Source organism: Saccostrea echinata, unplaced genomic scaffold (assembly GCF_033153115.1).
Source record: "Saccostrea echinata isolate AGI-Se365-2 ecotype Australia unplaced genomic scaffold, CSIRO_AGI_Sech_v1 ptg000009l, whole genome shotgun sequence".
In the NCBI taxonomy this organism is placed as follows: domain Eukaryota; kingdom Metazoa; phylum Mollusca; class Bivalvia; order Ostreida; family Ostreidae; genus Saccostrea; species Saccostrea echinata.
Window position 1 is genome coordinate 14,912,856 of NW_026889758.1, and position 144,179 is coordinate 15,057,034.

General features: G+C 33.2%; 7 protein-coding genes across 7 annotated transcripts; 4 read left to right on the plus strand and 3 right to left on the minus strand.

The window, feature by feature from the left end:
* Window positions 1-286: 286 nt before the first annotated feature.
* LOC133183350 (thymidine kinase 2, mitochondrial-like) lies at window positions 287-6,517 on the minus strand. Its single transcript, XM_061318305.1, has 10 exons — window positions 6,440-6,517; window positions 3,975-4,012; window positions 3,756-3,830; window positions 3,372-3,425; window positions 3,076-3,165; window positions 2,903-2,976; window positions 2,157-2,245; window positions 1,644-1,723; window positions 1,309-1,389; window positions 287-1,097 (listed from the first exon to the last, which is right to left on the minus strand). The coding sequence occupies exons 1-10, from the start codon at window positions 6,459-6,461 to the stop codon at window positions 1,014-1,016; spliced, it is 687 nt and encodes a 228-aa protein (XP_061174289.1). The 5' UTR covers window positions 6,462-6,517; the 3' UTR covers window positions 287-1,013.
* A 119-nt stretch (window positions 6,518-6,636) lies between these two features.
* On the plus strand, window positions 6,637-14,602 carry LOC133183351 (dehydrogenase/reductase SDR family member 4-like). The gene is made up of 9 exons (XM_061318306.1): window positions 6,637-6,802; window positions 7,906-8,083; window positions 8,319-8,396; window positions 8,988-9,011; window positions 9,169-9,239; window positions 9,369-9,420; window positions 9,610-9,744; window positions 11,093-11,154; window positions 14,244-14,602. The coding sequence occupies exons 1-9, from the start codon at window positions 6,663-6,665 to the stop codon at window positions 14,356-14,358; spliced, it is 855 nt and encodes a 284-aa protein (XP_061174290.1). The 5' UTR covers window positions 6,637-6,662; the 3' UTR covers window positions 14,359-14,602.
* A 1,398-nt stretch (window positions 14,603-16,000) lies between these two features.
* LOC133183997 (uncharacterized) lies at window positions 16,001-31,011 on the plus strand. The gene is made up of 16 exons (XM_061318871.1): window positions 16,001-16,259; window positions 20,650-20,886; window positions 21,167-21,293; window positions 21,601-21,689; window positions 21,776-21,889; window positions 21,996-22,167; window positions 22,287-22,369; window positions 22,520-22,745; window positions 23,031-23,113; window positions 23,195-23,350; window positions 23,457-23,626; window positions 28,313-28,325; window positions 28,413-28,551; window positions 28,742-28,912; window positions 29,370-29,569; window positions 30,869-31,011. Exons 1-16 carry the CDS (start codon window positions 16,001-16,003, stop codon window positions 31,009-31,011), a joined length of 2,382 nt encoding a protein of 793 aa, XP_061174855.1.
* A 2,279-nt stretch (window positions 31,012-33,290) lies between these two features.
* Window positions 33,291-43,212, minus strand: LOC133183352 (centrin-3). The gene is made up of 6 exons (XM_061318307.1): window positions 43,107-43,212; window positions 37,126-37,261; window positions 35,642-35,756; window positions 34,600-34,714; window positions 34,095-34,171; window positions 33,291-33,968 (listed from the first exon to the last, which is right to left on the minus strand). The coding sequence occupies exons 1-6, from the start codon at window positions 43,121-43,123 to the stop codon at window positions 33,925-33,927; spliced, it is 504 nt and encodes a 167-aa protein (XP_061174291.1). The 5' UTR covers window positions 43,124-43,212; the 3' UTR covers window positions 33,291-33,924.
* A 137-nt stretch (window positions 43,213-43,349) lies between these two features.
* LOC133183353 (protein lin-52 homolog) lies at window positions 43,350-53,716 on the plus strand. The gene is made up of 6 exons (XM_061318309.1): window positions 43,350-43,409; window positions 45,871-45,939; window positions 46,467-46,501; window positions 46,599-46,671; window positions 46,759-46,842; window positions 53,534-53,716. The coding sequence occupies exons 1-6, from the start codon at window positions 43,391-43,393 to the stop codon at window positions 53,584-53,586; spliced, it is 333 nt and encodes a 110-aa protein (XP_061174293.1). The 5' UTR covers window positions 43,350-43,390; the 3' UTR covers window positions 53,587-53,716.
* A 5,137-nt stretch (window positions 53,717-58,853) lies between these two features.
* Window positions 58,854-98,850, minus strand: LOC133181839 (probable serine/threonine-protein kinase yakA). Its single transcript, XM_061316465.1, has 12 exons — window positions 98,749-98,850; window positions 96,394-96,518; window positions 93,192-93,325; window positions 87,848-87,988; window positions 84,126-84,221; window positions 83,672-83,786; window positions 75,326-75,447; window positions 68,856-68,978; window positions 63,831-63,930; window positions 61,225-61,308; window positions 61,029-61,124; window positions 58,854-60,930 (listed from the first exon to the last, which is right to left on the minus strand). Exons 1-12 carry the CDS (start codon window positions 98,799-98,801, stop codon window positions 59,069-59,071), a joined length of 3,051 nt encoding a protein of 1,016 aa, XP_061172449.1. The 5' UTR covers window positions 98,802-98,850; the 3' UTR covers window positions 58,854-59,068.
* Window positions 98,851-99,637: 787 nt separating this feature from the next.
* LOC133181840 (uncharacterized) lies at window positions 99,638-104,689 on the plus strand. The gene is made up of 3 exons (XM_061316466.1): window positions 99,638-100,357; window positions 101,532-101,740; window positions 102,499-104,689. The coding sequence occupies exons 1-3, from the start codon at window positions 99,751-99,753 to the stop codon at window positions 102,664-102,666; spliced, it is 984 nt and encodes a 327-aa protein (XP_061172450.1). The 5' UTR covers window positions 99,638-99,750; the 3' UTR covers window positions 102,667-104,689.
* Window positions 104,690-144,179: the final 39,490 nt, after the last annotated feature.

The window sequence follows — 144,179 nt, forward strand, 5'->3', positions numbered from 1 at the left end:
CTATGGTAAGTATAAAAGTTGTTCTTGACTGTGGCCACAACTAACTTTGGAAAAATCTGTCGAAAAATCGGCATTTTTTAACGCTTTTATCACACCATCGCATGTTCCAACCGTCGCACGTGCCTAATGGCGCATTATTTAACAAAATAAGTTACGTATGGAAGATAAGTATGTTGTCCTCTAACATTTAATGTATAGGACTCTTGTTGAATCAAAACTTTATTTTTGTGAAAAACACAGGGCCAAATTTGATGGTTCGTGGCTTTAGCTCTTTACTCAGGTGAGTGTTGTGGCCCGTGGGCCTCTTGTGTACAACATGTAAACGAAATATATGGAACTATATACATGTAGTTTTACAAACTTCCAGTCTTTTAACAGGTTATAGTTATAAATTCTTTTTCTTTTCTCTTGTTTTCAAATAAGAAGGAAGTTTTTTTCATGAACTGATTTCCTTGCTCAAGTTTTCATATCATCTCCATCTTCATTGACTTATTTATCACTGTACAACTTACAGTCAAACCTTGTTATCTTGAACTCTGTGGGACCAAGAAAGCACTTTGAGATATCTGAAGATTCAAGATATCAGGGGTAAAATACTTGAAGAATAAGTGGTTGGGACTTCTAAATTACTTTGACATATCCATGGTATTCAAGATATCAGTGTTCGAGATATGGAACTTCAACTGTACATACTTAAAATTCAGACATCAAATTATCCTGTTACTTAAGTTTAGTGTTAAAAGTGAAGTAGATATACTATTTCCTTGCCATTCCTTTCACTAGCAATATGAGAACCATTTCCATCTCCACTAACTTGTTTATCACCTAACAATTTACATACCAATACTTTAAATTCAAACATCAAATTATCCTGTTATTTAAGTTTAGTGTTAAAAGTGAGGTAGATATATTTCCTTGCCATTCCTTTCACTAGCAATATGAAAAGTAATTTCTTATCAAAACCCACTGGATTGGAATCTATAAATCTTGTACAAACTCTATAAAGCACAACCTCATGACACTCCACATAATATTTCTTTTTCTCTTTGATAATAAATCTGATGCATTTCCTCCAAGTCCTTGTCAGCTGGTATTACCTGTAAGTAATTAAGGTGTTACATTTAGTCTTCCAATAGTGCTCGGAACACTTCAAACTGACCAAATTTTCTCCAACTTAACCATAAAATCTTGGACTGTAAAAACATAAATTTATCACTTGATTGCAATGTTAAAAGTTCTAATAAATAAATCCAGAAATTACAAACATTGAGACTGCCAAGCCTGTTTGAACTTCTTTGATTCACTTACCAAAACTTTGGAAGGAAGGGGGAATTTAGTTCCTTTAACCAGCCACTCTTCATGTAAATCATGTAATTTCTTCAGATACTCCTATAAGAAAATGAAAGAATGCCCCATGGACTTTATATTTGTTGAAAATGTCTACTTGTCAAATATCTGTAAATGAAAAGGACTGTGTCAGATTACTAGTCATGTAAAACATATCAACATTTCAATTTTACATGACTTTTTGTTGATTCTTCCCTTTTGAGTCACTTTTTTACCGGCATGCTGTAATCAGTTAACCCTAACTTCAAAGTTTTCATTTTCAGCTTTACATGTATGTTAAGTTGTTGTGAATTTACCAGTGTGATGTTAAACTCTTCCCTCCTGTTTCTTTCCTGGATTCTTCTAAACACTGTCTCTGGTTTGGCTTGTAAATAAACTGAAAAACATACAACAAATGTAAGTGGCCTACATGCCTTCAACTATGTATCATGAAACAACTTCTTAATTCTTTAGAGATTTTATGGCCTATGTGGATGTTTTCCTCACAAATTATTTCAGAGGGTTACTGCTCATAAGACATGCAGTTCTTGTCAGATAAATGTCTCATAGACCATCAGATTTCATGCATTTTCAAATAAACTGTGAAATTATGTAAATCTTTTCCTAGGATTTGTATCAATGTCTGGTGCCTGAACCCCATACCTTTGAAAAAAAAACTGTTAATATCCAGGAACAAATATATGTTTATATGATATATATCTTTTTAAAACATATCCCTGTAACAAGCCTGAACCCTGCCCAAATGTAGCACAACTTCCACATAACTAATGTTGCTTATTTTTTGATTTCTTGTAGTAGGAATGCCTTACCTATCAGGTCTACTTTACATTGATTATTTTTAATGATCCAGTTGAACCACTCTGTTAGCACAGTATACTCAAGGCCTGGCATCAAACCACTGTAAATAAATCAAAGTTCAAGGTTGAAAGGCATTATACCACTGTAAATAAATCAAAGTTCAAGGTTCAAAGGCATTATACCACTGTAAATAAATCAAAGTTCAAGGTTCAAAGGCATTATACCACTGTAAATAAATCAAGGTTCAAAGGCACTATACCACTGTAAATAAATCAAAGTTCAAGGTTCAAAGGCATTATACCACTGTAAATAAATCAAAGTTAAAGGCTCAAAGGCATTATACCACTATAAATTAATCAAAGTTCAAGGTTCAAAGGCATTTAACTACTGTAAATAAATCAAAGGTCAAGATTCAATGCATAATACCACTGTAAATAAATCAAAGGTCAAGGTTCAAAAAACATCAAATTTCAATAATAAATCAAAGGTAAAGGTCCAATGGCATCATACAACTGTAATAAATCAAAGGTCAAGGTTCAATGATATACCACTGTAAATTAAAGATCAAGTCTTTGTGTATAGTAAAACATCTAGCAAATAACACTTGACCTACAGTATATCTATTTAACTTCGCCATAACCTTACAGCACAAGGGACACTGTAACAATAAAAAGTCCTCCATCATGAGTCTACAAAGGAGATCTATAGAAATTTTGCAAGTTTTTTCCCTGTATATTTTGCTTTTTATCATACTTACCTATTATAGAGATTTTCCACAAAGCAATACTTTGCGCTGTATATAGAACGTTCCATTAATTTTACTGGTTTGTCCTATTCAAATACAAATTATTTTTTTAAATCAATACATGAATGTGTTAAATGGTCTTTCTTTGTTTACATATTTCAAAACAGAATTTTCACGAGACTAACCGTTTCTTTCAGATGTTGTTCAAGCATGGTCAGCTGTACATAAGTTTGTAATGTTAACGACCAACGACTGGGGTCTTCATACATTTTAGCCTGAACAAAAAATATGTATACATATCAACTTCACAATGCATCCTGTAGTTTAGACAAAGGTTATAACTCATACAGACAGGAACCTCTGTGATTCTATTCATGAATTCTTTTCAAAATTTACCACATAAGAAAAAAAAAATCAGCTAATGATAATATAACTTTGAATAATTAAGGAAAAGACAATAACTGTTTTCACTTTTACACACCAAAGCATTATATCCGTTGACATCTCTCCATTTCTTCACGGGTTCTTCACAAGTCTACCAATGAAATAAAACAAAGGGAGCACTGTACTGAGGAAAATACACAGGAATATGTACAAGCAAAAATAGAAACCTACTGACTCCTAGAATTCTACTTCACCTAGCTAGTGGAAGATATTATGTTTTTTTTTTTGTTTTTTTTTTTTGGGGGGGGGGAGGGTTCTTTTGTTTGGTTTTTGCTTTTTAAGAGAATTTAATACTGTGGCACTGCATATCTTTCTTTATAACTGCATATTCTAGACATTTGAAGGGAAAAAAAAATGAAAATGCAATAAATATTTTTGGGAAAAAAAGATCTCCAAATCATTATGATATAAATAGACTTACCTCAACATTGTTGTTTTTCTTAAAATGTTCTAAAAATGTAGTCTTTCCACTGGCTATGTTCCCCTCCACAATTACCTGTCAATATTGATGTAATTAAAGCTCAACAAAACACTCCTCTTTGAAAACATTTGACTGATTAACGTTATAACCAGGCTGTAGAAGTCTTACAGTTGTAGAAAAAAGAAGCTATCGTAAATATTGTCTAAATACATTACTTACTGTAAAGCTTTCTTTGTGCTTTCCATTACTTCCAATGACTACAAATAAAGACAAAATATTTCAATATGTATAATTAACGTACCTCATATCTTGTACACAGAATTTACATTATTCGCTCTTCAATCGTAAGTTACAGGATCGAGGCAAGCGAAGCCTACCTTGTTGGTCTCTTTGAGTTAAGCAATATATGCAGTATTTATTAGGTCCATCAGTACAATCACTACATTTAGCTACATAGCTTTATTAAGCTACTCGAAGTAGCTTGATTTAGCTTATATGTATGGCACGCCAATTTCACAAAAATTAGCGAAACTTAGTTTCACAGTTGATAAACTAGGTTTATCGACTGTAAACTATAGTTTACAAACCCTGAACTAAAGTTAACGATTCATTAACTATAGTTTTCATCTGTAAATCTATATTTAACGGTTGTTAACTATAGTTTACGAATGCTAATCTAAGTTTATCTGTCTGTAATTAAACGTTAACAATAGATTTTGTTGATAAACATAGATTCACATCTGTAAACTATAATTTACAATCGTGAACTATAGTTAAGAGTTGTTAATCATAGTTTCACAAATCGTGAAACTATATTTATCAGATAAACTATGTTTTACATTCGTTAACCATAGATTTCGGTTGTAAACTATAGTTAACTGTCATTTATACTCACAAACTATATTTAACAGACGTAAACTATACTTATCGATCGTAAACTATAGTTTTGAGAGCTAAACTATGATTCACATTTGCCAATCATAGTTTATCGTAATAAACTATAATTCACACCCGTAAACTATAGTTAAGAGTTGTTAAATATAGTTTATGAATCTAAACACCTGTTAACTGTTAACGACAGTTTTCAATTCGAAATTTCGCGGCACCAATCGCGAGAAGCAATAATGGGGTATAGGGTTTATCAATGCGGAGAATATTAAGGACACGTGTTGGGGATTATCTAAAGCAAAGACCGAGTTATATATAATCAATATTACTTTCTTTATTTAAACAGGATTAATTGTATTTGTTTTAAAATGTCGTGTATATATACATTTCCTATGGGGAAATTTTTAGAAATATGATAAAATTTTAATTTTTTAAAAGACAGAATATTACGAGATTTTTGCTCAAGCAGAGGAGGGTGAAGCGCATTTTACAATGTGCCAAGCATTTTCCCGCCACATCTCATCACCAATACAAAGAAACTGAAAGAGAGGAAATGCAGTGGCGGATATAGATAGGGTTGTGGGGGTTTCAACGTCCTCCTTTGAATTTAAGAGAGAGAGAATGAGAGAGAAGTCCCAAATATTTGTTGTGTTTGTTCCATGAAAGGCCACTTTTATTTATGTATGAAGAAAATTTGGTTGTTGAAAAATAAATTCCGCGCCTGCAATGTTACATGTACTGTGTTATGTCTTTATTTACAGATGAATATAAGATATACATGTATTTTATTAATGACAGATCACGCATTTCGGTCTCTATTTTTCTCTTTCAAATCAAAAAAATAAAATTTTAATCAATAATTTTCCAGTCATTTTTCTTTTTATTTCCAACTAGATTTGCTTTAAAATAATAGAACATTTACTTATAACGCCAACAAGAAATATACATGCATATATATTTAACAACAATTGTTGTTACATAGCAAAATTTTATAATGCTGTAACTAGGATTAGCCGATCTATAATTTACAAAAAAAAAAAAACTATTGTTAACTATAGTTTTGATCGTAAACTATGGTTTAGAGTCGTGAAATCTAGTTTCACAGAAAATTGTGCATCTCCGATAGAAAATAAGAGATTCTGTTCCTAAACTGTGTTTCTCAAGTGTAAAATTATGTTTATCGCATTTTTGTGAATTTGGCGCTTTGTATGTCTGTAAAGTATACTTAATATTACAAAGTCTAAACTATAATTTACATTTGTTAAGTATAGTTTAGAGTTGTAAATCATAGTTTACAAATCGTGAAACTATATTTATCAGATAAACTATATTTTGCAGTAGCAAATGATTGTTTTCCGTGTTAATTATAGTTTACGCTTGTGAAACATAGATTATCGTGTAAACTATAGTTTACGTATGTGAAATATAGATTATCATCGTTAACTATAGTTTATGGTCTGTAAACTATAGTTTACAGTCGATAAACCTAGTTTATCAACTGTTAAACTATGATTAGCTCATTTTTGTGAATTTGGCGTGCCATATATACGATAACAAAGAAGACCGGGTCTGGTTAACATGATAATTGATAGGTAATTATTCAGCACAGTGTGAAGTAATCAAACTTATCCATGCATTACCGCACACAAAGTGGTGTATAGTCACTCAAACAAAGAAAATACATCTTTTGCTTAAAAGCAATGTTTAAAACTATCTATGCTTTGGACTGTAACCAACTTAATTTTTTAACAAACTCAAGCATAAGATAAAAACCTATATTTCAACTTCTTACTTACCACTGCGCACAGATGTGTGCATTATATTGTTTCTAAGATTCCCAAAGACACTGCGATTGAGCAACCTCAGGCACCAAGGCATGGCTTGTTGTTTGTAGTTCTTGCTGACGATCGCCGCGAAATCTACGTCATTAAATATAAATACCAACCAACCAAAACGAGGATACCGGGTTGACTTGGCGTTCGTAAACCATCGGGCTTTTTTAGCTACTTTCAGTTTCAAATGTCACAAATGAGGATGATATTTCGTCTGATCTCTCGGCTACCTTTGAAGCAGGTGGGACAGTCAATAAGGACCATGAATTCTTCCTCGGCAAAGCGACTCGCTGGAAAAGTAGCCATTATCACAGCCTCCACAGATGGGTAAACGTGAAACAGCAAAAACTTTAATTATAAGTCAATTAGCGAGATCAAAAGGTCTTGAGAAGTTATTCAAAACATAAGATGCATAAGCATGTTTGTTATGTCACTGACACATAATGATCGGCGTTCAACTGTGTCATAATTTTTGACTTTGACCTTCTCTGAAACCTTGATCTCACTATTCCTCATTAAGCTCAATTTAAAAGGAGTTACAAGATATTTTTTTTAACATATTTAACTTAACATTGATGTACATATTGGTAAAACTTATTCACCCGTGTTGCAATTTTCTGTATTGGGTACTCCATAGCTGAGAGACTTGGACAAGATGGGGCTAAAGTGATGATGTTTTATGTCTGCTGAATCTATTTCAGAATTGGGTACTCCATAGCTGAGAGACTTGGACAAGATGGGGCTAAAGTGATGATATTTTATGTCTGTTGAATCTATTTCAGTATTGGGTACTCCATAGCTGAGAGACTTGGACAAGATGGGGCTAAAGTGATGATATTTTATGTCTGCTGAATCTATTTCAGTATTGGGTACTCCATTGCTGAGAGACTTGGACAAGATGGGGCTAAAGTGATGATATTTTATGTCTGTTGAATCTATTTCAGCATTGGGTACTCCATAGCTGAGAGACTTGGACAAGATGGGGCTAAAGTGATGATATTTTATGTCTGTTGAATCTATTTCAGAATTGGGTACTCCATAGCTGAGAGACTTGGACAAGATGGGGCTACAGTGATGATATTTTATGTCTGCTGAATCTATTTCAGTATTGGGTACTCCATAGCTGAGAGACTTGGACAAGATGGGGCTCAAGTGATGATATTTTATGTCCGTTGAATCTATTTCAGAATTGGATACTCCATAGCTGAGAGACTTGGACAAGATGGGGCTAAAGTGATGATATTTTATGTCTGCTGAATCTATTTCAGAATTGGGTACTCCATAGCTGAGAGACTTGGACAAGATGGGGCTAAAGTGATGATATTTTATGTCTGTTGAATCTATTTCAGAATTGGGTACTCCATAGCTGAGAGACTTGGACAAGATGGGGCTACAGTGATGATATTTTATGTCTGTTGAATCTATTTCAGAATTGGGTACTCCATAGCTGAGAGACTTGGACAAGATGGAGTTAAAGTGATGATCAGCAGCAGAAAACAGAAGAATGTAGACAGCAGCCTCCAGAAACTGAAGTCACTGGGAATCGAGGCCTCAGGACTAGTGTGTCATGTAGCCAAGCGAGAGGACAGAGCAAAAATGATACAGAAGGTGGTACAGGGGTGTATTCTTTATTTGAATCCCCTAAGGCTATGTAGATTACTCTTAAAGTTGCTCCCTTAAAAAAGTGGGATGGAAGATAGGGTGAAATAACTCATTTCTTATCACTGTGAAAAAAGTCTTTAATGACAAAGAAATGAAATTATAATGAATGGAAATTATTATTTTGTTCAAAAAGTAATACATGCATTTTATTTATATTAAAATTTTCAAAAAAATATTTCAGACATTGGATGACTTTGGGGGTATTGACATATTTGTTTCCAATGCTGCTGCAAATCCACATTTTGGTCCACTATTATCAGTAAGTATATATACTAAATAAGTTCAATCAATCTGATTAAAATTAGATCTTTGATTTGCTCCAAAAGTGTTATAGTTGCTATAGAATTTCAGAGCAAATCAAATTTTTTTTATAGATTAGATTGATTTCAGTGGATGAGGATCTCATATTAAGGTCACCTGAATCTTTTAGAATCTGACTATATCAAGAATTCACAAAGAAAGAAGGTGATGAAAATAAGATTAGTTTAATATGGTAAATTTTCCAGGCTGATGTAGCAGGAATTGAATTTCTCAGACTGTTATTTAATGCTTTCTTATGCCTGGTACAATCATTAACAGCAAGGCAGTCTTAAGGTTCAGTGATACTCAGATAAGAGAGATAACTCTTAATGACATAAAAGACTATTATTCCTTTATAAATTGGTCAAGTCAAAATGTCTTTTTGTCCAATTTTGCTGTATTATACTTATAAAATACATTTCTCTTAGAAAATCATAAGCTTTAAAGCAACATTTTACATGAGTGAGCAGAGAGTTTATGAACCTTAATTTTAGTCCATGTTTTGTACTGGTTAGATTCTGATTTTTTTTTTTTTTTTTTACTTTTTTAGTGTTCTGAAGAAGCATGGGATAAGGTAATCATTAATGATCAACCTTTTGTTTGTAAGAAAAGAGAACAATAATGAATGCATAACATGATTAAATATATATTTCATGGTGGTGAGACCATGACTAAACACACAATATTTTCATTGTATGTATACTCTCACCTTTCTTCCATTCTGATTTCAGATATTTGAAACTAATGTAAAGGCTACATTTATGTTATGTAAGGAAATTATACCTCATATGGAAAAACGTGGGTAAGGTTTATATTCTCTATAAAGGTGTTAGAAGAGTGAGGAATTTTTATAGGCATACTTTGGAGGATTTAAAATTTGAATTATTCATATTAGAGTTTTTCTTTTAATCAAAACTATTGTGAATTGCAGAGGAGGGTCCATTGTCATTGTTAGTTCCATAGGAGGTTATCAACCTTCACCTGTAAGTTGTGTGTATTGAATTCTAGTTGCTGTGTCTAGAAATCCCTAATACAAATACTGAGTATTCATCACACTTAAGTTACTGCTTGTCCTCAGATGTTATCGGGGGAGGAAGTGGTCACTTAGTCTCAAAACACACCTGTATACATTCTACATATTAGACTAATTTTAAAAACATTTTCTTCACAAGGTTATTGGTGCTTATTCAGTCAGCAAGACAGCCCTACTGGGACTAACGAAGGCACTAGTTCATGAGTGTTCACCGAGGAACATTAGGGTCAATGGAATTGCACCTGGTGTTATCAAAACCAGATTCAGCGAACAGGTAAATACTGCTCTTGCTTTTCCCATTAATGGAGTTACTTAATCAAGAATACTGATATCTCAATTGTACTTTGTCTCAATCCATATCCTTTCCACAGCCATAGCATAAAAAACAGAGACTCTGACCCCTGAAGACTTGGCACAGAGTATCCATTGGTTAAGGAAATTCTTAATTCTTTGAATGAAGGGCCATGGCCCCTTAAAAGGGGAGATATCAAGAAAAAGTTTAGATAGGGTGGGGTTGTAAAAAAGTTTCTCATGAACCATTGGGCCAGAAAAGAAAAAAAAATTGTGATAGCTTCCTGACATAGTGTAATTCTACATTTTTTTCAAATCATAGCCCGCTAGAGATAGGGTGGGCCACAAAAGGGATCAAAGTTTTACATGTAAATATTTAAGGAATGTTTTAAGTTCTGTGTGAGTTATTGGTGTGTAAATCACACAGACTTGTCACGTAGGCATATTTCATAAAGGGAGTTAGCGATTCATGAAATATATGCCTACATGCAAGTCTTAGTGATTTACACACCAATAATTCACACAAAACTTAAAAGCATTCCTTTTATATTTAAATCTGCATAGTAATTTTAATGTGACTTTTGGTCAGGAACATGTAGATGAAGTAGTAAAAGATAAAAAATAAAGAAAATTACATAAAAAATTATTTTGAAAAAGCATTAAAAGGGGGGGGGGTGCATTGTAGATGCAGGGTCCTGTCCACAAGGGCCTGTGATAAATGGAGGTTAATAAAATAAGGAAAGATCATTTGAACTGTTATTGAAAATATTGCAATACACATCACAATACAGTTAAAAATATCGCTGTGTATTGCAATACCAAATTCCCAGCCAATACCCAGCCCTAATATACATTTATAGGAAATTTAAGTAAAATTTTCAAAAGTATCAATCATATTTTAAAATATGCAAACATTTTCAAGTTGTTTGAAGTTTGTTTTTTAAGTCATGGACCCAGGGATAAAATGAGGTCTAGGCAAGTTAGGGATAAATTTTGTAAAATTCATGCATACAGGAAAAAAATCTCCTCTGGGAAAGCAAGGCCATGTTAGTCCTATTGATACTGTAGAATCACTGTGTTGTATGGATTCAAGTTTGTTATGTCATGATCCCTTGGGTCTTGCTTGGGACTACAATGAGGGTCAATTTTTTTCATATGAATAAAGAGGGAAAAAAAGTCTTTTTAAAAAAAGAGGCCAATGTTACATAGGTGAGTATTGTGTCCCACGGGCCTATTTTTTTTTTTATATCAAACAAGTCTACTCCAATGTGTGCTGAATAATTTGCATTTGTTATTAGAAATATAACTAAATACATGGATTATTTCAACAGTTGTGGAAGGATGAAGAAAGCACTATTAGTCAAATGGCCAAAAATATGACACCAATGAAAAGGTAAGAGTTATCTTTCTAAGTTATGTAAAGAGGCAAAAAATCAGTTTCATCGACAGTTTGTTTACAATTTATAATTTCTCTATTTATTTTGAAAATAACTTCAGTTTAATGAATTGAACTTGCATGAAAATTCTCTACAAGGGGTGATCAAAAAGTTCACGAACTATCTCTATATTTAGAAAACCACTATTCAGATCAGAGTGAAATTTTGCACACATATAGTCATACACATGTTCTATAAATAGCAGATGTTAAATAATGTTTTGCTCCGTGTTTGTGACGTCACAATGTGAAAATGACGTCAATATGCGGGGCACTTGTGACAAAAAATAGTTGACTCAATCGTACTTGAGCTACGAACGGCTGTAAAGTTTAACGTATATCTTGGAAATTCCTTTGCAGTAGAATATGATAATTTGCACAAGGTTTAAGAAGAAAAAAAACTTACCAGAAGTTCAATCGTTAATTGGATTCATTGTTTAAGTGAAGTCAGGGAGATGGTTAAAAATGATGTTTGTTCTGTTGCCAAGCGAAAGCAAGCCGGGGAAAAGATGTGTCCTTAATTGAGCAATTTGTTATGAAACATCATCAAGTTACAATTAGAAAGATGGTTGAATATCTTAACAATAATATAATTATTAAATCCCTAAAATATCGTTTACTTAAGGCTTTAAACATGTGAGATATGATATTTATAAGGCGCCCATGCTTTGTCCACATTGGATAAATGACGCTCCCGAGACAGAGGACTCGGGTTGTGATGGGTCACCATACTAATTCTGGGAAGGGATATCCTTATCCACCCATCCTATTGCTGAGATTTGGTCATTTCTGACAGATGGACTGTTTTTGTTATAAAAAATAACTTGAATGGTAAGAAATATAAGACTCGGAAAAATCTTTCAGCTTCTGTGAACAGACTGCTACGGAGCATGTCACGTGACTGCCTGGATCACGTGATTCGCGTATGGGCAGACCAATGGCAGATGTGCAATAAATTCGGAGAGGACTACTTTAAAAAATAATGAACACTGAAACCTCATTTTATTTCTGTTAAGGAAGTTATTCAATTAGTTCGCGAACTTTTTGATCACCCCTCGTATATTCAATGATATCTGCATTCTTCATAACCTTGCAACAAACAACTGTGTAAATATGGTTCAGTTTCTAACACCCCACATGTGTAAATACTTGGTGTGTTCAATTTGCTAACACTCCACACATTACTGAACATGAACAACTGTGTAATATCAATCTTGAGAAATTTAAGATCAATACACTTTTATATGTTAAAACATTTATTTTGTTGATGTGTTAAGTTTTATTTCCTCTGATCAAATGGAAGTCATGTTATATTATCTTAAAATCAATGTTTGTGTTATCAATGTAACATCAAAAAACATAATGTCATGAGCGTTTCTCAAAATGACTCAACCTTTTCATTTCACACACAGCCTTTGGTACCTTACCCATTCATTAAAATGGTTTCTATACCACATTACACTTAGTTTATTAACAATTATTCAAGTATAAGTTAAATAAAAGAGAAAAGACAAAAATCTCCATATTTTTAATTGGTCCTTCTATGAAACAATATACCTGAAATTCCTAGTTTTGATAATTTTCAAACAAAAGGAGTACTAACTAAACAACACTTTTATAATATATAGGTATGAATATACATGTAAGTCATGAAATTCTATCATAATTTTTTAAGGATATAAACTTTAAATCTATGTCTATTCCCCTGTAAATGCTGGGTAATGTTAATGTTTTTTAGAAAAAAAAACTGTTATTTTATAGTTGATAGAGTCCTACATATATCAATTGAAACATCTTAAGGCATGACCATATATGTTCATCATACTTAAGTTCCATTTTAATTAACCACCACCACTGTGTAATTTTAAAAAGGGTACCAGTTTTTAAAAACTGAATAATAATGCCACTCTCAAAGTTTGCACATCACATTCAAAAATGGCATATTGAATTTGAGCTTTGGTTGAGAAAAAAATGTTTGTAACTATGCAAGGATAGTTTATATATATATATATATATATATATATATATATATATATATATATATATATATATATATATATATATATATATATATATATATTTATTTATTTATTTATTTATTTATAAAAAGAGATGGTTGGGACATCTTCATGCAAAGAGGGTGGGAAAGGGATGTGTCAAAATAAAGATAAGCAAAGAAAATATAAATTTCATTACTTACCTGTAGAACCCGGTGAAAAAATTGCTGAAAATTTACTTGTTTTGAGATATAAAGTTAACATGGCTTTTTTTCTGTAAATGGTCATGAAAGAGCAAGGGTCACTTAGGGCCTTTTTTGGCCCTATGAATTTCGGAAAAATTGAAACAGCTCAGTTTTGGTGGACAATGCAGTATTTATCACTTGAACCCTTGGTGACCGTGTATCTATTGTACATCATGTACATCATATATTCTCCCTAGTCAATGCATTATGACATCATGAAATCATGAAGTGCATCATTTTTCCCATACCCTGTAAATTCCTTTAAAAATGGCCAAAAGTTGAAGTATTTTTTCAATATTTCATATAGAGCACAATCTCTTACCCAAAATATAGAATTACATAATGAAAGATCTGTTTCTGAAGTGAAATATGAAGATAACGAACAGTATTAAATCACAAAGTCCTTCAAAACAATACAAATTGGGAGCAGAGCAAACACGGACCTCCAAAAATATCAGAAGAGGAGTGAGCATCCCCTGCCGACCGGTCACACCCGCCATGTGTGAACATTAAACATTTTAATTTTTGGATCCAGGGCTGTGCTCATATTTTAATTCTTTGCTGAAGGTAGTCAGATATGCCTGTTTCCTGTAATATTCAAGAACATTGCCTTTTCACAAAGCCTGTTTTTTCCAATACCTGCACCTTCAAAAAGAAATTTTGCTATAGGAAATGAAAGCACTAAGTCTCTACTTTATTTTGATGTATAAAATGGGACAGAGGGTGATGGTCAATTAATTGATATAAGGACAGGGCCATTTTATCCATGAAGTGAACCTAGCTTTTAATATATTATTAAAATTAGATTTGGTGAACCAAAAGAGTGTGCAGGGACAGTGTCTTTTCTGGTTTCGGATGATGCTTCCTACATAACTGGAGAAACTATTCTAGTGACTGGGGGCATCGATGCTAGGCTTTAGTGGGCGTGTCTACAGGGATATGGATGATAGACTCTAGTGGGCGTGTCTACTGGGATCTGGATGCTAGACTATCGTGAACGTGTCTACCATATGATGTGATTAATCTGTGAGAGGTTATGTGTATGCCTTTTTAGGACAATTAATTTTATAATCTGTGATATCATCGCATTATTTGATATTGTAATCATCTCAAACTGAGTGGATAAAGTATGTACATCTAATAAACATATGATGAAAAATGTTACATATCTTTGTTGTATTTATATATATTTGTCACTTGAGGAAACCTTTATTCCCTCAGGAGAGGGAGATAAATGCTTATTTATTTGACATGATTGATAGCATAGTATGGCTTCACTTTCATTTTGAGTGGAAAACTTGTATTCAATTCTTCTAGCTATTTTTGGCATTTCACATATAAAGCATGAACATTGTACATGTAAAGGCATGCATTTGAGAGAAACATGATCTAAATAAATTTTTAAGCAACTCAGTGGCTAATGTTGGTCTTTAACTACATCTTACATTGAGTTCCTGTTTTAATTGTGATAGAGAGTGTTTATCACAAAGACTGTGAGCTTGCAATCTGAAAGTATCACTCTGGTCCTCATCCCACCTTACAATGTCACTGACAGAGATGTTTATGGTCCTCATCCCACCTTACAATGTCACTGGCAGAAATGTTTATAGTCTTCCACCCACCTTACAATGTCACTGACAGAGATGTTTATGGTCCTCATCTCACCTCACAATGTCACTGATGAAGATGTTTATGGTCCTCCACCCACTTTATAATGTCACTGACAGAGATGTTTATGGTCCTCATCTCACCTTACAATGTTACTAACAGAGATGTTTGTGGTCCTCCATCCACCTTACAATGTCACTGACAGAGATGTTTATGGTCCTCATCCCAGTTTACAATGTCACTGACAGAGATATTTATGGTCCTCCATCCACCTTTCAATGTCACTGAAAGAGATGTTTATGGTCTCCCAACCACCTTTCAATTTCACTGACAGAGATTGTTATGGTCCTCCACCCACCTTACAATGTCACTGACAGAGATGTTCACATATAAATTTAATGGACCTCTGCCCACCTTACAGTGTCACTAACAGAAATGTTCACTTACAATTTTCATGCTTCTCCTTCCTAGGTATAATGTCACTGACAGAGATGTTCACATAAATTTTTTATGGTCTTCTACCCACCTTACAATGTCACTGACAGAGGTGTTTACAAACATTTCTAATGGTCCTCCTCTCACCATACAATGTCACTGACACAGATGTTCACAAACATTTTTATGGACTTTTACCCACATTCAAATGTCACTGACAGAGATGTACACATACAAATTGTATGGTCCTCAAACCACCTTACAATGACACTGACAAATGTTATTGTCCTCCACCTACCTTTCAATATCATTGACAGAGATGTTTATGGTCCTCCAACCACCTTACAATGTCACAGACAGAGATGTTTATGGTCCTCCACCCGCCATACAATGTTACTAATGGAGATGTTTGTGGTCCTCCATCCACCTTTCAATGTCACTGAAAGAGATGTTTATGGTCCCCCAACCACCTTTCAATTTCACTGACAGAGATGTTTATGGTCCTCCAACCACCTTACAATGTCACTGACAGAGATGTTTATGGTCCTCATCTCACTTTACAATATCATTGACAGAGATGTTTATGGTCCTCCAACCACATTACAATGTCACAGACAGAGATGTTTATGGTCCTTCACCCACCATACAATGTCACTGATGGAGATGTTTGTGGTCCCCCAACCACCTAAAATGTCACTGACAGAGATGTTTATGATCCTCCATCCACCTTTCAATGTCACTGAAAGAGATATTTATGGTCCTCCAACCACCTTACAATGTCACTGACAGAGATATTTATGGTCCTCATCTCACTTTACAATGTCACTGACAGAGATGGTTATGGTCCTCCAACCACCTTACAATTTCACTGACAGAGATATTTATTGTCCTCCATCCACCTTTCAATGTCATTGATTGAGATGTTTATGGTCCTCCTCCCACATTACAATGTCACTGACAGAGATGTTTATGTCCTCCATCTATCTTACAATATCACTGACAGTAATGTTTCTGGTCCTCTATCCACCTAACAGTGTCACTGACAGAGTTTTTTCTGGTCCTCTATCCACCTTACAGTGTCACTTACAGTGTCACTGACAGTGATGTTCACTTACAATTTTCATGGTTATCCACCCACCTTACAATGTCACTGACAGAGATGTTTACATATAAATTTAATGGACCTCTGCCCACCTTACAGTGTCACTGACAGTGATGTTCACCTACAATTTTCATGGTTCTCCTCCCACCTTACAATGTAACTGATATCAAAATATTTATACTATATTTGCTAACATGTATTTTACATTGGAGATGTTAGGAAATTAAAAGATCATTTTTTTCTTTTCTTTTGTTTTTACAATTGTATAACTTGATATAGAAATGGTAAAATAAGTTTTATATCTAGCAAGGACTCTATTTTGGCAAAACAATGGTGTAGAAAAGTATCACATTTTCTGCTTTTCACTACAGAATATTGAAATTAGTTCATATTTTTAAACAAACAAGAGCTTAAACGATTTTCTAAAGTATATGAAATTTATAATTAGGGACTTTCATTTTAGAATATTTGAAATGAATATGATTTTTCAAACAACTATCTTGTAAACTCTTGTAATTTTCAGATCTATAAAAAAAATTGAGTAAAAAATAGGAAAAGTTCTTTCCATTTTGTAAAATGCTCAAGTAGACAATTAACATTTTTAGTTTTTGTAGCATTCGGCATCGTTATTGAGTTCTTCGCCATATGTGAAAATAATAAAAAAAAATATACGAAGCATAGAAAAATAGTTATATTCCCTAAAAGTTAAGAAAATTAGAGGAAATTTTAAATAAGCCAACATCAGGCATCATATGATTGGCAAAAGTAATTTTTGTCCTTAATGTCAAGGGAATTAAAATGATATAACTTTCAAAATACAATAAATATGAGAAAAATCCATCCTTATATAAGAGGCCCACGGGCCTTATAGATCACCTTTCCAACAATTTGATTGGGTTCATGTTTGAAACTTGAAATTCACAATTTTGAAAAAAAAGAACCCTTGCTCATCATAACTGTACACTTAGTTTGCTAACTTAACACCCAGAAGCAGAGCAGAGGATTATCAAAGAAATAATGCATTTTTACTATATAATCTAAAGAGCCCCTATCCCACAGGAACTCCTGACCCTGGGGCCACACATTTCACAATTTGGAGACGACGCACGCCGACGGAGGAAAACAGATAGCAATAGGTCACCTGAGTCACATAGGTGACCTAAAAAATATTCAAGCAGCCGTTATGACACGATGAACTAAATTTACAATGCTTAAATGAAACAACTCTTCTCTTTTCTAATTTTCAAAAGTAAATCATTATAACCAGTGCTTGCTGTATTCCTAAAATTCACTCAAATTCACTCTTGTACCCCGAAAAGGCGTGGCGCACCCCCTCTAAAGCGATATCAAATTTAGTTTTCACTGTCATGCCTTGATTTAATAAATGTAAACATGTGTCAAAATAAGGTTCACTAATTACTCATTCTCAGGAGCCTGCGGTGCTTTGCCCCAGGCTCTTCATTCACACTGTCCTTAATCCCTGGGGATTTCGGCAGTACCCAAACCCTTGGCCATTTAATCATTTCAGTTGCGCCCCCTAACGCAAAATGATGGATCGTAGAAAAGCGTAGATCCTCCAGTGATTTTGTTAAATTTACATCCACAATTTTTTCAAATTGATAGATATAGGAGAAAAAATAGGATGATGTTCTTGATAATATTATATTTTTCTCTGAGCCAAGAAAGACAAAGCGTAGATGAAAGTTTCTATATGTGCATTGTGATTTAAGTTCCTACTTCGTTCCATGCACTTTCCACATAACGTCGAAAGTTTAATATAGAAATATGTAGAAAGAAATAAACTTCAAAGAATCCATTCTTTAATTAAAATCTGATGGAAATGTTGACTTAGCCTGCGTGTTCAAATCCTGATCCCAAGGACAAAGAAGTGGCTACAACAGGAGTTAAAGTTTTTACATGATCATATGCAAAAAACATACAAATTTAATATGCCAAGGACAAGAAGATTGAAAATTATCAAAGCATTATAAGAAAACTTCTCCATGCATAACTTTTGGACCGGAACAATGTGGGATAATGTCACAAAATATGTCATAGGAAAAACTTATCTAAGAATCCTTTCATCAAGAGCAAGTAAAATTCTGGAACGTTTGAATATGACGAGCGCCGTGGCTCTTGAACCTCTTGTGTTAGCCTACAGTTAAAAAATGATTGAGCAGGGAGATAGCCGTTAGACTTTTAATCTTCCTGGTGAAGATAAAAAGTGTAATCTATGTAAACTTTGACATATTAAGGTGTCAAACACAAGATTATGTTGACATACCGTTATAGCCCAATACTATATCAGTTCAGCAGAGATAGTATGCTGAATTTCTTTTTTGAAAATCTTACTTTAAATGGAAAATACGCTCTGCAATAATGGTATGCTTTTTTCATATAGACTTAAGATTTAACTTGTGCACAATATTTTGAATGGTCTATATAACATATAGTCTGTCTGTCTTAATTCTTGTACGGCATTTGAACTTTTTGTCTTCGTGTCGTAACCTTCTTTTATCATTTGTAGACGATAAATGACGTGAAGTGTTCTACACTTAATGCACATTGACTTTTATATATAAATAGAAACTAGTAATATGTTTAACATATTTGCAGGCATGAAATATATTGGAAATTTCTTATGTTTTTCAGTTGTGTTGTAAAATCACAGAAGTTTGCTTTTACTTAATATTTTCTATGACATTGTTGGCTTCTGCTGTCCCTGGTAAGTAACAGTCTTTTACACCTCCCTTTCCCTTATGGTGGCACGGTCGTTATAAAACTGGGATCGAAGTTAAAAAGATATTTGTGGTGTGTTAAAACATGTCTTTCTCAAGAAAATTATCGTTTATTTCGATATGAACATAGAAAGACTATGTTGAGATAAAATGTTATTTAATGAATATTTATTATTGAAAGACCTCGAATTCATTCTGATTAAAATTACCCCCTTCGTTTTATTGTTTTTTATGAGGTACGGCATAACATACTGTGATATTAATAAATTTCGTGGGGGTTAATTTTCGTTGTTTTCGAGGGTTGAAGAGACCCACGAATTTATGTCCACCACGAAATGTAATTTTTCACATATAAAACTACTCAACAATTCTCCCCCCACGAAATCAAATATTTTTTCCTCAATCCACGAAAATTTGACCCCCAAAAAATATGTGATTTTACAGTATTAAATAAAACGTAAATTATTTTTAACGACCATTACTTTGTATTGCAGTAATCCTTTTGTATATTCTATTCATACCAGAATTTATCCTGTAAACACAAGTAATATAATCCTTATAAATATAAGTAATATAATCCTTATAGATATAAGTAACATAAAACTTATAAATATAAGTAATATAATCCTTATGAACATAAGTAATATAATCCTTATAAGTATTATGATCATTATATAAATATATAATGACCCTTATATTAGTAATATAATCCTTATAGATATAAGTAATATAATCCTTATAAATATAATATAACCCTTGTAAACATAAGCAATATTATCCTTATAAACATAAGTAATATTATCCTAATAAATATAAGTAATATAATCCTTAGAAATATAATTTAATCCTTATAGATATAAGTAATATAATCCTTAGAAATATAATTTAATCCTTATAGATATAAGTAATATAATCCTTAGAAATATAATATAATCCTTAGAAATATAATAAATGTATTATCATTATAAACATAAGTAATATAATCCTTATAAATGTAAGTAATATAAGTGACATAAACCTTATAAATATAAGTTATATAATCAGTATTTATATAAGTAATATAATCCTTATAAATATGAGTAATATAATCCTTATAAATATAAGTTATATAATCCTTATAAATATAAGTAATATAATCCTTATAAATATAATCCTTATAAATATAAGTAATATTATCCTTATCAATGTAAGTAATATAATCCTTATAAATATAAGTAATATAATCCTTATAAATATAAGTAATATAATCTTTATAAATATAATATAATCCTTATAAATATAAGAAATATAATCCTTATAAACATAAGTAATATAATCCTTATTTTTAGATTGTGGAGAAAATATTCCTTGCAATAGGAATCCTTACAAGGCTGGTGGTTCCCCTTTTCTGGTGGATAAGGAAACCATTGGTGTTCCGATTGTCCATTCGTTTTCATGTAATCCAAAAGATGGCTTCTACAGGATCAAGGTTACTTGTATGACCGAGGACTACCAAGTAGACGGACCCACAGAATCCGCCTGTAAAAATAATCATTGGGTTCCAGAATTACCACATAAATGTGTTCGTAAGTCATCTCTTACGTTCTACATAAAATCTACCAGTAATAAAAAAAAGTCAGTATTTCCGTTCCTTTGAAATACTAGTACCCCTCAGTCTTGTTTATTCAAATACTCCAAGTTCTTTTGTACATGTTTTCATATTATTTCATTCGTTGATATTATTGCAACATATATACCTCAAAATAGAACAACAGCAACCGTACTGCTATACATATCTCACACTGGTTTAAAATTTTCTACTAAAAATGACAGGAAATGGAGCAATAATGAAATTTACTTTTTCAGCGATAAAAGTGGCAGCGAAAAAGGATCAGAAGTGGGTGTATATCGGCGGTGGTCTGGGTGGTGGGGCGTTGGCCATTATTCTATTGGTCGTAACCATCTCTATCGTCTGTTACAGGGCCAAACTCAGGTTTGAGAACGCATCCTTACTTTCATATGTCTAGAATTTAAAAAAATGCTTTCTTTAGTTGTTGATATTGGTCATAACCTTTGTGATATAAAAGACACAACTGTTAAATAAATCTACAGTTGACAAGAAATGTATGTTGTTTTTTAACTGTAACATGTTCGTGCACACACAATACACTAGTATATCAGTGACATCATTTACGATTTAATGATTATATTTTTTGTACAATATCTTTGTGGTTGATTTTTGGTTATTTGTACATTATTTTTATTGTTTATTTTTATTATTTGTACATTATCTTACGTAGATCAGAGAAAGAAGGAGAAGAGATTTTAAAGATGAAGAAATTTGGGTCACACACACTTGGACCCAACGCAGAACGATTCTACAATAATAGTTACCTACACGCAGTTGACACCAAGTAAATAAATATTTATATATCAGAAATGCATCAGAAAGATGAATTGAAAAATATTTTGTAGTTAATCTTGTTTATCCCACTTTTGATATTTCTAGTCTTCACAAAGTTTGGACAATCAAAAGAACCCGCAAAAAGTTTTTCTATGCAGATACTTTGGGGAAACTATTGGCAAAGGGTGAGGAATTTATTATCTCTACTAGAAGGTTGTAACTGTTGCTCTCTAACATCAGATTTATCTTTAAATTATTTACTTCATCCTTTGTATTCTGGCTTTTATTCAGCTGGTACGGAATTCGGATGCCAAGGTAATGTTCGATTGGTACTGGAGGAAGATGGAACACAGGTGGAAACGGATGAAATTCTGAGAGCATGCGCGGGGAGAGTCATGTTGATACTTGGAGGAAATGAAGTTTGGCAACCAGAGATTAAACTCTATGATAATGAGGCTTACAGGCAAATAAAAAACAACTACTGTATTAGAAAAACGTAAAAAGAAAAAAAAAGAAAAGTATTTATATAGAGATATTATTGTTCTCTAAAATATTCTTTAAGTTTGACATCTTATTTGGCAGATTGACATTCGATGTGTGCTCCTTTGATCGAAAAGACAGAAAACTAGTCCTTGCTGACAGTATAAAGGATCTTAAATATCAAGGTAGTTATCACTGCAAAGAGAGAAAATCAATCAATCAATATGGAGATGTAAATATCATTTGTTTGCAAAAATATGGAATAAATGTTCAAAAATAGTTGATGTACATTAAGGACGGAACAAATTAATCAAGCGAGTAACCTGAATTTTTAGGATCCACCAGCTTCGGTTACTCTGTGACTTCTGTGTGTTTGGAGGAAGATGGTACAATGATTGATGATGACAGGACGCTGTGTTCGTGCTCCATGAAAACACTTATGCTTCTTGGCGTAGAGCATGCGTGGATGGGATCTCCCAGTGGTTTGGTTACTTTACCATTATATAAAGATATGTCCATTACAGATCCAAATACGGAGAGCTACAGTGATGAGTCTCAAGTGTACGTTAACCACATTAGCTTATTTCATATTCAATTAATAAGACTTGCATATATATAATTTATGTATTTAGGTTTAATGAAATTCATCCCCCAAAAAACTCCAACCACAAACACTTGATACATGTATTATAAACACTTAAATCTTCTTACGTACAAAAACGATATACATTGGAAGTGTTGATTTTAAGGGTGAATGTACTATTAAATTTGATTAAATGACTGTTATCAAGGCGTTTTTTAAAATTGTTTCTATCACTCTTGAACAAAAATTTGTTATCAAAATAGGGGGGTGTACAAAGTGTGGACAGAGGACCGAAAAATAAAGAAAGTTGTTTTTGCAGAAAATATTATTGACCTACATCTCAAAGGTAAGCATAACAGTTTCAACGTTTTCTGTCCCATTTTAAAAGATGCACTACTTACTGAATACTATTATACTAATTAAATAGCTTCGAAAGCCCTTGGACTCCGGACACCCGTGGTCGTAACTTTAGAAAACAATGAGACATTTGAAATCGCAGATGATGACATCCTCAAAGAAAATACTGGAAAAATACTGATAGTCAGGGAGAAAATCGCAGAAACTAGTTTTAACCAGGTTAATGGTAAGTTGGTATGATGAATAAATGAAAGTTGTTTTTTTTTTGATAATTTTTCTTACATAATGTTAGTAAATATAATGAATGCACTGAATATTACATGTGTTTATAGATCACTTATATGACGATCCTGTAGGACAGAACAAATATAATCCACAACAATCCTGGCCAGGGCACCAATTGAACTCTGTGAATTACAATTATGATGCTTTCAGCAGTCAATTGTATGGAGCACGGAATTCTGTACACGAAAACTCCGGGTTTCAACAGATTCCTAGATCTGTTAATCAATTTCAAAACCAAAGATTCAATTCTGTCTCCTCGTTTCGTGCATAGCTATATGTTTGAAAGAAGTGTTTGTGTCATGTCAGGTTTTTGCAACGCTCTCTCTTTCTCTCTCTCTCTCTCTCTCTATATATATATATATATCGGCCATCTAGGCAAGTCAAAAAACTTGCTTTCGATGCCGATGGAATTCTCGCGGCGCTGTCCTACACTACACGGTCACTGAGAATGGAAGTGAGATACAGTTACTAGTATTTGGACATTAGTTTTATTAGAGGATCGTTACCGATACACATTGTAATGAATTAATTTTAATTTATAAAGCACATTTTATAACAACTCTTAAACTAACATAACTGCCCTAAGTGAAGATACATGTATGCATGTATTGATATAGAAAGCACAAAGAAATTCACTTTTATAAGGATACTCACTTCCACCCCAGCAGTACAAGAAGTGAGTTGTTGTAAACAATATTGGTCAGTTGTTAATTGCTGTTCAATGTTAATTACCCAGTCTGACTTGTGTTTCTCTAATGATTTTAATTAAATGATCGTTGAGTAATGTGAGCTGATTATAATATGTACCTAACCTCTACTGTCCTTTGCTGTTATCTATCAATCAAATTATATTTTTAAACAAACATTGTATATTGAGCGATAGTATAAACGTAGTTTTGATAACGGTGCATAACTTGCGTGACATCTCTCCTGATTTTTTTAAAATGGATATGATACTTGATCAGGCATTTTTCATGAGTTTCTTCTTTTTTTCTTTTTTACTTTCTTTTTTAATTTTCATAAATTTTTTTACTGTCAAAATTGAAATAAAATATATGTTAGTAGCGTTCTGATCAAATAAAAATAATACCGGTATTACTACATCTACATGTAACATCTGTATAGTCTTGTTTATTAATATGTTTACAATGATGGAATATGTTCAGAATTTTTTGACACGATTAACCGACTAGTCGGTCGGAACGTCTTGCGGTTAACCGATTGGCAATTCTGCATTCGATTGCCATCCCTAATATAAACAATATCTTAGCAGATCAGCATATACCAGGGTAATAAATATTTTTCATTATGTTATCTAATATGAATTTAATATGTATGACATTAAATGCTAATATTATTTTCACATAATTATACTTTGTATTTTTAATTTTATGATTCTCTAATGAACACAAAAAATTTAGAGATACAAAAATCGTTGTCAAAACTCATTAAGACAATTTTCAAAACTGTCTATCTTGAATCCTCTATAACTGATTATATGTATACCTTTTTGTTTCTTTTTCTTGTTAATATACTTGTCTCTTTTTCACCATTGACTGTTATTTGTCTTTGTATATATTTGTATATATATACCTCTTGTACCAGGGATCTGGTTTTGTAGAATAAAGAATTGAAATTGTTGTGATAATTATTGCTCTTTCTATTCACTGAGCCATTTTTTTCTTATCGTGGCTAACCATAACAAGATACCCATGGGCTACCTCGCTCACCTGAGCACATTGGCTAGGAAGATGCAGAAATGAGTTCAGTATTGAACGGTAGAACTTGAATAAACACTACCTGCTTCCATATTAATATTACTAATCATGGCTTTGCTGTTTTTAAACAGAATTTTAAAGATTTGTTTCCCTATGTATATCTATAAAACTCTTTTCACACTAGAATGCTATGTCATCAAACTGGTTAAGCAACAGTGGCAGGCAGAGATCTACAAATATTGGCATTTAAAATTTTCAAACCACCCATCCTTGCCATGATGAATGAAGGTTCAGACAAATTTTAATTCAGACGTGCCTACCCTTTTTATTGCGAAGGTGTAATTTCAATACTCATTTTGGTGGAGTTTCAGAGGTAAAGGCGTAATCCGTTATGTTTCCTTAGTTTGATGTTTTGTAATGATACTATATTGTCTAAATAAGGGTGTTGCTAAACGCGGAACGGAAAAATTTGATGTCAAGTTCTTCATTTTGCACAGGTATTCAGACATAGGAAACAATATTCTTTATCTAATGCATGCAGTTCATATTTAATAAAAAGTTATCTTAACAATGTGATTTATTTATGATTCCCCCAAAACACGTGGCATAAACATGCATCAATAAAATGCACAATAATTAGACTCCCAACTATCTATCAGAATGTCTCATTTATCACTCATCCAAATCTGGAATTAAAAACTGGCTTATTCGTCAGACGAAATCATCATTATTAATTATAAAAGGGACAATGTTGTTTTGAAACAGGCGGAGAGAAAGAGAAAGACAGAGTATATATATACATTTGTGTTAGAGGCAATGATCACTGTCTTTAAGGACAATTTTAAAAAAAAGTTTATCACAGCTACAGAACTGTTGATGCAATCCACATGGACCTGAAACGGGGATCTAAGAAAGATAGCATAGATGTATATGACCAAATTGCGCAAACTCATTACATAGAATAAACGTAAAGATGGATGGGAAATTGACATATTTTCGAGAAAATTTAGAGTTGTTATTTACATTTTAGTATTGGGGGGGGGGGGGGGGGAGGGGGGCAGAAATGTACGCCATCCCTGCTTAAGGTGCATGGGTGCATATGCATTAAAAATTACGGAATTTTTATTTTTCGCTCATACAGCTCACAAGGATATCGAAAACCTGCCGTTCATATTGATCAGACTGATCTTCAATAAAGTTTTCCCACTTATATATACAAATATTTTATTGGCACAAACACAATTACAGTAATTGGTAAAGGCCCATACAGAACATATATACAGAGCATAATAATACAGTAGAACACAAGAATACAAACAATTGGTGTAGCAAATAATGTAGTGTACTCATCAGATACTAAATAATTCACAACAATGTAGTTACTCATTTATAGCTAAAACGTTTTTTCTAATATCAGATATTTGACATAACCAGAAGTCTCTGATGAGACTGTAGCTCTACTGGTCTGTACGTATAACAAAGGTAAAGTATCACTTGGATTTGAAACTTTGCAACATGTAGCAATAATTAGAATTATGTATCTTAATGTAATCTACTTCTGTGCCAAGTTATATTGAAATCAAACGAAATCTGTTGGAGGAGTAGCGTTTTAAAGGAATTTCACAGAATTTTCTATTTTTAGTAACCACGGCAACACCGTGCATTGAAATCAAAAATCGATGCACTAAATTATGTATCTTAGTGTAGTCTACTTGTGTGCCAAGTTATACTGAAATCAGATCAAAACTGTAAGAGGAGTAGCGTTTTAAAGGAATTTCACAGAATTTTCTATTTTTAGTAACCACGGCAACACCGATCATTGAAATCAAAAACCAATGCACTAAATTATGTATCTTAGTGTAGTCTACTTGTGTGCCAAGTTAAATTGAAATTAGACCAAAACTGTAGGAGGAGGAGTAGCGTTTTAAAAGAATTTCACAGAAATTTCTATTTTTACTAACCACGGCAACACTGTTCATCGAAATCAAAACCAATGCACTAAATTATGTATCTAAGTGTAGTCTACTTCTATGCCAAGTTATACTGAAATCAGACCAAAACTGTAGGAGGAGTAGCGTTTTAAAGGAATTTCATAGAAATTTCTATTTTTAGTAACCACGGCAACACCGTTCATTGAAATCAAAAATCGATGCACTAAATTATGCATCTTAGTGTAGTCTTCTTGTGTGCCAAGTTATATTAAAATCAGATGAAAACTGTAGGAGTATCATTTTAAAGGAATTTCACAGAAATTTCTATTTTTAGTAACCATGGCAACATCGTTCATCAAAATCAAAATCCGATGCACTAAATTATGTATTTTAGTGTAGTCTACTTGTGTGCCAAGTTATATTGAAATCAGACCAAAACTGTAGGAGGAGTAGCGTTTTGAAAAATTGTTTACAGACAGATGGACAGACAGACAGACGGACGGACGACGGACACCTTACTATCGCATAAGCTCTTCTGGTCTCTGACCAGTAGAGCTAAAAATGAAGATAATATTTTAAGAACCCTTTTACACCTGGTTTTCATCAATGATTTTAACAAATTGTCATTATTATGGATTGTTTGGTTGAAATTAGGGAAAGTAGATAATTTTGTTTTGAATATTTTTCTCTGTGCTTCATATTTCGGACAGAGCAAAATGAAATGTTTTTCATCCTCAATATCAAGGTTTTGACAAACTTTACACAACCTATCATTTTTATTAATTTCAACATATCTAGCTTTTTCAATTTCTAAATTATGTGCACTTAGCCTAATTTTTGCTAAAAATGATCTATCATGCAGTGACTCTAGTTTGTCAACATAATGTGCACGTTTATTATTAAAACAGAAGTTTCGATAGAATGATAGTTTTGAGGAGTTCATAATACATGCATTTTGTTCTTGTAATATTTGATCATGAATACGTTGCTTAACAATGCCAAGCACTGGTTTCAATGACATATTAAAATTTGTTAAATAAGAAAATCCTAAGTTATTAAGACAAGTCCTTAAACACATAGACCATGTGTTATTTTCTTTAGTTTTGTTATTTCCTATGTAACATGTGTCATCAGGTTTTCACAAGGGATATATAGGTTTTCCTTTTACTCTGTCTGAGTTAATGACTGGAATGATTATTAAGACAGCTCTATCTGTGGGTATATCATATAAGACTTAAATTTTCTCTCATCTAGATATGGGGACTGGGTAAGGTACTACTTGCACCATGTTTCTCCCCAAGGTTCCCATTGATAGATTAGAACCAGCTAGATAGATAAGAACAGTGTTGTATAGGCGCCAACAACCAAGAACAATGTGGTATAGGAGCCAATAACCAAGAACATTGTGGTATAGGAGTCAACAGCCAAGAACAGTGTGGTACAGGAGCCAATAACCAAGAACATTGTGGTATAGGAGCCAACAGCCAAGAACAGTGACATATAGGAGTCAACAACCAAAAACAGTGTGGTACAGGAGCCAACAACCAAGAACAGTGTGGTACAGGAGCCAACAACCAAAAAAAGTGTGGTATAGGAGCAACAACCAAGAACAGTCACGTATAGGAGTCAACAACCAAAAACAGTGTGGTACAGGAGCCAAAAACCAAGAACATTGTGGTATAGGAGCAACAACCAAGAACAGTCACGTATAGGAGTCAACAACCAAAAACAGTGTGGTACAGGAGCCAAAAACCAAGAACTGTGGAATAGGAGTCAACAACCAAGAACAGTGTGGTATATGAGCCAACAACCAAGAACAGTGTGGTATAGGAACCAACAACCAAGAACATTGTGGTATAGGAGCTGACAACCAAGAACAGTGTGGTTTAGGAGTCAACAACCAAGAACAGTGTGGTACAGGAGCCAACAACCAAGAACAGTGACGTATAGGAGCCAACAACCAAGAACAGTGTGGTATAGGAGCCAACAATCAATTACAAAGTGGTATAAGAGCTAACAACAAAGAACAGTGTGGTCTAGGAGTCAACAACCAAAAAACAGTGACATATAGGAGCCAACAACCAAGAACAGTGTGGTATAGGAGCCAACAATCAATTACAAAGTGGTATAAGAGCTAACAACCAAGAACAGTGTGGTACAGGAGCCAATAACCAAGAACAGTGACGTATAAGAGCCAACGACCAAGAACAGTGTGGTATAGGAGTCAACAATCAATTACAAAGTGGTATAAGAGCTAACAACCAAGAACAGTGTGGTACAGGAGCCAGTAACCAAGAACAGTGTGGTGTAGGAGTCAACAACCAAGAACAGTGACGTATAGGAGTCAACAACCAAAAACAGTGTGGTACAGGAGCCAACAACCAAGAACAGTGTGGTATAGGAGCCAACAACCAAAAACAGTGTGGTATAGGAGTCAACAACCAAGAACAGTGACGTATAGGAGTCAAGAACCAAGAACAGTGTGGTACAGGAGCCAACAACCAACCAGAAGTCTCTGATGAGACTGTAGCTCTACTGGTCTGTACATATACATGTAACAAAGAAAAAGTAGCACTTGGATTTGAAACTTTCCAACATGCAGCAATAAATAGATTTATGTATCTTAATATAGTCTACTTGTGTGCCAAGTTAAATTGAAATCAGATCAAAACTGTAGGAGGAGTAGCGTTTTAAAAGAAATTCACAGAAATTTCTAGTTTTAGTAACCATGGCAACATCGTTCATCCAAATCAAAAACTGATGCTCTGAATTATGTATCTTAGTGTAGTCTACTTGTGTGATAAGTTATATTGAAATCAGATCAAAACTGTAGGAGGAGTAGCGTTTTAAAGGAATTTCACAGAAATTTCTATTTTTAGTAACCATGGCAACACTGCTCATCCAAATCAAATACCGATGCACTAGATTATGTATCTTAGTGTAGTCTACTTGTATGCCAAATCATATTGAAATCAGATCAAAATTGTGGAAGGAGTAGCATTTTAAATGAATTTCACAGAAATTTCTATTTTTAGTAACCATGGCAACATCGTTCATGGAAGTCAAAAACTGATGCACTAAATTATGTATCTTAGTGGAGTCTACTTATGTGCCAAGTTGTACTGAAATCAGACCAAAACTGTAGGAGGAGTAGCGTTTTAAAGGAATTTCACAGAAATTTCTATTTTTAATAACCATGGCAACACTGCTCATCCAAATCAAAAACCGATGCACTAGATTATGTATCTTAGTGTAGTCTACTTGTGTGCCAAGTTATATTGAAATCAGACCAAAACTGTAGGAGGAGTAGCGTTTTAAAGGAATTTCACAGAAATTTCTAATTTTAGTAACCATGGCAACACCGTTCATCCAAATCAAAAACCGATGCACTAAATTATGTATCTTAGTGTAGTCTACTTGTGCGCCAAGTTATATTGAAATCAGACCAAAACTGTAGGAGGAGTAGCATTTTGAAAAATTGTTTACAGACAGACGGACAGACAGACAGACAGACAGACAGACGGACGGACGCCGGACACCTTACTATCGCATAAGCTCTTCTGGTCTCTGACCAGTAGAGCTAAAAACAGTGTGGTATAGGAGCCAACAACCAAGAACAGTGACCTATAGGAGCCAACAACCAAGAACAGTGTGGTATAGGAGCCAACAATCAATAACAAAGTGGTATAAGAGCTAACAACCAAGAACAGTGTGGTACAGGAGCCAATAACCAAGAACAGTGTGGTACAGGAACCAACAACCAAGAACAGTGTGGTATAGGAGTCAACAAACAAGAATAGTGTGTTATAGGAACCAGCAACCAAGAACAGTGTGGTATAGGAGTCAACAACCAAGAACAGTGTGGTTTAGGAGTCAACAACCAAGAACAGTGTGGTTTAGGAGCCAACAGCCAAGAACAGGGTGGTATAGGAGCCAACAGCCAAGAACAGTGACATATATGAGTGGTACTATCAGCAATAAAGTACAGTATGGACTTACACCAATGTTCAACATGTGGACATTGTTCCACTTATTTGTGTAACTGACATGATGGAAAACTCCTCGTGCAAAGTCAAAGACCACCAAATTTCAGCATATTCTAAGACACAATCAAGTTTTAAAACTTTTGAGACAAAAAAATAGTGCAGAAGGAATGGCCAAAAAAGGAGAAATCTAGCAAACAAAAAATAATCAGAACCAGTAAGGTATAAAAACAAGAAGAAATGAATCCTACGTATTGAGAATTAGTGAAGCTGAGACAAGATCATATTTCAATGCATCCAAATATTGTTCTAGAAGTTTGAAACACAAGTACTGATAAAAAATAGAACTAAAAAAAGTCTTGAGTATACAAGTGCTTAAACCTGGTCACTCATCCAGAAAATGTAGGTCAGATCCAGCATCTGAAGTATGTCTTGTAGTGTAAATCCCTAGAAGCTTTGGTAACCATAGGGCTTATAAAAACTAGAGAATTGACTTGCTCCAAAACCTTTAACCTAGTCATTATCTGGAAAATGAAGGTCAGATCCAACATCCAAAACAAGTCAGCTAGTGCATATCCCTAGATGCATAACCCATGCATGTTTGGTCCAGGTAGAGCCTATAGTTACTTGAGAATGGACCTGCTCCAGAAAGTTTAGCCTAGTCACTCATCCAGAATATATAGTCATATCTAGTCTCTGAAGCTTGTCTAGTAGAGTGCATCCTTAGCATGCATCATCATTCATGCAAGGTTGATCCAGATTGAGTCTATAATTCCTTTTGTCATTAAATGGACTTGCCTCAGAAACCTTAACCTGGTCACTCGTCAGGAAAATATAGGTCAGGTCCAGCCTCTGAAGCATGTCTGGTAGAGTACATCCTTAAATGCATCATCCAAGCAAGTTTGGTCCTGTTAGGCCTTACAGTTACTTAAGAGTGGACTAGCTCCAAAAACTTTAACCTGATCACTCTTCTGGAATATGTTGGTCAGATCTAGCATCTGAAAAATGTCTGGTAGTATATCATCCAAACAAGTTTGGATCAGGTACGACTTGAAGTTACTTTGGAATGGACTTGTTCCTAAAACTATTTAGATAAACTCATCTCAACTTTGCCGTGGTTACTGAGCTAATGATCTATCAAGATTTTTAATATAAGTTCTATATCAAAATATTTGTCAAGAATTAACATTTCATTGTACATATCACATAAAACTTCAATTAAGAGATGAATTTAATTTTTGAGAATTCATGAGGACATGAACTACAACGCTTCACGCCTGCATATTTCAAGAAGAGTGTTAGCGCTTCATGATAAATATGCAGGCGTGAAGCGTTGTAGTTCATGTATCTCATGAATTCTCAAAAATTAAATTCATCTCTTATATTTACATTATTTTTCTGATGACTTGCCACATATTTTTGTCATTCAACGATCATTTTTGAAAAAAAAAAGTTTGCACTATTTTTTGACTTCAATCACATCACAATGGAAATATTCTTACTCATCCCACGGTAGTTCATGAGAACATGAACTTTTTCTAATTTGCAAAGAATCTTAAGGAAAAATATTTGGAAATGTAAATATGATATAAATTAGAGGTGCATTATAGTAACAGAATATGTGAACAATTAAAGGACATTTCTATATCAGATTCTGGAAAACTAACTTTTTATACTAATATAATAAATAAATGAATATAAATTACAGAACTCCCTACAATTACCACTGAAGAAATCTGAAAGAACAATCCTTACAAAACTAAGAATTATTGCTCATACACTACATATAGAAATGGGGAGATACTCAAGGCCACCTATTCCTAGAGAAAAACGTGTATGTCATTCTTGTAAACTTTTTATTGAAAATGAAAAACATTTCAGACTTTACTGTCCTAGTTATGATCAGTGTAGATTACAATATTGCGATATATTTAATGCTCAATGTTACAAGAAGGAAAAACCTATTACTGACATTATCAACCCTCCAAGTAATAAAATTGCTAGAAGAGTATGTAACTCTCTGAAAAAGTACTCTGATATTAGAAAAGAAACTTCAACATAACTGATATGCTTATTGAGATGATTTTATGCATGTTAATTGTTTGTTGTATTCATGACTATATGCCAATGTATGATGGTATTGTCAATAAATAAATAGAAATACATCATCCAGTACCTGAATCACAAGGGCTCATCAGTGTAGCTTTGTGGGAGCTACAGGTTTTAGATACAACATATAAAACTGTGTATTTTGTTTTCTTTATTGTATAATTAATGTATGGCAGTATAAAAATATATCCAGATCTCATTATTTGAAATTAATTCACAGAGATAAAAAAGTATCTCTTTTACAAATAAGGAACAAATATACATGTACAGATATTTTTCAGCACATAAGGCTAAATGAATGATATACTCAGCCAAATCTGTGTGTGCACTCTTGTGTAGGAGACATAAATGACATTCTCTCACATCCACAATACACTCAGTCACAGGTTTTTGTAAACTCCAAAATATGTATAACAAAAATTATCACACAATAAAACAACCTGAAACAAGGACAACAAACAGGAGACAACAAACAATGACCCACTCACAAAATCAAAGTTTCTAACTAAACTTACATTCACCATGTAATAAACAAGGACAAGAAATAAGAAAAATCACGACAGCTATAGAAAAGTAACTGGTCAATTGACACACCTCATCTTAACCTAACTACCTTTGATATTTTTTCAACTCTTTAATATCATCATAATAAGAATCTAAGCAGTTCTGTCTAATTCATTAGCACTCTCTAATACAGGGAGGAAGAAATGCTGGACAGGAAGTGTAAAATCAAGTCTATAATGGTGAAAGTTGCACTCTTTTGCAGATTTGGAATCACGTGTCACCAGTCATGATGGCTATAAATTCATCTTCATTTACTGAAAAAGAAAAAAAAAATGATTTTTTTAAAATATGTTTCAAAAAATATATTACATAATATGATCATATTCTTGCACCAAAGCTTTGAATTACTTGACTGTCCAAGTAAAATATTTATAACTTACTTTCACCATCTCCATCTCTGTCAAATTCATCAATCATGGCCCGTAACTCTTCGTCTGTCATGTTTTCACCTAGCTCTCTGTAAATAAAACACAAGCTAATTGTGTAAACTGATGTCTAATACCCCAACACTGACATTAAGCATGCACATTTACCCTAAATATCCTCTGTAGATATTTAATGAAAAGTTTAAAACACTGCACACATAAGTCATATGTATTCATACATATACAGTTGAAAACTGTCCAATCTGACTCCTGTGCAATCCATCACACTGTGAAATCCGACGTTAAATTTCGTTCCCATTTTACTATATTCCATTTTTTTTAAACTGTGCAACCCGACACCCTGTCTATTCCGACACAAAATTCATCTCCCAGTGCATGTCAGATTAGACAGGTTTCACTGTAATAACATAAATAATTTTTCTTTTTTTTTGAACAGCTATAAGTTATCACAAAGACACCCCCCCCCCCCCAAGTAAAATGTTCAACATTGTCCCCTTACCTGGCTACTCGACGTAAATTCCGTAGACTAATTTTCCCTGATGTGTCGTCATCAAACAGCTTAAAGGCTTTCAGGATTTCCTCTTGTGGGTCTCTCTCTAACATCATGTCAGTCACTGTAACAAAACAGGTAACAGAGTGAAGAAACAGCCACTAACTACAAAGTTGAGGCATACTGATTTATTAGGATTAATTTTAGAACAGTTGATTATGTACTTCCCAGTTTAGGCCAAAATCATATATTCATATGATGTATGTATCCTGACATTCTAATTTTCAGTAAATCAGTTTAATATACCTGAACCACAAAGCAACAACAGGAATAGCAGCTAAATTCTGAGATATGCTGACAACTACCATGGAATCATTAGATTTCGTGGTGGCTCAATATTCATGAAATGCGTGGATACTCTTACATCCTCCACGAATTAATACACTAGGGTTTCAAAGATATATTTCATTTAGTAGATATCAATGCACAAAATTACGTGGCCACAAAACTGTAAAATTTAAGCAAAGTTCTGAAACATGCTGACAACTATCCTGACTAAGTTCTGAGACATGCTGACAACCATCCTGACAAAGTTCTAAGACATGCTGACAACTATCTTGACTAAGTTCTGAGACATGCTGACAATTATCCTGACTAAGTGCTGAGACATGCTGACAACTATCTTGACTAAGTTCTAAGACATGTTGACAACTATCCTGACTAAGTTCTGAGACATGCTGTCAACTATCCTGACTAAGTTCTGAGACATGCTGTCAATTATCCTAAGTTCTATGACATGCTGTCAACTATCCTAACTAAGTTCTGAGACATGTTGACAACTATCCTGACTAAGTTCTGAGACATGCTGACAACTATCGTGACTAAGTTCTAAGACATGTTGACAACTATCCTGACTAAGTTCTGAGACATGCTGACAACTATCTTGACTAAGTTCTAAGACATGATGACAACTATCCTGACTAAGTTCTGAGACATGCTGATGTCAAAATATTAACGTGAAATAAATCAACAAATTGGCTTATTTACTTACTGACTTCATTGAAGTCTTCAAATGAAATTTTTCCAGTTCCTTCTCTATCATAGTCTCGGAGAATTTTTAAAACATCTGCCTTCTTTACATCAAAGCCTAGGGCCCTCATGGCTACCTGGGTAATGAGAAAAAATAATGAGACTTAATATCAAAGCCTGAGGTCCTCACTGCTACCTGGGTAAATAAGAAAATACAATCAGGCTTGACGTATGCTTACGTTAGCATCATATTTTAAATACTGAAAAATTATAACATATAAGTTGTTACATGTATGACAGGAGTCAAAGAATTTTACCAAGACTTAGTAAACATAACTATTCAATTGATTACAACATTAAACATTTAAACAGCACTTTGTTTTTTTGAAATTCAGATCTTCATACCAGTGTAACTGTAATATATAATACGATAGTATCATCACATAAGAAGTTTCATGTCGACATCACTACAAACCTTGAGTTCATGATAGTCAATAGCTCTGTCTTTATCAGTATCAAACAAATCAAATGACTACAAACCTTGAGTTCATGATAGTCAATAGCTCTATCTTTATCCGTATCAAACAAATCAAATGACTACAAACCTTGAGTTCATGATGGTCAATAGCTCTGTCTTTATCAGTATCAAACAAATCAAATGACTACATACCTTGAGTTCATGATAGTCAATAGCTCTGACTTTATCAGTATCAAACAAATCAAATGACTACATACCTTGAGTTCATGATAGTCAATAGCTCTGACTTTATCAGTATCAAACAAATCAAATGACTACATACCTTGAGTTCATGATAGTCAATAGCTCTGACTTTATCAGTATCAAACAAATCAATTGACCTTGAGTTCATGATAGTCAATAGCTCTGTCTTTATCAGTATCAAACAAATCAAATGACTACAAACCTTGAGTTCATGATAGTCAATAGCTCTGACTTTATCAGTATCAAACAAATCAAATGACCTTGAGTTCATGATAGTCAATAGCTCTGTCTTATCAACTGGTATCAAACAAATCAAATGACTACAAACCTTCAGTTCATGATAGCAATAGCTCTGTCTTTATCAGTATCAAACAAATCAAATGACTACAAACGTTGAGTTCATGATAGTCAATAGCTCTGTCTTTATCAGTATCAAACAAATCAAATGACTACAAACCTTGAGTTCATGATAGTCAATAGCTCTGTCTTATCAACTGGTATCAAACAAATCAAATGACTACAAACCTTCAGTTCATGATAGTCAATAGCTCTGTCTTTATCAGTATCAAACAAATCAAATGACTACAAACCTTGAGTTCATGATAGTCAATAGCTCTGACTTTATCAGTATCAAACAAATCAAATGACTACATACCTTGAGTTCATGATAGTCAATAGCTCTGTCTTTATCAGTATCAAACAAATCAAATGACTACAAACCTTGAGTTCATGATGGTCAATAGCTCTGTCTTTATCAGTATCAAACAAATCAAATGACTACAAACCTTGAGTTCATGATAGTCAATAGCTCTGTCTTTATCAGTATCAAACAAATCAAATGCCTCTTTTATCTCCTGTTTCTGTTCATCAGCTAATTCTCTTTTCTTCTTTTTCTTGCTTTTATCTAAAGCAAACTCAGCTCTATAAAAGAGAGATGTTCACCATCATTTCTGGTACTCATTTATTGAAAAAAAAATAAAACATTCATATAACAAACATGAAACAATTAAAAAAAAAATGTTTTTTTTTAATCTTAAGGCCATAGTATGCACTGTGTCATGAACCATAGGATGTGTTTTCATAATATTAATGTAGGTATTTCATTTGTTATATATACCCCAAATGATTTTCATGGCATAGTCCAAATCTCCCCCCCCCCCCCAAAAAAAATAAAATAAATAAACATGGCCACTGCAAAGTGGAGCATCCCCTCACAAAGAGCATATCTATAAATCATCAGCTTTCGACATCGATCCTGATACAAATCACGTCACTTCCGTTTTGCACAAGGACAAACTAACACAAACACACACACACAAGGGTGTTACTAAATCCCCTCCAACTCTGTTGCGAGAGGATAATAAAATAAATAAACAAAAACCTAGAAATATGTCCATAGAACATGGATGCCCCACCCAAGTTTCATTTGTATTGCAACATGAAAACACACTTTAATTGTCTCACCAATTTGTACCAGAATTCTGAATACAAAGTGTTATTGAACATTATTTTTGGAAACTCAGATAAACTGCAAAATAAAAGAATACTGTGCTTAATTCAAGCACTATGTTAAAGTTTTAAAGAAAGAATTGCTCATACCAATATTTATCATAGCATATGAATCTTCAAAAGTGGTCTTCAGAGTCATGGGAAGGTCAAAAACAGAAGGATGGTCAGGATCACAAAATTATGAGAGAGTTTAAATTTCTCCTACCAATATGTAACTCAATATGATGTTTGATTAAAATATCATGAAAAGTGAAGCTAAGGTCATAGGAAGGTCAGAGTAAAAAATTATAATATAGTTGAATAGTTCCTAACAATATGGATCAGTGTTTGAGTTTTACTGAAAATACAGTTGAACTTCGATATCTCGAACACTGATATCTCGAATACCATGGATATGTTAAAGCAATTTGGAAGTCCCAACAACTTGTTCTTTAAGTATTTTACCCCGATATCTCAAATCCTCAGATATCTTGAAGTTTTTTCTCGGTCCCATCAAGTTCGAGATAACAAGGTTTGACTATATATCGAACAGTTTCTTCTAAACTCACTGTTCTCAATGCAAAATTATTAATATCAAGGCCAAGGTCAAAAGGAAAAGTCAAGGTCAGAAATTTTCAATTTGAATTGAGTTGAATAGCTCTCATCAATTTGTATCAGTGTATGAAGATTAAACATATTTCGAGCACTTCCTTTTAAGCTAAGATAAATGAAAATAAAAATAGTGGGGGAAAGGTCAGCGTCAGAAAATTATGATGCATTTGAAAGTCCCAAAATATTTATCAGTGTAAGAGATTTGGTAAAAATATCTTGATTAGTTACTGTGAAACTGAGCTAAAAGCAATATAAGGATTGGTCAATGTCACAGGGAATGTCAAGGTCAGAAAATTGTCATAACATTAAAGCTTCCATCAATATGTATCAGTGTAAGAGTTTTAATTTAAAAAAAAAAAAAATAAATCTTGCATAGACATGATAGAGTTATTTTGAAACTGTGCTAAACATAATATAGGAATTTGTGAGGTCGAGGTAACAGTGAAGGTCAAGATCAATAATCATGGTACAGTTCTGTAAATGGTTTTGGCCAAAGATATCAGCCTGGGTAGCTCAGTCGGTAGAGCACCTGCCTATTGATGCAGGGGTCCCGGGTTCAATTCTCGGTCCAACCATACATTTTCTTCTTTCCTGTTACAGTTCAATAGCTCTCACTAACATGTATCAGTGTATGAAGATGGGTTAAAATATCTTAAATACAGGTAAACTTCGTTATCTCGACATCGACGGGACCATCGGAAAATGTCGAGATATCCGAGGTGTCGAGATATCAGAGTTGAGACTTGACGTCCAAGATTTCATTGCATAGCAAAACAGACAAGCTTATCATATGTACATGACTTTAATATAGACTGTAGCTCAACATATTTCAGAATTCCCTCTATTTTTATTAAAAATCTAAGAAGTTATTTTAAAAATCTTGTTTATGAAACGTGTTCTTTATCGAAATCTTTCTAAATTCACAAAGTTTCAGCACAAAGTTACAGCATTGAGCTGCATTCGCGTGTAACTTGCCTTTTCGTCAGAACAGGATACGAAATGCGCTCTATAAACTTCGAACCGCATAAAGTCGACATCCGATATACGGTAAAAAAATTAAATGTGGATTATTTTTTTCTTATTCTATTCTGGAAGAATATACATTAAAATTATTTTTTAAAAGAGATTTGTGTATCTAAACTAACGTAGTGATGTTACAGATGCACGAATTACAGCTGATTCGGTCAATCGTGTCGTTAATCGGATTGTTTCCTGTTGAATACATTTTAACTACAAATATCATTAAAACATTTTTTTAATTCCTTAGTTTGAATTTTTCAGTGTGTTTTTTATTCATTGTAATTTAGTTATCTTTTTCAAATTTAAAAGTTATGTTACGTTTCGATATACATTTACGCAGAATCGTGTAGATTTAGTAATGATATTACCCAAGCTCAATTAACTTCTCAAAGACGCCGAAGGGGCTTAGGATTCACCTACAAACACAGTCTATAAAATTAATTAAGCAGTCTAGACGAACTCCAAAAACAGCGTGAACTCCGAAAACGAAGTCTTTGGCTCCATCATGCATTGCGCCAAAATGGCGTCCGATGTAAACAAACGATGGATTATCGTTCGCTTTCTCCAAATATTCGGCTGCATAATGGCTGTATCTAGTGCAATATTACTTCATTTTATTTTTTGTTGAATGGATAATTGCATTTATTAAATTATTTTGTGAATATTGACTTATTTATCGCTTCAAACTCTTGCATATGAGTGAATTGGATATACGACATCAAATTCAATACTGCCGGTAAGAAATATTTTCTTATTAAATTTATTGTCTCCTTGATTTAAATTTTATGTCGTTCCTACACTAAAGGTGCTTTTATTTGTTTTTGAAGACACCCAACTTGTATTTATTTTAATCAGAAAATGGGCATTTTTCACCACGGAGTAGGAGTATTAACAGGTTCATTTTTAGAAGATATGTTGTGCCCTTAATATCTAGAAGAGTGGGTTTTAAAGCCTTTATATTGATAGATAATAGTTTTAAAAATGTGTTCATAATAATATCTGTTCGTATATGATAAAAAAATCGGTAAATAACGATGGTAAAAACTTACGCGTCCAATTCAGATGTCGTACACAAATAAAAAACCGGAATGCTAATTTATGTGTAAAATTCAGTCAAGTTTTTAACAGTTACAATATATATTGTCCCATTTTGCAGATATATCCCTTTTTTATGCATATTTACTTCTCAAAACGTATCATTTTCTCTATAATTGATCTGACTTGAAACGTTAACTTTGAAAGTAAATATCTCCTTTTTTGCAAATAAAATCAAAAATCTGACAAATACGATCTCTTCCTAAGTCTTTTATTTAGCATTTCTGAGTACTGGTATAATTGCCATACTTTCCAAAACTTTGCACGGACAATTTTTGTAGACCCATCATTTTTGCCGAAAAATCGCCATTTTTTGTGTGTGTGCGCATGCGTGGACTCTTTTTTCGGAGTCTTTTTCAGTCTCAATTTCTTACTTCCGGAAACGCTGTTTTTGGAGTTCGTCTAGACTGTTAAGCAGCGTGCAGTCAAAACATGGGTGTGAAAGGTGTCAAACTTTGACGACGTCCAGATACCCGGAGTCGTCCGTGCGTGACGAGCGACCCTATCTGACAAACAGTTAAGTTCAGTCGAGCAGAAAATTGCCGATGTCGACATATACCAGGTAAATTTTGCTCTTGGGACTGTAAATATACATCGAGATAACCCGGGTTGTCGACATTACCGAGGTCGACATATCAGAGTTTTTGCAAATCATTTATATAGTAAATACTGCCGGGACCGCGGAAGGATGTCGACATATCCCAGGTTGTCGACATATGCGATGTCGAGATACCGAAGTTTACCTGTAACAGACATTTGCATTTCTTACTAAAATAGAAACAAAAAAAAAACAAAAAAAAAATAGTGAAAAGTCGGTTAAAGAAATCTATAGAGCTCATGTTATTTGTTACACTATCTACTGTACATTGTGCCGTCTTAAAATAAAATGTATTTTCTAGTTGCAGGTCGAGGTCCATGAGACATGCACATTATGCTCTGGACATTGAAACTTCCGAGTTGGACCATGTTGACAGAAAAGCAACTTATCATGGAACCAGCACATTGGAACGATTACAAAGAAAGCAAACAACATCAATGCTTTTCTGAGATGCAAAATCAGCACATGCCCTAGCACTATCAAGGCGCAGTGCTACACCACCTTAGTAAGATCAATAGTAGAGTATGCTTCTATCATATGGGACCCAGTAACACAGAGAAACATCTATGAACTGGAAATGGTACAAAGGAGAGCAGCACGCTTTGTTACTGGAAAATTATAGAACAGCTGGCAGTATGACTAGGATGCTCGAAGATCTACAATGGCCAACACTACAAGAGCGCAGACACAAAGCAAAGGTCATCATGCTTTACCGTATTGTTCACCATCTTGTTGCAATACCATCACAAAACTACCTTGTACCAAGGGAAGCTAACTTAACAACATGGGGTCATATCATCAGGTTCCTGCTCCCTTATTCCAGAATTCAGGGTCATCAGCGGTCTTTTTTTCAATCTGCCATAACACTATGGAACAACCTACCATCTACTGCTGTCAACGCCTCTAGTCTGGAGGGTTTCAAGAACAGCATTGGAGCAATCAGAATGACCTAATTCCAACATTTTTTAATTGTAAATAGTACCAGAATGGTTTTTATGTACTGTAAACAGATCGTTGTTTCCCTTTGGGCAAGTGTACATAGTGACGATCACGACATTATACACCAGAAGGTGGCTTGTGATTTAAAGGTGCTTAGACACAGATTTGAAGTTAATATTTACTCAATTTTTCTGTATAATTTCATGACTTATATGTTGCTCTAGCATTTCATACGAAAATTTGATAAAAATCTTATTTCATCTGGAAGTTATTGAAACTTCGAATTTCTGGACGCGTTTGATAGACACATCCTTGCACTTTCACAAATTTTAACTTTATCCTTATTACTTTAGAAAAGTAGTAATTTTGTTGTTTATTAATGAAAATTATTAAAACTATAATGCAGAAATTTCAGAGTAGAAATGTAGAAAGCAAAATCCTCTCACCAGTATTGTCAGTCCGTGCTCAGTGGTGTGTGCAGAGTTTAACAATTGAACACACCCGGTGAAACGTAAACATTAACAACAACTGAGCCTGTGCCCTGTTTACAAAAACAGTTCATCTTTCACGGGTGTATTCAATTTGTTAAACTCTGTTCACAACTACACAACACTGAGCACGGGCTGACAATACTTAAGTGATTGGGTTTTGCTTTCGCACATTTTTACTCTGAATTTTCTGGATTATAGATGTAATATTATTCATTAATACACAACAAAATTGCTACTATTAAGGATAAAGTTAAAAATTGTGAAAGTGCAAGGATGTGTTAATCAAACGCCTCCCGAAATTCGTAGTTTCAATAATTTCCAGATTAAATAAGTTTTTAATTTTATTTTCGTGTGAAATGTTATAGCAACATATAAGTTGTGATATCATACAGAAAATTTGAGAAAATATAAACTTTAAATCTGTGTCTATGCACCTTTAAAGGAAGAAGAAGAAGTGTATATGATATGAAAGTAACTGGAATGAAGTAGAGATATAAAATACCACGAGTATTCACTCACTTACCGAAGAGCTAGACTCATTTCTAAAATCTGCGAATGGAGGCTTTTCTCACAAGAAAGACTTTCATCGAGTAGAAACTTGTTTCTTTTGAAAAGCCGCTTTCAATATATGGTATTAGTTTCGTAAACACGTAAACAAAATTGAAATCTTTTACTTATGAAGTCACACAATTCAGTTTTTCCTGCAAATAGATTTTTTTTGAAAGCATCAAAGTAATGTATAAAGAAAAGAAAACAATATCTACATGCAGATTCGAAACTAATGTTTAACTCTCAACAATAACAGCAATGTCGAACTCCAGTGCGGGTAATTTGTTTTTGTTTATCAAAATGAAATAGGGGTTATATTTCAGGAAGTCTGTTATGGAAAAATTGGGACCTTTTTCCAAGTAGACAAAATTCTGGCTTGTTTAAAAGTTTTAAAGTTTTATCTTTCTTTCATAAGCTTAAAAATATCTATCAGTATATCCACAGGTACTTGGGTCTTTGTTTATATAATATGTACTTTATTTTTTTTTTTTTTTTTTTTTTACATATCAATAAGGTACATATTTATAAATCAAGACCAAATACCATTGGATAAATCCATGAAAAATCAGTGGTCGATGAAAAATATGAAGAAGTATTTTAATATATAAAGACTCGGAGAATTAATCTGGGTGGAAGCGTCAGACCTAATATCTAGCCGAGTCAAATCTCCGCCGAGATTAACAGAGAATGATAAAAACATGAGCGCTTTCATTTCTTCATGATGTTTTACAATATACTCATGGTAACATTATATATATTTATTGTACCTCTGTGAATTTTTTCTATATAAAACTATGACGAATAAACCTGCTATTTTTTTTCTAAACAGCCCTACCGTAGAATAGTTTATTAGACCTCTACTGTTATTACTTTATATAAAATTAATACCATAAACTGTCTATTTCCCTGAGAAGATACTATTTCCCTCATCTGAGGACTACTCCCTGAAAAATCAGAGCTACTCCCTGGGACTACTCTCTCATGAATTTTAACCAATTAAAATGTCTTAATGAACAGTGGGTGGAGCGTTCAAGGAATCTCGAGTCTGTGACGTAATGTTATTAGCAATGTAACTGTGACGTCAAAACATTTCGACATGCGATATCAAAATCATACTGGAATATTCTAGCAAAATGAAGACAACGATAATCCTTCAAAGTATCAGTGAAATTATTTTATATTTTTTAATAATTTTATTTTCCTCAGTATTAATGCATTAGTTATCTTACAATATTTTTAATCACATGCATTTGTGATTATTTGAATGCCTCTATATTGTTTTAAAAAATTTCTGAATCTCTAGTTTAATAAATCTCCCATGATTGTTTCGGTATAATAAAACAGTTATGGAATGGGTACTCGGGAAATACCAAATTTATGGTTCATCTTGGCAGGAAACTATTTCCCTTGGCGGCTTCGCCACCTCGAGAAATAGTTTCCTTTCTTGGGGAACCACAAATTTGGTATTTCCCTCATACCCATTCCATAACTGTATATTATGTGCAATTTGCCCATGGTGAAATAGTCGTCAAACTATTCACCGGCAGCATTCCGTTTCCCTTGCTTTTCATTTCGGAACTCTTCTTGGATTATCTGCATTCGTAACACAAGTAAAGTCAGCTTCTGTATAATAAAACGCCTATTTACTGACTATTTGGACAATAGCAAGTTTATCATACCCCTCGACAGCAACTATTTCCCTCGGCTGCGTCTCTAGAAATAGTTAAACTCGTTTAGTACAAACAGTCGAACACGGATGGATCCCCAGCTATATAAATTTAACGAATTTCTTATATGGACATAACAAATTACGGATATAGCGAAGTAATTTCACAGGTCCCAGTGACTTTGTTATAACCGAGTTTTACTGTAGTTGCTATCTTGGGGGACGATAAACTTGTTATTGTCCTCATAGCCAGTAAATAGGTGTATAATATCTACTGATTTACACATTTGCAAATGTTTTCTTTTATATAACACTATTGAAAGTAACTATCTAGTAAGTATCTATTTAAGGAATAACTGTCTAATTTTTTGGTTTCATAGTGTGATCAATTGATTGGCTTGTGTGATAATTTGCATAAACGCTGAAGGCGTTTATGCATAAAATTATCACGCAAGCCAATCGATTGATCATTGTCATGAAACCAAAAAATCTGACAGTTATTTCTTATATATACATGCTCTTGATTCTGCAAATTCACGTGCTACAAGCCCCGCTTCTGTCTCTATTTGTCCCGCCCCGCACGTGATTTTTTTTTTTTACCATGCCTATAGATGAACCAGTAGATTTATGTAGAAATAAAGTATTTTTTCTATTTGAAATTTTATCTCGGACAAAGACATTGGAAATGTAAATATATCCATATAAACACAGGTTCTTCACGTCATTAATGTTCAATGTAATTTCTAAGTGACGTCATAAAGGGACGACACGCAATCAATAGATCAATCTCGTGCTGTTGAGTTTGAAAAATAAAACATTTCACACGTTAAGTCACAAATGTAAGTATAAGTAATAAGGTATCATTTTAAAACATCTATCGGGATATAAATATATTGGGTTGGTACGAGATCAAATTTACCATAAAGCCCTTTGGGCTTTATGGAATTTGATCCCGTGAACAACCCGTATTTAAATCCTGATAGATGTTTAAAAATGATACCGTATATCTTAAATATATTATATATACATGTTTATGTATTACATCAATCATAAAGTATTTCTTATTATATAGATGGAGATGATGATCTTTTAAGTTTTGAGAAGTTGGACCGATCTTCACCAGACCTCTGGCCAGAGCAAAGTAATATGCTGTGATGAGAGAGAGAGAGAGAGAGAGAGAGAGAGAATTTGTTGATTTTGCCATTTAAGATTGTGGAAGCATTAAATTTAATAAATTATCTTAAGTATTGTACAATGAAGTAGATCAATAATTATGTACTTAAAGAATGAATTTAATAGCTACCCAGTTTATACGGTATAAAGTGGTTTGGGGCAGGTTACGCTTCATAAACCACTAAGTGGTTTATAAATAAGCGTAAACTATTGCAACCCACTTTATACTGCATAAATTGGGTAGCTATTAATTTCATTCCTTATAATCTAATTTTCATTTATTAAGTGTAAGAAAAAAGATGATTGCCCTTAAAAATGATGCAAGTCATTGTGACGTAGGCAACCCATTTATACAATATGAAGTAAATTTTTTTATTCAGTCAAATGGCGTGCTACAGTCAGAATTAAATTGTAATAAAATGGAGTAAATACATCATCACATACAGTTACATTGTACTGGGTTGATACTACATATTTATATTTGACTATTTGTAGTCCCTGGTGTATCAGAATTTGCTTCTCTGAAGAGTGTGAGTATCCAACAGCCACTGTTTCACATTGATGGTAAATTTACATATAAATCTGTAATATTGTACAGTATTTAAATTAAGATATTAACATTTTCAGCCACTCTCTAGACCTGGAACATCTCCCAAATGGATGGCTGAACTGGAGAATGAAGATATTGGACTTCTTCAAGGTATCCTAGAGGAGTGTACTTGAACAGTTTACATTCTTTAATATAAACACAGGAAACATTTCACACAAAGACCTTTATTTATTGTAGAGTTTGGAAGCCTTACAACATCCCAGTTAATGGAGAAAATCAAGGGATTGCAGAACCTGGCTTACCAGTTAGGACTTGATGAAGGTAATCAAATGAATGAAAAGTATCTTATGGCAATATTTATGCCCCGTCATGAATATGGCCGGGGCATATAGTGTTTGTCATGTCCGTCTTCTGTCCTTCCCTCCTTCCGTCTGTCCTTCCGTCACACTTTGCGTTTAGCTCTGTTCAAAGCTCAGTTTCAAAGAAACTATCCAAGATATTTTTATCAAACTTCATATGCTGATAGATATTGATGAGAGTTATGCAACTGCATCAACATTTTTTGACCTTGACCTCACTTTTCTTGAATTAGTGTTTAGCTCAGTTTTAAAGATACCATTCAAGATAGTGTTATCAAACTTCATATGCTGATACATACTGATGAGAGCTATTCAACTGCATCAACATTTTTTGACCTTGACCTCACTTTTCTTAAATTAGTGTTTAGTTCAGTTTTAAAGATACCATTCAAGATAGTGTAATCAAACTTCATATGTTGATACATACTGATGTAAGTTATTCAACTGCATCAACATTTTTTTACCTTGACGTTTCCTTTGACCTTGACCTCACTTTTCTTAAATCAGTGTCAAACTTTATATGCTGATACATACTGATGAGAGCTATTCAACTGCATCAATATTTTTTACCTTGACTTTCCTTTGACCTTGACCTCACTTTTCTTATATAAGTTTTTAGTTCAGTTTTAAAGATACCATTCAAGATAGTGTTATCAAACTTCATATGCTGATACATACTGATGAGAGCTATTCAACTGCATCAACATTTTTTACCTTGACCTTTCCTTTGACCTTGACCTCACTTTTCTTAAATCAGTGTCAAACTTTATATGCTGATACATACTGATGAGAGCTATTCAACTGCATCAATATTTTTTTACCTTGACGTTTCCTTTGACCTTGACCTCACTTTTCTTAAATAAGTTTTTAGCTCAGTTTTAAAGATACCATTCAAGATAGTGTTTTCAAATTTCATATACTGATACATACTGATGAAAGCTATTCAACTGCATCAACATTTTTTGACCTTGACCTTTCCTTTGACCTTGACCTCACTTTTCTTAAATTAGTGTCAAACTTTATATGCTGATATATACTGATGAGAGCTATTCAACTGCATCAATATTTTTTGACTTTGACCTTTTCTTTGACCTTGACCTCACTTTTCTTTTATTAGTTTTTAGCTCGGTTTTAAAGAAACCATTCATAACATTTTTATCAAACTTCATATGCTAATACATACCGATGTAACCTTTCAACTGCATAAACAATTTTTTTTTTGACCTTGACCTATCATTTGACCTTGACCTCACTTTTCTTGAATTTGTGTCAAACTTCATATGCTGATACATACTAATGTAAGCTATTCAACTGCATCAGTATTTTTTCACCTTGACCTTTCCTCTGACCTTGACCTCACTTTTCTCAATTTGTGTTAAAATGTTGCATTACTAATATATCCTAGGCGGGGCATTCATGTCCTATGGACATATTTCTAGTTTAATTATAAATTAAGTTAATTACTGTTCATTTTAACATGTTTAACCTCTTTGATCAGAGTTTGTCTAGCATCTTCATGTATGCATTAGGTATAGGAGTGAAACGGTTCACGGCGGTATCGATTCACCGCGGTATTTTTTCTCGGGTTTGATACACGGTGCAAAATCTCTAATTTTCGGTTCGGTTCATTTTTTGGTCGGGATCATTATTCAGTCTGGTTTGGCATAAGGTAAAACACGTTACTCAGTATAAATAAGTATAGAAAACATAAATTTTTGATGACTGATAGCTTGTAAAATAATTTTTGACAGTCAAATAATTTTTATCAATTTCTTCTAGTCAATTTGCAAATAAAATTCGTAAAATATGTAACTAGATTTAGAAAAAGAAAGCATAAAATAATGTTGAATTTGTTTCCTTCTATCAAAATGTATCGTATCGAAAATAACTGAACCGAGACAAAATTATACAATACGTATCGAACCGTGAAGGATGTGTATCGTTTCACCCCTAATTAGGTATGCATTTATTTATATGTATACTGGTATCTTTTGCAAATGAAAACTTTTTGTATTTTTATTTTTTATGCATTTAGACCAAACCCTTGTGGAGTGCAGGGGATTCATTCACAGGCACTTGTTTTGTATATGAGGTAACCCCCTTCTTTTTCTTTCCAAGGTATCTAACTCAATATCAGGCATCCCTGCTGCAAGCTCATATTTTATTATGCCCCAACCATAAAATGGCCAGGGGCATATAGTGTTATCCTGTTCCGTCATTCTGTCATTCCATCATCATTGACTTTCCGTTCATTATCTCCACAACAGTTGCACACATTCAACTCAAATTTGACCTATGAATACGTCAGGAAAACACAGGTCAAGTTAAATTTGGTCATGGATCTATGATTTTTTACAGAGTTATCCCTCTTGAACTTAGAAAAAAATCTTTTTTGCAAACCAATTTAAAACTAAATATGGCATTTGAAATTTTGGCTGCCTGTGGGGGCATTCGTGGCGTTATGACACATCTAGTTAATATATCAATCATTAACTTAATAAAATGACATCGTTCGCTTCAAGAGACTTTTTTCTTGTCAAATGAATTGTTTTAAATATATCTGGTCGAGCCTTTTTATTGTAAAGCACTCATTTATTCCTCAAAAATTACCGTGATACATTTTAAGATGCTAGGGATACAGGAACTTCCAGTTAGAGTTTTAGTGTACAATAAAACCAGAGACCTCAGAATGGAAAACTCTTGAGTCTCTGGTTTTATCCTACATTTATGACCCCAACAGGAAGTTTCTCTATCTCAAAACAATAACAAACAAGTGCCTGTGGATTCATTTCAATGACATGGAAGGGTATATGCAAGTATATAGTGTCTATTTAAGCTAGATCATGACAACATTAACCTTGTGATTGTGTGTTTTATTTATGTTTAAAAGACTTTGTGAAGGACAAGGCCTTTACTTTGTTAAAATAATAAAGCTAATACCAGGGATAAATAATTTTGATTTGTTATAAGCATACTGTGATAAAAAGAAGGAGATTCAGACCTCAAAAGAGTTAGCATTGTGTGTGGTGTTTTAGGCTTTAAGTTTGAAAAGATACAGTAAAACTTGTTTCGTACAAACATGGATATAGCAAATTTATGTATAAAGTGAACTTTTTTGGAATCCCCAGTTAAATTCTAAACAATTTCTTGTTAAATTTTATGGATATAACAAACTTGGATATAGCAAATTTACAGTTATAGCGAAATGATTTTTGTGTCCTATAGAAATTAAAAATAACAAAATTTACATCTTTATAGCAAATTTCAAAGACCTAAATTTTTAAAATATTGAACTGACATTAAGTTTTGAAAGTACATGTATTTATATTTGAATCTTAATTCATCCGAAAACTTTTAAACTCCAAGGTAAATTTTGTATTTCATACTTCCTCAAATACATTGGTAGTCATACTTGAATGAAAAAAATCAATATTGCGAATTCATTACGTTTTCTTTGAGGAATTCGTTATACGGATATATAGCTAATTACAGATATAGTGAAGAAAAATCGCAGGTTCAGAACTTAGCTATAACCGAGTTTTACTGTATATTTATTTTGTAAATATTGCCTCAAATGACCACTGCAGTAATTAAAACAACATCGTGATGCACAAATGGGAAAATTGACAAACACAGAATTTTTGCATGACCCGTGCAAATTTTGTTCAATTTCCTGAAAGTATTAGGGTTCAGAAAATTACAGGTTTGGGAACCTAAAAAATCTACTTTTATGGAGAAAAAATAATTTTGGTATGGCCCAACATGAAAATATTGCTTTACTTCTTCCTCCTTATAGTACGTATGTGCAGAAAAGTTGAAGAAAGTACCATGGTGTCATGTACCAAACAAGAGGCCCAAGGGCCTTGAATCGCTCTTCTGATTAACTGTACAACCTATCACTTCTATTTGAAGCCTCTAAGTATCCTGTATATTTAGATAAACCCTTGAAATTCCAAAGGTAGGTCATCATGACCTACATTTTAGATGAAACACTCTGAGAATTCAAGATAATTCCAAGCCAATTAGTACCTGAGAGTTGGCCATGGTGACCTACTAAGTTTGATGATTCTAAGCCAATTGATACTTAAAATATTTTTTTAAAATTATAACCATAAAATTTTATGAGTAGGTCAAAGTGACCTACTTTTCAGTCGTTGTACTCCAAGGACCCAAGATGCATCAACTGACAAAGTTTGATGATTCTAAGCCAATTAGTACCTGAAAATATTTAATTAAAGCCATAAATTTTCAAAAGTAGGTCACGGTGACCCCCTTTTCAGTCGACCTACTCCGAAGACCCAAGATGCATCAACTGACAAAGTTTGATGATTCTAAGCCAGTAAGTACCTGAAATATTTAATTAAAGCCATAAATTTTCAAAAGTAGGTCACGGTGACCTCCTTTTCAGTCGACCTACTCTGAAGACCCAAGATGCATCAACTGACAAAGTTTGATGATTCTAAGCCAATTAGTACCTGAAATATTTAATTATAGTCATAAATTTTCAAAAGTAGGTCACGGTGACCTACTTTTCAGTTGTTGTACTCCGAGGACCTTAGATGCATCAACTGACAAGGTTTGATGATTCTAAGCCAGTTAGTACCTGAAATATTTAATTAAAGCCATAAATTTTCAAAAGTAGGTCACGGTGACCTCCTTTTCAGTCGACCTACTCTGAAGACCCAAGATGCATCAACTGACAAAGTTTGATGATTCTAAGCCAATAAGTACCTGAAATATTTAATTAAAGCCATAAATTTTCAAAAGTATGCATCAACTGACAAGATTTGATGATCCTAGTCCTTATAGTAAGCAAAATATCAACATTTTAATAAAATGTAATTTTTGGTCAACTTTGAAATGACCTTGAGACCACCCCCTTTGCCCCAGGGTAAATCCCTGTGCAAATTTTAATCTACAACATATCCTCATCCTTATGTGTAAGTTTGGTGATAATCTGCCCAGTGGTTCTTGAGAAGAAGATTTTTTAGCAACTAGTACTTTTGTTTCTATTTTCCTAATTATCTCCCCTTGTTTAAGGGTCACAACCCTAATTTTAGTATAAAAGGGAGCCCTTGAGCCAAGGATACCCTGTGACAAATTTGACAATAATTGGCAAAGGGGTTCCTGAGTAAAAATAAACATTTGTTATGCTCCCGGTTCAAATCACAGAATATCTTAAAAGTGGTTTCAAAGATGGTTACCCAAGTGAACCAAAAAATGGATTTTTGTAGAAAACTGGTAGATTTTTTAATAGAAACATAGGTTGGAAATGGACTCAAAAAGTGGTCGACTTCACCCTTAAAGCAGTAGAGTTAACATGTATGGTTCATATAATATAAGCATAAATTGTTATATATCCAATATTTAAACTTAAAATTTTAAATCAGTTTGCTGTAAGCATGAATATATTATAAGTGTGTTCACTGTAATGGTAGTCTATTGTAAATGTTGCATTACAGTGCTTTTGAAATCATTACCTTGTGACAGTTAGGTGTCTTGTATATTCATTTTATAAAAGTTGAGTATTGTGAAGTAGGTGAGCATTGTGACCCATGGGTCTCTTGTTATTGTTTAGAAAAATTTTTATTGGTTCATGTACATGTACATGTAGCATATAATTTATAAGGAAGTATTAAACAGGCCCCAAATCATACAATGGAAATGTCAAAAGAGCAATATACAATAAGTGTATCAAATGGCCCCTTAAAATGAATATCTTTATTTTACTTTATCTATAGCATTACTTTGCACAGCTATACATGTGACCTTTACTCGTAATTTTCAATTTGATCAAAATGCCATTAATTTAGAAATATGATATCATGAAGTTAACCTTTTCTCGCCATTTTAGCATATTTTCAATTGTATAAAACTGCCTATTTTCAAGCAGTTTTTCCTCCAAAAAATATTGAGCGCAGACTTGAACAAACTTTATATTTTTACCAAAGTTGTATCTATCCAAGACTAATTACTGATAGAAAAAATTTTCATGTTCAAAACTGCACTATATGTTTCCAATTCGCCATTTTCACAGTATTTGTGTTTTTCCATACTCACTTATGTTATAATGCACTCTGCATCAAAATATATGATTAAATCCCTAACAATTATGACCAAATTATGACAAATTTAAGAAAAAGATCCAAGAAAAATGTATATTTTTGTTTCATTTTGATTAGATTGCAAAAATAGCATCATTTCTGACATCATTTACAGCCTGTGAGTGCATATAAATTTGAAAAATGTATTGGAAATATCTCTAATATAATCTCTTCTACAAAATAGAAAACAATTATACATATCTGAATCACATTCTAAAATGTCGATTTTGAGGGGCCAAAATTGACACTTATCCTATATGGTCCTTTACCTTACACAAACTTGAAAGCATGATTGGGTCCAACTTTTTACTGTTAAGGAAGAACATGCATATTCATGGGTAATTTTATATTATCTGTCATTAAAACTAGGTGACTGTAAGCTTTGACATGGGATTTTGTTTCGTTTCTAATCATCATAGTTTAACACCTCCCTCCTTTCAAGTGCAACTCAACAAACCATTTGCATGTTCCACATGTAAATATGTAATATAGTTCCAATACATATACTTTAAGTATTAAAATGTTTATTTTTTTTTTTTTTAATTTCAGCTAGAGAGATGACTAGAGGAAAATTCCTGAATATTTTGCAAAAGAAGTTTTAAAGTTGGTTGCAGTAGTGATACCTCTTGGGGAAAAAGACAAAATTTTATCAAATATGAGATATTATTTATCAAAACCACAAACTTTATTATGTGCAATATGATGATGGAATAAAATTTTTAATTACAAGTGCCCATATTTGTAGTTTTTAGCTCACCTGAGCTTTTCTGATCACATTTTGTCTGTAGTCCGTCTGTCTGTAAACTTTTCACATTTTCGACTTCTTCTCAAGAACCACTGGGCCAATTTTAACCAAACTTGCCACAAATCATCCTTGGGTGAAGGGGATTCAAGTTTGTTCAAATGAATGGCCACGTCCTCTTTCAAGGGGAGATAATTAAGAATTAGTAAAAAATGAATAGCATCTTTTAAAAATCTTCTTCTCAAGAACCACAGGACCAGGAAAGATGAAACTCATATGGAAGCATCCCCAGGTAGTGTAGATTCAAGTTTGTTCAAATCATGACCCCCGGGGGTAGGGCGGGGCCACAATGGAGGATCAAAGTTTTACATAGAAATATAAAGGAAAAATCTTTAAAAATCTTCTTCTCAAGAACAGTAAAGCCATGAAGAGTCATACTTATATGGGAGCATCCTCAGGTAGTGTAGATTCAATTTTCTTCAAATCATGACCCCCGGGGGTAGGGGGGGGGGGGCCACAATGGAGGATCAAAGTTTTACATAGAAATATATAGGAAAAAATCTTTAAAAAATCTTCTTCTCAAGAACAGCAAAGCCATGATGAGTCATATTTATATGGAAGCATCCCCAGGTAGTGTAGATTCAAATTAAATCATGACCCCCGGGGGTAGGGCTGGGCCACAATGGAGGATCAAAGTTTTACATAGAAATATATAGGAAAAATCTTTAAAAATCTTCTTTTCTAGAACAGTTAAGCCATGAAGAGTCATATTTATATGGAAGCATCCTCAGGAAGTGTAGATTCAATCTTCTTCAAATCATGACCTCCGGGGTTAGGGCGGGGCCACAATGGAGGATCAAAGTTTTACATAGAAATATATAAGAAAAATCTTTAAAAATCTTCTTCTCAAGAACAGTAAAGCCATGAAGAGTCATATTTATATGGAAGCATCCTGAGGTAGTATAGATTCAAGTTTGTTCAAATCATGACCCCCTGGGGTAGGGCGGGGCCACAATGGAGGATCAAAGTTTTTACATAGAAATTTATAGGAAAAATCTTCTCCTCAAGAACAGCAAAACCATGATGAGTCAAATTTATATGGAAGCATCTTCAGGTAGTTTAGATTCAGTTTTGATCAAATGATGACCCCTGGGGGTAGGATGGGGCCCAATGGTGGATCGAAAGTTTTGCATAAGAACATATAGAAAAAAAAATTCTTCTCAGGAACAGAAAAGCTATGTTAGTCTTATTGATTTGGAAGCATCCTCAGGTAATGTAGATTCAAGTTTGTTCAAATGATGACCCCTGAGATAGGGAGGAGCTACAATGAGGGATCAAATTTTTACAAAGAAATAAATGGGAAAATTCTTTTAAAATCTTCTCAAGTACAACAAATTCATTTGTTATATTGACATAGAAGCATCATCAGGTAGTTTAAAATTCAAGCCCCCCCCCCCCCCCCCCCCCCCCCCGTTCATTACTGAACTGATTTGTGCCTTAGTCTAGCTAATGTGCTCAGGTGAGCGATGTGGCCCATGGGCCTCGTGTCTGAGATTCACTGTCACCTATTTAGCACTTTATTTAGCATTTATATAGTGTTGAAATACCTATTATTAACTCATCTGAGCTTTTCTGATCAAAATTTGTCCGTTATCTTTCATTGTCATCAGTAACTTTTAAGAATTTCATCTTCAACCAAACTTGGCACAGAGTATCCTTGGGTGAAGGGGATTCAAGTTTGTTTAAATGAAGGGTCACACCCTCTTCAATGGGAAGATAATCAAGAAACATAGGTAATCAGAGATTACAGAGCTCACCTCAACGAATGTTATCTTAAGTAAGGCAAGTCCCACACTAAACTAATAATCTTGGAGTGTGCATCCCTAAATGCAACATTTATGCAATTTTGGTCTGATAGGGCTTGCAGTTACTTGGGAATAGACTTATCTGAAAACTTAAAACTAGTCACTCATCCAGAAAATGTAAGTCAAATCCAGCATCCGAAGCAAGTTTGAGATTGTTTGTCCCTTGATGCATCATCCATGCAAGTTTGGTTCAGATAGGCCTTATAGTTACTTGGAAATGAGATCTGCTCCAAAAACTTTAACCTGGTTACTCATTCGGAAAATGTAGGTCAGATCCAGCATCTGAAGCAAGTCCAGTAGTGTGCATCCTTAGATGCACCATCCATGCAAGTTTGCTTTAGATAGGCCTTATACTTACTTGGAAATGAGATCTGCTCCAAAAACTTTAACCTGGTTACTCATTCGGAAAATGTAGGTCAGATCCAGCATCTGAAGCAAGTCCAGTAGTGTGAATCCTTAGATGTATCATCCATGCAAGTTTGGTCAATATAGGGTTTATAGTTACTTGGAAATGACATCTGCTCCAAAAACTTTAACCTGGTCACTCATCCGGAAAATGTAGGTCAGATCCAGCATCCGAAGCAAGTCCAGTAGTGTGCATCCTTAGATGTATCATCCATGCAAAAACCACTGGGCTAGAAAAAAATGAAACTTATGTGAAAACTTCCTGACGAAGTGTAGGTTCAAGTTTGTTCAAATCATGACCCTCAGGGGTAGGGTGGGCCACTATGGATGATCAAAGTTTAACATGGGTACATATAGGAAAAAATCTTTAAAAGTCTTTTTCTTAAGAACGGCAAAGCCATAATTAGTCATACATGTACTTATATGGAAACATCCTCAAGTAGTGTAGATTCAAGTTTGTTCAAATCATGACACACAAGGATAAGGTGGGGCTACAATGGGTGATCCAAGTTTTACATAGGAAAATGGGAAAAATTCTTCCAGAATTTTTTTCTCAAGAACAGCAAAGCCATGATCATTCATATATATATGGAACCATCTCAGGTAGTATAGATTCAAGTTTGTTCAAAGCATGACCCTTGAGGTTAGAGTGGGGCCACTATGGGCGATCAAGGTTTTACATGGGTATATATACAGGAAAAATCTTTTAATACACAACAAAATTTCTACTTTCTTAAGTATTAAGAATAAAATTTATGTTATGAAAGTGCAAGAATGTGTCAATTTATGTAATCTATTTTTAACATACCGAAGACAAAATTGCTAACGCACCCCATAAAATTTTTTTCCCTCAAGAACGGCAAAGCCATGATCATTCATGTTAAATCATGACCCCCAGAGTAGGGTGGGGCTACAATGGGTGATTAAAGTTTTATACATGTATAGGTATTTATATATTTGTATATTTATCAATGGGGAAAATACTCTCAAGAACAGCAAAACCATGATCATTCATACTGATACTTATATGGAAGCATCCACAGCTAGTGTATATTCAAGTTTGTTCAAATCATAACCCCCAGGGGTAAGGTTGGAATGCAGTGGGTGATCAAAGTTTTACATAGGAATTTACAGGAAAAAGAATTTGCTAATGAAAAACAAGAAAACAGATACTTGACAGGATACTCAGGTGAGTGTTGTGGTCCGTGGGCCTTTTCAATTAAAATTCTTGTTCCCCTTAATCCATAGATGCTGTGCCAAAATTGGTTGAAATCAGTTTCACAATTCCAGAGAAGAAGCTGAAAATGTTTAAAAGTTTGTGACTGATGCACACCTGCACAATGATGGACAGACAGCAAAAGGTCACCTGAGTGACTCGAGTGACTTAAAAATGCAACTATTACCATGAAATGTATGCAAGTGAGTAAAGGCTAGGTATAGGCATTTCTATGCAAATAAACTAATTTTAAAAAATGCCTAAGGACCATATCTATTATACAAAGAAAGTTAAAACATATTGTCTAGTAAATATTTGGTACCCATGACATGAGATAGCCAGTACACATTGTCATTGTTCTTTATTACACAAGATTATAAGGGACATCAACAAAAATGTTTCTGCACAAGGGCATGCTCTATTTTAATGAAACAAGGTATATTTAGAAGCAAAATATTCCAAGGATTGCTAGTATTGCTGCACAAATATCAAAAGCTCAGTTGTTTAATTACTATATGTAAAGTTTTAAGTTGAATCAGGGTTAAAATGTACAGTCCAGTATTTTAAGTTTCCTAAAATTCTGATCAAATGAGAAAATGCCTAGGATTTGTGCAGCACTTTTATTTAAGCATTGGATTCTTATTTTTGGATGTCGTCGGTCCTATAACACACCTGACCGTGGCAACAAATTGAATACCGCGCGTTAACGCGATGTGATAATTTGTCGGCACGGCCAGGTGTGTTATAGGACCGACGACATCCAGAAATAAGAATCCAATGCTTAAATAAAAGTGCTGCACTCAGTCAAAAATTGCTCGATCATACCCAAGTCAAAACGACCTAGATATTTTTATGACAAACCTGTACACAAAAATTTCATTTCAGTTTGTGCAACCTCTGCAAAGAAAATGAACGGAAACTGCAAATACATGTAATTGGAATTTTTCCAAGTCCAAGGGGCATAACTCTGTCAAAAATTGCTCTATGGTACCCAAATCAGAACTTGACCTAGATATTCTTATGACAAATCTACACCAAATTTCATTTCAGTATGTGCAACCTTTGTGAAGAAAGTGAACGGAAACTGCTGGTGGACCGACAGACAGATCGACCAACTGACAGACAGCAGCAAAGCAATATGCTCTCCCCTCTTTGAAGGGGGGCATAATAATGAATATAACTCTTGCGTTTTTATTAGATCATTTGCATAGAAACAGCTATACCTAGCCTTAACTTACATGCGTAGTCATACACATGCTAAGGTGGAGCCACAATAAGGGTAAGAAATTACAAAGGATCTGCCGGTATACAGGACAGTAATCCCAAAATAGGTCAAATGAAAAGCATCCCCAAATGTTGTAGAATCAAACCTCCTTAGGGGTAGAGGAGGGAATAATTTGTGTGAAATTTTAAAATGTTACTCAGGGGAACATTTTGGCTCATGGATATCTTTTTACATTGATTCGATGTACAGATTCACAGGAGTTAAGCCCATTTTGATCCCAAACTCTTCATATCCATAATTTCGAAAAGTTTGGGATCAAAATGGGCTTAGCCCCTGTGTACAGATTATTGTTGTGCAATACATATTAAATTACATTTAATTTTGCCATTCACCTTTTAAGAGATGAATTCCTAAGAAAAGTTATATCATTTACTATTATAATTTGAAACATGATTAAATATAAACATAATGAATTCTTAACATCCAGGTAATATGTGAAGTCTTAAGTTATATAGAGGAAAAAATAGACAATAGATGATCAGTGACTCCGAGTTAATAGTGAAATTACATTTGTTCCTGAGTTGCACACTAAAATATTAGTGAATTCACATTTGGTCATGAACTGCATTTATTAATCCAGTGAAAATTTTGGTCTTTTGTTTAACTTCTTTGGCTTGGTCATGCTAAAACTCTCCTGATTATTTGTGTGTCTTAACATGTCTTCTTCATGTTCCCACGGTACGTTACTAGTACCTGGTAAGTCACATTCAAAGGTTTCCAAATCCTTGACAACACTGGGTCTTCCATTCTTCAAACCATGTGATAGTTTTGTATCTGAGAAATGAAATGGATCCTTTAAACCAGTCCTTATAACCTCCTTCCTTTGTAATGATGGCTCACTAACAAAATATCCCTCTTGTCGGGCACCTTTTGTACTTTCACTTCTTTTTTTCTTTTTCATGTGGAGAGCATTTGAGAACATTAGTCTTTTTCTGGGAACAGCTTTACTGCCAACACTTTGTAACTTTTTCGTTGGTGATGCGGCACATGTATGTACATTCCTCTCACCTCTATCTATGTTGACATTGGTTTCAAAGGAAGTTGACCAACTCCTTTTACTTTTTGCAAGATTCTCAGGGTGATTTGCTTTAACTCTATCTTTAACTTGATAGAAATCACTCCAGTCTCTGCTCTTATTATCAGCTTTGATCCTTCTGTATCCTGGAGAACTTATTCCTGGTACATCATTTCCCTCAGTCAGGTGTTCTTGATGACTACACATCTCCCAATCCCTCTCCTGTTCCTCAGAATTGCTAACCTCATTCTGTGGATTGGGAATGATGTCCCTTTGTTTCATGCCTCCTTTTGAGTGGACTTTAGATTGACTTTTTCCAAACCTTTCCTTTTCTGTTACATCCATTCCCTTTTCTTCCCAAGCCTGTTGTAAATTTCTCATGTTAAGTGTCTCAGATGGCAAATGTTGCATCCCAGACTGATCTGTTGATGAATTTAAGGAAGTTGATGTTATTTTGCTGGACTGTATTCTACCAAGTCCAGACAGACTAGGTGAAGCTCCTATCTGGAACCTTCTGCTGTTACTACACACATTAGATTTTCTGAAGCAGACCTCCATATTTTGCTCCACTGCACCACATGAGCGAGTTCTGGACTGTAATTTCCTAGAAGCAACACTGTCACACATTTCATATGGCCAAGAACTTTTACTTAAACTAGACTGTGATGAACAATGGTCATCTTCTGCCTTTCTACAATTTCTTGGTAGGGAGCACTCCTTGTTGTCAATCTCAGTGTTTATGTCAGTATCAACTCTTTCTTTCTCAATTCTAGAAGATGGAAATCCAGGTTTTTTTTGTGTTGATATCTGAGAATCAGAAATCCTCCTCCTTTTCAACTCTAAACTATCAGTGCTTCCCCTAGATCTCTGATCCAGATCTTTTTCAACCATTGCTTGAACTTCATAAATCTCTTGCATCAGTGATTTTAATCGCCTGTCATTACTACTGGAGCTTTCCTCATCCCATTGAGTAACATCTTTGGAAATTTGCTCCACTTCATCCAGCGACTTGCTATGTCCCCGTTTTGTCTTTTCTGAACTTTTACAGTATTTATCTAAGATGGAATGTTTTTGGTGAGTTTGAGATGCATGTCCTTTTGGAGAAACCTTTGGACTAGATTTTTTTTCACTTAAAAAATGGAAAGGTGACATTTTTACATGTCTCTGAACTTTCAAGTCAGTATTTGATTTTCTATCAACATCTGGAAGAGAATGGTATCTCTTGCTTCCCCTTGGGGAGACACTCTTTTGGAGATTTGGTCTAAATGAGGAGCCCATTTTGATCTCCTCTGTTTTAAAGTCTTCATTTTCCAGAGGCTTGATGATCTGGACTTTCTGCAGTAAGTTTGGTTTCAGCTGATCAATCTCTAAGGGGTCCGAGTCCAGCAGAGGTCCTTTCCTTGGACAGGAGTTTATAACTGCAACACAGTAGTTCAACAAAGTTACAAGAAAAAATGTTAGAATTGCATTACACTTTTCAGTCTTCATGAAATAAAATTTCCTTTCTATAAATTACCTGGGAGAGTTTGAGTGGAGGGCAGAAGGAATGCTATAGGTAGTTCTGAGGCTAGGAATGGATGCTGCGCAGCCTTCAACGGTGCAAGTCTATCAGCTGAAATAGGCCACCATTAAATAACAATGATCAGGTTAAGCTTAGTTTAAGCTGAAATCTCCAACACTGATCTTAAGGTGCACTGTTACGTATGTGGTACCTGGATTATATCTCAGAAGACCGGAGAGGAAGTCTCTGAACAAATAGTCCTGACACCCGAGTTTCTTAAACAGCACATCAGAGGCTGAAATTAAAGAAGTAAAAAGATTTACTGATTCATAGAACCAAGTTTACACTTAGATAAGATATATTGGTATTAAATATATATGACAGGCTATCACTTGTCAGATGTTGATATGTCATATATTTATGTCAATTTTTCAGATATTCATGTCAACTTGTTAGATAATAATCATCATTACTAGGAACTCAGTATCTTGTTATTAAGCATGTTAATGCCATTAACTGACATCTACTTATCATTATTTCTGACAAGTTGACATACTTTTCCAATAAGTAGACATATTTATCTGACAACTAGACATAATTTTCTGACACGTAAACATACTTTTCTGACAAGTCTACATAAATATCTGATAAGTAACACAATTACCTGACAAATCATATTTATCTGACAACTTGACACCCTGACTTGTCAGATAATGATGTTGACTTGTAAGATGGTACGTCAACATGTCAGATAATAATACAGACTTGTAAGATGGTATGTAAACTTGTTAGATAATATAGACTTAAAAGATGTAATGTCAATTTGTCAGAGAATTATGTCAACTAGTCAGATATTTAAGTCAACTTGTCAGATGAGTATGTTGACCTGACAGATTTTCATGTCAACTTGTCCGATCCTTATGTCTTCTTGTCAGAAAATATGTTGTCAGCTGAATGGTATGAATTGAGTATGGACATGTTCATGTTGAGTTCTGACAAGTTGACATAATTATCTGAAAAGTTGACATAAACATCTGGCAAGTTGACATAAACATGCAGAAATGTGCCACCATAAAAAAGTGAAATAAATCATGATCCTATTTTTATTCACTGTACCAGTACATGATTATAACATGTATGTTGTATTTTGTGTGTTTGACACACTATAAAGTATCTCAGCTCTTTCGGAACACTGTCTGGCACACTTAAGGAAAAGTTCTGACAATAACAAAAGAGCATGGTATAACAGAATTAAATAATTTCAGTTCTTATATATATATAGCATAGCATATCTGCACCATGTAAGCGAAATGTTAGATCATTCTACAAATAAAATAATATATTTATTTTAATTAAGAGATTTCTTTTTTACATTCAATGTTTAAATTTGCATGTTTTCCCTTATATAACATTATTTTGACAAAGGCATATTCAAGTCTGTGTATGAACATGTTCGTCACCTGACCATAAATTCATTGTTTAGTCATAAACAACTGACATAATTTCATAGTGACGTCATAAGTGGTATACATGTTCAACACGTGTAATTTATACAGTTGAGGTCTTAAAAAAATAAATTATTTCATGGTTTTAAAACTATAGTATTCAAATATTTCCTAAAAATTAGTCACAAATATAAATACAAGAAGCCAATGGGCCACATCGTTTACCTGAGCACTTTGGCTAGGGAAAAGCAGAAATCAGTTCAGCATTAAAGTTTAAATATAAAAGTGGTCCTGACATTTGATCTTCTATTCAAGCCTTGTCCTACCCCAAGGAACATGATTTGAACTCACTTGAATCTACACTACCTGAAGATGCTTCTGAATTAATATGACTAATCATGGCTTTGCTGTTCTTGAGAAGATTTTTAAAGATTTTCCCTATGTATTCCTTTGTAAAACTTTGATCCCCCATTGTGGCCCCACCCTACTCCCAGGGGTCATGATCTGAACAAACTTCATTTAACACTACCTGAGGATGCTTCCAAATCAATATGACCAATCAAGGCTTTGTTGTTCTTGGTATCTACAACTTCGTTGAGGTGAGCTAAAAAATTTATTTGAATATTTTTTCCATTTCCACTGTTAAGCTGTTTCATCACTGCTTACGGTGATTCTTGTTTCAAAATTGGCTCTCAACATGTTAGTACACCCCTATTATGACATCATGTTGTGCTAAATGTACATCTTAATTTTTTTTTTTTTAACGTTTCATGCAGTTAATGTATAGACAGTTTCAAAGAGTTTTAGTTGAGTATAGGAGGAAAAAGTTACATGAAACTATTTTAGAAAAAATAATATTATTTTTTCTTTGTGTCAAATACATGAAAGTAGGTTGTACATTGGACTGACAATCTCAGAGTCCCCGGGCGCTGTCGGATTTTCTTCAGAATAAAGAAGCTGTGCACTATTTAGGCATAGTATGCTTATGCTATATAAATCCTTAGAACACTTTGGGAAAAAAGTTGGGTATTGATTATATAGAGACAAACTGACAAGAAGCATATAAATTTATTTTACTACATACTAGTAATTATGCATATCGACACAAAAACATGCAATACATGTATTTGTATAATATTGTTGTGCTTTTTATTTTATTTTATTTTTCTTTGTGTCAAATATATGAAAGTAGGTTTATATAACTAAAATAGATTGTACTAAATAACAGTGTCTGTGGTAAAATCCGTTGTACGTTGGACTGACAATCTCAGAGTCCTGAGTTCAAAAACGTGCAATACTTTATCTTGGTACATAATTATGCATATTAACACAAAACATGCAATAATCTATTCTAGTACATAATAATGCATACCATTTTTTTGCTCACAGACATTAGTGTATCCCTTTAGGTCATCATAAAATTTGCCTTTTTGAAAGACATCTCTGGGGAAAGGGCCCAAGAGTCTCGTCATCTAAAATAAAAACATAAATATGTATAAAAAAAAAAAAAAAAAAAAAAAAAAAAAAGCAAATTCAGAAAATTGTGGTCCCCTGTTTTTGGGATTTTAAAAGCAGAAGATTTTTTCCCATATTTTCATTTGTAAAAATTTGATCCCCCATTGTGGCCCCCATCCTACCCCCGTGGGCCCTCATTTGAACAAATTTCATTCTACACTACCCAAGGATGCCTCCATATTAATAATCAATTTGACTAATCATAGCTTTTCTGTTCTTGAGAAAAAGATTTTTTCCTATATATTCCTCTGTAAACTTTAATCACCCATTGTGACCCCACCCTACCCCTGGGGGTCATGATTTGAACAAACTTGAATCTACACTACCTGAGGATGCTTCCATATAAATATGACCAACCATGGCTTTGCTGTTCTTAAGAAGAAGATTTTTAAAGATATTTTCCTATATATTTCTATGTAAAACTTTGATCCCCCATTGTGGCCCCACCCTACCCCCTGGGGGTTATGATTTGAAGAAACTTGAATCAACACTACCTGAGGATGCTTTCATATAAATATGACCAATCATGGCTTTGCTGATCTTGAGAAGAAGATTTTTAAAGATATTCTCCTATATATTTCTTTGTAAAACTTTGATCCCCCATTGTGGCCCGACCATACCCCCAGGGGTCATGATTTGAATAAACTTGAATCTACACTACCTGAGGATGCTTTCATATAAATATGACCAATCATGGCTTTACTGTTCTTAAGAAGAAGATATTTAAAGATATTTTCCTATATATTTCTATGTAAAACTTTGATCCCCCATTGTGGCCCCACCCTATCCCCAGGGGTCATGATTTGAAAAAATTTTAATCTACACTACCTGAGGATGCTTGCATATAAATATGACCAATAATGGCTTTGCTGTTCTTAAGAAGAAGATTTTTAAAGATATTCTCCTATATATTTCTATGTAAAACTTTGATCCCCCATTGTGGCCCCACCCTACCCCCGGGGGTCATGATTTGAACAAACTTGAATCAACACTACCTGAGGATGCTTCCATATAAATATGACCAACCATGGCTTTGCTGTTCTTAAGAAGAAGATTTTTAAAGATATTTTCCTATATATTTCTATGTAAAACTTTGATCCCCCATTGTGGCCCCACCCTATCCCCAGGGGACATGATTTGAACAAACTTGAATCTACACTACCTGAGGATGCTTCCATATAAATATGATCAATCATGGCTTTACTGTTCTTAAGAAGAAGATTTTTAAAGATATTCTCCTATATATTTCTATGTAAAACTTTAATCCCCCATCGTGGCCCCACCCTACCCCTGGGGGTCATGATTTGAACAATCTTGAATCTACACTACCTGAGGATGTTTCAACATAAGTTTCATCTTTCCTGGCCCAGTGGTTCTTGAGAAGAAGATTTTTAAATGATGCCATTATTTTTTCACTAATTCCTAATTATCTCCCCTTGAAAGAGGGCATGGCCCTTCAATTGAACAAACTTGAATCCCCTTCACCCAAGGATACTTAGTGGCAAGTTTGGTTGAATTTGGCCCAGTGGTTCTTGAGAAGAAGTCAAAAATGTGAAAAGTTTACAGACAGACAGACGTACGCCGGACAAAATGTGATCAGAAAAGCTCACTTGAGCCTTTGGCTCAGGTGAGCTAAAAATCATAGTACATTCTGAAATGTCTTGTCACAATTGCAAGGAATGCACATAATAATACAATCTAATTAAAATTAGACCTTTCATCTCGCTCTTCGGAAATTGATTTGTCGCTCCTTTCACGAGCGACAAATCAATTTACGAAGAGCGAGATGAAAGGTCTAATTTTAATTAGATTGATAATAATAATAATAATAATAATGAACAAGAGGCCCATGGGCCACATAGCTCACCTGAGCACTTTGGCTAGGAAAAAAGCATAAATCAGTTCAGTATTGAAAAGCTTAAATGCATAAGTAGTCCCGACCAACCCCTAAAAAAAGGGGGGGGGTGTATATTTGAACAAAATTGAATTTACACTAAGGATGCTTACATATTTCTTTGATTAACTGTGGCTTTTTTTCGTACAAGTTTGGACTTTCATTGTGGTCCCACCCTACCCTGGGGGTTATAATTTGAACAAATCTGAATCTACACTATCTGAGGATGCTTCCATATAAATATGACCAATCATGGCTTTGCTGTTCTTGAGAAGATTTTTCCTATATTTTCCTATGTAAAACTTTGATCTTCCATTGTGGCCCCACCCTACTCCCTGGGGTCATGATTTGAACAAACTTGAATCTAAACTACCTGAGGATGATTCCACATGAGTTTCATCTATCCTGGCTCAGTGGTTCTTGAGAAGATTTTTAAATGATGCCATTAATTTTTCACTAATTTCTAATTATCTTCCCTTGGAAGAGGGCGTGGCCCTTTATTTGAATCTCCTTCACCCAAGGATACTATGTGCCAAGTTTTGTTGAAATTAGCCCAGTGGTTCTGGAGAAGATGATGAAACTGTGAAAAGTTAACGATGACAACGACAGCGGACAAATTTTGATAAGAAAAGCTCACTTGAGGCTTCAGCTCAGGTGAGCTAAAAATATGAAAGATCTGCAAAAGCTACAACCAAAGAGAAAAGTAGGTCAAACTTCGAGATCATGAGGTAAAAAATGATAGTACTTTTATTATAAGTGTAGAGTGTGTCAAAAACCAATACAGTCAAACCTCATTATCTACAACTCAATGGGACATATAAAAACCTTTGAGATATCCAAGAATTTAAGATATCAAGGGTAAAATACATAAAAACAAGAGGCCCATGGGCCACAGCGCTCACCTGAGTAACTTTGGCCTTGCTGTTTTTCACCTGATTTTTCTCACCCCCCCCCCCCCCCCCCCCACCGTAGTACTTATTGTGGCCCTGCCCTACCCCCAAGGGTCTTAAACAATTAGAATCTACACTACTCCAGGATGCTTCAACATAAGTTTCAGCCTTTCTGGCCCAGTGGTTCTTCAGAAGAAGATTTTTCAAGATTTTTTCTGCATATTTCAATGTAAAACTTGGATTCCCTATTGTGGCCCCACAGTACCCCTGGGGGTCGTGATTTGAACAATTTAGAAGCTACATTACCCCAGAATGCTTCCACATAAGTTTCAGCTTCTCTGGCCCATGGTTCTTGAGAAGAAGATTTTTAAAGATTTTTACTATATATTTCAATGTAAAACTTGGATTCCCTATTGTGGCCCCGCCCTATCCCCGGGGGTCATGATTTGAACAATTTAGAATCTACACTACCCAAGGATGCTTCCACATAAGTTTCAGCCTTTCTGGCCCAGTGGTTCTTGAGAAGAAGATTTTTAAAGATTTTTACTATATATTTCAATGTAAAACTTGGATTCCCTATTGTGGCCCCACCCTACCCCCGGGGGTCATGATTTGAACAATTTAGAATCTACACTACCCAAGGATGCTTCCACATAAGTTTCAGCCTTTCTGGCCCAGTGGTTCTTGAGAAGAAGATTTTTAAAGATTTTTACTATATATTTCAATGTAAAACTTGGATTCCCTATTGTGGCCCCACCCTACCCCCGGGGGTCATGATTTGAACAATTTAGAATCTACACTACCCCAGGATGCTTCCACATAAGTTTCAGCCTTTCTGGCCCAGTGGTTCTTGAGAAGAAAATTTTTAAATGACCCCACCCAATTTTTGTATTATCTTGATTATCTCCCCTTTGATGGGGACTTGGCCCTTCATTTTTTTTAATTTAAACTCCCCTTTACCCAAGGATGCTTTGTACCAAGTTTGGTTAAAATTGGCCCAGTGGTTCTTGAGAAGAAGTCAAAAATGTGAAAAGTTTACAGACGGACGGACGGACGATGACAACGGGTGGTCAGAAAAGCTCACTTGAGCTTTCAGCTCAGGTGAGCTAATAAGTGGATGGAGACTTCAAATTCACTCGACAAATCCATGGTATTCGAAATATCAGTTTTCAAGATAACAAAGTTAAACTGTATTTTGCAATCAACAGTGAGATGTATCACTAAGTTTGTCTAATAGCGTCATCTTATTCCTATAAAAATTAAAAAGAAAGTAACTTGATGTCATCATATGTGTAATATTCATTTAGCTACAATTAAAAGAAATGAAAATATTAAACATTGACATTTTTGCAAGAATCTTATAGAAGACAAGGGCTTTCAAGTGAAAGAAAAGAAGGAATGAGGTTGGAGGGAGGTTTTCTAACAATCCTGTCTTGTGTGTGTGGAAGTAAACATAAATAATCTAACAGCCATGGTACACCAAATATTGTATTTTCCTGTTAAAAACCAAATGCTAGTACAATGGAAATAACAGACAAACACAGCATATGATCAATTTTATGATATTTCAGTTTAAGAATGTAAAACTAAATATTTTCACCATGATTTTAACTGTAGATATCAGTCAACTATTTCCACAAGAGGAAGCATTTTCCTACAATGTATCATGTATGTAGTGATATAAATCCAATGGGCATACTATTAGACACTCTTTAGCACATCTGGTCTACATCAAGTGCTCACAATAGGATGCAAGCCAAAATGTGTACTGATGAAAAGCCTTTTACTTGTGTAATGCAAAAGTGACTTTAAAAAGTTAGATATCAATTCTAATACTTTTAGTACTCAACAGTGTTTTTTTATGTACTGAATAGGTTAATTTTGATAAATAAATACTTGTTTAAAATTTTTGTTTATTTTTTCCTCCCTTCTTCATAGGATTTGAATTTTATAGGCGACGTTGAACGTAGAATTAACTTTGGACAGCCTAAAGATCTGACCTTGGATAGATTTTTTTCATTTAGTCAAATGATTTTTTTTTGTATCCAAATCTTTACAAAAATTGAAGGTCTTGACTCAGCGTAAACCATGTACATACCTCTTTGATGATTGGGATTTTGGAGGTGCCTGGGAATAATGGTGCTCCAGAATACAGTTCTGCCAGAATACATCCTAAAGACCAAAGATCAATCTCTGTACCAAAGGGAATCCCAAACAAAACCTAAAAATAGATACATCCTAAATCTATCAAAGGGAATCCCATCCAGAACCTAACAATAGATACATCCTAAATCAACCAAGGGAATCCCAAACAGAACCTAAAAATAGATACATCCTAAAGACCAAACATCAATCTCTGTACCAAAGGGATCCCAAACAGAACCTAAAAAATAGATACGTCCTATAGACCAAAGGTCAATCTCTGTACCAAAAGGATGCATATTTGATATGAAGCCTAAGAAAACTAGAAATATATCCATAGGACGCCCCACTAAGGGTATATTAGTAATGCAACATGAAAATTTATAAGTGATGACAATTTCTTGAATACTTTCTTTAAAATTGAAATCTACAAAATTGGATATAGATGATAAATTCTCACCAAATTTTGTGTAAGTGCATAAGCTTACATAAAGATATCTTAAATGGTTTCTTTGAAACTAAGCAAAATGCAAATTAAAGAAAAGTGAGGTCAAAGTCACAGGAAAGGACAAGATCAACAGTTTTTGATGCAGCTGAATAACTTTCACTAATATGTATCAGCATATTAAGTTTAATAAACATATCTTGAATGGTTTATTTAAAATTGAGCTAAAAACCTATTTAAGAAAAGTGAGGTCAAGGTCAAAGGAAAGGTCAAGGTATAAAAATGTTGATGCAATTGAATAGCTTACGTCAGTATGTATCAGCATATGAAGTTTGATTACACTATTTTGAATGGTTTCTTTTAAACTGAGCTAAACACTAATTTTAGAAAGGTGAGGTCAAGATCAAAGGAAAGATATAAAAATGATTATGCAGTTGAATAGCTTACTTCAGTATGTATCAGCATATGTAGTTTGATTACACTATCTTGAATGGTTTCTTTAAAACTGAACTAAACACTCATTTAAGAAAAGTGAGGTCAAAGGAAAGGTCAGAGTAAAAAAATATTGATGCATTTGAATAGCTTACTTCAGTATGTATCAGCATATGAAGTTTGATAACATTTTCTTGAATGGTTTATTTAAAACTGAGCTAAACACTAATTTCAGAAAGGTGAAGTCAAAGTCAAAGGAAAGGTCAAGGTCTAAAAATGTTTATGCAGTTGAAAAACTAATCAGTATGCATCAGCATATGAAGTTTGATAAAAATATCTTGAATGGTTTCTTTAAAACTGAGCTAAACACTAATTTCAGAAAGGTGAGGTCAAGGTCAAAGGAAAGGTATAAATAACGTTTATGCAGTTGAATAGCTTACTTCAGTATGTATCAGCATATGAAGTTTAATAACACTATCTTAAATGTTTTTTTTAAAACTGAGCTAAACACTTATTGAAGAAAAGTGAAGTCAAGGTCAAAGGAATGACCAAGGTCAAAAAATGTTGATGCAGTTGAATAACTCTCATCAGTATGTTTCAGCATATGAAGTTTGACAAAAATATCTTGAATAGTTTCTTTGAATCTGAGCTCTGAAATAAGCTAAATGCAAAGCACAATGGAAGGACAAAAGGGGGGAAGATGAACATGACACACTGTATATGTCCCGTCCATTTTCATGGTGGGGCACAAAAATTTGTTAATGGTTATGTTACCCAACCAACCCTAATTTTTTGTGCCAACCCAAATACATTTTTTGTTTTAAAATTCTGAAACTGCATGTTTGTATGTTTTTTTCTTTTAAAACTTAATGGTTTTTAGGTCTAAGGTCATTTTTAGTAGCCTTTTTTGGAGCTGTTGGGTAGATTTAAGGCTAGAGGAAGAAAGCTTCCATTTGTCATTAGAAAAGTAATTCAAAGTTACGCCTATTTGAAAAAAAAAATCAAAAATAAAACAAAATCCTACTTATTGACCCAAAATACTTTACCATGTAATAGTAAGCAAGCATTTTTTTTTCTTTTGCCTGAACTCAATTTTTTAAAAATATATATAATTATATGTTTTTAAAAAAAAAAAAAAAAAAAAAAAGATCAAAAGAGGCAAATCCTCAGCAATGTCATTTGTTTTTTCTAGAATTAGATCGTGACATTTAACTTATGGTTAAGAAAACAAAGTAGCTTAATCTGAGTATTTCAATTATTATCGTCATTTTTATTTAAATTCATCATTACAATTTTGAATTAATTCAACAAATTCCTTTAATAGTAAAGGGTTAATTTGTATTTGGAGAATGTGAACTATTTATTGAGCATCTGAATTTCATTTGATCTTTCTCCACATTATTAAGCATTAGATGCCCAATTTCAAAATGAACTTATGAACTCCTTGGAGTAATCAGCTGGTGATTAAACAACTATCATGCACTATGTAAAATGATTTGCATGCCTAAAGAAAAATAATGACAAAAATTGATCTTGGAATGAGATCAGGAGATTTCAGCTCACCAAAGAGAACATCAATTTCACCAGTTCCTATTCTGTAACTCTCAACAACTGGGATTAAATTTCACAGGATCAATATAATAAAATCATTTTGAAATTCTGCTTAATGACAGAAAAATCTGTTATACTGCACCAATTATGTGTTTAATCAATCATATCTTAATTTTGTAGTCAAATGTAACGTAACAATCCATTGTGTGTAAATAAAAGAGAACACAGTGGTAGACAGATTAATGGAGAAAATTGGGGACTGTTTCCTGTTGCCGAGCTAGAGAGTGACGGATGATCTAATGGTGTCATCGCCATAGCGATTAAGGGAGGAAACTACTGTCGAGGAGGGGCATTGTTTTCGGGCTGGTGTTACTAATTACCTGAAATTTAATGGTTATTTCTGAGTTCAGAGTCAGTCATAAGGCTAGAATTTCTCCCATCAAGGAATAGTTTTGAGGAATAAATTGGCCACAAAACAAAATATTTCATACAATTAATACAGTGCTTGGTTAACCTAGAACAATACCTGACCTTTAGTGAGTATGAAGTTGTTAAGAAAACTATTCTAATCAGTCTTTAAAGGATACAGTCAACATACCACAGATGTCTCCACAAAAAATGAATACTGTTTAACATTGAAATTTTACCATTTCTCATAAAAATATTTTAGTTCTTTTAAACTTTCACTGCAGAAGATGAGTAATTCATTCTTAAGTCCTTGTATTTGAAGTAAGGATGAGATCATGGATCATATTAATGAAACATTGTCAATAGCAAAAGCTGGTAATTCAATTGTGTATCTGAGGCTGTCAAATTATCTGTAGCACATGTCATCTCACTCTAAACACTTTATCAAACAATCGAAAAGTTTTCTATTAGCCGAGTCCATTTCCCAAGAATTGGCCATATTGCATGTCAACTTTGATTTTAAAGACAGAAGCCCTTGTTTTTCTTCCCTGAGTTACATCAGGAATTTTTGGTCTCCCTCCACAGAATGTTTGTTATCAATCACTTTAAACAGATAAAACGAAACTATTAATACTTTAATGACCAGAGCCTGTCTCTAAGGACTGGAAATGAAGAATGGCTAAAACTGATAAAAATTCTTAGGACCTGCACATTAAGTAAGTTGTCACCAACAATGATGAATTGCTTCAAGATTAACTCACAGAAATCAGTTTTTATAAAATGTTTTGAAGGAAATTATTTCAATTTAGCTAGAGGCTCTAAAAGCCAGCAAATCCCCTGAGGTATGGTTGTGGGGCAAAGAAATCTGTGTTCCTCCTTAAAAATTCATTTCCTGATCAACCTATTTCTTCTAAAGGGGTACATGTAAATTTCTCAGCAATCTGCCGAAGAGTCTTTGGGAGAATGGGGCACTATTATAATCAGATTAACTGAGCAATCAGCATGGACAACTTATGAGTGGAAAATTAATGGACCAAGATTAAAACAGGATATTCATTTCTGCTCATGAATAAACATGTAAACAATGAATATTGTAAAGGAAATCAAAGAACAAACTGTAACAGACAGAGGGAGCAATGATTATTTATCATCTTAATCTTCTATTAGCTGACTTAATAAATCAAAAAAATGTCAAACCAGGATTCTTTGTATTAAAGATGTCTCATAATTTTCTTACGACAATTAACATTTCTTCTTAAAGAGGCTCATTACACCCACAGTTTATTTTAGATTTCATTACAGCACCACTTATTATGAAGATTTCAAATATCCAAATGGAGGTTATGATACGATAAATATTTTTTAATCTTTTTTCTGATTTTGGTTAAATGTTTTATTTCAAGTTTCTGATTGATAGTACATGTATTGCATAAATCTCAATGTCAAGTGATGGATATCATCTTCAGATATGTAAGCAATATAATAACACTTCATAATATTCAACAATATTTTTATTAGAAAAAATAATTTCCTCCCAAAAAAGAATTAATGTGATTTTCTTCTTAATCTTTGCATGAATAATTTGGAAAATAAGTTACAAATAGACAAGGAATGTATATTAATGAATAATAAGTCACAAATTAAATAAAAAATGTTTTAAGGAAATGAAAATTTCAATTTAAAAAAATAATTGGAATAAAACGTCCATTTCAAGAGTTATCTTTCCTAAATCCCCCTAACTCAAAACACCCAGGAACAGTTGTACATATCAGATTCAGAATAAGCTAAAATTTCTAGAATAAATATACAGTTTTCAAAGAAATAAATACAAGCACACAAACCAACAAGAGTACATACAGTACTCTAAAAAAGCAAGTCAATATTATAATTTATTTCAACAAGGTTTTAGATTTCAGCTCAAATTTCCTCCATAGGTACATGTTTTCAGTGGTAGAACTTGCTGCTTTCGCTATGACATTGTACACTACTTGGGCAGAGAAGATTTAAATGTCATTCTCTTTGGTCTTTACTTAAAAATAACCCATCTTCGTTTGTGATTTATAATGAATCCGTTACCTTGTTCTCATTGTATATAATACCGCATGTAGTCTATTTTTAGAGCGTTTCAAAGATTTAGATCATCACCAAAGCGAACCTATACAATTCGTCCCCTGGAGAAAACAGACGAAACAATGGAGGTTTATTTTTCTGTGTAGTACGTCATCAAAAAGTGGTGTAATGAGCCTCCTTATTACAAATGTACCAATAAAATTAGAAACTTCAACAAATTTTTATGTCGCCCTGAATGAAGTTTGGGTAACATATTTTTATCGTTTCACCTTTTTTTTTTTTTTTTTTTTTTTTTTTTTAATTTTTTCTATTGCATTTTCCTTGGTAAGTTGATGGATTTTAAATCATGCAAATCGGTTTGAGGCTACCAAACTCTGACTAGGGTTGGATACCGGTACGCGATACTTATACCGTACCTAGTAGTTGCTTCAAAAGCACCGGTAAAATACCGTTTCATTTAATACTGGTATTAATAACGGTATTGCTTAATCTTTGAAATATTTTAAATATTCAAAATCATTTTAGAAAAACGAATCCAGTCTTGCCAAAATTGAATTCTCCGCGCATTGGAAGGGTAGGCTAATTCACGAAATGGATGCTTAGTACATGTATAACACTTGCTTTTGATTGCCGATATTCGAGGTAAATCAGTATGTTTATTTTTTTTTAAAATTAAAATACATTCACATTAATTGTGTTTTAATTTTATTAATAAAAACTGATAATAAATGTAAATTAAAAAGGCAAAATTTTGCAAAAAAGTGATGTGCATCCCTATCCATTTTCTAATGTTTCGTTGTTTAGTGCGACCAAACAAAATGGGTCCTGGCCAACCAGGGAGGTTGTGTATAACAATGTGATTATGTATCTAGTCAAATTAATTCGTTTGAGATTCAATTTATTTGTTTTGTTGATCATTTATTAAAAGGTTGAAATATAAACATAGTTTATAAGCTTATTTATGATTATAGCATTGAAAGGTTGGTGACTGGTGAAAGCGCATTTGTTTAATGTATTCTCATTCTAATTCATCAAGGTATAGTACCGTACCGTTAAAAATACCGCATCGTTTCAAAAATACCGGCATGGTATCATACCGTTTCACCCTTAACGGTATCCAACCCTAACTCTGACCCACATTTTTCAAGGTGGGTAGGTAGGTAGTTATTTTTATTTTTTTTTTTTAAATATTTTCTAACATTTTGATGATCGTTTATAAACCATAGACTTAGAAATTTTCATTATAAACACCTGAAAGCTAAACAATTTAAATAAATTATCTACGCATTTCTGTAAAATCTTTAAATCTTAAAAGAATCTTAGAAAATGATAGACCTTAACTTTAAAATCAATACAAATAATCTATTTAAAAAAAAAAAGAATTTGAAGTACTGAAAAAAATGATTGGGTAGGGGCAATTTTAATGGGTTGGTCGGAGTACATCAAACAAATAATTTTTTATTGTTGGCCCAAAGAAGGAATATTTTTATTACATTCATGTAAATTTCAGTGGTCCTTACCTCTGGGGCCCTATATAACAAAGTTTGTAGTTCAAAGTCTTTGAAGTACAAGGCAACTTCCTTAAAATTGTTGTGGATGGCATTCCCGAAATCAATTACTGTCACAGAGCTCACATCGGAGTCTATAAATACAGAAAACTAAACATTAAAAAACCAGAAGTCTCTGATGAGACTGTAGCTCTACTGGTCTGTACGTATAACAAAGGAAAAGTAGCACTTGGATTTGAAACTTTGCAACATGCAACAATGAATAGAATTATGTATCTTAATGTAGTCTACTTCTGTGCGAAGTTATATTGAAATCAAATGAAAACTGTTGGAGGAGTAGTGTTTTGAAAGTATTTCACAGAAATTTCTATTTTTAGTAACCATGACAACACCATTCACTGAAATCAAAAACTGATATACATATTATGTATATAGTGTATTCTACTTGTGTGCCAAATTAGATTGAAATCAGACCTAAACTGTAGGAGGAGTAGCATTTTAAAGGAATTTCACAGAAATTTCTATTTTTAGTAACCATGGCAACACTGTTCATCGAAATCAAAATCCGATGCACTAAATTATGTATCATTGTACAGTCTACTTGTGTGCCAAGTTATATTGAAATCAGACCAAAACTGTAGGAAGAGTAGCGTTTTAAAGGAATTTCACAGAAATTTCTATTTTTAGTAACCATGGCAACACCGTTCATCGAAATCAAAATCCGATGCACTAAATTATGTATCATTGTACAGTCTACTTGTGTGCCAAGTTATATTGAAATCAGACCAAATCTGTAGGAGGAGTAGCGTTTTAAAGGAATTTCACAGAAATTTCTATTTTTAGTAACCATGGCAACACCGTTCATCGAAATCAAAAACCGATGCACTAAATTATGTATCATTGAACAGTCTACTTGTGTGCCAAGTTATATTGAAATCAGACCAAAACTGTAGGAGGAGTAGCATTTTGAAAAATTGTTTACAGACAGACGGACGGACAACGGACACCTTACTATCGCATAAGCTCTTCTGGTCTCTGACCAGTAGAGCTAAAAACCAGAAAACAACACATATATAAAAATCCTACATAGTGTGTAGAAACACAGACCTGCCTACCCTATTTATTGCTGAGGTGTACTCTAAATCCCTATTTTGATGGGATTTTCAGAACCAAAAGGATTAATTCCTCAAACTTTCCTATCTTGATGTCTTACAGTGATTCCATAAAATATAATTTAAATAATCTACATTTTATACCTCTACTAATACTTGCCAACCTCCAACATGTAAAAATCTGGTCATGACCAGATTTGGAAAGTAAAAAATCTGGTCATAACGCTTAACGATCGACATTCATGACACATTTACCATGATTAAATTAAATATATATGCATATATAAGGATAATTATTTTATTAAAATGAGGCTTTGACTTAGAATGACAAAAAAATTAATATATATTGATTATATTTACATGTTAAAAGAGCATTTAAGGTTTCATTATTCAGTATTGACCTGAATTAAATGTGCATATTTTTTAAAGGAAAGTCTTTTCAGAATCTGCATTGTTGATTTGAAGCACATGGAAAGTTTGTGCTAAATTTGAAAGTATTCCAATTTTGGTTTTGAAGTTATTCTTTCCTCTCCCGAATTAATTTAATTAACAAGTGCTATTAAATTTACAGTTATGCCTACACTATCTTCAAACACTTTATTTTCAAAGATTCCTTGATATGTACATAAATATCGTTTCTCTTTTTCTTGGTTCAGTTTGTTCCTGCTGGCCCTGATAACGACCTCATTCTATCGGAAGCCATTTTAAATTGACTTAAAACTTTGATTTGTCAAAACAACTCTCAGGTAATTGTTTACACCTGCACTGGTACACGGCCTACTGAACATGTTCAACATAGCCATTGGCATTGTTTACGTATATCCAAGCTTGGGTTGTAACTGGAAGTTAAAAGTGCAACCTAATTTACAAACCAAATCTGGAAATCAGGAGATTTTCGGGTTGTTCGACAAAAATCGGGTGAAAAGCATGACCCGCCGTGTCATTAAAAATAATCGGGTAAAGGGTCGATAAATCGGGTGTAACCTGACGAAATTGGTTGAGTTGGCAACTATGTCTACTGATTTTTTTCCCTATATAACATTAGATCATTAGATGTGACTAATTCCTTAGAAATTTTTATGAATGGACTAATCACCGTGCGTTAGTCAAGTGAGCAAATCTCTGCATCAAAAGCTAATTCCCGGTTATCCGTAATCCTCTAGATTTTACTTTTACATTGGTATGATATGTGAATGGACTAATCCCTGTGCGTTAGTTCATTGAGTAATCCCTGCTATGAAATCACACTATCTGAATCCTCTAAATTTTACATTTGTATCCGTATTATAAAACAGTTAAAAGTATATCATTGTGAGAGTTGGCAAGATTCTAGTTCCCCTCAACCAGGACTATTTCCCTCGCCTTCCCCTCGGGAAATAGTCCTGGCCTTGGGGAACTGGAATCTTGCTAACTCCCTCAATGAGATACTTTAACTGTATAATAATACTATAAATATTATACTATACATAGAAGATATGACAAACTTACTAGCATTCTTATTATAAGTGTGATATTATTATAAGAGTGTTCATTCTATAAGCCTATTATTATTAGCATGTTCTTATTATTAGTGTGTTCTTATCAGTAGCATGTTATTAGTATGCTATTATTATTAGTGTGTTGTTATTATCATTATATTTAGTTAATTATTATTAGCATGTTCATATTATTAGTATGTTGTTATTATTAGCATGTTATTATTATAAGTGTGCCCTTATTTTCATATTGTTCTTATTATTAGCATGTTATTATCATTAGCATGTTATTAGTATGTTATTATTATTAGCATGTTATTAGTATTATTACTTAGTTTTTTTTATTATTAGCATGTTCTTATTATTAGTATGTTATTATTATTAGCATGTTATTATTAGTGTGTCCTTATATTTATATTAGGATGTTAATTATTAGCATGTTCTTTTTATAAGCATGTTATTATTAACATGTTCTTATCATTAGCATTTTCTTATTAGCATGTTTTTATCATTATTAGCAAGTTATTATTATTAGCATGTTCTTATTATAAGCATGTTATTATTAGCATATTCTTATCATTAGCATGTTCTTATCATTAGCATGTTTCTTATAAGTACGATTATGTTTAGAGGCCATCTTAGTGTATAAGTGCAGTACAGTGCGGACTCATTATTACAATGTCCATTTTGTCACGGTAAAATATCGTATTACCGAGGGCAACGTAATAAAAGTTCCGAATAAAATCCAGTAAAACATCGTTTTGAAAGCTTGTTGTGTATTAGGAGGTGTATTTTTCTCCTTATGTTTCCTTCTTAATTCTGTTCAAATTCTTCATTAAAACGCTATATACATATAATTTATTAATAACTTATCTTGATTAGATGTCTTCATGATGCTATTTCTTCTATTTCCTTCATTTTAAAAGAAATGTGCACATTTTTTATAAAAACTTCGACAATCTTCATTTATCTGCCGCCATTTCCTTTTACTTTTACTTTCGTTTCTGTCTAGATAATGCATTCGTAAAATTTTCAATGTCTTCGTATCGTTACTACATAAATAACAACAATACATCACTGGGCGGTTTTGGGTGTTCAATGAGCTTAGAGCTGCAGTGAACAACTGATGAAAGTGGGCAGTGTGATAGGCATATTCTTGGACAGGATTTGAGAACACACAAGCTAAATGTCAAAATAAATTTGAATTTTTAAATTACTGAACAGAGTTCAATTAGCAGTTCAGCAATTATCGATTTGTATTTCTGTTGACACTTGTGAGGTAGTCCAAGCCACTATCCAAGCTGTTAAAACGTTAGTGGAGTTCAAATTTTGCCAAAATTATGTTTGATACCCAAGCTGTCAATGCCCGCTGTTTAACTGCAAACGAAATTACACATTACGTATTTAACATACATGCATATGATTAAATGTAACCCTTTATTTAATAAATTAATTTTACTTATTAACCATAGTAAAAAAAAATAATAAAAATAAACTTTACAGAGATAGATAAACTAGAGACTACATTTATAAATAAACAGTTTAATTGTTTAACAATGGCTTTGACACGTCTCCAATTCTGCTGACCTCGCTAGAACAGTCAAGGTGTGTGCAGTCAAGCGTCACTAATCACCTAACGGCCCTGCCAGTTAACACTTTGTCAGAGCACAGGTGTTTCAATGTTTATTTAGCGTCTCCTTAATTGTCTACAGTCGATCAGCACTGAATAAACATGCAGGGGTGAAAAAAAATTTTGGACAGAATTTTTACATCGTAATACCGAGTCCCGGCATTTTAGGACATCGTAATAAACAGTTCTATTTGTATAGATTTGTTAAGAAATGGTTTTGTGCTTTGAATTTACAACGTAATAAGCATTCTATCTTATAAAACCGTCACCGTAATAACGAGTCCGCACTGTATCAAGTATCGTGATAATTGTAATGTAAATTGCTTTGTGCTTTTATATAATATTTCTTCACTTAGAGCAGCTATGTGAGTTTAGAAGTCATTGTAAACTATATATGCTTTAAAATAATTCATTGTAGTGTGTACAGGTAATGATCCTCTGATGAACTAATATCCATATAGCTGTATCTAACTCCCATTTTCAATGACCATATTGTAAGAGCTGCCCTAAAAAATTTATGAAATAATTTTTTTGGATTCTTTGATTTTGAAAAGTCACGAGTAAATGTCCAGGAATTTTATTGACAACCCTTAAAAATAATCAATATACAATTTTTTCAATGGTCCCATGAAATTGGAGTTTCTTAAGAGACACTTGCAAATCTTATATAACATATCATCAGCAATGTATTTTGCTGATGATATGTTATATAAGATTTGAATAAATATGCTCAATTTTTTACTGATCAGTAGCCCCTGGGCTAGTTGGTTTTCCAGGAAAATTTCAACCCCTGCAATCTCACTGTCAATATTTCAGCTTTGGTGGACAGATTAAATCATATCACCTGACTGATCACCAGGAGACAAAGCCTTTCTTTTATTAAATAGTTATCTGATTTCAGGGAAATAATTCTTCTTTACCCTTAAAAAAGTAACAAAACTTAATCAGCATGGTGCCATACTAACTGATGCTTGTTAATTGAATCTGAATTAAAGAATTATTGGAATAGGAAATTAAAACTCATAATATTCAACAATTTTGTTTTTATTACTTGTGAGCTCACAACTCATTTTTCACTTGAATACTTAATGAATCTAGTAACCCTAGAAGGAATAAAAATCCCCAGAAAGAACATAAAGGCTTTAGAATGTTAAAATGTACTGACAATTGCCCATAATATTTCCATTATCATGAAAATAAATCCCACAGAAAATTACCGATTTCCTTCACATTAGAAAATAACGATGACAAAAAAAGGTACCAGCACCTGAAATCTGAGAGCGCAGCAATTCTCCACCATTTTCCGACTTTCTCTAATTGTCTCATAAATCTCCACACAGTTACAATTTCAGACTGTTTTTCTATTATCCACAGGAACTAAACAGACCAAATTAAAACCTCATTATTTGTTTTTTTTTTATTGGAAAACTTCTCCTTCCTTACCTCATAAAAGTGATTTCTGAATGGAGCCCTCCCCTCCAACTTAATAACATTTTGTGTATTGCTGTTGCTAAGTATCTTTTTTATTATGAATACTTGATCTCTCACTCTTCATTACCAATCTTAATTGTTTTCTATCACTTCTAATGATTACACATTATGAGTATGCCAAATCAAAATGGAATTTTATCGGATTTCACTATCTAAGAAAGTAAATTAATGTGGATTAAACACAATGGGTTGAAAATAAATGGCATCTAACTGTCTCTCAGGAGGGCTGTTCCTGTGACAAGTACTCCTAAACCAGAATCAGATGTTTGTCAAAGGAGATCTCTCAAAGGAGATTTGCGTGCTCTTTCTGCCCATATTAATTCTAAGTGGATGAAAGCTTCTTAAGTAGAACGTATAATTGACAATAAATATTGGCTAACAATGTGAAATTGGACAATAGATCAGCACTTTGATTAAATCCACAGATTTCAAGTCAAGAGACAGATTACGAAATTAAGACTACTACAGCAAGTGTGACTTTAATCATCTAAGGTGCAGTTACCCTATTAGCTAATTTAATCTCTTTGGTTGTGACAATTGGACCACTGTATGGCTTTCATCACAATTACCCTGGTGTCATATTAACTGTCAGACTGAGTCAAGGCCATTCTCCTCAACAATTAATACACTTCATCTCTTAAAAATAAAAACCAATATCTTGATAATTTTCTCATAATTTGAGCTTATGGTTGACAATCTAACCCAGATGAAGCTAATATACTACTTTTGTTATTAAAATTATTCATCATTACACAACTATTGGAATCCATAAACAATCTGTGCCCCAAGTAAAAGGTTACAAACCCTCTTTGCTGAAGTCAAGAACTTGCTTGAATAAAGCCAACAATTACATAATATTAGGTCATTTGAATAATTTCTTAAAGCTTATCAGTAAGCAGGATTGAATGGCATGAGTTGAGACTACTAAAAACACACAGAAATCAAAGCTGTCCATCAGGACTAATACTGCTACTCACTTTGCCTTTGCTGAGCAAGCTCAAAACTGAGCTAATCTAAAATCCAGCACAGGTAAAACATCCACAGATGCTTCAGGTGAGTGAGTTTAGTTTGTATCCACTTGTAATAAAATGGGAGAGGTCTTGTTGACCAGTCACCACAGTATAAAATATACGTCAGACTCAGGGTCCAAAGCATACATCAGACCTGGCATCCAAGATGTGCATCAGATACAGGTCTTGGATCATGTGATAAGCTAGAGCCAGAACATACACAGTAGTTCTTGTTCCTTTGTGCAATTAATAATAAGTTATTCACTGAGCATTCCTTTACAAAGAACTACTGTAAATTCCTTATTTTACGCGAGTACTTAATATCGCGAAATGGCCTAAGGGCGTCAAATCGCGGAAACAATAATTCGCGAATGGTTGATTTATCTAGACATTTTACATACATTAAAGCACCATAAAAATAAAAGCGAGGAATTTTATTTCGCGAGTGGTGCTTCTCGCGTAATTACGCGATAATTTATTCCTCGCGTATATTTAGGAATCTACAGTAAGTCATTTGAATGAAATATTCTACAAAATAAAATAAGGTTTACTGTAGATGCATTATATATTTAGCGTGTATGATAATTGGCAGAATTATGATTTTTTAACAACTTAGCCTAAATCTGATTTAGTGCATTTCTTAATATTCTTATTTATGTGTATATGTGCAAGACACTTAGTGCTGTACTTGTAATTAGCAGAATTTGTTTTCTGCCAAAGGACTAAAAAGAATACACAGCTAAATATGATGCATTTACAGTATTCTAAATCAAATTCTACTGGCTATAAATGACCCAATATTATACAAATGAAACATGTAGATCCCTTTTGTAACCTAGTTTGGACTCTGTAAATAGTTGTGCTAGATTCTAAAATACTACACTAGAAGTAAAATTCTTTTTCTGTAATCTGGACATATTTAAATCTTACACAATGAAAGTTCGTTGATGAAAATGGTGTCCTCATGCAGTCCTCAATGTCTTATTACTTACCCTACTATAAAATAGATCAATTATGGACTTTTTATGTGATAAGTATGGATTGATATCCTATCAATAATAATTGTATAGTATTAAGGCTGTGTACTACACTTTGACAATGGTGTTTGTTCTACTCTCTGTTACATATTGTGCTGCAGTGGTGAATGAGGATGATTGTTTTAGGTTTATCAAATTTAAGTATCATTCTATTAACTGAGTATGTCATAAATGCATATTTTATCACAATAAATAAATAGCTTCTAAAACACTCATTTGTATGCACACTTATTTTTATTTTCAATCAATTTGACAATTCAATTGTTGAAGTTGTCCTTAACTTTGACTTAAAAAAAGAATAAAAATGAGAAGAAATTTCAAAAGTAAGAAATCTAGCAAAACAGGTCAAAGTCTTGATTATTGTGGAATCATTAGATTTCCTGGTGGCTCAATATTCCTGGAATTTGAGGGTACCCTGCATCCATGAAATAACATATCAATGCTTGGAGTTTTAAAAGCCATGTTTCCTTTTGTGAATATGAGTGAATATACAAAATTATGTCCGCTCAAACCTGTAAAAATTTAGGCATTAATCCACGAAAATTGGGCCCATCCAATTTTAAGGATTCCACAGTATTCAAAACCTAAGATTGTGATAAATACCTGATTTCAGCAAAATATTTTCTGGTTTGAGGTCTGCATGAATAACATTCTGCTGTTGTAGAAACCCTAGGGTGGTTAAAAGTCTCAAAGTCACTTTCTTTATGCTGGGTATCAACTACAAATACACACCCATGAATGAGATGAATGACCGTTGTTGCTGACAAAATAATATTTATACAAGCATCAGACAGTAATTACTTCCAAGTAAGCTTTTCTGATAACTTCTCTATGACACAGAATGCCCAAGTCTTAATTCTAATCTGACTTTTAAACATTCAAAATTGTTTAATTCGGGGTGTTTAAGGGAGATACAGTTCACAATCTGTTTTTTTTTTTTGGGGGGGGGGGGGGGTGTCCTTTTTTCCCCATAGATTGAATGTTTTGAATATTTTACAGTGATAGGCCACAAAAAAGAAATGTCTAGTTTCAAACAGTACAAACTATGTTCTTTTACCTGGTCTTTGTGAAATCCTTGGAATATTCGAGTCAACGGCTCAGGTATGAGGGGCTCAAAAACTAGGCAGAAGTGATCATCCAGCTCAAAAAAATTCTGGACAGAAAATACATGTACAATTGATTTTAATTTACATTAAGAGATATTCCATTTAAATTATGTGGCTCTTCAAACAAGAGTTATTCCAAAAATAAAACTTTCAAATTCTTCACCAGGTTTTAAATCAATAAGCATTCAATGTTTAGTACAAAAAAAGCTCAGCAAAATGACAAGAAGATGTGCCTGTGAAACACTGATGCCCCCATATGGCAGCTTATAGCCAAGGTGAAACTTTTTTTTAAAAGTAGGTCAAACTCCAAAGTCAAGGTCAAGGGGTTAAAAAAGATTGGTATACTCAAAGAAAGATCTTGTCACAATAGATATGTAAATTAAAAATATGAAAGCCCTAGCTCCAACCAATCAGAGGTTATGGCCAACATTAATGTTTTTCAAAAATAGATTGAACTACAAGGTCAAGAGGTAAATGTTGGTACCCAAATAAAGGACCTGTCACAAGGAATACACATTCTAATTCTAACCACTCAGAAGAAATGGAAAGGTTAAAGTTGGTTAATGTTTTTCAAATGTAAGTCAAACTCCATGGTCAATGTCATGAGGTCAAACATGTTTGTACTCCAAGGTCTTGTCACAAAAATACACAAGTGAAATATAAAAGCCCTAGTACCAATTGGTGGGCAAGGTTAGATTTTTGTGGACTAACAGATAAACAGTCAGACAGATCAACAAGAGGCCCATGGGCAACATCGCTCACCTGAGCACATTGGCTAGGCAAAAGCACAAATCAGTTCAGTATTGAAAAGATTGGGGGGGGGGGGGGGGGGGCTTGAATTTTAAACTACCTTCCATGTCAATTTAACAAATGGCTATGTTGTACTCGAAAAGCTTTAAAAAAAATTTCCCATATATTCCTTTGTAAAAATTTGATCCCCCTTTGTGGCTTCTCCCTATCCCATGGGTCATCATTTGAACAAACTTGAATCTACACTATCTGAAGATGCTTCCATATCAATATGACTAAACATAGTTTTTCTGTTCTTGAGAAGAAATATTTTTTTCTATATGTTCTTAGGTAAGACTTTCGATCCCCCATTGGGTACCACCCTACCCCCGCAAAGACAGATCCAGGGCCAGCGCGCCGGGTGTGCTCCCCCCATTTGAATTTTTTTTTTTTATGTAGAACTATATGTCCATTATCCTAAAATCAAGGAAAATCATCTCTTCTTTGTAAGAATTTGTCAGCTTACCAGACCCCCACCAAGGCCTTGCTCTAGACCCACTGGGGGCTTCAATGCAGCCCCCAGACCCACTGCCTCTACTCCCCCCCCCCCCCCCCCCCCGTTACAAAATTCCTGGATCCGCCACTGCCCCGGGGGTCATCATTTGAACAAAATTGAATTCACACTACCTGAGGATGCTTCCATATCAAAATGACTTATCATGGCTTTGCAGTTCTTCAGAAGAAGATATTTTCCTATATATTTCTATTTAAGACATTGATCCTCCATTGTGGCCCCACCCTACCCCCCGGGGGTCATGATTTGAACAAAATAAAATTTACACTACCTGAGGATGCTTCCACATAAATATGACCAATCAGGGCTTTGCCGTTCCTGAGAAGAAGATTTTTTAAAGATTTTTCCTTTATACTTCAATGTAAAACTTTGATCCTCTATTGTGGCCCCGCCCTATCCCCGGGGGTCATGATTTGAACAAACTTGAATCTACACTACCTGAGGATGCTTCCATATAAATATGACCAATCATGGCTTTGCTGTTCTTTAGAAGAAGATTTTTAAAGATTTTTCCTTTATATTTTTAAGTAGAACTTTGATCCTCCATTGTGGCCCACCCTACCCCCGGGGGTCATGATTTGAACAAACTTGAATCTACACTACTTGACCATGCTTCCATATAAATATGACTCATCATGGCTTTCCTTTTCTTGAGAAGAAGATTTTTAAAGGTTTTTCCTATATATTTCTATGTAAAACTTTGATCCCCCATTGTGGCCCCGCCCTACCCCTGGGGGTCATGATTTGAACAAACTTGAATCTACACTACCTGAGGATGCTTCCATATAAATATGACTCATCATGGCTTTGTTGTTCTTGAGAAGATTTTTAAAGATAATTCCTATAAATTGCTATGTAAAACTTTGATCCTCCATTGTGGCCCCGCCCTACCCCCGGGGTCATGATTTGAACAAACTTGAATCTACACTACCTGAGGATGCTTCCACATAAATATGACTCATCATGGCTTTCCTTTTCTTGAGAAGAAGATTTTTAAAGGTTTTTCCTATATATTTCTATGTAAAACTTTGATCCTCCGTTGTGGCCCCACCCTACCCCCGGGGGTCATGATTTGAACAAACTTGAATCAACACTACCTGAGGATGCTTCCATATAAATATGACTTATCATGGCTTTGCTGTTCTTGAGAAGAAGATTTTTAAAGGTTTTTCCTATATATTTCTATGTCAAACTTTGATCCTCCATTGTGGCCCCGCCCTATCCCCGGGGGTCATGGTTTGAACAAACTTGAATCTACACTACCTGAGGATGCTTCCACATGAGTTTCATCTTTCCTGGCCCTGTGGTTCTTGAGAAGAAGATTTTTAAAAAATGCTATTTATTTTTCACCAATTCTCTATTATCTCCCCTTGAAAGAGGATGTGGCCCTTCATTTGAACAAACTTGAATCCCCTTCACCCATGGATGCTTTGTGGCAAGTTTGGTTGAAATTGGCCCAGTGGTTCTGGAGAAGAAGATGAAATTGTGAAAAGTTTACAACGACGCCGACGACAATGCCAACGACAGACAACGGACAAATTTCGATCAGAAAAGCTCACTTGAGCCTTCGGCTCAGGTGAGCTAAAAACTATATGCCCCCAAATCTTCAATTAATGGGGCATTATAAAAAAAATACTCAAATACAATAACTTGCCAGACTTTCAAGTAAACATGATTTAATAAGATATTGCCAGCATTTCTACACAATACCCATAATTTACTGCATCAGAAAATATATCAGTATAGAGTATATTCTGTTTTAAGAATACACAGTAATACAACAACAGCAGTAATTCAAATTCATGTCCAATCTCAATGCAAGCACCTTGGTTCTATTCCATGTGATTCCTCACTAATATGTAATGCTAGATCCTCTTTTCTGTCAATTTGATCAAATAAAAATTCTCATCCAGGTCTAAAACGTTTTTGTACCAGTACTAAACCTGCACTTTCTATTGTGTAATCAAAATTTTATATTAATGTTAAGCATGTGCTAATTAGTGCTCTCATGAACAAGCACCAGTGTTTATATATATAACTTATTTTATAAATTGGCAACTATGACGAATCAGCTGGACAATTAAAGCATGAAACTAAAAATTTCACAATAATAAATACATACGTTATGGGGGGAATGTGATATCAAGACACAAGGTTAATACCTCCAACTTTGAAATGTTGATCTTTTGATTACCTAACTGAAAACCTCCAGTTAGCTTATCAATAAGATGAGGTGTTTTAAACAGTGATATAGAAATGGAGGTAAGTGCATTAAAGAGAAAAAACTTGCCCTGTAATTTACAGTTTAATCACTGCACCTCTACTTTATACATGTATCTATCATTCTTTGTTTAAATCTAGACTCCATACCAGCAACTGGACAACTCTAGAGGCCTTGTAGGGGTCAGCCACTTTGAGGGACCACAGGAAGTGGATCTCCTGATAGGCAAGGTGTCCCCAGCTTTTGTGCAGTATCTTGATCACCACCAGGGAGTCGGAGTTAAACTCATCCTGAAAACATACATATATTTCTTGACCATTGTTAATACATAGAAAAACAATCATAAAATTTGTTAGAGGAGAGATGTCACTCAGTGTCAAGTCCAAGTAAGGTTTGATCCTCGGGGTGTGCTTCATGCCTTGAATATAATCCTATTCAGTCATATAGTTTTCTTGTCTCCTTTCTTAAAAAATAATAATCATTTTATTACAGTAGTCAATCTTCAGATAAATTGTACAACCTAATCATTTCTATTTTAAGCCACTTAGTACACTCTGAAAACCCAAGATGCATTAACTGACAAAATTTGATGATTTTAAGCCTTCATTATCTTAAATATTGAAATAGTCGCCCACGTGGCGCAGTGGTTAGAGCGTCTGCTCTAGAGACGCGGAGTAAGGAGTTGATCCTTACGTCGCGGGTTCGAATCCCACTGTGGGACGTGGAGATCGGTCCTTCAGATGAGACCGTATAAACTGAGGTCCCGTGTCGCAGTAGGTGCTGGCACGAAAAAGATCCCTCACTGCTCAATGGCCGTAAGTGCCGAGTATAGGACAAAATTTGCAGCTCTCCACCTGCAAGTGGTGGCGTCTCCATATGAGTGAAAAATTCTCGAGAGGGACATTAAACAACATACAAACAAACATAAACATTGAAATATAGCCATGAATTCCAAAAATAGGTCACTGTGACCTACTTTTTAACTGACACATTCTGAGGACCCAAGATACATCAACTGACAAAGTTTGATGATTCTAAGACTCTTTTTAGCTGAAAATATTTAGATATAGCTGTGAAATTCCAAAATTAGGTCACTGTGGCCTACTTTTTCATTAACATACTTTTAGATTCAAAGATGCATCAATTAACAAGTTTGATGACTCTAAGCCTCTTATTATTTGAAATATTCTGAAATTGCCTCAATATTCCAAAATATTTCACCATGACCTACTTTTTAATTGACACACTCTGAGGACCAAAGATAAATCAACTGACAAAGTTTGATGACTTTTTAGCCAGTTAGTATCTGAAATATTCAAAGATGGACATGAAATTCAAAAAGTATGTCAACATGATCTTCTTTTTGGTTTACATACTCTGGGAATCCAAGATGCATCAACAGACCAAGACCAATGATTCTAAGCCCATAATTATCTTAAAATATTCAGATATAGCCATGCAATTCCAAAAGGTCATGGTGACCTTTTTATTCAACATACTCTGAGACCCCAAGATGCATCAACTGATAAAGTTTGATGATTTTAAGCCCCTCTTATTATTTGAAATAATTTGATATTGCCTTCAAATTTCAAAAGTAGGTCACTGTGACCTACTTTTAAGTGGACACATTCTGAGGAACCAAGATGCATTAACTGACAAAGTTTGATGATTCTAAGTATCTGAAATATTTAAATATAGCCATGAAAAAGTGTCCATATATATGCCTCCAAAACAATTTGAAAATGAATACCTGCAAATTTCAGATAGTAGGTCACTGTGACCTACTTTTTCATAAACAGTTTTAAGGCCCCAAGATGCATCAACTTACAAGGTTTGATCATTCTACACCTCTCAGTAATAATGACCTTAAATGTTTTGAAAATGATAAGCCATAAAATTCCAAAAGTAGGTCACTGTGGCCTACTTTTTGGTTGAAAATACTTCACTTCAAGGCCCCATGATGCATTAAAAAAAATCTTCTTCTCAAGAACGACTAGGCAGATTATCACTAAACTTACGCACAAGGATGAAGGTATATTGTAGATTAAAAATTGTTCAAGGCATTACCATAGGGAAAAGAGCTTGGTCTCAAAGTCATTTCAAAGCTGGCCAAAATTATGTTTTGTTAGTTTTGATATTTTGCCCACTATAAGGACTAGGATCATCAAATCTTGTCAGTTTATGCATCTTAGAACCTCATATCATGTTGACTCAAAAGCAGGTCATTCATTTTCATTTTGATATTGAGACATATCTTGGGACACTTTGAAACATGTGATCATCAAGTTTTGTGAAACACTTATAACCCCCCACCCTTCCCACCTCCACCCCTCCTGGAATTTTTCTAGGTCAAAGGGGTATAATGTAGTAGAGGTACTTTTATTAAAATAATAAAAGTTGAAATGATTTTAAATGAAATAAAATAAATATCAAAAATAAATTATATAAACTAAATAAACTATTAAATATGTTATAAATGACATAAGTGATACGTTTTCTATTAAAGTTTCACTCTGTTCATTCTTTACCAACATGGGTATTTAGTGACATAGCTATACACCCCTTTGGATCCACACCTGTACATATACTTTTACATCTATTGGTCAGATTTTGAAATGGATAGATTTCATTGGTTGAAAGGTTGGTCTTTGTGAGGTACTAAGTTTTATTCAGATTTAGCTCAAGATTTCATTGTGTAAGATATTCATACAGTTTAAGCTGCTCATTTAAAATTTGTTTCTGAAGACCTAAGACAGTTCCTGAAAATGTAACACCATAAGTAAAGAATTAAATTATTGCTTTGGAGAAAGTTCAATTCCATAAATTGGACATTTCCATTATTCCATATATTCCATTAATCCATTTTCCATATAATTCATTTTCCATTTATCCACCATCAACTGGACATGTCACCTTAACGAAACGAAACGAATAATTTAAAAGATATAATTGAGTGTGTTTTCCATCATTGCCGGGAATACCCGCTGTCAAAAATTGCTCGATTGTACCCAAAACAGAACTTAACCTAGATATTCTATGATAAATCTGTATACCAAATTTCATTTCAGTATGTGCAACCTCTGCAAAGAAAATGAAAGGAAACTGAAAATAATTGGAATTTTTCAGTCCAAGGGGCATAACTCTGTCAAAAATTGCTCGATCATACCCAAAACAGAACTACACCTAGATATTCTTATGATAAATCTGTATACCAAATTTCATTTCAGTATGTGCAACCTCTGTGAAGAAAATGAACGGAAACTGTTGGTGGACCGACAGACAGACCAACAGACAGCAGCAAAGCAATATGCCCTCCCTTTTTTGAAGGGGGGCATAAAAATGTAATTATAACATGTAACCATTTAGAAGACTCTACCCTCCATACATGATACTGAAGATAGTGATTTTAGAGTTATCTCTCTTAACTGATGGTTACATCTTCTTCACATTTTCATAAACACTTGAATGTGATGTGTATTGTTTAAGAATATTGCTTCACATTTTAATATAATATTACACACTGCCTCACATTTTTAATAAGGCCAAAGTTTTTTTTTCTTTTGGTTTACGATTACGCCGACCCTAATTTTCACCAATCATGAAAATAAAAATAATGTCTTTTTCCGACATATTTTTCCGAATTTTTCTCAGCTGAACTGGTGGGTTTTAAATTTTAGAATGCATCTTAGTCAAATAAGTGCTTATAAATATATGAGACCTTTACAAACATTTAGGTGACCGTAAATAAACACATGTGCAAACCAAAAATGGCGGTTCTGTCATGTAACAAGGTAATTCCTCACTGAAAGGAATGACACACACTTAAAGAACTTTTTCTGCATGGAAAAGTTAATAAAGTCTTGGATGCATGATCCCTTTCTCTAATTGCGATGTCTCAATTGGCTAAATTCATCCCGTAATATTGGAGAGTGTATAACCAACCCTGATCGACCTAGCAGACACGGATACACCTATAGATAACAGGGATTTATCAGTGCCTTCTCATGGGCCGAAATTTGGCCTCATTCCCAGTTGAAAATGAGTTCAGTTTTTCCCAATTTGGCAGTATTTTTTCCCAATTGGTGAACAATGCTTTTATTTTTAATTATCTTTGGAAAAAAGTACAATTGTCAGATTGTCTGTAATTTTCATCTATTTAACTCATTTAGCAAAGCTACAGTCATAACACGTTTAAAAACACTGAAAAAACATCGCCAACTTTTAATCCGAATTTCCTCCGTTTTCTAAAAATGATGATATTGTGTAATTATATAGATTTATTAAGTTATTTCCATCTACTCAATTGATCTGCGAGAGAATGGTAAGGACTTTAGGCATTATTACATATAGAAAAATATATTTTCAATGCATTAATACATATTAAAAGAGGACTTTTAGAAATGTGTACTTAGTATAATTTTTTGCAGGAGGTTTATAATCTCCAGAAACAGATACTATAATGACCTAAATTGAAATCTCATACACACATGTACATGTACTACCCTAAGTTGTATAAATACTTTATACTCATTGAAGTCCATTTTAATTGTCGTTTGGTTGCCCAAATTAGAGTTCATGCTGAAATGTTAAACGAATTACCCCTGAATACATGATTTATAAGCAACATTTTAATTTTTTTTTTCCAATTTCATCAAATAGCCGATAATTTTTTCCCAATTCCCTAAAAATGGTGTTTCCCAAAATAGGCTGATAAATCCATGGATAATAGTTAAGCCAATTTACTGTTGAGAGATACATCTTAGTTGAAGTAACGCTGACCTGAGTGATTATTTCACTGGATAAATTCAAATGTGTATAAAACATTTTGTTAATTTATACTTTATAGAAGTAATTTTAATATACAAATCTTTGCAAATTTGATACTCGATTGAGATCAGAGCCCTCTGAATTACTAAGTAAATAATGAGCATTGCCTACTGTGCAGGTACATAACAAAATTTAAAGAAGGACTTGATTGAGAAATTATTTGAACATTAAATTTAATAGCTGCATGATCAAATTATTATAACCTTTATTTAAACGTCAATTACTTTCAATATTGTTAAACAATTAAATTGTATTTTTCTTCAATCTAAATTTAACTTAAATTTGGATCCTTATTTTTAGTTTGTGGGGATACCGAGGTTTATAACATATCACATATCACTGAAGAGCACAAAAAAGAAGTTGAACATCATGAACCAAGCACTGATTGACAAACAAAAATCAGCACTAAATGAAAATGTCATTCAGTCTAAAGTTAGAAATGAATTAAAATTAAATAAAAAGAGTTATGTGATCTAGACAATAAAACTTAAAAGTACTATTGACGTGTATTATTTACATTAAAATAAACATTGCTGGTACATGTATTTAAAAATGAAATTGTTGAATCCTAAATTATTTTTATTTTTATTTTTCAACCACCCAATGCATTTTTTTGAGACAGAAAATCGTAAACCAAAAAAAATAAAAACTTTTTAAGTTTTAAACCTTTGCAAAGATCTGCACAGAGGATTGTCCACGAGTCCTTGAAGACACTTTACTCAGAACTCTGTAGCGAGATGCCAACAATGTGTTTTTCTCTGGAACAAAGTGTCCATGGATATCTGTAAACCGCCCATACTCTGTTAATAGATTAAAATCAACTCTGGAGACAGATTTCTTGTATAAGAATTGTTTTTAAATATCTACAGCTTGGCAACCACAGAAAGAGGCTTTCAAACTTTCTACAGTGTAGTTTGTCTTTTAAATCTGCTTTTCAATAGTGAATACACTTTTTTTGAAACCTACTCTTCCTTGATTTATACATTTATCATTAAAATCTCTATTTAGTAAGCTAACATTTGATATTTTATTTATTTATAAAAAGGTTATTCAATCAGTAAATACAATATCACTTCGTCTAACATGCACAAAATTGCATAATAGATGTTTATGAATTTTAATTTTCTCACATTCAAATTCTTGTGATCAAAATTACAAAATATATCGATATATAAAAGGAAGGTGACTTCATCAGTTATCCAATAGTGCACTATACAGAGATATGTCCGTGAAAAAATACTAGAAAGATATACATAAATACTTATCACCACGGAAATAATGCTATCTTAATAAGGAAATGACCTTGACCTATTACAAGAAGTTTGAGAAAAAACAAAATAACACATGTCACACCCTTATACGACGAGTGGTTTCAAAGTTCAGCATTCACACTCTTCAAAATAGAAATGAGTAACAGGACAAAAATGAGGCATAAATTAAATAAGGTCATGAAAGTACATGTACCAAAAACTTTACAAAAATTTTAGCTTTGTAGTATGGTCTTGAAAAGAAGATTTTTAGAGATCTTTCCTATACATGTTGATACCCAAAGAGACTGTACCTCTGCTGATTTGTTACTTTATTAGTTTTTTTTTAATGTTTTGTATTGCTGTGTATTTTTATGTGTTTTCTTGTCCACTTGAGTGTTAACAAATAATGCTTGTATCTATGTTATGTTCCCAGTGGGACCATGATTGGCAAATAAAATCTATTCAATTCTATATCAAAAGACAAGAAATGTAGCACTTGGATTTGAGACTATGACAACAGCAATAAAAAGAATAATGATACTTGGTTTCGTCTCTCTGTGTGGCAATTTTCACTGCAATTCAACTAAAACTGAAGTAGAAGTAGCCTTTTGAAAGAAATTTTCAGAAATTTCTATTTACAGTAACCATGACAAAACTGTTCATCAAAATCAAGTGTTAAAAGTTTACTGAAATCAGACTAAACCAGTAGAAAAGAGTAGTGTTTTGAAAGATTTTCACAGATTTTTTTTTTCTTAGCATCCATAGCAATAATGCAAAAAAAAAAATAAATCAAAAACCAATATACAGAATTGTGTATCTTAGTGTATTCTTTTTTGTGGCAAATTTAACAGATATGATTCTAAAGTCAAATGAAAAAAGCAGCTTTAAAGATGACTCCAAAAAGGCCAGGGGTATTGGGGGCCGTCTAAGCCTCCAGACCCTCTGGAGTATTAAAATGATGCTAAATCCTGCATTCTGAGCATTTCCTGACACTTAGTTTTCACTCTGAAATTATCTCTTTTTTAAGGAAAAGAAATTACAAATGTTACTTGTTACCTACTCTGTATCTTAGACTTTTATACTTTTGTTTTTCAATTCAAGTTACAAAATTTTTTCATCTGTTCTAACAATCGATGTTTCTAATAAACTTCCAACAACTGGCAATATAAATACATGTACTTTGAACGACATCTTTAGCAATTTTATTTTTCCCGACTTTATTTATACATATCCATTACCACAATCAATGTTTCTAGTAAAACTTCCAATGATTGGCTGATTTAATACTTTTAAAATCCACGAACCAATGAAATGAATCAATAAAGTAGGTATAAAGTGAAGCCAAAACAGATTTATTGGACAAAAACGACAAAATTGGAAAAAATTGAGAGACTTAAAAAAAGAGAGCGAAATATAAATTTTAAAATGGACTGAGCAAATTTAAATGGTAGAATTTTGCTTTAAAGTGGGAAATTGATTGATTGATTGTATACGGTTTTATGTCCTGTTTGAAAATTTTTCACTCATTTAGAGACGTCACCATATACTGGTGAAGGGCATCAAATTTAGACCTTTACTTGGCACTCAGGGCCATTGAGCAGTGAGGGTTCTTTATCGTGCCAACGCCTACCGTGATACAGGGCCTCGGTTTTTAAGGTCTCATCCGAATGACCCGCAACTTTCACTTCAAAGTACCGGCACTTGGCGAAGGAACAGCTGCTGCCTATTTTTTTTTTATATCAATTTAGGTCAGTCGTGGCTGTGATTCAAACACACGACCTTCTGATCACAGAGCGAGCGCTGTACCAACTAAGCTACTGTGATGGTTTAAAGTGGGGAAGAGACCCATGTCTGATTTAATTGAAATACTAAAACTGTAGGAGGAGAAGCCTTTTCAAGGAATTTTACAAAAATTTCTAATTTTAGTAACTATGGCAACACCATTCATCAAAATCAAAACCTGATAAAAAAAAAATCATATATCTTAGTGTGGTCTATTTGCATTGAAAAATCTTATCAAAATCAGACCAAAATTCTTAGGAGTAGGGTTTTGAAAAATTTTATTAAAAATTTTCTATTTTTATTAACAATTTGTCAATACTATTCATCACAGAGCTTGAAATAATTGATGGCCTGCTGGTCTGGTGCCAGTGAATTTTTACTGGGGCTAGTGCATTCTAGAGGGCATGAAAGGTCAGTGTTTTTATTTAAGCATAACTTAATTCATTTATGGTCGGGCTAGTTAACTTGATGGGATTGTGAGTTCATGTTTTGTTGCTTCTTGTTTTGTTAAGTTTGTACTATTAATTATCATAATATAAACAAAACATAACTATTAATTTCATGGTTTTCGGCCAGTCTTTTGAAAATCTACTGGCCCAGTTGGACAGTGAAAGTACTGAGCTGACCAGTGAAAATTTAAAGTGGTAGCCCGAGTGACCAGTGAAGAAAAATAACTATTTCTAGCCCTGCATCAAAATAAAAAAAAAGGATAAAGAATTTTTATATATGTACCTTAGTTTGCTCAACTTGTGAAGAAAATTTTATTGACCAGTAGAGCTAAAAACTTAGATTTACTATTATATACATATATTTAGGAAATTCACGTAATTCAGTACCATATAAAGGAAGAACTGATGCATCATGGGAGTTAATCTTGGTGAAGAGTTTCTTCAGTCCTCCAGTGACATAAGCAGAAAAATGGATCTGTGGTGGATTTAGATGTACCAGCTTGTCAGAGTGTCTGAAATAGACAACCACATCCAGTGAGAGAAATATTTACAATAATGCTTTACTTGGGCATAGACTTATATATATATATATATCTCATACGTGTGTTGGATACTACCCATAAGATAAACCTATGCTTTATCCACAGGAATGCTTTATCAATAACATACATGCCAACTTTCCCGATTTAGGCGGGATCCTCCCGATTTTACCCTTTGATCCCGCTCTCCCGATCGGGAAAGCAAAATTGCCCTAAAATCCCGATTTGAAAAAATTCAACCTAAAATTTCCGATTTTCCCTACCGAAATATATTGTCAATCAGGATTTGACTATCAGACTTGTTTATTCAATGCACACAGATAAGTCTCTTTGTTTATTTAACTCATGCAGAGGTGATAATTAGCCACAGTAAATCACTTCTCACTTGAACCACACAGCTGTCCAGGTACAGGTAACATAGCCTGGGGCGGTTAGGGGATTAAACTTTTCAGTAAGAAGGGGTATGCATAGTGAAACACATAGATTTAGGGGTTAATTAAATATCATTTTAATAAAAACAAAAAAAAATCAATATAGTGATATGATAAACTAACAACAAAATCGGAATTAATCCATGTTGATTGTTTTTTAAAAAAGAAAATAGAAAACAACAAAGCATAGCTGCTGATTTTATCTGCTTGTAATAAAAATATTGTAAAGTTTACCGGTTAAAATAAGATGAAAATAATTTAGATGAAACAACAAAGTCTTATACCTCAAGTACACTGAATCCCCCCCCCCCCCATGTAATATCACAAGGGAATACCCACACAACACTGCCAAGGTTATGTTATTGAATAACACTTCCCATTTCGACACAATCCCTCTGCCTCGCTTCATGATGTTAATTTATAGAAACTTCTAATTGTGAAAGTTCTGTGTTATCAAATAAATGCTAATGAGCAAAAACGTTCGTTAAAAACAAGAAAAAACTCATTACACTTCAGTGAAATGTCAAAATTTATCAATGTACTGGCTTGAGCGATGAAAGTTGTAACCCCCCTCCCCCTCCACACACAGACACAATCGCAAAACGTTAAAAAATTAAAGATATAATCCAGAAAATTCAGAGTAGAATCGTGTGAAAACAAAACCAACTAATGAGTATTGTCAGTCCATGCTCAGTGATGCGTGCAGAGTTTAACAAATTGAACACACCTGGTGAAACGTAAACATTAACAATAACAGCTGATTTGTGCCCTGTTAACAAAACATTACGTTCCATTGGATGTGTTCAATTTGTTATACTCTGCACACATCAATGAGCAGGGACTGACAATACTGGTGAGTTGGGTTTGCTTTCTCACATTTCTGGATTATATTTTTAATTTTTTTTCATTAATACACAACACAGTTTCTACTTTCCTTAAGTATTAAGGATAAAGATTACTTTGTGAAAGTGCAAAGATGTGTCAATCAAATGCGTCCCGAAATTTATAGTTTCCAGATAAAATTAGTTTTTTTTATTTTATTTCCATGTGAAATGCTATAGCAACATATAAGTTATGATATAATACAGAAAATTTGAGAAAAGATTAACTTCAAATCTGTGTCTATGCCCCTTTAATGGGACCATTTTGTTTACAAATTTCAGTAAATGTTTTATCCTTACTCTGTCTAGATAATAATCATGGCTTTGAAAAGTTCCTATTGGGACACTGCATGTCAAAATCCTGACTACTATTTTTTGGTGGCGGAGATTCCGCTTAGCTAGATATTTTTTGGTGGCGGAGATTCCGCTTGGCTAGATATTGTTCTGAACTGAAAATCTCAGACAAGATTAGCCTAGCTCATTGTGGACAAGTTATATTTTAAAACTTTTTTATCACTTAAATTACAGGAAGCAGCATGAACAATTCTGGCAAGCTGAGCTCTATATATACCAACACATACAAGATTAGAAGAAATTCAACCTGATATCTGCACATTTGTCAAGCACAGTTTTGTATGAAACCTTCTCAGAATTCTGTTACAAAAATTCCATGCAATAATGGCAAATGTAGCAGTACCCCAGCGGTACATCGAATTACCGAAATGCCCTTGATTTACCGAAATGCCCGTAGAAATTACCGAAATGCCCCTGGAAACTACCGACAGAAATGTTATAATCTGGTTTGATTAAACAAAAAGGAAGCATGGAGGAAATTCGGATATTTGATAATTTTGTTCATCATCCGTGAGCAATAAATCTAAGAAAGCTAACCGTATATTTTTAGAATGGAATTTAGAACTCATTTCAACAGTTCCATTTTTCATTCCTATATCCTATCACAGAGATAATACTCGACATTTGTCATAAAATCTGCACAAATTGTGGATTTGACAGTGTTATTTGATGAACCCGCCATAACTGTGTAAATCCCGTACATTGCTCGTCTACTCTCGTCAAAGACGAGAGTGATGAAAATAAACAAACCCCGCCCCTTCCTGTCTATCACAAACTTCCTCTTCCCACCGAGATGGAAGAGAGCGATATTCTTATTGTATTGGCTCTGTTCAGAATGCTAGTGTGTATTGCGACACCTCTTTATTCCAAGTACTGGCGATGGGAAAATGGGCGGTCACTTCTACAGCTCCAAAGACAGGTTGAGGCTTGTTGTAGTCAAGTTGTATTTTCCGATTGGTTGTTTCCATATAAGGAATGTGATGCAATGTTTTCAAACAAATCAAGCAAGCGTATATCACGGTTCACGTGTGCAAATTACTATTACTACAGATTTTTTGCGGGAAACGTCCACAACCTTAATCCAGAGAGGTAGGTGTAATTGTTATTCGGCGAAGTTATTGACTTTTATTATGGACGTCAAATGGGGTTTCATTGATTATAACTAGTAAGAATTATTAAATTTATATTTCATTACGCCAAAAAAAAAAAAATCTAAACAGGCAGAATTCCAAAATGAGATAATGTTGAATTTTTTGTAAATTTAACCAATTCACTTGTTTTTAGTTTTGTAGCCTAGGCTTCCAAAGATAATAAGCTATTTTTTTACTTATTTGTAATGATTATGATCCTTTTACAATGAAACCAGTTATAATTTAATGTTGGCAAATTTCCAGCTTTGTGTTGAATTTATGCAGTAAAGATCAATTACAGAGACACTTCCTCCATATACATTCGTCAAGCATAAACAGAACGTTTTCTCGATTCTGATGGTAACAAAATAAAGTTTTTTTTCAGTAGAGTTTCGATGTAGTGCTCACAATGCAACAATCCTCAAAAGGAAACTCCGGAGAAGATGTAAAGGAGAGTCCCTCAGCATTTTCAGTGTGTTCAAAGGACGGAAAATTTAAAAGACCAAATTCTGGAAAACGCGACAGTGGATATCACACGGATAACTCACCTGCAGCTCATGGAGGTCAACTTATGTTTAATTTTGATGACATCCCCTCGAAATCGGGTGATCATCCTTTTCATGAAAGTTTTGAAAGTTCTGGTGTGTTTGATTTAGAAGAACAATTGTCTGGAGATACCAGCGATCAGGAAGTTGAGATGGTGTTGTCGAACCCAAATTCTCCGAGACCTGAGCCATCGATACCTTTGGCCTCTCGTCCTTCTGCACCCCTCCCTAGGGAAAGTGATAGAGAAATGCAATTGGATTTGATTCAAGGGATAGATAGTGAACCTCATCTTAGTATATCCTCTCCATCACAAAACAGAGGGGTTTCTTTCCAAAGAACCCGCTCGCGGAGACACGGATGTTACTTTCGACCTATTGAAAATCGGTCTGTTGGAACCCAGACTCCCACCCCAACTTGCCAAATCGTACATGATGTGATTGATCGTTTTCACCCTTATGGACATATACGAGGTAAGTTGTACCTAAGACATCGTCGCAAGCCAAGGGTTTTGTGTCCATTCTATTTCCACAAATAGAATGGACACAAAACCCGTGGCTTGCGACGATGTACCTAAGAGGGCTTAAGTAAAATTATTTATACAACTCTCAATCAATTCAGATTTGCTTCTGAAGAGGAAAATTATGAAGTAGAAGTTTTATATATAAATGGATCTATATATGTATACGAGTATATATTTTAAAAATAATTTTCATTATTATCAACACAAAAAGAAACAAAAATCATTTGAGGACAGAAGGTCACTGAACAGAGATTGAGTATTAGTTGAGAGTATAAACACTAGTTCTGACTTGAAGCCAAAATTGTGAATCATGTGATAGTCATTGCGGAAATGTGCTGCGGAAACTGCAAACATTTGTCAAGTGAACTCCCTTGTATCTCGTGTGTCACTGTAGACCAAGAACCGCAAAACCACTAGGGTGACGACGATACTAATAATAATTATTACAAAACTACTGATTTTATAGTTCTCTGAGGAGACGAATTCGTCACCAGGGCAACTATCGTCTGCCAAGGTAAACAGGTTAACTTGACAGGAGGTTGACATTTCACACTCATCAATCAGAAGACATCCTAATATTCTCATGTAATCTGGTCCTCCTAAGCAAACATTTAGGTTGGTTAAATTGTGCCCTTATCTTTGATTTTTAATTTAACTTAAATAAACATGTAGATTATACACCTGCTTTCGAGGTGGGTAACCCCTCTCGTGGAGTTACCTGCACATTCTAGCAGGTATAGTGATTACATCAGCTTTATTTATAGATTGAAAGCCTATCATCGATTACGTCCTGATATATGTGTTATTTTTGTATGTACAATACAGACTTTTGTCCATGATCTTAACGCCAAACAAAGCTAGACCATGATAATAATAGTTTAAATTAAAATCGGCATTATTTTAAATCGTTTTATTCATTTGGCAACATATGAATTAAATGTAATTAATAAAAAAAAATACTGTTCCCACACCTTGTACCCGACTTTTGCCCACTTAAACACACTGCCCATATTATCAAAAATAAGCTAAATATGAGGCAATAACAAGGTTTAAATTCGAAATATACTGTCATTGTTATCGATTAGATACACACTATTTTAAAAAACTTTTTATTTTCTTTACAGATTCCCTGGCGCGAAATCGACACAATTCGGCAGGGGAACAGAATCCGTCCACCTCTAGTCCGCTCCCAGACATCATTCCATCTTCACGTGACCGCTCGGTATCCCTCCCCGACGTCCCTTCTCTCCGCCAGCAACAGGAGCAGGCGGTCGGGAGGGAACTCCGGAGAATCAGTGACGAGTTTCATTACGCTTTTACAACACCCCCACGTGTAAGTATTATTAACATCACACTCAACGTGCAAGTTATATTTTATGCGTGTACATGATGTATGGGGAGAAGCTTTAAAACTATGTTTTAAAAGAAATGTTTAAAAATGGTTTCTACGTTCTACTGTACAAATACCTTGAAAGTAAAAATCACGAAATTCTGTGAAAAAAAAAAATCGTCGATAGTATGCAGCAGTTGATGTACTCGATGTCTGGGGGTTGGTGTGTGCACCAAGCATCATATGGCGCCTATTGTGCATGCGTGATTACAGAAAAATGGAACAGGAATTAATTGACTGTGTACGTAATATAAATATACCAAAATAAAAATAAAGTTCATGGAGTGCTTTTGCGTACGATTTGCAACAGTTTTGTTGAAATGCAGATTACATGGGGTTTTTTTAACAACTTAATTTTACCAATGTCAAAACAACTGCTGGTTGTTTGTCAGTTCCAATAAACATCCTGATATCTATATAAAAGTACATAAAATGTTTATCACGATAAGGCAGAGGCCCGCGTGTCAGACCTCGCAGTTTACGCTACAGAGATATGTGTGTTAGAATATCTGTAGTAACCTTGAGCTGAAAACCTCGTAACATATGCAGGCCTAAAAAAGTCAAATACCGACATTATCAAAATTCAGCATTCTAACTGTGTTAAGCGTGCTTTTAAAATTCCAATTAATTTTTTTTTATTAACGTAGCACTACAAATAATGCAAACACATTTTAGATTTTTCCTAAACTTTTTTTTTTCAGAGAGCCAGATTGTTTGGGGAACCGCAGTCGTTCCCGGGCTCCGTCAGGTTTAACATGGCTCACCTATGGGATAGTCTCAGGAGTCTCATTTCCAGCCCGGTGTCAATTCGCCATGACAATGATGAAAACGACCACTTCGAGGATGATGTTTTCCCCCCGAAATGTTGACGGAAATATTGTTTGAGTCAGAGTACTCCAACGACATTTATAACCTTATATTTTGGAACTTATTGCTTCCATTGGGTGCTTTATGTAAATTATGCAATGGATTAATTCTACTCTGAGTCCGATCGAGTTAATGTCAAACACCGTTAAACGACAAGAAATTATTGTAATTACGATGAAATAGCTTGTTGTGTTTGCTCAGTTTTGTGGCCTAGCCCAAATTTTTCTGGATCTCATTTTTTTTTTTTTTTACAAACTAGTTAGTGTATATTTTCGTTTGTATTCAAGTGTTTCCTCTTAGTTGTTAGTGCTTATACATACGTCGAATATACAGTATTTGGTGCATGTCTCTCATTTTGACATAATACTGAGATTTTTTAAATCAGAAGATTGGTGCAAACTCATCGAAAAAACAAGCAGTTTACAGAGCGAGTGCTTCAATATGTCGGCCTTTGAGTATTTTGTTTTCATGTTTCAAGGTGTTACAAATTTCGAAAGTTATGTTTCATGTAAGAAAATAATCAAAACTCAATATCTCCCTAAAAATGTGTTCAAGTAGCGTTTTTTTGTTTTTGTTTTTGTTTTTTGTTTTTTTTTTTTTTTTTTGAAACGTAGAACAGATAGCAAGACAGTGTCAAAAAATGTTCAGGTGTAGCTTAGCTAGCTCAGACGATACGGATAGATGACTAGTTATATAACATTGGCCACACCCAGTCTCATCGCTAGTTATAGTCACTGCCACATTCAGGTTAATGGTATATTGATTTTTCAGTGTTATAAAGGGAAGATGAAAACGTATATATCCAGAAATGATTAGATACTGCAGGAATTTATTGATTTGACACAGTCATAGTGAGAGAGTGAGTAGTGACCTTGTATTCAATACTGACAGTCTAACAACGCCTCGACTGATAAGATCACGCAACCATCGAGAATACACGAGACTGACTAGTGTTTGTGAAAGATTATAATATACAGTAGAATATACAGTAGAATAACTTTTGCTTAAATTGCTGATATCAAAATAATAATAACGCACAATGATTTTTATCTGTCCCTGTGTGTTGATTTTTTTAATAGATGCAACATCTGTCATCAGGAATGAGATGGTGTTTATAATATGCTATTTCAATCTGTTTACAAACCACATTGTCTTTAAATGTGAATTATTATTCATAGACTGCAGATTTGTTGTTGCACTTGTTTTGTATAATATTTGTACATACTATTTTCTGGCGTTGATTCCATGTCAACAGAGCGATAGAGGGGTTTTTTTCTCTGTTGGATTTAGATCACATTGATTAGATCTAAGCATTGTACATATGTTTGATGTAAATAGATGTTAGACTGAAAAGATTGCTAAGTTTTCCATTGATCTCAATATCCCCAGTTAAAAAGTCACCGGACTGTGTCCCCCTAATCAGTCACGTGCCTATACGGTGTGCCAACGATAATATATAGTTTATTCTTTAAATCAAATACATTTTACGTTCAATTTGTTAATAACCTCTTAATACTGGTGCAAATTATTTTTACTTTGCTACATTCAATCTCTCTTGTTCCCTTATCTTATACTCGACATACTTTCCTTCAAAATTTCATATTTTTAAACATTTTTCACACAAGAAAAAACATCATATTTGTTTACCACTTTTTATTGTGCAAAGGTCTCAGGAAAAAACATTTATACATTAAAATGTTTTGCATATTCATACATTTATTCAAACGTAAGTTTTTTTTCTGGCCATCCTTACAGTTATAATCGCACAATGTTTGTTGCCGTCTCAGTTTTGATAAAACTATTTCGGAAAAGCGAAATGTGATCCCGAGCGATTTTTTATTTGATGGGCATTGTGAGTTCATTGAAGATAGTGCTGATCCGGGTACAAAGAGTGATATTACGGGGTACATTGTTCTATGTTTATTTTTCTAGTTTAAGGGAAAAAAAAACGAATATTGTATGAATTTTCAGATGGAATAAAAAAATTTTGAAAGAAAAATAATAAAATAAAATGAACGAAACAATTGCAAATTAGTTTTGTTTTTATTGGCTTGGAGTGCAGTTTTCTGTGGTAGTGAGATAAAACACTATAACTTTGAATAAAACTTGAGATAACGTTCCGATGGGACAAATACTATTTCGTACAAATGAAATATAGTGACTTATAAATTTCTATTTTATGATCGTGTTTATGTTTGATTATTAAGAAAACATTTCGTTCTCTAAATTTTGTGCTTTTGACAGTTGTGTATTTTAATTTTCGTTTTTGATTTATTCCTCCATAGTTTTTTCCTTTACTTAGCCAAATGTTTTTAGTCTTCAGGTTGAAGAATGACATATTGAATTCGCATGCCACTCTTCAGCGCGCGTGCTGCAACCAAAAGTGTGCGTGATCTGACTTTTAAAGGGTCTGCTTGTTTTAAATAAATTTAAGAGCGCATTCAAAATATAAAAAGGTTATTCCTTCCTGAAATTTGGATGTTTGCCAACGAGGCACAACTGTGTTTTGGAGTATTATTTATAGTAACTTACGCATGTCTCTTAAAACGACTCGAAATATATATTACAAAAGGACCTCTTTCTTTAAGTGTCTAGACTTAAGGCGAAATACAACGTCTACCGAAAACCTGTGTAATGAAACATCCGATTGCCCTCCTGCTGGGGGTCAAAACCATTGTAAGCCTTACCACAACATCAGTCCCTCAAAAGTTTAATGCTTTTATAATTCTTTCTGGTGCACCTTAACCAGGTAACCATGAAAGGTGTCTCATTAAGTTCAATCACTTATGTTCACTTTGTAAATTGAAGGATCAAAATCCTCCAATGATTATAAGCCCCAAATCGTATTTGTATAATACTTCAGTTAACCACAACGTACGGAAGACAATTTAAGTGAATCATTTAGGTGTTAAATAATTAAAAATGATTAAAATGTTGACAACTTCACATTACGTAAATTTCACTATAAAAACCTTTTAAGATAATCATCATAAATGTTTGCGTTCATACACTAAAAATAAATTAATTTTTAACAAAACTAGATGCTGTCATAAGACAGTAATGTCCACACGAAGTTGTTTGTCTCTAAATGTACCCATCTTCGTATTTGGGCAGCAAGGGAAGACTCCATAATTTACAGAAAACTTCCCTTGGATCCCCCATTGCCCCAGGGTGAAAATTGAAATTCTGAAACCTAAATGCACATCTGCAGGACACTCCCAAACTTATTCCAAAATATAATTGAGCTACTGAAAAAAATGTAAGAGGAGTTCAGGGAATCAGGTTTTTGTTAAAAAAAAACATTGTTGCCATTATTTGGCACCCTCAGTGAAAATCAAAATTACGAAACCTTACTGAACATACAAGACACTAACAATCAGATTCCAAAAGATGAATTGAGGACTGAACATAAAACGTAAGAGGAGGTCAGGGAACAAGGTGTTTGTAGAAAATATCCCCCCTACCTAATCGCCTCCAATGTGACGATCGAAATTCCGAAATTTTATTGCACATCTACAGGACACTCTATCATGTTAAAAAAAAAATTGAATGAGCTATACTGCGAAAATGTAAGAGGAGTTCAGGGAACCAGGTTTTTGCAGAAAATTTTTTTTTTACTCACATTTGTCCCCATAGGGTGAATGTGAAAATTTCAATATCTTTTTGCACATGTTGAAGGCACCGCCAATCATATTCCAAAAGATTCTTTCGATGATAAAATCATATTTCAAAATAGACTAAGTTTAAATATCTACCTTTTTTTGAATGATATTGAAAGAACCACTTTCAAATGTTAGTTGGTTACTGCTTAAAATGTAAGTCTAGTTTGAGTAATAATAATGTGACAGACGGACGGACGGAGCAGGATAACAAGAAAGCGCAGGTTAATTTCAAGTTAATGAAAATCGGTTTATATATCCAGTACTATTATATAGCATGAAAACAAGTGTGTGAAAAAACGCATACTTTTTACGCAACCGTCAAATTCTTTTTCATTAAGGGAAAAAAAGCAGACCGCCCTGACACTTTATTAAGATGTTTCAGTACCAAAACATTGTGACAGATCTGTATTGCGTCATAGTGTTTAACTTTAGCGCAAAGGAGTCCAACCATTTATAAACGATGAAATCGATTCATTACAAGCAGTCGAGAATCATTTCTATATCAAGTAATACATTTGACTGATTTGTTTCAATGGAATACAATACATTATAAGTTTTGTAAATTTGTGAGATAGATGAGCCTAAAGAAATATCGGGGTAACATTTCCATGTCGTGTATCTCTCCAGTTATTTTTAACTGTACCATTAAACTGTCATATCTATTCTTGGCGAACAATAACAGACCTTGTTGTCTGCTCGACACCTGTGTACTAAAGAGATTTCTTTCCTCCCAACAAATGAGCTTTAAATGTCACACCTGGGCTGTTTACCTGTTATTTAAAATTAAAAAAAAAGGAGACTGATTTACCTAGCATGGCATCATTTTACAAAATCTTGTTAACAATTAAAATGAGATATAGATACTTTCAAACTGCTGAAAACTGTAAAAAACACAAACACACAACATATGGTTGCAGAAAGTTTTTTTTCTGATCAGGTGAAATATAAAAAAAAATAATGAAATATATAAGTATGTATTTCTTCCTGTAAAATAAATTTGACAAGAACAAGTCAGATATCTAGAAATCTGATCTGAATGGTTATACATCAAAGAAAACCTGAAATTTACACGATGAAAAATAGGGAGCTCAGTCACCTTGTAAAATACATCAGATATATGGGACTCCTGGTGTGTTTGGCGCCAAAACTAGGATAACAGAAAAAAATATTATGATTATCGGTTAAATATCACTTTGCCATTCTATTCTTTTTCTTTCAGTTTGAAATTGGATGAAATCTCGTAACGAAGGTTTGAGGAAGTTGAATCAATTGTCCGTAAAAGAAGCCAGAATCAATGCTTTCAATGTCAAACTCCCAACTTGCGTTTTCATCAATAATAGGCCTATCTTTTATTCATGAATCTATTAAGTGAAGTGGTTCCAGCATTTTATCTATTCTAAAAGAAATAGTACTGAGGGTATTTTTTTCACATGATTACAAAATGAGAAAAACTTCAAATATATTTAATTGCTACAATTGCTTTTTAAACCCCTCAAATGAGAAATACAGTATACTTTGACACTTTTATGTAATAACAATGAGATTTAGTATTAACAATGTAGACTAAAGTTTACGTTAAACTAGGGTGTTTCAATAAACATGCCTGTCGCCTGCACAGCAACACGAAGGACATGATGAAAGTATGATCAGCTTTTAATGAATCAAACTAAAGTATATTACAATTCATGCATTTGTCTTAAAAAGAAGAAAAAACCACGGAGAATAAGACTGTCAGAGTAGCATTTTTAGTAACATGTACATGTAACATGTGAAATAAAATTTAAAAAAAAATGATTCTATAACCCTAAAAGGTAAATAATTATTTAAAGTGAAGTTAATGTTCTTTGCCGCTGTGTACATATAAGGTTTGCGCTAGACGTTTAATCCTTTTTTTTTCCAGTTTACTCATAGAGCTGTCTTGTTTTTCCACCCAATTGGAATAGTTTGTTTATGCTTATTTTAAATTGAATTTTTGATAAGCTATTATTTTTTAACACTACTCGTATCAACCAAGTCATATTAAAATACAAAAACAAAGGATGGCACAGTTCATCTTGTTCGTAACGCGAGTAAACATGGATGTAATTACTCAAAATCAAAACAACTTGGAAGGTGCTAATCGAGTAATTAATTACTTCTAATGATTTCATTTTAATTAATTAGTTTTGTGGGTAAAGAATATTTCAATTTGATTGCACATTTTAAAAGAAAACTAAAGTAGCATCACAGTCTATCATCCATAGATTTTTTTTTCTCTTTTTTTCAGGCAAACACATGAGCTATTATAATACCTGTATGCATATAATGAAGAGATGAATATATTTCATATCTATCTTCCCCGCTTTCGCTAAAAAAGGAGGATACTAATTTAGGTCTGTCTGTCCGTCCTTCTGTCTGTGTATTAGACATAAGTTTCCGTGGATGACAACTCTAAAATCCTTTAATTTTGCAACAAAATTTTATACTATAACTCCCTATGACTTAAAGATTTTGAGTCCATAATGGAAAGTCAGTGTCACATATTCATGTATGGTATAGATGGCACATTTAGGTTTCCGGATGATTTCTTAAATGTCCTTTCATTTTATAAATGAAATTTTATATAATAACAATTAGTAACTAATAGATACTCTTTTTTAGATAAATTAAACACGATAATAAGTAAAGATTTTGATAAGTTTGATCCACTTCTTAGATCTCCTTGTTTTGAACATATTTTATCGAATAAATCAAAGGAAAAGGGGGGCGGGGGGGGGGAGTTCTCAAAATTTACTGGTTCCTCTCCTTAGATATTGCAATATGAAAAATGACTGATAAAACTGAATTCTACAAGGAATACAAGTGGAATTTTATAACATAGTAGGTTTCATCAATAAATTTATGGACAGCAGCAAAATTAGTGTTAATAGAAATGAATAATATAAGATTTTTGGGGACTAGGTATAATTGAGATACTTTTTGGAGAATTAATTTGTTTTTGTTTTAGATCGTAAGATATTTTATGAAAAGATCCACGTGTTTGCATTTGATTACTAGGTACACGTATTTAAATGCCTGCTATTGCCATGAAATTCTTATTCAATTCTACCTCACACCTTCTAGTGCAAAGAATCAAAATCTCTGGAGACATGCATCCTTAGATACATGATTTAATAATAATTATGGGTAAACATACCCATTTTATAACATTTATTTTGTCACAAAATGTAAAGAAATATTTTATAATGGATATAATTACAATACTTTCTGCATAGACATGCATGTTGACATTTCAAGATATACCGGTAACTCAATTTGTAACAAATTCTAAAGTTTGTGATGCTGCCCTATGACCCTGTCAGCTTAACCCCATATTAGCATGAAACTGGAAACCTTTTTGTACCTTATACAGTTTTTAACCTCGATCCTTTCTCTTTTGGCGTCAAAATTTAAAGGGGTCATTTATATGTAAGAGAAAGTCGTCACCTTAAGTTTCCTTGTAAAATATCATAGACATCTAAAGTTGTCACCTGGAAAACACATAATGCAATATATAAATTCCTGACCTATTTAGCCTTAGACTATTTGACTTTCTTAATGTTCATAATACCTCTGTTTACTTATATAAAATGTGACTTGAGTGTTAACGATTTTCCAAAAGAAATCTAATTCATTATTAAAATGCAATCAATATCACTTTACCTTACGGGACAAAGCTTGACACAAATGGCCTTTTTACTCGATAAAATTATTAATAATAGTCATTTATCCCAGTTACAGATATCTTTTATCAGAAAGTTTATCAACCTTATGTGAGAGAGAATCATTCCCATAGGTTTCATTGCAAAAATTTAACGAGAGGAAACGTATCATTTGGAACTATTTTATGCATATAAAAGTGTAGGAATATATGAACCAAGCTTTTGACCTTTTGACCTCCAAACCAATAGGGATTTCTTTAATCAGAGGGAGTTATGATATAAAATTTCATTGCATAAAACTAAAGGACTTTTAGAGATATCATCCGAAAATTAAAGTGTAACACACAGATTGAATAAGGGAAAGAAATAAGGACGGACGGACGGATGGATAAACCCAAATTAGTATCACCTTCTTGTAGCGAAAATGGGGGACAATAAAAGTAAAGTGTGGCCAGCTTCTCCTTTATTTGTATACTGGTAATATAATTATGCGTGTGTCTGAAAAGAAAAAAAATAATGGATAGTAAGATTGTGATGCTTTAGAATGAAATATGGAGATAACGAACAGTATTCAAGCTAAAAGTCCATTAAAACAATACAAATCGGGAGCAGAGCAAACACGGACCTCCAAAAACAGAGATGGGATCAGGTGCCATGGAGGAGTAAGCATCCCCTGCCGACCGGTCACACCAGCCGTGTGTTCCTTGTCATGATCGGTAAATAACGGAAAAATCCGTCGAGAACTGAGTTGTGTAAATAAGGGCCCAAGAACTAGTATGAAAAAGTCAGTCAGCATATGACTTAATGATAAATTGTATTTGCTGGCAAGGTCCTTGTATCGACCAAAGAACTTACGAAATGGTGACTTTAAACGAGGTGTTGATATTCTTGTTTCATCAACTTGTTTGTCAATAACTTACCTCGTTTGAGAAATTGTTCATACGTAGAGCATGGTCTTGCGTATCGAATCAACTGAGAGATATACACCCCATATGCAGGTGATAAGGATATATTGCTGCATAAGTAAGGGAAGTTGACGATTGAAAAGTTAAATTCATCACGTTTATCATAGAGCTTTGTTGTTAGATTACCATTAACGTCTTTTTCTAGTAAAATATCCAAATATGAAACAGAAGTGTCAGACTCTGTGGTCTCTTATTTCAAACTCACTGGGATATATCGTGTCGACATATGAATGAAAGTAACTATTGTTAATTGATAATACGTTGTCGATATATCTAAATGTCGAGTTGAAGAAAATAACTCTAGGCTATTGACTTAATGGGAAAAATATCAAGATTTTGGTGGAAATTTTAATTACTTAGTTTATGTCAAAAAAAGTTAGTTAGAACCCCACCCCCAACCCTTTTCGATCCAGTTCGCCTCCCCAATGTCAAATACTTGCCGACGCCCCTGGCCACAGCAAGAGATTTCTTTTTCTCATGCATTAGATTTTGAATAAATTCTGCTTCACATGAATACACAAATAGGTCTGCTAACAACGGGGCGTAATTAGTACCCGTTGGAATTCCAACAGATATTGTTGGAAGACCTGGTCTCCAAAAACACCACATAGATATTGTCAATCAGAAACTCAAGCATCTTTTTAATATCAACTTCAGAGTACTTGTGTGTACAATCAGAATGTTTTTAACAAAATAATTTTGCAAATAACCAATGACAAGGTAAGTAAATTTACGAGTTCCATTTTTATTGAAAAAAGCAGCTGTCAATGATGTCAAAAAGCCTGGACTTTAATTTATCGTGAGGAATGGTTGTATATTCAGGGTTGAAAAGTTTTTTATGTCATTGTTTTTAGTAAAATTTTGTGATTTCAAATTTCCCAAAAGTTCCTTCGTATTTTTTAGTATCCACATCTAATTTACACCACTTCTCGAATATATTGTTGCACAGTACTCCCGAAGTTTCTCCTTCACTGCTGTTAATATCTTAGTGAGGAATAAAGAAAGTGGCTTGTTAAAACATTTACTGGGACCCGCTATGTATCTTTGTAAGGATCTTTATAAATATAAATATGGTAATTCAAATTCATTTTGGTTGTTGCGAATATTAAAAAATATTCAAAACTGACATGGTTCTGAAGAATTTCCTCCCTAGAAAGGGAGCTATGGGTGTAAGTTGGATTGCCACTGAATTATTGAACACAGAGGGATAGATGGTTTTCATATTGCCCCTTGATTGCTTAATGAGAGATTTTTACATCGATCTGATACATTTAATACATTCTGACAAAGTGTTAAGGTCTTCTTTTTCATGTCTGGCCCATAGCCTGGCGTAATCTTCCACAGAATTCATAATATTAATGGAATTATGATTCCAGTTGAAAGATCGGGGTTCCTTTAATTTTGGCCTTTTTAAAATAAGCGATTCAAGGCCCTCGTTATTAACTATATTTACGTCACCAGTAATAACGTGTCCAGCAGGATTATAGTTGTAGGGTGAAGATGAACATGAATAAGATGGAGGATTATGTATCAGATGCTCAATATCCAGGCTCTGTAAAGTTTTCTTGTAATTAAAAAGTTGGAAGCAATAGTCGAATTATATTTATAGGAAATACAGAGTGCAGTCTTCAATTGGAAATATAGTGGAATACAAGTACATGTATTTATTTTAAACTGTACAATCAAATAGAAATATTCCACAGCCCACAAAGCTAAAATTAATTTAAATTGGAATAAATACAGTGTACAAATAATTATTATCTTAATAAGCACCATCCAAGTTGTTTTGTTTTTGAGTAATAATGTTCATGTTTACTTCCAAGAATAAGACCCGTGTCTGACATCTTTTGTCTAAATTGTATTTTATGACTTGGTTGATACTAGTGGTGATTTAAACATATTTTATTGAATAATTCAATAAGGATTGGGAAACAGGCAAAGCCCATACATACCCTTTCCTTGTATAATAGGTCAAGACAAGGACAATAAGTAATAATACTTGTATACATGATAATAAAAGTGCTTATAATCAAAAATAAAGATTCACATCAAGTATTATTCAACAGTATTATAAAAAAGATGATGAATTATATATAAATTATTTACTTATTGTTCCAGCTTTAATATAAATATTGTAAAACTCTACATTCAACAGAGTATTTAATATTACAGTATAAATAGTCAAGTCTCTTTAATAAATTCGTGTACATATGAAAATATTTTATAGTTTGTTTGAATAGAAATATTGACATTTTCTTCTCAACAGAGTAATACAAGTGGTGAAAAAAAACTACATTTATATATAATCTAAAAACTACATATATTATCAAAAAACCACATATATAATCAAAATTTCAAACTAGAACAAAATATTGATATACAATTAAAAGTATAATATTGAATCACTTCTGTTTGGTGCCAAAAACAGAAACGATAGCTCTGTAAGTAAACTGAAAAAATGAATGAAATATTTCAACAAACTATACACAGGGGAAATCATTTCAATTTCACGTTAATTTACTGTTTAGATTTAAGGGGGTTGTGGAATCATATTCTTATTTGTAAAATATTATTATAAATATTTCTGTAACACATTCTTAATACCCTGGATGTTTTACCCTTTCTTCTGGGGCAAATATATGAATTGTAATTATACTTTTATTTAATAAATAAAAAGTTGATCACACTCAATTTTTTATTGAAATATGCGTTTCTTAAAACAGCTCAATTTAAACGTAAACTTAATCCTAAATCGTATTCTTTTAAAAGCATACTGTAGTTCTCAGGTGAGAAATTAATAGAGCAATAGCAGCAATTTTATACGTCAAAATTAGTCTCCTTTAGTAATCATAAAAATCCCCAAAACTTCAGTCAAAATATTTATGCATATTGTCTCTCATCAATCTGCCGTTAATTAAAAAAAAATAAGCGTTAGTTCAAAGTTTGTAAGCATATTGAAGATGAAAGTTCGTAGATAGCATACTAGATATTTTATTTCATTATACCGGGCTGTAATCATATAGAGCAATGCATATGGAATCTATCAAGAAAATGACAATAGTAAAAAAGATAATTAAAAGATCCAATACATATTCCTTTTGGAAAGAGACAACATGTATAACATTACTTGGAATTAGTGTTCTGCCTTATCGTTTTTTTTAAATTTAATAAACCCTTTTAAATTTAAACTTAAGTTTTTACTAATTTTAATCTTCCTTCGATATATTCAAACAGAGAGACAGATATTGCTCGACTCTTAAATGAACCTAATAACTGCAGTGAGCAACACAAGTTTGTTTAAACTACATGTAGAAAATTTTTTACACACACAGGTACTGTGTGCATTGTAGGTCAATTTCCTATAGGTGTATCAACTTTTCAGTAAGAAAGAGTGCATAATATAGGACGTATTTATAACTGATTATAAAACTCTTTTTTTTTATTTAACGCAAGTATATTTTGATTTTTGATACACTTAAAACCAAGTTACACCGACAATATTTTTTTTTAATTTTCATTAGAGCATAGTAAAAAGTAAAAACAACCAAGTCTACTTGTGTATAAAGTTATATTGAAATCAGACTAAAACTGTAGGAGGAGTAGTACATGTATTTTGACAGAATTTTAAAGAAAGTTCTACTTTTAGTAACCCTACGCCTGACAACACGTTCATCGAAATCAAAAACAGATACATGTATCTATGTATCTTAATGTAGTCTTCTTGTGTACGAAGTTACATTAAAATTGTATCAAAACTGTAGGAGGAGTATAGCACTTTGAAATATTGTTAACAGACAAGCAGACAGACAGAGGGATGGACAATGGACATCTTGTTATCGCATTAGCTCTTCTGGTCTCTGACATGTAAACACCCTCCATGTTTAATTTGTTTTTACTCTCTCTTCTAAGTATTGTTAGAATTTCTTTCTACGAAAGAACCCGTGTAAATGCATTTAATTTTATGTATGATTATTTTTTCACTTTCCAGATTTGTTCTTTTTGTGCATGGTATAGACAGCTACGTCAGTTTATTGATCCTTTTTTTCTTGTAATTAATGTTTTTAAATAATACATGATATGCATTGTAACTGAATTTTCCCTCTGGACAGGACTGTAACCTAAATATATCATCGAGTTTGCCCTCTTTCATACACTGATAAACCCTTTCATGAGAAGTCAGCTGCTTCACAGGAAAGCTGATCTGAAACATAATACAAATATAGACTACATTAAAAAGTGCATATGGAAATGCCCAAAATTACAATGTGAAAGATAAATAAAAGCATCAATAAATGATTAATTATTTACTTGTTAAGAGTAAAGTTTCTACTGTTGAAAATGTTACAAACCACTAAAATAATGAAATTCCGTGACTCGGTATAATATGTCAGAGGAATTTTTCAAAAGGATAAGCGCAAATTGCAAGAAGACCGATATTTAGAAAAAGACTAAAACAATCAGAGACTGATAGAGTTAATAGACTATGACAATTAGCAACTGATGGTTACTCTTTAACAGAGTTAATAAAAAAAATATCATTATTATTTTTTATTTGTTTAATACATACGTATATCACAATCTTATAACATCTATACACAGTAAAATCGGTATTGTTTATATGAAGACATCCGTCCTTGCATGTTGGAGATATGTGTTTATTTCACTTATTAATTGATTTTCTGTCTTAAACAGAAACAGGGGAAAATGAAGTCTGTACTTGATTCCTGGATATTTATAGAGACACATGTTGACTCTGTAGAATAAATTTTCAAGCTGGCTTAATTTTCACCACTTCGCTATATTAATTAGCCTTTCAGATATATATATATATATATATATATATATATATATATATATATATATATATATATATATATATATATATATATATATATATATATATATATATATATATATATATATATATCAGGGATGGGGTCAATTACTTTAAAAAGTAATTAATTAAATTACAATTACTTTGACTTTTTCTTCAATTAAATTACAATTAAATTACAGGCTTTCTAGGACATGTAATTAATTAAATTACAATTACTTTGTAAAAGTAATTAATTAAATTACAAATTACATTTTTAATTTTTTGGAAAATTTTTTATAATCCTTTTCAATGAATATACAGAACATCATTTATTTGTATATAAGCTCAACCTCTGCACAAACAGTACAAGAAATAATATGCTATAGGCATTGTGTATCATTGTGGTTTTATTTATAACATTTATTTACAAAACAATAATAATCTCTTAAAGAACTATCCGAGATCAGTTTGATGCAGTTTCCACCACACAAAACCTACATGTACACAAATTGCATGGCTTAAGATATTTGATTAAAAGTGAGTATTTTAATAGAGTGAAATGAGTCTCAACTGTAATCCCTCAAATTAAATATTTCCTTTGATGTTAACCTGAACATCTTAAATTGCTATTTATGTTGAACAATTTTACTTCATAAATAGAATTGTACAGATAGAAAATTCATTCATAAAAATCTGTTTAGATGTTAAAATAATTATCAAATTGAAAGTTTTCCTTTTCTAAAGCAAGCGGAGCATTTTAAATTGAAATAATTATCTCCATTGGCATTGTCTTCTAAATCATGGAATGAATATCTCTTTAGAGGAGTTGATTTGTTTTGATTGCAATTTAAAGGTGTGATCAGTAGGGCAATTATCTCTTCCCAACAAGAGAGAACTCCTAAGCTTAATTAATGACACACACCTTCTTTTTCTTTATTATTGATCAAACAACAAAGATTAAAATATAATAAATGCGTGTTTCATAGCTGAATAGACCTAAGAAGGGTGGTTCAAAATTCATATTTATAAACATACTTAGATAAAAAAAAATTCAAAATTTACATAATGATTAGAAAGAAACTAGTTTATTATTATCAAACTTGTTTGTTTGTAAGCATTAACCTAAGATTTTGTATAATTGAAGGATTGAGGATATGTTCAACAATAAAATAAAATAAAAACCAGTAAAATAGGGAGGTAGTGGTGACGATATATCATGAATATATCATGAATGTGTATTATATAAAGTAATTGAATGTAATTGAAAAAGTAATTAAAATTACATGGTATTTTCTCAGTGTAATTAATTAAATTACAATTACAAGTAATTGAAAAAATGTTCAATTACAAATTACTTCCAATTACTTCGAAAAATGTAATTAATTACAGTCAATTACAATTACTTTTTTCAATTACCCCATCCCTGATATATATAGGATCTCCCATGATTTGTAGTTGGATATAATTTTTATCCAACGAGTTGTGTGTTTTTTATCCCCGAGCCTTGGCGAGGGGATAAAAACACACAACGAGTTGGATAAAAGTCATATCCAACTACAAATCATGGGAGATTCTTTTTATCCCATGTTTAATACTTCACAACCAATGTTTTACACTGTTTTATATAGGACTCCACTTTATTTTACTTCATCGCGCGAACGCAAAAACCATTGTGACGTCACAACTGTGGATTATGAAAAATTTATCCAATGAGTCATATCCACGGGATAAAGGGGTAAACATGGGATAAATATATATATATATATGATTGGTCTTCAAAATGTTAACTTTGTACAATTTTTTAAAATAAAATTTAAGTGTCTGTGAAAAATTTATGTAATATTTTCAATGTTATAACTAAAGCAATTATTATCAACAAACTGACCTCGGCGTTCTGATAAGTAGACCATTCTGTGACCTTGAATATTAAGCAAAAGTATATCGTATGTCATGTTTACTATAAATATTTCCTTCGGAGTAGACCGTATAAATTTAGGATCGTGTTGCAGTCAGCAGATGCCTGTACGAAAAAAGATCGGTCTAAAACTGCAGTCTGGTAATTGGAGGTGTCTCAGCATATGAAATATTCTCTAATGAAAGTTTTAGCAACTAAAAGTAAATTAATAAATATAAGTAAATAAATTAACAGACCACATTTGCATGATGTATTGACATAACTAATCTTTAAAGTCATGATTCATATTGTCTTTAAAAATATATTTTATAAATAATAGTTTGTCAAAATATTTATAAAATGTGTCAATTTCCAGAAATTTATATACTTTGTCGTGTACCCACAGAATGCTTTAATGGAACGCACTTATGAAACAGTTTCAATAAATTTGCTGACTTTTATAGAAATGTTTTTGGAGGTTATTGTGAAAATATTTCCATGTGTGTTTGCTTTGCTTTTTTCTTTGTAAACTGGAAAAAAATGCTTTGAGAGTTTCTGAAAAAAAAATTGGCAATCATGTGTCTTATATATTTAATTGTATGCAAAACTGTAAAATGCAACAAACATACAATTTCTAAATTTTAAAAAAACATATTAACTCCGCATTTCTGTACAACAATTTAATATAAAAAAGGAGAGATATGCAGGCCTTTCCCCCTGAATGAAGAGTATGCTCTCAACATGATATGCAGTAGGTTGAAGATGAACACAATATTTTTGTTTGTCGAAAATATAACAATGAAAAAATACAATTAATGGAAACCTTTTCAAAAATCAATTCAACTTTCTTTCTTTACACCTGCTGAGAAACTTATATAGATTTTTAAATAATGAAAGTAATGAAATTCTATGTTTGCTAAGAAAATTTATGGAACTAATGTATAATTACATACTAGTATTAGTATGCACATGCGTGTTCATACATACATACATACATACATACATACATACATACTTGTATACAAACACCAGTATAAAAAGACTTTCCAAATTCGTTACCCAAGATTATGCTCTATATATTTATGAACAATTTCTAAAGTTAAAGTTCTAAAGTTATTGACAAAGAAGTAGATGAAACAAGAATATCAACAGTCTCGTTTAAAGTCATCATTTCGTAAGTTCTGTGGTCGATACAATGACCTTGTCAGCAAATACAATCAATCATAAAATCAAATGCTGACTGACTTTTCACACTAATTGTTAAGCCATTATTTTCACATTGAATTGTCTACGGATTTTTTTTTCGTTATTTCCCGATCATGACAAGGAGCTCACGGTGGGTGTGACCGGTCGGCAGGGAATGCTCACTCCTTCATGGCACCTAATCCCACCTCTGATGTATTAGAGGTCCGTGTTTGCTCTGCTCCTGATTTGTATTGTTTAAATGGACTTTTGAGCTTGAATACTGTTCGTTACAAATTACAAATTTAAATTAAAAAACTCTTAATTATTTGTTGAGGACAATAGTCTAGAAAAGAAAGTAGAACATTTACTTGTAAAATCAATGACAGTTAAATATATATATCTTTCGAAATGGAAAACTAAATAGTTTGCCTTTTAACTTTTTAATCTCTAACGATTGAACCTGTTTTGGATGCAAAGTTTTTTTTACCTCGTTAAATATTGCTAGCCTGAGTACTGTGTCCTAGGTAATGCAGGACGGACGTTTATTGTAGTGTAAGATAGTGGATGAAGTACGCTCAGACATTCCTCTGCAAAACTAACAATTTAGATATTACATGTAATATTTAATAAAAAAACGTCATTGACCCCCCTTTTTTTTTAAAAAAAAATTCCTCCATTGTATTTGCGTATTCCAATTAAAAAGGAAAACAAGTTTCCTTTTAACTAAACCAAATAACAATACATAATGCATAAGGTTGAAAACCTGCAAAACTGATCTCATTTAAAAACATTTATAACATTAATTAATCATTTTTAACCTCGCTTGGAGCACAAATAGAATTACTTTGACACGGCCATCTCCTTGACAGACGGCACCATACAGTTACCAACCCGTCTCATGACTGGGCGTGCCATCACCGTATTGTCTCATGAAGAGGCGGGCTATCGAAGTTAGGATTTGCCCTGTCAATCACAGCATGTGTCGTCATCAAGTCAGTATTGATCCATCTGCTTGATACGACATAATACAGAAGCGTGTATTATTGTCAGCGCGCGACAAAGATTAGAAATTATGCAATGAAGAACGATATTTATCTGTTAAATATACAGGTAGAAATATGTATTTTGCTGCGCACTCACTTGTAAGCAGTTAGATTGAAACTTTTGCATGTTCAAAAAAATTTAAGAGTATAAAAATATTTTGTTATAGCAGTTTTATTTCCCCCTGTATCTATATCTTACTTACTGAAGTAGAGGAATGAGATTTGATATAATTAACAATAGCCAAAAGTAATTTTAAAGAAATAAGCTTCTATAGAAAATATACAGATACCTTTTGTAAAGTTCAGGTACAGTATATCCCCTGTCTTCATAGTTTTGTTTTTGAAATCCGATTTGTATTTTTATTTTTCATCAGGCATTTTTGCTATATTACTCTACATAGTTATATATGTGGAGTATAGAAAGTGTGAATTGGTATACTAATTTTGTTTGTGAATTTTCATTTAATTCAGTATTATAAATAAGATATTCAAATATATATAATTTAACACGTAACATTGCAAATATATAGGGTTTGGTAGTTTAGTTGTAGTGCTAGTTTTTTTTTTGTTTTTGTTTTGTTTTTGTTTCTCTGTTTCCTTTGTTTTTATGACTTCCTAACCTTTTTCTTTGTCATGAGGAAGTTACACGACGTCCCGAAAATTTGGCAATTTTTAATTGTTCGTGTCGTTGGTTATTTTTAGTGCTTTATAAAAAATTCAATCCTTGACCTTATATCTATTTAATAGATCCGACATAGGATATACAGTGTTGTTGGTTCTCTCTCTCTCTCTTTTACTCATCACTATATTTAACAATTCAAGTCGTTTTTATAAATTATTTTTATTTCAATAACCTTCTTTTCAATCGCCATATGCTTCAAAAGTTCAGACTGCAAAATACTAATGCTTTGTAAATGTTCTAAATTGTAAAACTTTGATCCATCATTTCAAAAAGCAATGTGTGGATAAAAGATCAAAGATAACTTTAAAAGTCCTGAGGGCTGATGCACTGCACTTGAATTAGATAATCTATAGTTTTAAAAGAAAATATTTGATATTTAAGACTTAAGTGAATCATTTCGTTAACATATGAAACACAAACGTTATATGCTGGCAGGCTCAATATAAACAATAATATAGGGAGGTAAATGCTATACAACGATGTTTTATCAATATTGTCGATGTCAAACATTATTAATCATCTATAAAATTAATTTATCCAGCTATATGGGTTTTATACGATTTATAAGCAGATGAGCTAAGCTAAATGTATGAGGATTTATCGTCTAATTATGTAAACATATAAATTAATTGTTTGAGAAAAATAGTGTAAAATTAATTTCAAAAAATAAATAAACATATAATAGTCATTATTATTTGCAAATGAGAAGTAGGACAAATATAATTTGAATTACTATACATAGTTATATATGTGAGTATAAGAAGTGTGATTAGGTAATATACAAATTTTGTTTGTGGATTTTCCTTTATTTCAGTTTGATAAGTATTTAATGTTATCAATGAATGCATCGTATATTTGGTATGAATCTGAAAATAAAAAATGTTGACATAGCAATGCTTACGATGTATCAACATTATCTATATTATAATGTCAACGATGAAGGCAAAGATATAATAACAATATAAACGATATAAACTCAATGTCAAATCAACGTCTTTTACACTTCGATGTTGACGAAGTTGACTATGTAGAAATCATAACATGACGATGATGACGAGACGATGTTCACTCGATATCATATCAACATTGTCTATATTGCGATGTCAACATCGACGACGTCGACAAACAATGTAGAAATAATAACACTGTAGACGATGTAAACGCGATAACGCATCAAAATTGTCTACAATGCAATGTCGACGATGTCAACATAATGAATAAAAACATTATAGACGATGTAATCATGATTTCATGTCAATATTGTCGACATTGCATGTCAACGATGTGAACGATGTAAAGAATGCAATGTTGATACGATATCGACTCCATATAGAATAATAATGTAGATGGTGTGAACACGATATCGTGTCAACACTGCGATGCCTACAATATCGAATTTATAAAGTGAACTTGACATGAGCTAAAAAATTATAATACAATCAAATAAACAGCATAAAATTTCTTAATCCAATTATAATATAATCAAGATACACAACATACAAATGCTGATAGAATTATAATACAATCAAAACACACACACACACACACCCTCACACACACACACACACACAACAAATTCTAATAATTTTTCCCTGTTTGAATCTGTAAGTAAATCAAGATTTTCAAATAATTGATTAGAAGTTACATCCGGGTGTCATCGAAATCCAGAATGTTTAAATCCCACTCTGTGCAACAGTTTGGATCATTTCCTGAAAGTGATATAGAGTTTATACAAATCGTCGTAATACAAAGCTATATATACGCATTGTACAAAAAGTTTTATTGTATTAGGGGCTAAAACCTTTTTTATTCCTCATTTTCAAGACTTACTATAATTAACTCCGCTTTCAATAAAATTCAATTCAATCTATTGAAATCTACGGAAGCCGGTAGGTGCGAGGTAGAAAAATATTTTATCTGACGGCCGGCAGATATTTATCTGGAGACTGACAAATAATTATCTGACAGCCGCCACATAAGTAACTGGGGGCCGCCAGTTATTTATGTGGCGCGCCAAAAACTTATCTGGCGGCCGCCAGATAAAATATTTTTTCTACCTGGCACCACCCGGCTTCCGTAGAAATCACTATATATGACAACAACAGAAATGCAAGGCAAACTTATTCAGTTCTTCAAAGTCCATGGATTCGTTCTCGCTGCATAAATCATTTATCTTATAGTTACAGGATTTTTTGCCCCCGTACATTCGGGGGCATATAGTTTTACACTGTCCGTCCGTCTTCCTGTTTGTCCACAAAAACTTTAACCTAACCCATAACTTTTAATTGGTTGGAGCTATGGCTTTCATATTTCACAGATGTATTCCTTGTGATAGGACTTTTTTTGGTATCAAACATTTGAACTCTTGACCTTGACCTTGGAGAATGACCCACCTTTGCGAAATTTTACCAACCTTTAACCTTGACTATAACTTTTGAACGGTTGGTGCTAGGGCTTTCAAGCTTAATGTGTGTTACTTGTGATTAGACCTTTCCTTGAGTACAAATATTTTAAACCTTGACCTTGGAGTTTGGCCCACTTTTAAAGAACTTTATCCTTGTCCATAAGTTTTGAGTGGTTGGAGCTATGGCTTTCAAATCAAACAGCTATATTTTTATGACAAGATCTTTTCTTGGGTTTAAATGTTTTTGACCTTTGGACCTTTACATTGAAGTTTGACCCACTTTTAATAAACTTTAACCCCTTGGCCATAACATATGAACGGTTAGTGTAAGGGCTTTTATATTAAACATGTGTATTTCTTGTTACAAGACCTTCCCTTGGGTACCAAACAATTTTGACCCTTTGAGTTTGACCATAACTTTAGAACGGTTTGTACTAGCGCTTTCATATTTCACAGGTGTGTTTCTTGTGAGTGGACCTTGCCCTTTGGTACCAACAGTTTGACCTTTTGACCTTAGAGTTTGACATACTTTAGGAGAATTTTAACCTTGGTCATAACTTTTGAATGGTTGCTGCGAGGTATTTCATATTCCACAAGTGTAATTCTTGTGACAAGATCTTTCCTTGGGTATCAACATTTTTCACCTCTTATGTTTGAAGTTGATCAGTTTGAACTTTAACTTTGGCCATAACTTTTGAATGGTTGGTGCTAGGGCTTTCACATTTCACTTTTTCATTCCTTGTTATAAGATCTTTCATTGGGTACCAATAATTTTGACCTTGACCTTGGAGTATGATTGATTGATTGTATGTTGTTTTACGTCCCATTCGAGAATTTTTCACTCATTTATAGACGTCACCATATACCGGTGAAGGGCTTCAAATTTTGACCTTTACTCGGCACTCAGGGCCATTGAGCAGTGAGGGATCTTTATCGTGCCAACGCCTGCCGTGACACGGGGCCTCGGTTTTTAAGGTCTCATCCGAAAGACCCGCAACTTTCACTTCAAAGTGCCGAGCGCATGGCGAAGGAACAGTTGCTACCCGTTTTATCGACTTGGGTCTGTCGCGGCCGAGATTCGAACTCACGACCTCCCGATCACGGAGCGAGCGCTCTACCGACTGAGCTACCGTGAACGGTCCTTGGAGTATGAGTTACTTTTGAAAAACTTTAACCTTAGCCATAACTTTTGAACGGTTGGTGTTAGGGCTTTCATATTTCATGGGTGTATTCCTTGTGATAAGACCTTTCTTTGGGTACCGGTAGTTTTGACTTTATGACCTTGAAGTTTGATTTGCATTTGAGATACTCTAACCTTCGCCATGAGCAGTCATGCGGGAGCATCAGTGTTTCACAAACACATCCTGTTTTTTTTAAGTATTGTAATCATATGGGTTAACAATTTCTTCAATGGGATCAGCCCTACAGTATATACTTTAGGACTGAAAATATCATAATATTCAAATCGAAGTTTATCCTAAACAAGACAGTGTAGTTGAAATTGTTTTTCGTTTTCAACAAATAATTTACAAGCATGTCATGTACATTTTTCCTTGGAATTACCTCTTGACAAAATCTGCCTGTTTCAATAAATAATGAATGTGCACTTATTCTTAATTTTGTTAGCTTTTATCGTTCACACTGTTTCAAAGGAAATGGGAAGTAATCCTGCAATGTAAGATTTTATTACAGAAATAAAGTTTTCCCGAATCAAATAATAAGATGTTTGCTTATAATTGTTCTTAGATCTTTTATCTAACTTAAGCCTAATTTCTTAAAGAAAAATATTTAAAAACGTAAGTCTATTTTTTTTTTTATTGAAGATTGAAAAGCTTTCGATACTATGAAGTCGCTATTTTTAGAAACTTACTTTGTCCTCTTCGAAAGCCGATAGCATTATTGTATTCGGTACTTGATTAAAAAATATTCTAAACTGATATAATATTTTAACATTTTTTTCATAACATAAATAGATGTTGATAGAAACCCAGTTCAGCATTAACTGCTACATTTAATGCTTTTCTACGGAAGCCCGTTCAGGCTAGTTCAAAGAAAGAAATATTTTTCATTGCATTTAAACGCATTAATTTTTGCGTTTAAACGCAAAACATTGCGTTTAATCGCAATAATCATTGCGCTTAAACGCAAAAGATTGTGTTTTATCGCAAAGTATATTACGTTTAAATATTTTGCGTTTAAACGCAATAATTTTTGCATTTAAACGCAATAATATTGCGATTAAACGCAAAACTTTTGCGATTAAACTCAACAATTTTTGCTTTTAAACGCAATAATTTTGCGTAAAAAATCTTGTAAAAATTAGATCAAAACTGTAGGAGGAGTAGTATTTTTAAAAAAAAAATCTAAAAGAAATTTCTATTTTTAGTAACCATGGCAACACCGTTCCTTGAAATAAAAAGAAACTGATATACAGAATTATGTATGATAATGTAATCTACCTATGTACAAAGTCTTATTGAAATTGGACGAAAACCATAAGAATTTCAAAGATATTTCTATTTTTAGTAACCATGGTAACACCGTTCGTCGAAATCAAAAATCGATACATAGAATTATGTATCTCAATGTAGTCTACTTATGTACCAAGTCTTATTGGAATTGGATTAAAAATTTAGAAGGGGTAGCATTTTGAACGAATTTTAAAGGAATTTCCATTTTAGTAACCATGGCAACATCGTTCGTCGAAATCTAAAACCGATATACAGAATTATGTATCTTAATGTAGTCTAATGTGGTCTCTGACCAGTAGAGCTTAAAAAACGAACAAATTTCTAATTTGCCCGAACAAATATCTAATTTGTCGCCGGAATAAATGCCTAATTCGTTCGAACAAATATCTAATTTGTCCGAACGAATTTCTTATTTGTCCGAACAAAAATCAAATTCGTACATACAAATATACTAACTTGTCCGAAGAAATATCTAATTTGTCCGAACAAATATATTATTCGTCCGAGCAAATTTTTTTTTATCTCGCCCTCCAACGGCCCCGTAAAATTTAGTGTACAAGTGTATACAAAAAATGAATAAATAAATAAAATAAATAAATACATGGATTAATAAATAAATATAAATAAATAAATATTAATAACAAACAAAAATCTTTTTCGAATACTCTTCCATGACACCTGCAGACCCCCTTCTTTCAAACATACGAGTTTTCTCGAAACTGAGGACATCATTACCAAACATAAGGCACATATGGAATACCAATCACGTATTGAGTGGCCATGAATTTTCAATCAGCTTTGCAGAATTAATATGATAATATTCATGTGCAGTTCAATTGATATTCACTGATTCATAAATCCAGAGATGTCATTAATTGATAACAATCTCATATCAGTATCATAGCTCTAATGACACTGAGTCCTTATCATTATATACCAGCCTAATCCGTGTTAATCATTAAACCAACATAAGGAAACAGGAAATCAGATATAAAATCTGTAGCAAAAAAATCCTTTCCAAAACAAAACAAAATTAAAAAAAAAAACAACGGGCCATTCCAATTTCAGCTGGATTTATTTTCACGAGATATATATACTTAACTTTTGGAATTAATCGTTTACATAATTAATGACAGCAACATGATTGGATAAAATCGGACCGAACTTCATCTTCCGATGTCCCTCTGAGTCCGGTAGGTTAAAGGGTCATCGATCACCTCTCACAAATTATGGATCTGTCCACTGCCAATCCCTTTAAATGATGGAATTGATAAGATCCCTAATTTTGCATATTTGTTACAGTGTATGATGTGATTATAAGTTCATTAACTATTACTTTCTCGAGAAAATCATCACTATTACCGATCGGTATACATGTCGAAGTACAAGTAAAATATGTTGGTAAACAAGTATTTCATGAATAAACATTACATTTCGACGAATAGATAAAGCTTCCTGGATGACCACACTTTTTGCTTCTCTAAAAAAATAAAATAATCTAAAGAATATTTAATCGTATTGCTACCTGAAGGAGTTTCGTGTAATTGGTATTGTCCATATGCTCAATTTTTGTTTTGTTTTCATAGTGCATAGACCTTACGAGTTGCAAAACTGTATTTAAATCAGCTTACCTTTTTTTCGCAAGATCTTGGATTTCATATTGTGCAGATCTACATAATTACTTTGAGAAGCGGGAAAATACAATTGCGTAATCAATCAATCGAAAAATAGTATGGTTGCAGACCATATCACTTTCAATTAGAAATATGAATGCGTAAGATGTACTCAGTAGAAAACAATAGATACAACATGGGGGGAGGGGGGGGATATTATTACAGCAGAAAATAAAAAAAAATATTCTGATCTTGTGTATTACTTTTGTGTGATCAAATGTGTGAACTACTGAATGCTTAGACACAAACATATATATATAATAAGGTGTTTTGTTTGTTTGGTTTTTATGCGCCCGGATCGATAGATCGAGGGCGCATATTATTTTTGTCCTGTCTGTCTGTCTGTCTGTTTGTCTGTCTGTTGTCAACAACTTTAACCTTCGCCATAACTTTTGAACCATAGGAGATAGAGACTTCATATTTGATATGCATACTCCACTAATTAAGTTCTTTCAAATGACACCAAGGTCAATGACCTTGTGACCTTGACTGTGACCTATACGCTAAAAATAGCTTTTTCGAACTTTGTTGCCGTCGGGTGCATAGTGTTTCACAAACACATCTTTTTTATTTATTTTTTTTTTTTTTGGTATGGTTTAGGTTGTTAATAACAATAATAGATACATTCAGTGTCTAACATATCTAATTTCTCTGTTTGATTCTAATCTCAGATGAATCTTGTTTGAAAGGATTGCATTTAAAAAAAAATCTTTAATGACAGTTTACAATATCCAATTATTAGCAGAAAATGTTATTTTGAGGGCCATCTGTAATCGCTTTCGAACACGATCTGTCATCAATATTTCATTCTTTTGATAGAAAACAGACCGATGTCCCCAGTAAATAACTTCTTTTTACAGATGGCGGGAACCGATATCTACCTTTATTGTAACAAGCTCCGTTATAAATAGTTATAAATAGCACCATCGTTTCAATTGTCACACGATCATTGTAAATGTCTCAGTGCCTTTCTTTATTTCATTCGAGTAAAATTGCACCTTTTTCTACAATACACTCGTTTGTATCTATTTTTGATTTTTAATCACGCTTTTCCATCTGGATCGTTTTCCCCAAACAAATGAGAAACCAAACAGCGTGCTGCTTTTCTTATGACACGTCTGTGATAAGATTTTGCATCGAATTAAAATTTACGCATATATTTTCTACAAAAAGTATCAGGTTTGTATGCATGCTTGATAAAAACAATTTTACCTATTTCTGTTCCTCGCAAGGATCGCATATGATTGAGACCGATAAATAGTATTTATCTCTGAAAATATCATAATACCGGTATTCAAATCGAAGTTTGCAAGTTTTCGATATGCATAAATCATACAATCAATTGTGCAATAATTAATTAAGTATATAACACGATTGTTTCTAGATATATTACATGTGTTAATAAATGTGTTATTTTCAGTATTTCTGAACATTTGCTATTAATGCAAAGCTTAATTTAGTATAAGACATATTAGGTATTTTTCCTTGAAAAAAAATTATCAAGTTCTTTTCAAAAGTTAACCTATAATTGATGTATTTGTTACAGCTGAATAAAAAATGAAATTCATGTTCAATCTCTCCCGAGTTGCAAATATTACAAAATCTTTCAAAATAAACTATACGCATCGCTTTATTCTTGTGTTCTCATTCGAACGAACTGTTTTATCTGCCTTATAAATAATAAAAACGCAATCTACTGTATTGAGATCACGCGTTAAAACAATCAAATCGTATATTTAGCTCTCAGCCGAGAACGATTGATAAATGTATCATTTCATAATGTCTAAATGGCTTCTAATTCTTTATCATAAGTTGAGGAGACAGTTATACAATGTATGCCAAAGTTGATGTCGGATAAATTCTGACATGTATTGATATCATATTATGCCTGATAACTCACATATGTAGCAAATAAGATGCTTCCCCGCGGCCCAAATAATGCCATCTTTTCCCGCACAGAAGAATACAGACAGATGATTCATTCTCAAGATAAAAAACATATCTAAGCTGTAACTTGTAAAACGAGAAGAGAAATTTGCAAGCATCCGTACAAAGTGCTACAAAAATCAGATTAATTTTGACATGGATGCGAACAGAGCTGTGAACTTTTGAGTCAGCATCACTGAGACTTTAGCAAGATGACGCGGCTCAATTTTAAAAAAATATTTGCGTGAGTACGATGTCTGCTGGTTACGTCTTCATCTTTAATTAACCTATCGTGCACTTTTTTGTGTTGAACTGACAGGTGATGCTTCAAAGACGGGCGAGATTCACGCAACACTTGCCGCTGGTGGATACTCGATATATTTGTCGGTTTGCTTGACGGCAAATTCCAACAATCTATCTCAAAAATGTGGCAAGTGATGGACAATTAGTTAGTTATCGTTATGCATAGTTTCAATAATTAAGATATCTTGTGGTTATCGTTTCGAAAAGTCTTATCTTGTTGAAAATGTCTGACAAGTTAAGCAAGAAAGATATTCACGAATGCAGTTGGAGGTTTTGTCTGTCATCAGCGTCATTGGAATTCTAGTTGTGTCAATTAAATCGTCTGAAATGACCACCGCTGGTGACCGCGTGTAAATATTTCTACGACCTCTCTCCTAATTAATCGTGCATCAAACTGCATCAAACAACCCGAATATCATATCTTCATCAATCACCGATATTTGTCAGAAAGCAGTGGTAACAGATACAGGAACGCATACGTCGCCTTGGACGAATATGTGAGAAAATGCCACTGTTCCAGTAAATCCTGACTTCCGGTGGCGTTCGATGCGCGTGTCCAAGGCGCGTTATCAATCACTTGCATTCTAATTAAGGGATAACGTGATTTTAGATGTTGCTACCATAATCTTCATTGTCAATTAAATTAATAAGCTCTGCAGCAGATCTCTATCTCTGCAAACAGGGGCACTGATGTCCGGGTCAAAATTAGCATGTCTTGCAGATTCAATCAAACACTGACCCTTTGTATCCAACCCACTATCATTAGCAAGATAACGGGATCCTAATAGCAGACTCATTATAGGCTTCACTTGCTGAGGCTAATGACATATGCAGGTAAAGTGTTATTAAGTATATTATATATATATATATATATATATATATATATATATATATATATATATATATATATATATATATATATATATATATAGATAGATAGATAGATAGATAGATAGATATATAGATAGATAGATAGATAATCAAAATTATCCCGACAACCTTGGAAATAAAAAAATGATCCTATTAAAGTGTTTGCGGTGAGAGAGGGTGTCTATAATACAAGACAGGAATTGAAATCGTTTTTAATTATTCTTTCTGTAGACACCTCAGTCTTTGTTTCTTTTCATTTGGCAAGTGCTTCCCTTGGGATTATTTTTACCAACACTAACACAAAGAAATCTAACCACTTCCCTTGTGTATTGAGAGTATATTGGAAAACAATTAGAAACAGTAAAAGGTTGACTCATATACCCATTGAAATGTCAGATTATGAACGCCGAATAGATCCCGCAATGTTTCCAATCTCTTATCAATATGGCTTAATAGCATTATCATTTGTTTTGATGGTCGATAATTTTAAATAAATACAGCAACAATAGTGACTTGGACATGGTGCCAAGATAAATTGCGCCGGAATGAATGCTACAGGTGTATATATATTATTTACTGTAGTCTGTAGTTCTTACCTGACACGTTTGACATTTCCTCAATTTCACTCTTTGATTCGCATGTTATAAAATTTACAGAACCGCTGACAAAAGTCACTAACACTTGATAGCCAAGCGCTTTATTGATACAGATGACATTTACCTTTTCGAACATGCTTAAACAATAAAGGTTAATGTTTTGATCATATTTAAATCTAAGTGTGTGCAGATCAATTCATTAAAAAACTTTTTTACTTAAAAAAGTATACATACTTAATTGTTTATATAATGGTTTCAAAAATCGTTATTTTTAGGGACCTATATACTTAGTTAGGTCCTATACCTATGTACGTTTTTGAATATGCTTTGAAAAGATGAATCACCATGCCAATAAACCAGTATTAACACACTGTCAGTTTATCTCAGGGGAGATAATGATACCTCATGGCGATGAACTCGCGCCCCGTCCCGTCACCGGCACAATGGAATCAACATTGCATAACAGACCTTTATAATCGGAAGTCAAATCAAAGAAATTTACTACGAAATTAACTGGTTTATTTGACACGGGGGTATATTGGTGTAAACGAGTGTCCTTTGATACAACGAGCGTCTTTTGATAAAACGTGTAATTTGTCAATTAACATTTATTAAGTGACCATCGAGCATGCGTCACCGTCACGGTGAGAGGTCATCGTTGTAATATAGCACGCCGTCTAGCGGTATAAGATCAAACAGTCACCTCCTTCTGGGATTTCCACCGGAACTGGGAGTACGAGGGTTGTTAGAAAAGTTCGCGGACAAGTTCTATGGTGAGCGCGCTTTTTCCATGAAACCGTTTAAACTCTCCAGATAAAAACTTTACGTATTTTCCAATAAATATACAAAGATTTGGTGTTTTCCGGTGATCCTTAAAAAATATACAGCTATATTATTTTGATAAAACATGCTTCACGGAGCATGCTACTTTTTTGCGCATTTACATTACATAGACTTTTTATTGAAATCAAAAATTGCACAGTTGTAGCGCAGAAAGCATTATGATATTTTACCTGTCGCTACAGTATTCATGAAACGTCACTTGCCGAAATTTTGAATTAAATTGGAGGGTGTTTGACTGTTTTATAGCCATTTATAAATAATCAAGGCGTAAAAACAAAGCCAAGAATGGGAACGTCATGGAACGTCACGGAGCACCGAGCTACTAAAAAATTATGTGTGCAGACAGGAAAATGTCTAAAATAAACTAAAATGCTTCTAGATGCTGCTGGAAATTGCCTACACGTACAAAGGACAAAAGTATTCAAAATGTAGTAGCTTTATAAGAATGGAAGGATTAACATTTTTAATGATCGACTCCATCGATACCTCAATACCCCACTTATCGCATGGACGTTGCGGCTATGGATTTTGCATTGTTTCCATACCTAACCTCTTAACTGCGTAGACTATTATTTTAAGATCTCACTAATGTCCGAAACAGCACAAAAGGCATTATAGAAGAAAAGTAACATGTCTTGACATAGATATTTAACTTTTCAGTAGAAAAAAGACAAGAAAATTCGAAAGAAATGATTCGTATTTAGAACTATGAAAAAGCTTAACGGATTTGAAATCTGATTGTCACGTCACTTAACGTCAAGTTAATGCTCCGTGAATCCTATGACCGCATAGTAAAAATTGTTGTAAATTTTCAAAATTTTAGTAAATGGACCTGATTTTTTACATACTAATTAACAAAAGATAGGAATTTAATCAGACATAAGTCATACTTCACAGTACACAATAGATTTTCCGTAAAACAATGTGTCCGCGAACTTTTCTAACAACCCTCGTATAAGAGAGAAATTTGTTTAATCAACATTTTCCCATTTTTTTTCATTTGTCCAAATATGTAACACAAGGTTATTAATAGCTACACTTCTTAATTAGAGACAATCCCTGAGTGATGCTTATCTCTATACAAATACTGCTTTACAGGTATTGAACACACCAATTTGATTAATTTTCGGTGAAAAAAAATTAATAATTTACATTGCATACACTACGCAAAACTATAATTTTTTTTAATGTATATTGATTTTGTGGACTATATCGCTATTATTATATTTTACAAAGTGAAATTAATGGCAATTTTACTTCAGTTTAATGCTTCTTTTTTTCCCCAAAGGTTTGAGGCTTTTTTGTGTAAAAAACAAAATGGTTTTGTTTGCTTTGTTTAATTATCTTGATGTTCTTTTTTTGGTTTTGTTTGTTGTTGTTTGGTTTTGTTTGCCTTTCTTCCTTTTTTTTCTTCTTTCTTCTAAACTTTGGTTTTATTCTAACATTAGGAAAGAAATAAAATTGCGTGATGAACTTAGAAAGGCTTACAGAAAATCTAAAAGTGTGAGATATCAAGAAAAAATTCCAGAAAAAAATAAATGTAATAATTTTAAAAAGAAGCTTGAAGAGGAATAGCTTAGTGATTTAAAAGATTAAATTAAACCATTTAAAATGCACAAACACGAAAAAAAAAACTTATTGGCACATTTTTTTTAAAGATTATTGAATGGTCCTAAACCCTTACACTCTGTTCCGCCAAAAACAAGATAATACTTTTAAAAAGCATTTACAGAGGAAGAAAAGTGTGAATTACTGACTAACGTTCCAATCGATCACAACAGGTCAATATTAAATTTTCAATATTTTCAGTGGGAAGAAATGAAGCTGAATTGCCACATGGCTTTGTTCTTGAGACTTTACTTTTCTTAATTTCTATAAATGATCTACCATGTGGTCTGTTGGGTCTCCCTAGGTTATTTGCAGATGATACATCCGTGTCAAACACTTCCAAAAGTTTGCCGGACTTCGAAAAGCTTACCAATCACGACTGAAAAAAAATAACGAATGAACCAAATAATGGCTTGTGAAATTCATTCCTAACAAAACTAAAATACTAATATTTGGCTGCAATGAAGATGAAATATCTAACTTGCACTTCGTGTTTGACAATCAACATATCCTCACTTCTCTTAGTCACTGTCATATTGGACTTACATTTTCCAACTCCAAGAAATGGACAAACCATATTGACAATATTACACAAAAGGCTTCCAAAGAAAGTGACAGGAAGATAAACTCTAGAATGACACAAGGTTAGTCTTCTAAAATCCGATTTATTTAAGGTTAAACTTTCAGATAACTCAAGGAAATATCTTGTCACAAGGAATACAAATGAGATATAAAAGTTTTAGCACCAACCATTCAGACAATATGGAAAACACCTTCCCCCTCCCTCAATATCTTTTCACAAGGAATATACTTATGTGATATATGAAAGCCCTAGCACAAACCGTTTAAAAGTTAGGGTCGGGGTTAAAGTTTTTCAAAAGTAGGCCAAGCTCAAAGGTCAAGATCAAAATGTCAAAAATGTTTGAACAAAAAGAAAGGTCTAGTCAAATGGAATATACATCATGTGAAATGTTAGAGCCCTAATGCCAACGTTCAAAAGTTATGGCCAATGTAAAAGTTTGGTAAAATTTTGCAAAAGTGGGTCAAACTCAAAGGCCAGGAGGTCAAATGTGTTGGTACTCTCAGAAAGGTCTTGTCACAAGTGAATGAAATATGAGAGTCCTAGCCCCAATCGTTCAAAATTTATGGACAAGGTTAAAGTTTCTGCGGACAAACAGATTAACAGAGAAACAGACAGACAGACCAAAAACTATATGCCCCCGAATCGTCGATTACGGGGGCGTAAAAATCGAAAAGATTTTAATGATCAATGAAACCATTCCTATCTTCTACAACCTCTCCCCCTCCGTTTTCTACTTACTCTTTCTTTCCCTTTCATTCTTTGCACTTTAAATGTCTGCATTTACAATGTATATACGTTTGTTTGATCATCACGTGTATTTGACTTAATCAAGAATCATTATTAGTCCCCTACCGGTGAAACCGGAGGGGACTATAGGTTTCCTCTAAGTCTGTCTGTCCCTCTGTCAGTCTGTCCCACTTGGTTTTCCACACTTTTTTCCTAAACGCTTGCAGATATTGAGCTGATTTTTGGTATGTGAGTGTATCTTGATGAGTTACAGATCAAGTTTGCATTTCGTTCCGCTTCATTGATTTTTGACGAAATCATGACATTTTTAATTCTTAACTGGAACTAGATTACACTTGCCGGTAGGGGACTAGTATTGCTAATGCAATACTCTGAGAATGCTTGTTTTATTTATTGCTGTTGTCATAGTTTTAAGTCCAAAACTACCGCTTTAGTAAAAACCAGGAGAGCTACATTCTCGTCTGAGACTTCTGGTTTGAATTTTTGGGTTCTTTTTCTTTTCTTGTTTTTTCCCCGTGTGTGTGTGTGGGGGGGGGGGGATTAATATTATAATTAATGAATGTGTGTGTGTTTTCTTTTATTTAACTAAATTTCATTTTTTGCTGACCAAATGATTGAGTGATGATTTGTTAAGTAGTTCACATCATATTTCAATTTCAGTAGAAAATTTTGCCCTGGGAAAATCTGACACGTGTTTTAATCATTCACACTCGACGATGTTAACGGGATAGCAGTAGAGTCGATTTAACGTAACAGGCGATGATGCTTTATTTAAAAACATGATCGCCAATACGGAGTGAGGTTTAACGTTTCTTTGACACCTGTGTCGCGTGTCGACGTTTTGACAAGACAGGTGTGAAATCAATTACAGCGAATGTGAAAACGCGAAATCAAACAAAAATAGATTCAGTAGTATGGTAAATTTATAAGAGAATTAATACTATATTAATTCTAATGGTGAAACATTTCTCGTAAATATGGATTTTTGAACTTTATTATGACGTTCATTAATTCATACTATTAATGTTACACAGTTACCATGGACATACATATGACGCTCATTATGTTGTTGATTTTAGGCAAGACTTCATTCTTGGGTTTATTTAAAAAAAAAAAAATCTTTGTCCACTGTGCATGAATGTGGCATATGCAACTTTATAAATCAAAACTCACCAACAGCAATGAATAGTTTTCAAAGGAACTCTTTTGAGGTGAACATATTTCAGTGCATAATAATAATAATTTTTAAAAATCGTTAATTCTGAATCTAAACTGTTTTAGGAGCTATTTCATGTACCAGTATGTATACTGGAAAGTTGTTTTTAGAGCTATATTTCATGTATGTACCGATGAGGATGTTTTCAAAGACATTTTTGTTGGATTTTGCATAATTCATTAATATACGAATTAAAAATCTATTTTAAAATTTTACTGCGTCAAATGTTTAATTGTTGTGGGTTGACTTTAAGAATAGGTCACATGAAATATCTATGCACGTTAGTTCTCAGCATTCTCTAAAATTCTGTAGCTTATCATATGTATGTTTAAAAAATGCAATCATTATGAACACTGACACTCTGTATGGAGAAAAAAGTGTCTTTTAAGTATACATCTTACTTCTGTCAGTCACATTACTTAGTAACCCTTGTAAATGTACATGTACGTATATGTTTCAATGAATTTTGATATCTTTAGTAAAGAATTAATTGACCTGAAGAAAATTTTTTATGCAGACCGGGTATTCACAATTTTCTGATTTAATTAATATAAAAAAATACACATTCAATTATTGAAATGAACCAAGGCATATAATTTTCCTAAGAATTATGGGCTAGTTTCGTGTTCTTTGTTGTCTATAACGCTTTATTTATGACAAAATGCTTTAACGCTCTACGATGCACGGGTCATTCCAGAATACATGGGATATTTCATTTAGCACAATTCACATCACAATACACAAAGCGGAATGCGTAATATTATCCAGAGGAAATTGACCGGGGATCTGTAGATAAAGGAAGTCAGACACAGGTGCTCTAAGAATAGGTAACTATTATTATACATTAGATCGTCGTCTCATTAGAGCCCCCCCCCCCCCCTTTCTTTTTCTTTGTAAACCACGCCGATGTTCTTTGGAAGGTGGGGTGGCGTTTATGAAAATAACTTTTAAAAAATTCTATCTTTAAATCCACATGACTAATGAAATATTCCAATACAGGGCCATAAACCTTAGATATGTTCACTTTTGATCCCCATTTCACTTTTCTACAAATTCCTTTTGTAAAAGTGAGACTAGGATCAAAGAACGAGCTGGTATAGATTTTATGGCCCCGGAGCGTGATTCCTCCTCTGTACAATTAAAGTCAAGTATAGTATCCGAAATTTGGATGGTCTGTTTTAAAATGTATCCTCTACATGTCTATATTCAGGCTTGTTGGGTTCGAATTTCTTCCGAAGCTACCTTGATCACTCAGTCAGGAAATAATCGTCACATGGTGCAATTGAAGCATCAGTGAAGGTAAGACTTAAAGTTTCTTGGGTGGACCTTCTCAAAAAATATCTTCTTGATCACTAGCCTAGAAAATACGTGTGAGTAATAAGCTTAAATTTTAGAGGTCACTTTGAGGTTTGGTTACGTGCAAATTTAAAATAAGAATCATTATTACATTTTCAATAGTGAAATACTGTGATTTATTATATTTTCAACAGTGAAATACTGTGATTTATTTATTAAATAAAAGTGATATTCTCTCACAGTGTGAAAGGATACCAAAATGATATTCTCTCACAGTGTGAAAGGATATCAAAGTCAGTAAAAAATAATTTCTGGCCTGTCATAAGATAGAGATAGTAACTAACCATTTTGATAGAGCTAAAACTGCAAATTTCTTCCCATATATGTTGCTAAAATCCATGCTATATAATGTTTTCAATTTCACTGCTAAGCTATGACATCTCAACCGCTCAACTATGACGTCAAGCTTATGACACTGTGTTAAGAAAAGACAGAGGCAAAGGGAAAACCAAAGAAGATGTAATAAACAGAAAATTCAATGTTTTGTAGATGAATATGGAATTTATTTCACTCGTGAGACAGGTTTTTTTTTATATTTTATAAAAAAGATCCTATCCCACTCGTGAAATAAATTCCATATTCATCTACAAAACATTGAATATCCTCTATTTATTCAATGAATAAACGTGATATTCTGTCACTATGTGAAAGGATATCAAAGTATGTAAAAATTATTTTTCACTGGCGGATTTAAGGGGGGGCGTGGGGGGCGCACGCCCCCTCTAAAATTTTCAAAGTATAACATGACTAATATCAATAATGCCATACTTTGGTTTTACAATTAATGTTCAATTAAAAAATGGTAATTTTATTTAATGACCAAGTACCGGTTTTCTTAAAAATCAAGTCTGAAAACCTTGCATTCCCTAGGCTATGAATACTATCTCATAATTATTCAAACCGGAAAACGTCTCCCGATTTCATTTGAAAGGTAGACTGCACTTGTCAATTTCCTGTCATGATGCAAGGAATATACTGCAATATTTAAAGGCTGGTCGAAGGTAAATAAATGAATTTAAATCAGACGGTCAACGTTAAAAATTCGTCCACTGATTGATGTATTTATTTATCAAATGGTGTAACTATGCAGTAATTTACTTACATAGATACTAGACTTTTTTCATTACACATATCTCATAATCTTTCCATATAGGCCTAAATGGAATGTAACGTCAGGATCTAGGTTAGGATGATGTAACTTCGACCACCTGGTTAATTTCGACCGTTCATAAATACCTTAAAATAATTTATTTATAGCCCATTATAGTGTAAACACATCTATTTTATGCAGAAAGAAAATGCATTTTTCATATACAAATCAATGTTGATCATAAAAGGCGAAATTTATTTCTTGACTGGAAAATTACATCCAAGAAGAAACTTTATCGCCCGAAAAATTACGAACGAGTATTTTTTAACCATTGCGGGGAATTATCAGTTTATCACCTCTGAAAATATCTTGTATACCGGGTATATAGAAAGACACAGTGGATATTCCTGGCGTGAAACTTATCAACTATGTTTAATTTTGCAACTTAAATTCATACCTTTTTAATTTTATGGTATTTAGTTTTTACAAATAAAATGCAAATCAGCTGAACAGATATCGGCCGAAGTTACCCATGCATGGCGTCAGCGGTAACTCAGTTCGACCAATGAAAATGACGCAATGCTATATGTTACCAAAAAAAAAATCATGACTACTGTCCGTATAAAAAAAAATAATAGGATCAGTATGTACAAGAATACTCCGTAGAAAGTAGTTCTATAACAGTGAAAAAATCATCTGTTCTGTTTACATGCGGTTTAGATGCCTGCAAATATATATACATTTGTAGCATGCCTTGACAAATCGGTAAATCTGTTCTAGGCACCTAGTGCACTTAATGTCTTCAAATTAGGTACATTTTGAAAATTACTTTTTTTTGGTCGGTACTTTTTCACAATCTTTTATGTTTTACAACAGAGTAATTTAAAATTAATATATATATATATATTTAAATTAGAAATGACGCGAATAATTTCGTTTATATTTGCACAGCGATCGAAAATACCCCGTGTGCGGTCGAAGTTGCCCATCACACATATCTTGTAAATCGAACACATTTATTTTATATCCTGACGAATAATACATATAATACAATGTAATCTGAACAATAAAAGGTATTTCGAAGGAAAAAGGATCCAGTAAAAGTTGAGCGTAATACATGTAATAGGCAGTGACATACTTGAACAAATCTAAATATAAAAAAAATAATCGGTCGAAATTACACAACGGTACTTTGAAAAACATTCTGAAATTTGTGACTTCTTGTATATCTAGGTAAAATGCTATTTTTAAAAACTGATCTTGTTTGTTCGTTGTTTTTTGGTTTGTTTGTTTGTGTGTGTGTGTGTGTGTTTTCTTTTAAAAAAATGAAATAACATAGGGTACATAACTAATCAATACCACTATTTTTGTGCCTGGTTTTACTCTCAAAATTCACGAAAACCCATGAGCTTCCGGGGGCTTCGCCCACTGGGCCCCCACCAGGGCTTCGCCCTGGACCCACTGGGGGCCTTAAGGCGGCCCCCAGACCCCCTGCCTGAACGAAGTTATCCACGCCCCCCCCTAATCACAAATCCTGTATCCGCCTATGTTTTTGGCCTGTCATAAGATAGAGATAGGAATTAAACCATCTTGATAGAGACTAGAACTGTAAATTTCCTCCCAAATATATTGCTAAAATCCATGTTACAATGTTTTCCGTTTTACAATTGCTAACCATTCAACTATGTCGTCTCAGCCTATAACAATGTGTTAAGAAAAGACAGAGGCAAAGAGAAACCAAAGAAAATGTAATAAACAGAAAATTCAATGCTTTGTAGAAAGATCTGGAATCTATTTCACTCGTGGGACAGGATTTTTCGTGCTTCGCACTCGTGAAAATATCAAAAAATCCTGTCACGCTAGTGAAATAAATTCCATATCCAATAAATACAAAACATTGAATATTCTCTATTTATTAATAACTCCTATTTTACATTTCTAAGTCAGTTTGATCAACAAGGGAATCAAAGGCACCTGGTAATATACCTTCTGAAAAACATATATGTAGAGGATATTCAATGTTTTGTAGTGCTTCGCACGAGTGAAAATATCAAAAAATTCTGTCCCACTCGTGAAATAAATTACATATACGACTACAAAAGATTGAATATTCTCTCTATATACTGGTAAAGTTTGTCAGCAGGTGTATTACCAATTTAAGTGTCCTCCATTCCAATGTTGATCAAACTTACTTACAAACATAACATAGGAGTTATCAATAATTAAAAAGAGGATATTCAATGCTTTTATTGGATCAGGAATTTATTTCACAAGTGGACTGTGACTAAATAGTTAAGCGGTTGGGACGTCATAGCTTAGCAATTGTGAGATGGAAACATTGTAACATGGATTTTAGCAAAATATTTGGGTGGAAATTCACAGTTTTAGTCTCTTTCAAGATGGTTTAGTTACTATCTCTATCTTATGACAGACCAGAAATCATTTTTACTTACTTTGATATCCTTTCACACTGTGACAGAATATCATTTTGGTATCCTTTCACACTGTGAAAGAATATCACATTTATTCAATAAATAAATCACAGTATTTTACTATTGAAATTGTAATGATACAGTATATTGTATGTACGTTACTTTCAGCAAACGAGACCTATTTATGCATCTCCAACCTAAGCATAACCCTACCACAACAGAATTTAATTCCTAAGGCCAAAATGTAGAAACGGATTTTACGAGCTTTTTTTCACGTACCTGGCTGGGTGTAAATACAAAATTCAGAACATTACAACCCATAAGCAACCATACACTTTTAAGCCCTTGGGAATTCGTGGACATACATCAGAATCCCGAAACCATAGTGCATATCTTAATGACACAGCTAATCATATGCAAAAATATTATTTTCTACTTTTATTTAAATCTAATAACAAGAAAGTGTGACATAAGGACGAAAAGAGATGACAATTGCTGTACATATATCCCAGGACTTTCTTTAAAACATGGGAACTATATATATATATATATATATATATATATATATATATATATATATATATATATATATATATATATATATATATATAGAATTATTGATATTCTATAACATGTGTCACTACAATAAATTATTTCTTATCCTAGATCTAATCGGCTCTGTTGACATCAAACATCGAACACACTGAAAAATAATATCTGTAACACAATGGATGACGATCACTTAAGAAAAAATATGCCACAGGAAAAAGAGTTTGGATGTGTCATCGTGTAAATTTTGAATAAGTGGATGATACGAAACATGACAAGTGAAGGCTTGATGATTGGTGATATTTTTGAATTCATATAGTAAGTGTGGAAATAAAGATGTAAATATTTCTATTACATGTCTTTCTAGATGATTATGAGTTGCAACTTTGATTTCGGAACATTTTGTTGCAAAATTGTAATTATTTATTTCAATGACAGAAAAAAAAAAATTTATAGACTTCTGTTGTTCATAATTGCGATGAAAAAAAAACTATTTATAAGCTTTGACTGAGGTAAAATAACATTATTGTCGTCCTGTACAATATTAATTTCTTATATTAAAATATATATTCGATCTGAAGCAATTTAATACTTTACTTTAGTCTAACTGAGCATAAAGGTTTAAAATACATACCTTTTAATCATAATACATTTTTAACAGCAAAATGAAATTCCCAAAAAATGCAGCTCATTTAGCTTTAATAATTTTTTTTTCCAATTGTGGTCTTGGTGTCACAATAAAAGAATGACAAATGCTGTACTGTCAGAATTAAATTTCTACCATATGACATATATATGACATGTTAAAATCACTCATTAAGTACTGGTACAGATTCGATAATCTTAGTAAATGTAGTCTACTTAAGGATGCTTTTATATATGTCGAAATATTTACATTTTAATTACTAACTGTCGAAGTATCCACTCGTAGAAAATTTTTTAGAATAAGTAATTTTTTCGTACCAATCCGAAGAAGTTGGCCAATGTATGAATTAAAGAAGATTGTAATAAAATTACTTATTAATTTGAAGGCATTTCTCAAATGACTCAGTTTGTCTTTTTAAATATATCCTTGCAAATAATTTATCCTAAAAGTAATAGGGGGAAAATAAAAAAAAAAAATTTAAAGGACGTTCAACTAAAAACCAAATTCACACAATTGCAATATCACTTAGAAGACTGTCAAAAATAATTAGGGTCGTAAACATAACAGACAGAAAAGTCTCTCTCTCTCTCTCTCTCTCTCTCTATATATATATATATACATGTATATAATTGCCAAAAGTTATGTACCAGTGGATATTCAGTGTATGCTTTAGTAAGTTAAACTGAACAGAATAATGATACTAAATTCTTCATAGTAATGGAAAGTATCAATTATCAAGGCATTGACTTGAACAAAGTTATGTGATCAAAAGCACTGATATTAAAAAAATAAACGTAACAAGAATTCATTTAAGAAGCATTGCCCTTGTTTCCTGTTTGTTGATGGTGGTTTCGCGGGTAACCTTACAAAATTAATTGTTAATACATCCAACATTATGGTAATTTAGCAATAACATCGCCGAAAACTATAAAATCCTTATCGAGGGAGCAATCGAATTACAATTTCACGCCAAATCTCATAATTTCAGAAGCGATCACGGTGGTGTCTAAATGGCGGGTAACAGCTGTTTGGAACCGACTCCTTTGTGATAAGAGTATCAATACCGTATTATAATAACAGGGTAAGCCGATAAAATGGCGATATCCGCACCTCATAAAGAAAAGATAAAAAATAATAATCAAATATTAGAAACTAATCTGATAGCGTATCAATTGTAAAGGCCGCATATTTTTCTTTGATTAATTGTAAATAATTGCATTTATTCTCTTGCTGTGGAAAATGAAGGTGTTCACCTCTTAAAGGATTTTACCCAAAGTAATTAAGACCATCTTTATGATGTTTTTGTTTCTTCACTTCCATCGCTGTGAAAAATATCCCAATGATAATAAAATACATGTTTCAGACTCGAATGATGACTCTTCACACCTGCTTTTTCTTTAATGTTTAAGAAAAGAGTCCAAATGAGTCAGATTTCTGCTATCAATTACAATAAAATATGGACAGCTTAATTACACAGTCTTAAATATTTTCTATAATCCTACAGAAATATGTTACAAAGCGGAATCTTCAAACATCTTGGTGATCCCTAAGCATCTTCTTGACATTCAGCAAAATCATAAGTTCTTCATCTTGAGTTATATAATGTTTCTGCTTGGTATTTATGTATCATAAACCTATCAAAAACTGCTCATTTTGAACATCAAATGTCTTTCAACACTCCACAAATATATATTTGATAATCCGCTGCCAAGTAAATATTCAGTCTTCAGTATTCAATGACCCAAAGCTGTTTAAACCATATTTTATTTGAAAATGATAAGCAGAAAATAAAGACAAGTAATGTAGGAAAATAAAAAAGGATTCTGATACAAGTTAAAAAACTACTAATCCGTTTTCTTGATTTGAACATATTTTATTGTCTATAAACTTTACAATTGGGATCGAGTAAAAGTTCTGAAAACTAAATAAGCCTTTTCCCTACATGTGAGTTATATCAAACATATTTACACATGCATGGGTTTCAGCTTAAAATGAATAAACTCAATAAAGACAGAAAAACATAATAATCAAAGGATCAAACATTCAATAGGATACAATCATTATATAATACACAATTTGAATAGAATTTGCAAGTAAATTATTGCATCACCCAAAACGACCTGACTTTTTAGTAAATGTTTGTACAATTGAAAACAGGTATTAATTCTCAACATTATTTAACGATTCATCTACCCAGAGTTAAGTGTGAGTATCAACAGTATGTAATTTACCCAATCACAGAACTTTGTCCAAAAAGTCTTTTCTGGCTTTTGTA

Coding starts and splice junctions, on each gene's coding strand:
- LOC133183350 (XM_061318305.1), bottom strand. CDS start 6,461: ATGCACACATCTGTGCGCAGTG. Junction 3,831..3,974: donor AGCACAAAGAAAGCTTTACA/GTAAGTAATGTA, acceptor CAATATTGACAG/GTAATTGTGGAGGGGAACAT. Junction 2,977..3,075: donor AACAACATCTGAAAGAAACG/GTTAGTCTCGTG, acceptor GTATTTGAATAG/GACAAACCAGTAAAATTAAT.
- LOC133183351 (XM_061318306.1), top strand. CDS start 6,663: ATGTCACAAATGAGGATGATATTTCGTCTGATCTCTCGGCTACCTTTG. Junction 8,084..8,318: donor GAGCAAAAATGATACAGAAG/GTGGTACAGGGG, acceptor AAAATATTTCAG/ACATTGGATGACTTTGGGGG. Junction 11,155..14,243: donor AATATGACACCAATGAAAAG/GTAAGAGTTATC, acceptor TATTAAAATTAG/ATTTGGTGAACCAAAAGAGT.
- LOC133183997 (XM_061318871.1), top strand. CDS start 16,001: ATGTCACTGACAGAGATGTTTATGGTCCTCATCTCACTTTACAATATC. Junction 21,294..21,600: donor TGTTACAGGGCCAAACTCAG/GTTTGAGAACGC, acceptor TATCTTACGTAG/ATCAGAGAAAGAAGGAGAAG. Junction 21,890..21,995: donor GGGGAAACTATTGGCAAAGG/GTGAGGAATTTA, acceptor GCTTTTATTCAG/CTGGTACGGAATTCGGATGC.
- LOC133183352 (XM_061318307.1), bottom strand. Junction 35,757..37,125: donor TTGACTATCATGAACTCAAG/GTTTGTAGTCAT, acceptor CTCATTACCCAG/GTAGCCATGAGGGCCCTAGG. Junction 34,172..34,599: donor AATTTACGTCGAGTAGCCAG/GTAAGGGGACAA, acceptor TTTTATTTACAG/AGAGCTAGGTGAAAACATGA.
- LOC133183353 (XM_061318309.1), top strand. Junction 46,672..46,758: donor AGATATTGGACTTCTTCAAG/GTATCCTAGAGG, acceptor TATTTATTGTAG/AGTTTGGAAGCCTTACAACA. Junction 46,843..53,533: donor CCAGTTAGGACTTGATGAAG/GTAATCAAATGA, acceptor TTTTAATTTCAG/CTAGAGAGATGACTAGAGGA.
- LOC133181839 (XM_061316465.1), bottom strand. CDS start 98,801: ATGAAAAATGGAACTGTTGAAATGAGTTCTAAATTCCATTCTAAAAAT. Junction 75,448..83,671: donor AAATATTTTGCTGAAATCAG/GTATTTATCACA, acceptor CTGTATTTATAG/ACTCCGATGTGAGCTCTGTG. Junction 61,309..63,830: donor TGTCTGTGAGCAAAAAAATG/GTATGCATTATT, acceptor CTTTAATTTCAG/CCTCTGATGTGCTGTTTAAG.
- LOC133181840 (XM_061316466.1), top strand. CDS start 99,751: ATGCAACAATCCTCAAAAGGAAACTCCGGAGAAGATGTAAAGGAGAGT. Junction 100,358..101,531: donor CCCTTATGGACATATACGAG/GTAAGTTGTACC, acceptor TTTTCTTTACAG/ATTCCCTGGCGCGAAATCGA. Junction 101,741..102,498: donor CTTTTACAACACCCCCACGT/GTAAGTATTATT, acceptor TTTTTTTTTCAG/AGAGCCAGATTGTTTGGGGA.